We start from the raw sequence: 144,179 nt of genomic DNA, 5'->3' as shown, positions 1-144,179 counted from the left end.
CACACCGTCAGATTATCTATTCGCCTATTAAAATCCCACCTAGACTTGAGGGTGCAAGTCAAATTCTACAGTCTCAAGGAAGTCATTAAGTACCTACAAAAAAGTAATCTCTCCAGTCCCCTTCTTATGGCTCATAATTGACTGTTATGTGTGGATATATCTGTTTTGTTTTGTTTTTTGAGATGGGGTTTCACTCTTATTGCACAGGCTGGAGTGCAATGGCGCGATCTCAGCTCACTGCAACCTCTGCTTCCCAGGTTCAAGCAATTTTGCCTCAGCCTCCTGAGTAGCTGGGATTACAGGCATGAACCACCACGCCTGGCTCATTTTGTATTTTTAGTAGTGACGGGGTCTCTCCATGTTGGTCAGGCTGGCCTCGAACTCCCGACCTCAGGTGATCTGCCCGCCTCGGCCTCCCAAAGTGCTGGGATTATAGGCATGAGCCACTGCGCCCAGCCATGTGTGGATATATCTTATCCACACATGGCAGAGATGGCCAGATGTTTATCCAATATTCATATTCTTTAGCCAGAGAATCCTAATATTGTCAAGTGCAGTTATAGCCCAAGCTCTGAAACAATATTTCCCAGCCTCCTTATAGATAGGGCTGGCCAATGATATACTAGCTAAAGTTGTCAAGTGGTGTCTTAATTTGGTTCCTCCAGAAGTAGACCCTGAGACAAGGATTCTAGTACAGCTTGCTTAATTTGGAGGTTGTCTCAGGAAGCGTCAGTAGTAGAAAGAGGCCAATAAAGCATTGCTTATTAGGAAGAGTATCATTTTTGGTGACTGGAGTTTCATCCTACTGGGGAACTCTGGGGTGTAGCTCAGACGCTAGAAGTTTCCTTCACTATCATTAACACTTAACACTGAACTTATCCTAAAATTGGAGTAGAGTGCATTGTAAGCATAAGAGCAAGGGAATATGGTTGAGTTTTTAAAAAATATTATTTTTACTTTTACTATGAGCATATACGACTTCTTGAAATTTAGTGATATAACAAAATAGAAAAAAGCTAATGATTTAATGCTGTGTAGAAAGAAGTAGGATATAAAAATGTTTACCACAACTGTAAGTACAGAACACAACAACTGATGCATAGTTTTATGGAATGGAGGAACTAAACCAGAATGCTCAAAGCAGTTGCTCACCTTTGCAGTCCTGGCTCGTAGCACAATACGTAAGCAATAAGTATTTGTTACTCTTAAATAAGTATCGAGAGGCTGGGCGCGGTGGCTCATGCCTGTAATCCCAGCACTTTGGGAGGCCAGGGCGGGAGGATTACCTCAGGTCAGGAGTTCGAGACCAGCCTGGCCAACATGGTGAAACCCCATCTCTACTTAAAATACAAAAATGAGCCAGGCATGGTGGTGGGTACCTGTAATCCCAGCTACTAGGGAAGCTGAGGTGGGAGAATTGCTTGAACCTGGGAGGCAGATCATCATGCCACTGCACTCCTGCACTCCAGCCTGGGTGACAGAGCAAGACTCCATCTCAATGGCAAAAGAAAAAAAAATCAGAGTTAAGAATGAATTCGTTTATTTTCCAAATTTTCTGTAATGAGCTTATATAACCTTCCTAATGAAAAAAAAAACTGTATGCCAATAAGACTGATTTTACAACCCAAAACAATAATGCAGGTGAAGAGGCTTTCATGCTTTTGCTAGGAAGACTTCAAATGTAGCACTGACAAAAGTGGGGCTTCTGGAAAGCTTCCTCCAGGGAGCACGTCCTTCCTCCTCCTTCCTATCTGGGACATTGACAGGATATTATGGCAGACACCTCAGACCAGGTGTTGACCCAAGAGATGAAACCATGTGTTAAGGATACTGGAGGAAACGCACAGGACATGCCTGCATCTCTGATGACTGAAGAGCAGCAATACTAACTCTGCACTGACTGCCCACTGGTCCTCATTATGTGTGACAGTCAAACAATGTGCCAATGAAAAGAGTCAAACTCTATAAAAAATTTGAAGAGATGTATTCCGAGCCAATTATGAGTGACCATGGCCTGTGACACAGCCCCAGGAGATCCTAAGAACATGTGCCCAGGTGGTCAGACTACAGCTTGGTTTTATACATTTGAAGGAAACATAAGACACAAATTAATACAGGTAAGATGTACCTTGGTTCAGTCTGGAAAAGGTGGGACAACTCGAAGTGGGGGGTGTCCAGGTCACAGGTGGATTCAAAGATTTTCTGATTGGCAAGTGGTTGAAAGTGTTAAGTGATTATCTAAAGATGTGGAATCAATAGAAGGGAGTGTCTGGGTTAAGATAAGAAGTTGTGGAGACTAAGGTTCTTATTATGTAGATGAAGCCTCCAGATAGCAGGCTTCAGAGAGACTAGATGGTAAGTGTTTCTTAACAGACTTTAAAAGGTGCCAGACTCTTAGTTAATTCTCTCCTAGATCAGAAAAAAAGACCTGGAAAGGAAAGGGAATTCTCTATAAAACATAGGTTTTCCCCACAAGAGACAGCTTTGCAGTGCCATTTCAAAATGTGTCAAAGAAATGTATTTTGGGATAAAATATCTTGATTTCTTTCAGGTCCTGCTGTCTGTCATGTGGTTATCTTATTGCTACGCAGAATCTGTTTTGTCAGTCTTATGGTCTCTGTTTTAATGCTAATGTTAGTCAGCAGTGCCTGAATTCCAAAGGGAGCAATATAAACTGAGGCATGTCTGATCATGCATTCCCATCATGGCCTGAACTGGTGTGCTTATTTTAGAATGCCCTTGGCCAAGAGGAGAGGTCCATTCAGCTGGTTGTGGGGCTTAGAATTTTATATTTGGCTTACGAATGAAACCTACCATGTTGTTTACACTGCCATTGTGTTACCATTATTTGTAGACAAACCTCATCCTCGTTTGTGTTTCTAAGACCAGGAAGCTTCTTTAGGGGAATTGTCTCTGTGTCTTTTTTAATCTCTATCATAGCATCCATGCAGTGCACATAGAACCAAGTCCTCGATAAATATTTGTGGAATGAGGAAGTTGAATTAAACCAAATTGGAGAGTGATGTGGAAAGTACTGGGCTAGATGACGTGGGTTCTGAAGATGAAGAGAACAGTATCTCATTCTCAAAGAACTGAGAGTAAAATTGCATGTGGGTTGTGGGTGTGTCACTGTTTGCCACCGACGCACCTGGGTGGGGTCAGGCAGAAGGTGCCTGTCCTCTGTGTCTCAATAAAACACAAGATGCCCATTCACTTCTGGTTTTCTCCTGGTATCATTGGCTCTTCGGTGTCTGCTGGAAAAGCTGGGCTTTTCCCAGTGTTACCATGACGTCTCAGCTTTGAGAGCTGTTTCTTTTCCCCTCGGAGCCTGAGAGAGATTATTCCAGTGATATCTGAATAGCTTGAGTTCGCTGGGTATGAACACAGAGGAAGTGGTTCCCTAGCAACAGGCGCCTCTGAAAGCCTCTTAGCACTCAGTACTTCTCCGGGCTTTTTGTTTCCCCTCGTCCATGCTGCCTGTCAGCAAATGGCCAGAGTGATTGCACCTGCTCCAAATTAGGGCCGGTCAGTTAGACCCCAGCAGTTCGGTTTTACTAAGTCAAAGGGCTCTGTTCCTCTTTCAGTCAAGCTTGCTTGTGAGGCCTGGGGCCTATTTTGCTCCTGGTTAGACCATAATTACCTCAGATCACACTTCCTTCTTTGTTGTCTAGATTTTGACCAGAAATGGAAAATACCGAAGTGACTGAGATCATTTTAATTGAATTAGTAAAAGAATACTTTTTTTTTTTTGGCACGTCTTTTCAAATATGCTAAACCTCTTAAGAAAATGTTTTATAGCGCCTTTTTTTTCCGCTAAAAATGGATTCTCACTCCATTTTTTCAGTTTCTCCGCAGAAGACTTAACAAATTCTGCCTTCCTTAACTGTGTCAGCATCTCAATACATATTTGAATATATGAGTTGGTTGGGGCAATATTAGAGGGTGTTTACTGCATTGCCTTGGCATCTGGAGACAGCCCTTACTGAGGGCATTTGTCACTGGTACAGACCATGGCATATAACTCTGAGATGAGTCCAGAATTGTTGACTGCAAATGCCTTGTTTCATTTTCAAACAGCAATCCATATGACTGTTTGAATTAGCAATCTTTTTTTTTTTTTTTTTTTTGAGATGGAGTCTAACTTTGTCACCCAGGTTGGAGTGCAATGGCACGATCTTGGCTCCTCTGCAACCTCCGCCTCCCAGGTTCAAGTGATTCCTCCTGCCTCAGCCTCCTGAGTAGCTGGGATTACAGTCACCTACCACCACGCCTGGCTAATTTTTTTGTACTTTTTTTAGTAGAGACGGGGTTTCACCATGTTGGTCAGGCTGGTCTCAAACTCCTGACCTCAAGTGATCCGCCCACCTTGGCCTCCCAAAGTGCTGGGATTACAGGCGTGAGCCACTGCACCCGGCCTGAATTAGCAATTTTATAGGAGATGGTTATACGTCTCTGCCTACCAGTTGGTTAGTATCGATTCGTAGCACTGAAAATCTGGCCAAGACTGTGGTGATGAATGACAGCATACAACTAAATTATAATTGAGCCTCACAGCTCCCGGAATTCTTCTTGTCTGTACCTTTTAAAATATTTTCTTTCCTTCATTCATTCAACCAACAAATCTTTGTAATTATAATTGAGTGTCTGCTCTGTGGAAGACTTTCTGTGGGAAAAACATGAATGGCCCATCTTAGGAAGATCTCCATTTAAAAGAGGAGAAAATGGAGCGGGGCACGGTGGCTCACACTTGTAATCCCAGCACTTTGGGAGGCCGAGGCGGGCGGATCACGAGGTCAGGAGATCAAGACTATCCTGGCTAACACGGTGAAACCCCGTCTCTACTAAAAATACAAAAAAATTAGCCAGGCCTGGTGGTGGGTGCCTATAGTCCCAGCTACTTGGGAGACTGAGGCAGGAGAATGGCATGAATCCAGGAGGCGGAGCTTGCAGTGAGCAGAGATTGTGCCACTGCACTCCAGCCTGGGTGACAGAGTGAGACTCCGTCTCAAAAAAAAAAAAAAAAAAAAAAAGGAGAAAATGGAAGGTAAATCAGTACAACCTCAATGGAAAACAGTATGGCGAGCTCTCAAGGAACTAAGAGTAGATCTACTATTTGACCCAGCAGTCCTACTGCTGGGTACCCACCCAAAGGAAAAGAAGTCATTATATCAACACCTTGCACTCATATGTGTATTGCAGCACAATTCACAATTGCAAAGACATGCAATCAACCTAAGTGCCCATCAAGCAATGAGTGGATAAAGAAAATGTGGCATATATATACTACGGAATACGCCTCAGCTATAAAAAAGAATAAATGTCTTTTGCGCAACTTTGATGGAGCTGGAGGCCATTATCCTAAGTGAAGTAACTCAGGAATGGAAAACCAAATACTGCATGTTCTCACTCCTAAATGGGAGCTAAGCGATGGGCATATAGAGTGGTACAGTGGACACTGGAGACTCAGGAGGAGGGAGGGTGGAGGGGGGTGAGGGATGAAAAATTCCCTATTAGGTACAATGTACACTATTCGGGTGACAGGCACACTAAAGGCCCAGACTCCCTCACTGTATAATTCATCTATGTCACCGAAAACCACTTGTACCTATAAAGCTATTGAAATAAAAAAAAATTTTTTTAAGTGGGTAAGATGCATACACATGTAACTAATGACTGTGAAGCAGGATCACAGCCTAAAGAAAGATAAGCCATGCATTACGGGCAATCTGTTTAATCACCTATCACCTCTTCCCCGAGAGGACACTGGTGGAGTTTTAGGGTAACCCACCTTGCAGAGTGGTCAACTGGAGAGGAGGGAGGAGAGCTGAGAAGGTTGTGTCTGTTCTGCAGATAAATCGAGGGCTTGTTTCCAGCACTGTTAGTCCAATTCTTATTGTTAACCTTTCATTCATTAAAACAACAAAACTGTAAAATCCCCTCTGTGTCATGATATTCATTTCCACCCAATGGGTTATTTTTCATCAATGTTAGGAACTTGACATATGTCAGCCAAAGTGACGTATAACAGAAATCAGGGAGAGAATTTATCTGGGAGCTGGGAATAGTAAAAAAAATAAAATAAATCCTAGCTTAGGTGAAATTGGAATTGCCACTGTTTGTCTCATTTTCCTCCCAGGCATTATTTTCCACTTGTAAAGGAGAAAGGAAGAAAAATAGGTCTCAGTAGCCAAGCCCTCTGGGAGAGAGGTTCTCTCTTTAACAGCCACATCCCCCTACAAGCTGAGGAGTCTCTCCACAGTCCTGTGCTCAGTTACAATCACGGTCACAGTGAACCAGAAAGAATGAGTTATAAATGAATGGAGGTGTGGGGGCAAGAAAGGACCATCTGAATCAGACAGCCACGGTGTGTTCTTTCTCAGGCTTGCTTAGATGAACGGGAAACGGAAACCTAAAAGCCATTCTTGGTGTATACAGGTGACAAGCCCTTGGGGATCATTTCAGACTTGCTAAAATAGCCACTGCCTTCTGAGCAGTTGACACCCCTGGAAGATTTATAAAGTGGAGAATGCGAGACAGGCAATAAAGGAGCTTTTTGTAGCCAAATAAGTGATTTGCACCCTTAGGCAGAAAGGACAGTCAGGTCCTGCCCATGAAAAGAACTACATTTCTCCAGCAGCATGTCCTGAATCACAAAGCTGGGGCCTTGTTGTAACTAAGTGGTTCCTCAGGCATAGTTTCCTCTCCCTACCACACTCAGTATTTTCCATTTTGAATCAAATCACATTCAAGAAAGATAATGGCTGATTATTATTTTTAGAATCCTGGAAATGGATTCCCCGTGACACTTGGTGAGCAGGTAGGGACCAGGCTTTGACTCCTATGCCCATTCATGCAAAGTAAGGAAATTAATATTTATTGAGCGCCTGCTAGACCAGATATGCTATGTATATCCCTTCTTATAATTAGGAGGCAATTTATTACCTGCTTTGTGCAGCTGGCCACGAAGATGATGGGACAGAGGAAGCATCTAAGAAAGACCTCTCCTGTCTGATGCACAAAAAGGAGGACGGTTTTTGTGTTTTGTAGTAAGCATACTCATACCAATACCTGCATTTGTGTGGCATTCTTCATAATGCTTTTGCAATCATTTTATTTAGACCTGCCATTAAAATGCCTTGGCATAGGATGGGACAGATAGAATTCTCACTTTATGGGTAAAGAAATTGAGTCATAGAGAAATTAAGCGATATGTTAATGCCATATGGCAAATGAGAAGCAAAACCAAGATGATATTTTCACATTTTCTGAGTTCTAGTGCAGAGGAGAACATCAGACATATCTGTATTATTTATTTCTGTTAATGTACGAATGTACATGGTGTAATGGGTCTTACTTAGCAGGGCAGGCAGCATATGCATGAAAGAACAACATGGGCCGTGCTGGATGCAAATCCCAGCTCAACCTCTGGTTTGTTGTTTGACTTTGGGAAATGTCTTTATCTATAAAATAGATAGAAATAGATAAATGACCTACCTCATCAGCTAGGTGTGAAGATAACACAATGTAATATATGGAATATAGTAAAGGGTTAAATAGAGAATTAAATGAGAAGAGTGCCTGGAATATAGTAAGCATTTGATAAATGTTAGCCATCATCATTATCATTCTATCATTGTAAATTTTCAATAAATGTTGGTCTCTTCCCCCACGATTCTACTATCTTACCGCAATAACAGGATTATGTATACAGAGTGAGAGAGAATAAGAATACAAAGAGAGAGAGGAAATATCCTTCATTCTTACCCTCTATGTCTCCTTCTCATTACTGGTATCATTAGGCAATTTCCAAGTAAGTAATACAATAGCAGCTCTAAAAATTATTCAATTGGACAGCTGTTTTCTTATGTCTTTGCCCAAAGTGATGTTGTTGAAATTGCCTTCTTGAGGAATTATTTCCCAGAAGTCTGCAGTTGTTGTGGAGTACTAAAATCATACACCTGAGGGTCTGTGCGATGATTAGTTTTATGTGATAACTTGAGTGGGCCTTGAGGTGCCAAGACATTTGGTCAGACATTATTCTGGGTGTGTCAGTGAGGATGTTTCTGGATGACATTAATGTTTGAGTTAGTTTGCTGCATAAAACAGACTGACAGCCGGGTGCAGTGGCTCACGCCTGTAATCCCAGCACTTTGGGAGGCCGAGGTGGGCAGATCACTTGAGGTCAGGAGTTCAAGACCAGCCTGGCCAACAGGGTAAAACCCTGTCTCTACTGAAAATACAAAAATCATCTGGGTGTGGTGGCATGTGTCTGTAGTCCCATCTGCTTGGGAGGCTGAGGCACAAGAATCACTTAAACCCAGGAGGCGGAGACTGCAGTGAACCGAGATCACATTACTGCACTCCAGCCTGGGTGACAGCGTGAGACTCTCTCTCAAAAAAAAAAAAAAAATTTAGACTGACCTCCCTAATATGGGTCTTTGAAGACCTGAGTAAAGAAAAAAGGCTAAGTAAGAGGGGATCCCTCCTGCCGGACTGCTTGAGCTGGGATGCTTGTCTTTTCTAACCTTCAGACTTAGACTAACATTGGTTCTTCTTGGGTTTTAAGCCTGCCAGCTTTTGAACTGAAATTATGCCATCAACTCCACTGAGTCTCCAGCTCATTAATTATAGATCTTGGGAATTCTCATCCTCCATAATTACATGAGCTAATTCCTTATAATAAAGCTATCTATCTATCTATCTACCTACCTACCTATCTACCTACCTACCTATCTCCAATCAGTTCTGTTCTTCTGGAGAAACCTAATACAAATTTTGGAACCAAGTAGTGGAGTGCTACTGTAACAAATACTTAAAAATGTGGAAATGGCTTTGGAATTGGGAAATGGGTAGAGGCTGGAAGAATTTGGGGGTGCACACTAAAAATATGAACATTAAGGGCAATTCTGGCAAGGTCTCAGAAATGAGGATTGTGTTACTGGAAATTGGAGGAAAGATGATTCTTTTCATAAACTAACAAAGAACTTCTGTGAACTGTGTTCTAGAGTTTTGTGAAAGGCAGAATGTGTGAGTGACAAAATTGGATATTTAGCTGAGTAGTTTTCTAAGCAAAGTGTTGAAGGAGTGGCTTGGTTCCTCCTGATTGCTTATAGGGAAATGTGGGAAAGAAACATTAATTGAAGAAGGAATTATTAAGCCAAAAGAAACAAGAACTTGCAGACTTGGAAAATACTTCATCTATCCATATTTCAAAAAAAACACCAAGGTCATGGCCAAACTATCACTTGATAGTGTTTATAGGGTTATATGAGCAGAAACACTGCCAGTTTGAACCGAAGGGGATAGAGACATGACAAAATGAAGGAAGGCTATTGGAATTCTTGGATTTCACTAGATGAGAAAGTAGAGGTACTTGGAACATGCACTATTCTCCCAGAAGAGAAAAAATTGATGCTGAAGTAGATGCAGAGCTCATCAGGCCCAGAGCCTTGGTTTCAACCCCTGGAAAGCCCCTACCTGAAGCTTTGCAGGAGGACCATCCAGAGGAGCCTTGGGGACACAGCCTTCTGACAAGACCCAGGGTCTGCAAGAACCACAGGGGCAGGGCCCCTGCCTGGAGCTATTGGAGTGATGTCTCCACCCCAGTGAGCCTGGAAGATGGGACATTGAGCCAAAGAGGATAATTCCTGAGCCTTAAGATCTAATAGGATTTGCCTTGCTAGGTTTTGGACTTGCTTGGGGTCTGTCACTCCTTTCTTTCTTCTGAGTTCTCCCTTTTGGAATGGGAACATTTATCTTATGCCTGTCCCAATGTTGTATTTTGGCAGTGCGTAATTTGTCTGGTTCCACAAGTTCACACCTGGAGAGGAATTTTGCTTCAGGATAAATTGTACCTCAAATTTCACTCATATCTGATTTAGATGATATTTAAAGGAGACTTTGGACTTTAGACATTACAGTTGATGCTGGAACAAGTTAAGACTCTTGGAGCTGTTGAAATGGAATGAATATATTTTGCATACAAGAAGGATATGAATTTGGGGAGCCAGGGATATAATGCTATAAACTGAATTATGTCTCCCTCCTGCCCCACCACAAATTCATATGTGGAAGCCCTAATCCTCAATGTGATGGTATTTGGAGATAGGGCATTTGGGAGATTTAAAAGATTCCCAATTAGGTTCAGATGAGGTGACGATGTTGGGTGATGTGAATAGTGCCCTTAGAAGAAGAGACATCAGAGCGCTTCCTCTCTCTCTCTTTTTCTCTTTGTCATGTGAGAACACAGCAAGAAGGTGGCCGTCTACAAGCCAAGAAGCGAGTCCTCACCATAACCCGACCATACTGGCACTGAGATCTTGTACTTCCAGCCTCTGGAACTCTGAGAAAATGAATTTCCGTTGTTTAAGCCACCCAGACTATGGGATTTTGTTATGGCGGCCTGAGCTAAGAGAGCCAGTCATTTGAAACTAGCCTAACTTGGTTTTGCATCTATTCTAATAGATGTCTAATCCAAGTACAGAGCTCAATGCAGCAAACCAATGTTGGCTCAAATTAATCAGAAGTCTCATGTGCCAGAGGACCCCAAAATACATTTTATCTATTTATCTGTCAAAATCGGTACTTAATATATAGCTTGGAAATTGTAGCTGTTAGAAATGGAAATTTCCAGCTTGGTTATCATATCTACCTAAGAAAAAAACTACAGAAGGTGGTAGGGCTTTGTTGATGATCAATTATATTATTTAAGCAAACACATTTGGTGAAAGCACATTTTCCCCTTCTGCTAAAGCTGCTAAAGTAATCTCTTCATTTGTGAGACAAAAGAACATTCACCTAGCAGGACATTATAGAGCCACCATAAATCCTTTGAGTCCAAGCCAATTTGGAGTGGAAACCATAGATAATTACACTGGGTTAAGGGGAAACAATTAAATCTAGATTAAAACTTCTTTAAAGCAAGTTTTTTTTCTTTAAAAAAAGGGGAAAATGTGAGAATTGGGCAGTCCCCTTGAAGAAAAGGAATGTGCCAATATCCTTTGGGAGTGTTTTGTCTCTTCTGGATGCTAGCCCAGGAATCATTAACTAGCTGTGTGACAATGAACAGTTTGACTATTTTGCTGATCTGAGCCTCAGTTTCCTTATCATTAAATTAAGGGGTTGAGATGCACCATCTATCATCCCAGTTGTCAAATTCTGTGATATTAACTAGGATTTATGCAAGGTGCTATCCTAGGGAATCCAGTAGACAGAAAGAAAATTCACTGGTTTTATTTCACTTGCGAGAAAGCACCTCTTTATTATCCAGTATTTGCCCCTCAGCTAGGTCACACTGGGCTCATCTTAGAGCTCTGTTGGTCCAGGGTTGACTAGTTCTCTGCTTTGTTTCCAAGAGAACTCAGGCAGATGGGAACTTTCCTTGAGAGATGTGGATCCAAAGAGAGTTTACTTTGGGTATGCTAAAGTGATCAATGGAGGCATATGGAAAGAACAGCTGATCACCTTCTACCATTCTGGAGAAATCATTCATTTGTGCACCCATTCATTTCACTGGCACTCACTGAGAGGCAGCAGAGCATGTGGTTAATGGTTCAGGCTCTGTATTCAGAAGCCCTGGGTTCAAATTCTGGTTCCATCACATATGCTTTGTGGCCTTGAACAAGATACCTAACTGCTCTGTTCCTTCATCTATAGTCCTCATCTCAAAGGCTGGTTGTGAGGGTTAAATGAATTAATAAATGCAAAATATCTATAACAATGCCCAGCTCATAGAAATTATTCAGTGATGGGTATGGGTTACCATGGCCAAGCTGTGTATTATTAACAGATACAGATGGGATCTCTGAGAGATGTTGCTATGGACAAGATCAGCATCAGTATACAAAGAAGGAAAGGGGTGGCAGTCAGAGTGAATTTCATAGAGAAGGCAATTTCAGCTGAGTCTTAAAGTTAAAGTTAAGATAAGCCTTTGTTAGACAAAGAAAGAAGGTCACTCCGGGTAGTAGCAGCAGTGTTAGCTGAAGGAGGAAGGTGCAAGTCATGCTTAGATTCAGATGACTGTGCTGAGTGTGGCTGGAGTATAGACGAAAGGGAAAGCAAGATGGGAGATGAGGCTGGAAGAGTAAATGAGGTCATGGAGGGCTCCAAGATGGGGGCAGTCTATGCTCCATGGAAGCCATTAGAGGTGTTTTAAGCTGGACAATACCATAACCAGGAAGCCCTCAGGTTTGGAGCAAGGCTGGAATTGGAATGTAAGGGAAGTCAAGGAACGGCATTGAACTTAAATCCAGGGTCTGGTGGATCTTGGGGGTAGTCTTGAGAGGAATGAGAAATCTTGTTAATTTTTGCTTATTTCATGATTCCCAGCCCCATGTCACTTATTTATACTGGATTTCCTGACTAGTCCCACATTTGCTGAACCAAAAATCAGGCAGCTTTTCAAATCTGAGTCACAATCTTTTAAAATGGATTGAACACTTGCTATACAGAAAGGACTGTACCCAGAACAGATATAAAGATGTAAAGCATGGTGGTACCTAACCCTAAGGTTGCTGGTCTTGTTTGAGCTCAGAGGAGAAAGAGGTGTCTTTGGCTTGGTTAGTCAGAGAAAGCTGCCTGGAGGAAGCTGTCTTTGAGCTGAATATTTAAAGTAGGTACAATTATTATTATTATTATTTTGGAAACAGGGTGTTGTTCTGTCACCCAGGCTGCAGTGCAGTGGCGCCATCACTGCTCACTGCATCCTTGACCTCTCAGGCTCAAGCAATCCTCCCCCCTCAACCCCCCAAATAGCTTGGACTACAGGTGGGGCACAACACTATGCCTGGCAAATTTTTAAATTTTTTATAGAGATGGGGTCTCACTATGTTACTCAGACTGGTCTCGAAATCCTGGACTCAAGCAATCCTCCCACCTCAGCCTCCCAAAGTGTTGAGATTACAGGTGTGAGCCACCGTGCCTGGACAAAGTAGGTGAAATGTTGATAGACAGAGAACACTCTAGAAGGAAGTAACCACCTGAGAAAGTTGAGGACATGAGAATGCAAAAGAAAGGGCATTAAAGAGAAAATAGTGCAACATCTAGACATGAGACGGTGAGAGCCTAAACTAGGGGGATATTGCCTGCAGCACGGCAAAAGGAGAAGCCGATGTGAGAATAGTAAGGAATAAAAAAGAGCTCTTGGTCACTAACTGGATAAGGGATGAGTGAAGGTGAGCACTGGGAAATGATTAGGAAATAATCCCCTGAAAGGCAGGCAAAAATAGGTAGCAGGCATTTTGGAAAGTAAGGTGCTTAATGTCAAGATAAGACCACCAAAAGAAAACTATTTCTAAGAGGCAGCTAAAAATGTGGATTGGCATTTTGAGAAAAAGTTAGCATTTGAGATAAAGTTGAATCTCAAACTTAAAGGCTACATGCCAACATTGGGAGTAGGTGGATTTTCTGGAGAACAGAAAATTCATTCAAAGAGAAGAGAGCATAATGCTTCTACTTTGACTGGAAACCTTTAAGGCGTCTTCCACTTCTAGCAATATGGAGGACTTTATAACATGAAACATATCCAGCTTACAGAAGGGGAAAAAAAAAAAAAAAACCTTAGCAGGCTGTACACAACGTAAGATTTCTGTAAATCCACAGCTAAGTGTTAAAGAAAATAATAGAAATTCCCAGGGACCAAAAACAAAGAAGAAACTGAAAACCAGAGTAATAATTTTATAAATTACTGTTATCACTGCTCTTGGGGCAGGTCTTAGAAATCTTTGGCCTTGGGTTTGGTGACCATCTGAGTTGGAAGAGTATATTAGTTATCCTTGGCTATGTTACCACATATTACCACAAACTTAGTGACAAAAAGCACAACATATATTTATGATGTTCCAGTTTCTGTGGGTCAAGAGGCTAAGCATGGCGTGGCTAGGTTGTCTGCTTGGGGTCTCAAATGACTGCAATCAAGGTGTCTGCTAGGCTGAGGTCTCCACTGGAGAGGAATCCACTCTTGTTGGAAGAATTCAGTTCTTTGCAGGTGTAGGTAAGATTGAAAGCTTCTGTTTTTTTCCTGGTTGTCAGCCAGGAGGCCACCCTTAGTGCCACATGGGCATCCTAATATACACCACCCCAACATGTCAGCTTGCTTTGTCAGAGCCAGGAAGGGAATGAGAGACTCCAGCAAGATGAATAAAATCATCTTGGAATCATGTCCATCCTGTCACCCTTGCCATCTGTTTTTGTTTGTTTTGAGAGAGGGTCTTGCTGTTGCCTGGGCTAGGGTGCTGTAGCATGATCACAGCTCATTGCAGCCTCAGCCTCACAGGCTAAAGCCATCCTCTGACCTCGGCCTCCTAAGTAGCTGGGACTACAAGCACCATAAAAAGTTAGCCACCACACCTGGCTAATTTTTGTATTTTTTGTAGGGATAAGTTTTGCCATATTGCCCAGGCTGGTCTCGAACTCCTGGGCTCAAGTAATCCACCTGCCTCAACCTCCCAAAGGGCTGAGATTACTGGCGTGAGTCACTGCAGCTGGTCTCATATTCTATTGGTTAGAGTCAAGTTACAGGTCCTGCCTACACTCAAGAGGAGGATATTATTCTAGGGTATGAACACCAGGAGGTAGGGATCATAGGGGCCACCCCAAAAATCAGACTGCCACAGGGAAAGGCCTGGGTGCTAGGAGGGGCATGGTGTTAGAAATAGGACCCTCGTGAAGCCGAGACCTTGAGGAATGACACTCTTGTTAAAAGGGAGACACCGATGAAGCTTGTTTGTCTCTGCATGAGCCCTGAGTAGGAACAAAGTCTCCCCTGAGAATTCATGATCACAGCTTATACAGTGCATGGGTTTGGGATTTAAGTTTACCTGTAGAGTATAATGACTTCCTAAGTTGAAAAATGAGCATACAAAACATCCTAGATCAGTAAATCCTCCAGGACATCTGGCAAAAACAAATGCACAACCTCTTTGGAAAGATATGCCCACAATCCTTTGGAAGGATACCCGCAGATAAAGCTGCATGGGCCATCAACTCAAGCAATTCCAAATTATAAACTCTGCAAGGAGCTGAGCCATAATGACTTGGAGTTCAAGGCTATAGCAGCAGGATTCAACCTCCAAGAACTCGACTCAGTAGACAGCAATATGCATTATGGGCTGAATTATCTTCATACCCAGTCCCCCACCCCCCCTAAAATTCATATGTTGAGCCCTAACCCCAGTACTTCGCCATGTAACTGTGTTTGGAGACGGACCTTTAGAGAAGTGATTAAGTTAAAATCAGGCTGTTAGGGTGGACCATAATCCAATATTACTGATGTCCTTAGAAAAAGAGAATATTTAGACATACAAGAGATGTAGTGTTCAATGCTTTGCTTTTCTACTGAAGTCTGATTCCTTGGTTCTTATTCTAAAATGTAATATCATTACGTTGAGTTATTAAATAGTTCATATACTCTACCCCCAAAAAGAGTTAGAGGTATGTAGACAACAGGCAGAACGTATACATTTAGTTTTATGTGCACATAGAAGTAGACATTTCTCTCTCTCTCTCTCTCACTTGCTCTCTCTCTCACATGATACTGGAATTGTTGTTGGCTTTTTTTTTTTTTTTGCTCCTTTTTATAAGAGTCACACTATGGCAAAATCCTGAGTGCTTATCCATCCTATTCTGATTGGGCATAGGATGCCACCATTGTGTATGGGGATGGGGGGTACTCAGATTGATTGGTGAAGGTAGCCAGTCCTGAAGCCAAAGGAGCATCGAAGAAGTAGTTGTGCTCCAGGAATTTCAAAGTGTGTTGTTTGAAACTTGGAACACATTTTCTCATAGAAGCAATAAGACAAGTCATGGTATTATTTGTAGATTGGCGTAAAGACTACTAAATTCATTGTGCACCTGGCTCCACAGGAGCTATCATTTATCACAGAATTTCAGTGGAAAACACATTCTGGCCGGGCATGGTGGCTCATGCCTGTAATCTCAATGCTGTGGGAGGCCGAGGCGGGCAGATCACTTGAGGTCAGGAGTTCAAGACCATCCTGGCCAACATAGTGAAACCCCGCCTCTACTAAAAATACAAAAATTAGCCAGGCGTGGTGGTAGGCGCCTGTAATCCAAGCTACTTGGGAGGCTGAGGCAGGAGAATTGCTTAAACCCAGGAGGTGGAGGTTTCAGTGAGATGAGATCACGCCACTGTACTCCAGCCTGGGTGACAGAACGAGACTGCATCTCAAAAAAAAAAAAAAAAAGAAGAAAAACACATTCCAAGTTCCAACCAGGGAGGTTTGAAACCTCTCCTTAGAGCAGAACTAACTGTGTGTGCAACTGACATTTTGAGTAGAGCAGAACTTCGTGGTATGGGGCTGTCTCTTACAGTGCAAGAAGGGATATCCCTGCCATATCCCAACCACACACTGGAGGATCACTGGCAGAGAGTGTTGATTCTTTGTTTGTTTTAATAAGTAGTGAACAATAGCTAAAATCTCCATTTAGTTCTTTTAGCCTTAGGTGGGCTGCTCGAAGTCTAATGGTTGCAAGCAAAGTTTAGGCATCAGCCAAGCATTTGGGCAGAGTTCCTGTGGAGAATTTAGGGCTTCCTGGTTTCTTGCTCCTGTTCTTCTGCATATTTCTCCTCTTCTACTTCCAGCTGCCATGGCCCCTGACTGACCCCTACCCTAGTTCTTCAGGCCAAAAAAACTGAGGTTGGTTTCTTTTTCTTCCCCTCCCTCCCTCCCTCCCTTCCTTCCTTTCTTCTTTCCTTTTTTTTTTTCTTTTCTTTTTTTTGGAGATAGGTTCTCTCTCTCTTGCCCAGTCTCTGGATCACAGTGGTGCAATCTCAGCTCACTGCAGCCTCTGCCTCCTGGGTTCAAGTGATTCTCCCACCTCAGCCTGCCGAGTAGCTGGGATTACAGGTGTGCACCACCATGCCTGGCTAATTTTTGTATTTTAGTAGAGACGGGGTTTCAACATGTTGGCCAGGCTGGTCTCAAACTCCTGACTTCAAGTGATCTGCCTGCCTCGGCCTCCTAAAGTGCTGGATTATAGGTGTGAGACACCGCACCCGGCCAAGACTGAGGTTTCTATCCAAATGTTAGACACACACCCTGCCTAAATCTCCACCCCCACAGTGATGGCATCATCTGACTTCAGGCTAAAAGCTGCAAAAATGGGAAACTCAGCTAACGCCATCCTCCTCCCAAATGTAGACCCTTCCTGCTCCAGTTTCTGCTGCTTTTGGTCACTCAGGTAGATGGTTTTGGGGTTTTTTTTCTTTTTTCTTTTTTTAAGCTGGCAGCTGTTTTCTGTGGGAGAGTTAATTCCATCATTACTGGAAGCAGAATTTCATCAACTTTCCCTCTATTTACTCCCATTCTCTTGAAAAGCTATTTCCATGCAAATAAACCCAGCTTTGCCTGCCTGTTATCCAAAATGTGGACACCAAGCATATATTTTGAATTTTTTTTTTTTTTTTTTTGAGACAGAGTCTCGCTCTGTGGTCCAGGCTGGAGTGCAGTGGTGTGCTCTTGGCTCACTGCAACCCCACCCTCCTGGGTTTAAGCGATTCTCCTGCCTCAGCCTCCCGAGTAGCTGGGACTATAGGCACCCGCCACCATGCCTGGCTAATTTTTTTTGTAATTTTAGTAGAGACGGGGTGAAACCAGGATGGTTAGCCAGGATGGTCTCGATCTCCTGACCTCATGATCCACCCGCCTTGGCCTCCCAAAGTGCTGGGATTACAGGTGTGAGCCACAGCGCCTGGCCTGAAATCTTAAAAGCTGTTTCATATCATTTTAAAAATCAATAACAATGTCTTAAAAGCATAACTCAATTAGGGACAAAACATCACAATCTACTTTATAGCACTATGGAAAAGCCTGCATGAAATGTTACTGTGTCCCTTCACTTTAGGGCATGTGAGTTGAGGCTTGGTCATTACAACTGGTTTTATCTCTTCCCTAAGTTCTATTTATGCTCCACAAAGTGATGTAATGATTGACCAGAAAAAGAAACATTTTAAGTTTCTTGCTATATGGGAAGCAAAGGAAATATGAGATTAATTTTGTAAACCAGGTGTCTATTGAATCAATATCTTCTCTAGCTGCCTTATGAAAAAAAGTTGTCAGGTTGCAGAATGGAAAATTATAATTCTGAGATTTGGGGGTTAATAAGCGATTTGTTTATGTTTTATTGACTGGCTCAACAAAAATTTGTTAGACCCCTACTGAATATTATTTAATTTAGTCTATCTAATGAAAGCTAATTTAGTATTCTGTGGATTACAGATTAGCTGGTATATTATGCTTTCATTCATCAGTAAATTAATATATTTTATTAATGTAATTAAGTTAATGTAAGAATGAATCAATGAAATAACTTAATCCATCATTAAATTCCTACTGGTTATCCAAAGGTACTAGAAGATCTTGGAACACCTTCCACAGTATTAGGTTGATTAAGTTTTCCCAGAATAGTTTTAACATCAATTATATCTTGTATAGTGGTATTTGAAAACCAGGAGTCTATGTGTATATGTATTGCTTCCCTTAAGGAATTGTGTAGATTCTCTTTTTCATTAGTTAGTTTCACAATTAAAGACTTATGTAAATTACACATGATCCCTCCAAGGGGCCATCACTCAGTGAAGTGCTTTTGACCAGCTGTATGATTTTTTTTTTTTTTTTTTTTTGAGACAGAGTCTCTATCACCCAGGCTGGAGTGCAGTGGCACAGTCTTGGCTCACTGCAACCTCTGCCTCCTGGATTCAAGCGATTCTCCTGCCTCAGCCTCCTGAGTAGCTGGGATTACAGGCGTGCACCACCACGCCCAGCTAATTTTTGTATTTTTCTTAGAGACAGAGTTTCACCATGTTGGCCAGGCTAGTCTCAAACTCCTGACCTCGAGTGATCTGCCCGCCTTGGCTTCCCAAAGTGCTGGGATTACAGGTGTGAGCCACTGTGCCTGGCCTCCAGCTGTATGATTTTAAATCATTGCTCATTCCTGCAAATGGGTCTCCAGCCTCATCTCTGAACCCCTTCCCTAGCTGGCATTTCTTGCCCTGCACCCCCTGTCTCTGTAGTCTGCTAGTCAGGACCCTCAATCACTTTGTGCCATCTCGTGTCTCTCCCTTCCTTTCCCTACTTCAGGTGCTATCTTTTCTCTCCTAGCTTTTCTTTGTACTCACTCTTTCCTGAGAAAAACTTTCTTTTGGGTTTCTTTACGTAATAATTCTTAGACGAAGATTTCTGAATTCTCTTTTTTTTTTTTTTTTTGAGACAGAGTCTCGCCTTGTTGCCCAGGCTGGAGTGCAGTGGCGCAATCTCGGCTCACTGCAAGCTCTGCCTCGCAGGTTCACGCCATTCTCCTGCCTCAGCCTCCCGATTATCTGGGACTACAGGCACCCGCCACCACGCCCAGCTAATATTTTGTATTTTTAGTAGAGACGGGGGTTCACCGTATTAACCAGGATGGTCTCGATCTCCTGACCTCATGATCTGCCCACCTTGGCCTCCCAAAGGGCTGGGATTACAGGTGTGAGCCACTGCACCCGGCCTTTTTTTTTTTTTTTTTTTTTGAGACAGGGTCTCGCTCTGTCCCCCACGCTGGAGTCTGGAGTTCAGTGACATGATCTCCGCTCACTGAAACCTCTGCCTTCTGGGTTCAAGTGATTCTCTTGCCTCAGCCTCCCAACTAGCTGGGATTATAAGTGCACGCCACCATGACTGGCTAATTTTTGTAGTTTTAGTAGAGACGGGGTTTCACCAATGTTGGCCAGGCTGGTCTTGAACTCCTGACCTCAGGTGGTCCACCTCCCAAAGTGCTGGGATTACAGGTGTGAGCCACTGTGCCTGGCCAGATTTCTTAATTTTATCAGAGGATTCCAATGGTCCTAATGGCTCAGGAACCTGCACTTTTTTTCGTGGGCTACAAGCTGTGCGGTCGTATGGCAACCTACCTTATAAAAGCCGTCACTTGGCTTAATGCTTGGCTGTCACCCTCTAGAAATGCTTAATCATTTGGTGACAAAGGGTCACAGATTTCCATGTTGCACTGGACCTCACAACCTGGGTAGCCAGCCTGGCATTGGAGAGGAATGCTCATGGCATGGGGTTAGGAGGGGTGCAATTCACTGTGGAGCGTAAGGGCAGAATCAGGGCTGATGATGAAGTTGCCGGGGTGGGGACCCAGGAGGTTAGAGAAGGAAAAAAGAGGGGTCATTTTTAGTAGTGCTCGCTTTTCCCCTGGAAGTCTTCTTGAATTGCAGGGCTAGGTTTGGGGCGGGGCATGGTGGTAGACTTCTTAGAAATCAATCAGGCAGGAAAATGGTCAAATGGTCACAGTCAATTCTGATCTGGTCTTAAGGAATTTCTGCCAAATTCCAGAAAAGAAATCTGTCTCTAAAAATAGATGGATTCTAAAAGTTGTGCTGTAGAATTTATACACTGGTTAATCTCTTTTGTTTAAACAGATAACCCAATATAAAAGGATGGATAAGATTATCCCAGGAAAGCCATGATAAATCTTGTCCTGACATGGTACTTTATATGGATGTTGGCTAGAAGGAGATGTTATGGTGGCAGCTCATGAAAGAAATCCTGGAAGAGTAAACTAGGAAGGGGACTGTGATGTAGTTCTGTTGAAGGGATGATAGGATGCTGCCCAGGCCCAGCCAGGGGATACGCACTGAGACTCATCTGTGAGAAAAAAGATGTGAGATAATTACAAACTGTCCCGGGGAGAAAAGTGTCTGTTTATCCCAATAGAAAGGTTTTTGTAATGATCAGTACAATAGAAAGAGAGGCAGGGTTTAGATGACAAATTCATGCCTTTCTGTTTGCTTTTCATTCATTGTTTCACTGGCTCTCAATAAATGTAAAATAATAAAAGTCCATTAGGTAAGCCATTTCAAGCAGACTAGATTCCTATATATTCATAGAATTCAGACAATAGCATTTGAAGGTCCTTTACTGATGTTCTACTTTATTTTATTTTAAAATTTTTGTTTATTATTATTATTATTTTTGAGACGGGGTCTCCCTCTGTCACCCAGCTGGAGTGCAGTGACATGATCATGGCTCACCTCAGCCTCAACCTCCTGGGCTCAAGGAATCCTCCTGCCTTAGCCTCCCAAGTAGCTGGGACTACGGGCTAATGCCATCATGCTTGGCTAATTTTGGGGATATTTTTTATTTTAGAGTCGCCCAGACTGGTCTCGAACTCCTGGGCTCAAGCGATCCTCCCACCTCAGCCTCCTAAAGTGCTGAGACTATAGGCGTGGACCAGCCCAATGTTTTTTTTTTTTTTTTTTTTTTTTTTTTTTTTTTTTTTTATTATACTTTAAGTTTTAGGGTACATGTGCACATTGTGCAGGTTAGTTACATATGTATACATGTGCCATGCTGGTGCGCTGCACCCACTAACTCGTCATCTAGCATTAGGTATATCTCCCAATGCTATCCCTCCCCCCTCCCCCCAATGTTATTTTTTTAAAAAGCATAGAACTGACTACTTTTAAACAGAATTAACTTCAAAACATAGTTTTGAAAGGGAAACTAAGAAATATATAATTTATATATGTAAAATTCAACTCTGCCTCAGTGCATTTTTTTTTTCTTGTTTGTTGGGATTCTTCAGGAGCAGTGGGCATTTGCAGGCAATTCTATATTTTGCTAATGATCGCTTTGGTAAATCTTGCAATTCAGCCATTTTTTCTGCAGTTCTATTTCCATTTTTTTTTTTTTTTTTTTTTTTAGCATCAGGAGAGAAGTGAGGCATAGTGAACTGCATAAGCATGTCTTAATGTTGTATATGGGACATAAAGTGCTTACTTTAGGTGAAACTGCTGAAGTGAGCAAGAGAAATACATTTTGCATGTTTTCTTAAAAGTCTTGATTCTTGCCCTGAGATTTAAGTATGGAGAACAGGAAATTCTTCAGTGAAGGAAACTCCTACTTTACACAGCATCCTGTGGAAGGAGATAAAGCTCTGTCAAAGTTGCACGTGATAAATGTTGTTCATTTGTTGTGTAATATCAAAAAAGATATATCCATTTTCATGTATCTCAAGTTGAAAGTGTGTTTGCAGTTTTGTAATTTACATGGTTTTTTAGTATTAATACTTGATTTTAAAAAGTAAATGTAAAAATCATGGTTTTTTTCTAAATTTATATCATATTATGCCATATATAATAATAATAAATTTTAAAAATTATTTTTATGGGCCAGGCGTGGTGGCTTACGCCTGTAATCCCAGCACTTTGGGAGGCCGAGGCATGCAGATCATGAGGTCAGGAGATCAAGACCATCCTGGCTAACACGGTGAAACCTCGTTTCTACTAAAAATACAAAAAAATTAGCCGGGCGTGGTGGTGGGCGCCTGTAGTCCCAGCTACTCGGGAGGCTGGGGCAGAAGAATGGCATGAACCTGGGAGGCGGAGCTTGCAGTGAGCCGAGATGGTGTCACTGCACTCCAGCCTGGGCGACAGAGCGAGTCTTCATCTCAAAAAAAAAAAATATATATATATATATATAATATATATCTATATATAAATTATATATATTTATATAATTTGTATTTATAATATATATAAATTATATATATAATTTATATTTATAATATATATAAATTATATATATAATTTATATTTATAATATATATAAATTATATATATAATTTATATTTATAATATATATAAATTATATATATAATTTATATTTATAATATATATAAATTATATATATAATTTATATTTATAATATATATAAATTATATATATAATTTATATTTATAATATATATAAATTATATATATAATTTATATATTTATAATATATATAAATTATATATATAATTTATATTTATAATATATAAATTATATATATAATTTATATTTATAATATATATAAATTATATATATAATTTATGTTTATAATATATATAAATTATATATAATTTATGTTTATAATATATATAAATTATATATTTATACAATTTATATTTATAATATATATAAATTATATATAATTTATATTTATATAATTTATATTTTTATAATATATATTATATAAATATAAATTTTATATATATAGTGTATATATATTTTTTATGTCTGTGGTTAATATTTGGTTCCACTTAGAAAGTTAAACTCCTTTAAACATCTTAAATTGCTTTCATATTTATAAATTTTATATATTTAGTTTTCTTTCTAACTCCTTTAAGCTTTTAATACCACAACTTTCCTGAGACTTGTAATATAAAGCTAATATATATATAACATATTTATAAGCATTTATGTAAATTTTAATTCTCCTAAGCTTTTCAGTACTGTTTACAAATTTGGTTTTATTGTGTCAACTTAAAAGCATGAGTCTAAATCTATTAGTCATACCAAATTATTTCATTTTATTTTATTTTATAGAGATGGGGTCTTACTGTATTGCCCAGGCTGGTCTCAAACGACTAGGCTCAAGCAATCCTCCCACCTCAACCTCCCAAAGTGCTGGGATTACAGGTGTAAGCCACCATACACAGTTCTCAAATTATTTTATACAATGCAAACATTTAAAATATAAATCATGCACAAAACTATTCCCTATATTAACACACAAATAATACTGTGAGTTTGATTTAGTTAATCATCTTTAGACTTGACTCGGATCTAACCTTGCCTGGGGTTAAAATATATTTACCCACCAAAGAACCAAGTACAGTATCCCACATTCATTTCATTTAACTTTCTAAGAAGTTTACAAACACTTCCCAAGGAAGTTGGGGTTACCATTCCTAGTGCATTGGGGTTACCTTCTCAGAGACTGAGTAGCACATAAACTGGAAAGACCCATCTGGGTAGGAAAGATAGAGCTATGGGCCGGGTGCAGTGGCTCACGCCTGTAATCCCAACACTTTGGGAGATCAAGGCAGGTAGATCACCTGAGGTCAGGAGTTTGAGACTAGCCTGGCCACATGGTGAAACCCCATCTCTGCTAAAAATATAAAAAAGTTAGCCGGGCGTGGTGGTGGGCGCCTGTAATCCCAGCTACTTGGGAGCCTGAGGCAGAAGAATTGCTTGAACCCAGGAGGGGGGGTTGCAGTGACCTGAGATGGCGCCACTGCACTCCAGCCTGGGAAACAAGAGCGAAACTCCATCTCAAAAAAAAAAAAAAAAAAAAAAACCCAGCAAAACAAAAAACAAACAAGGAAACAAACAGAAAGAAAGAGCTATGGACTTCCAGCATACCTTTTCTCACGAATAGACTGCTGTATTGACCTTTTTATAATAATTGTGGCTTCTACCAACCATGGACTCCGAGTCTGTGTCTTCTGCCCTAAGCCCTTGAATTCACGCCTACCCTTCGTAGTTACTCTCAATTATATCTTCTGGTTAAGGCAAATGACGTCCTGTGACCTTCCTTCCAAACCCTAATTCTGATCTCCCTCTTTGTGCCACTCTCTCATTGGATTCAACCAATCTGTTAAATGCTTATTTCTACTCTGATTTTTTTTTCTTTTTATAGAGACAGGTTTCACTCTGTCCCCCAGGCGAGGATGCAGATGTGTGATCCTCGCTCACTGCAGCCTTGAACTCCTGGGCTCAAGCGATTTACCTGCCTCAGCCTTCCAAGGAGCTGGAACTACAGGTGTGCTCAACCACGGCTAATTTTTCAAATTTCTTTGTAGAGATGGGGTGTCGTTATGTTGCCCAGGATGGTCTCAAACTCCTGGCCTCAAGTGATCCTCCTACTTTGGCCTCCCAAAGTGTTGGGATGACAGGCGTGAGCCATTGCACCCAGCCTCACCTCTGTATTCTTTTTACATTCTATCTTCCTGTCTAGCAGAGCTGCTATTTTAACAGATATTTGCATGATTTTAACAGGTATTTGCATGACACCCTTTAGATTCCGGAGATCTCCTCCTGTCTGTTTATCCGTATGGTCCGTTTCTAAAACCATTCTAATGATAATATTCTGAATATAACGTTAAATAGCTTGGGATGGAGAAAATTAGGACTGTGACGAAAGTATGTTTTGGTAGAATCAGATTGCAATACTTTAAGAATTAACAACATCTATTTAGGAAATTTTCCTTTTTAATCTTATGACCACAATTTAGACCGCTGTTCAAACCATGGTAATTTACCTAAATTGCCCTGGGGTAATTGGTGCCTAGCAGGAACTAGGTCCACCAGTGTCTGTCTTGTAAATATCCTGTTTGAAGCTCACCTTCAGATTATGGTCATATCTAATTAAGAGCCTCCGGAGAGGTAAGAGATGTTGATGAGAAGAGGGAACATAGCCATTTGGTGCAGAAGCAAATCCAGATAATAAATGAGGATTTAAATCCAGATGTCCAAAAGATAGAAAGAGGTACAAATAGATCAGGTGGGTGCAGGTCAAACACTAAATCAGAGGCCATCGACAATGTGCTCCATAGTACCTTTTATGCAAGGCCAAAGAGCTTTGCTGAGATACACGGAGTCTCTTAAAGGAACCAAGCAGCACAAGTCAACTAATACTATAAAATGATCCATCTCAGGCGGGCAGATCACGAGGTCAGGAGATCGAGACCATCCTGGCTAACACGGTGAAACCCCGTCTCTACTAAAAATACAAAAAATTAGCCGGGTTTGGTGGCAGGCACCTGTAGTCCCAGCTACTTGGGAGGCTGAGGCAGGAGAATGGCGTGAACCCGGAAGGCGGAGCTTGCAGTGAGCCGAGATCACGCCACTGCACTCCAGCCTGGGCGACAGAGCAAGACTCTGTCTCAAAAAAAAAAAAAAAAAAAGAAAGATCCGCCTCAAATTCCACAGTTTGTTTCTGTGAAAGTCAGGTCCTGTGATAACTAACAACCCAAATGAGAAACCAAATAGCAGAAGTACTGTGAGAGCGTGTGCTCTTTTGCACCTAAATTCCAACATTTCCAGCTCTTAGACAGTTGCACAGTCTGACTGAAAACTGTAAAATTCCCTTCAAATATAGACCAGCATTGTTTTTATTGTTTATGTAATGAATCATATATTGAAGACAGAGGAGAAGGGAGCAATCTCAGCGAACTCATGCTATATGAAGAGAGTCCTCTGTAAATCCCAGGCGACCCAGGGGCTGGCAGTGATCAGCAGTGACCAGCCTTCAACAGAGTAAATAAAATCATTACCATAAGAGAAGATGGCTTTTCTCTTCTCTGCTTTGCCAGCTTCAAAACAACCACGGTCTTAAAAGAGTCCCAAGTGTACTGGGGTGGGGGGACCCAGTATCCCAAGCCTCCCCTTGGCTCTAATGAGGAAGGAGGATGTGCTTTGCTTTGATGTACAAAGCTGTATGTTCTCTAACGATGTAGGCAACAGATCAGATTCCATTACGACTTCTCCTTTTAAGCCTTGATTATTCAGCAGCCCTGTTGAAATTAGCTTTTTTTTTTTTTAATCCATGAGCAGCTGCATGGAGGTCGGATGGTTTTGCTTGTTGTGTTGTACTGAATCTGTCTAGGACAAAGTACTCTTGAATATTTATTTAATTCAATTATTCTTCTGTGCCACTTTTTTTTTTCCTTCTAAGCAATAGCACTGGACTCTGAAACCACAAGAATTTCACCATAAAAATGACCAAGAAATTTGATTTGGATTGTAAAACGCAGCTCAGTTCTAACAAGAGATAAATCCTTCTGTCTCTTCTGCCTGTTTCTCTTGCACGCGACATTAATGCCTATTTTGGCACACCATGTCACAGCTGCCAGGCAGAGCTGGGCCCTCCTGTTTCCCTGTTCTTATGAGCTCCCTGCAGAGCTACCAGGACAGTTGTACTCATGGCTGTCAGGCCCTGGCTGGAGCAGTTACAAAGGCTTCATCTCAGAGCAGGGGGCAGGCTCTGCTCATTGTTCTGGAGAGGTGTTTGGGACTAGATGAGGCGTCATCAGAGAGTCAAAGAAGATGAAACGAAGGATGACTCTGAGACAAAGCAGAGATTTCATGGCAGGTTGAAAAATTCCCAGGGCTGGGAGGGATACACACACATACACACACACACACACGCACACGACATTCCTTTTTTTTTTTTTTTTCTGAGACAGGCTTACTCTGTCACCCAGGCTGGAGTGCAGTGGTGCCATCTTGGCTCACTGCAACCTCTGTTTCCCTGAGTTTAAGCAATTCTCCTGCCTCAGCCTCCCAAGTAGCTGGAATTACAGGTGCATGCCACCATGCCTGGTTAATTTTTGTATTTTTAGTAGAGACGGGATTTCACCATGTTGGTCAGGCTGGTCTCAAACTCCTGACCTCAAGTGATCCACCTGCCTAGGCCTCCCAAAGTGCCAGGATTACAGGCGTGAGCCACCACGCCCGGCCACACATGACATTCTCATCAACAAAACTATTGTCATCCACCTAGATCAGTGGATTGCCAGAGTTTCTTACCCTTGAATATCTACTGCAGAAATGAACTTCCTTATGTATGTGCTTCTGCTTCTCAGACCTCTGTATTATTGATTTAACAGCTCCACCCACTCTGTTTTTCTTTTCTTGCGTTTGCCAGCTGCTTCAGTTATTTTATGACATTTGTCATGAGTGCAGCTTGTTATGCTCAAATACGAAAACGGACTCAGGGACGTTCAAGTTCTTTGGGAGTTGACCCTCAAGTCTTTTTTTTTTGAAACGGAGTCTTGCTCTGTCATCCAGGCTGGTGTGCACCGGCAGGATCTCTGTATATTGCAACCTCCAACTCCTGGGTTCAAGCAATTCTCCTGCCTCAGCCTCCCGAGTAGCTGGGATTACAGGCGCACACCACCACACCTGGCGTATTTTTGTATTTTTAGCAGAGATGGGGTTTCACCATTTTGGCCAGCTGGTCTCCAATTCCTGACCTCAAGTGATCCACCCTCCTCAGCCTCCCAGAAGTGCTGAGACTCCCTCAAGTTCTTTTGATTTTGAGATGGGGCAGGATAGACAAAGCCGTGACCCAGTGGAAACTGGCTTGGCCATTTCTTCTCCAGCTTTTCCCACCAGCCTTAGGACAGCTTCCACACTTCTCATGCCTTCTGATGGCTTTCATGGTTTTATTCATCGTCCTTATAGCCACTCCTTTGTTTGTATAGTTAATAGATCTCTTTCAAAGCCTCTAGTGGTTTTCTAATGATCCTCTGTGTGTTTTGTGAATTGGGCACCAGCTTCCCTCACCTGCCTCTCCATTGTTTTATGTTTGCTAGGAGCCCTTTAGGGGTCAGTATGGTGGTTGCTGATGACACAACTGATATATTGTGATGCTCCATTCTTCAGGAGAAGGCTTTGTAGCAAATGTTGGCATGTTCATTAAAATAGTGGTGTCTTCACCAGTGTTCAGTGTTGACGTTGAGAAAGATGAGTTTGACATTCTCATTGAGCGACAGAAAAATTAAGGAAAATGAGTTGTTTCATATGCCTTTAAGATACAAAGCCCAAGTGTGAGCGATTTACTTATCTATTTAAGACAGAGTCCCTGTCTGTCCCCCAGGCTGGAGTGCAGTGGGCAATCTCAGCTCACTGCGGCCTCCTCCTCCCAGGTTCAAGCAATTCTTGTGCCTCAGCCTCCTGAATAGCTGGGATTACAGACCTGCACTACCACGCCCAGCTAATTTTTATATTTTTAGTAGAGATGGGGTTTCACCATGTTGGCCAGGCTGGTCTCAAACCCCTGGCCTCATGTGATCTGCCCACCTTGGCCTCCCAAAATGCTGGGATTACAGGCGTAAGCCACCACGCTGACCCAATTGTGAGCTAGTTAGCTTGACGCCTGAGCTCTCCCGACTCCTCCTCTGAATATGTGTGCTTCCTTTGTGCCCATCTCAGCTCTCTGTGTTGGTCACTCTCCTTTGAATGTCTGTACCTTTTCTGCAGTAGATGTTTTAGCAGATCTTTACTTAGCCACATTTGGGATTAACTGTCACCTAAATTCCTGATGAAAGATGCACAGGATGAGTCTTGTGGCCTGCTGGACTTTTGCAGGTGATAAGCTGTCCTCCACCTACTTCTGTCTCTACTGATTGAGTTGTTTGCTTAAGAAGAATAAGGTGTGTTTGCCTTATTGCTTTATTGCGTTGTTGTGCTAGTTGTTATTTTAATACTGTTATATAATTAAATATTAAATCAACAAAACATGAACACCAAAAGAAAGAGGGTTGTGATAATCAAAATCAAGTCAATTGCTTTGACAAGAATGAACATGAGCAGCTTAAAACAAAGCGCTGTCAAATTAGCTGTGGGTAAGAGAATTGTATCAGATGGATAAACTAGTATCAGTCAAGAAGGATGCTTTACTCAGGTTGCTTTGCAATTCTCTCCACATTCCTGTTCCTCTTTGAAGAGGCAAACTAGAAATTGTGTAGTTAATGAATGCATTAGGAGTGTCGTGATTTCTACAGGAAAGAAATCCCTGTGATTTCTACAGGGAACTCCAATCAGAAGATTTATGTTTAAAGGAAAACTGTGAGCCTACAGTCAAATAAACTGGGACACAAATGCTCAACATATGTTTATGTTAAATTAAGTGTTTAGGGCATACATTATGTTTCTGTAATTTCCTGTTCTGATTAACTGACCATGTACTTGAACCAAAATAGCCAATAAGAGTATGTCTAGTGTACGGAAGCTTTAATGTGCTGCTTAGATGCCTTCTCTTCCAGGAAGCTTTGTGACTTTCTCTCTCTGCCCTGGTTTAAGAATCTCATGCCTGTAATCCCAGCACTTTGGGAGGCCAAGGCGGGTGGATCACGATGTCAGGAGTTCCAGACCAGCCTGGCCAACATAGTGAAACCCCGTCTCTACTAAAAATACAAAAATTAGCCAGGCATGGTGGCATGCACCTGTAGTCCCAGCTACTCGGGAGGTTGAGGCAGGAGAATCTCTGAACCCGGGAGGGAGAGGTTGCAGTGAGCCGAGATCACACCACTGCACCCCAGCCTGGGCAATACAGCGAGACTCCATCTCAAAAAAAAAAAAAATCTCTCATACTGGCTCCCAGGTGCTTGTCCATCACAGCATTTATTGTGTTATGTTTGCTCCAATGTCTGTCTCCTCTGCTAGGCTGTAAGTCTGCTGAGGGCAGTGACCTCATTTTTCATCTCCATATTCTTAGGTCCTGACATATTGCCTGGCCCCCGTTGGATGCATGGATGTTTATTGAATGAGTATTGAAAGATGGACTTTATTAAATGTGTTGATGGAAAAGCCAAGATGAAAAGCCAGGAATGTTACTCCATGGAGAGACTGTGGAAAAGCTTTGTTGGTATAAGGGGTCATTTTTTGGGGTATTTAAGTTGCATCTGATTAGTTGGAAGAGAAAAGACCTGGAATCACAGAGCAACTTGAACATATTTTATTGTTAGTGTTCACTGACTTGGCAGACCCTCTCTTAACTGCAAGGTACTTTTGTACATCTTTTTTTACCCTGAAGAATTTTTCCTTCCCTTTCTTTTTGCTCTCCAAGCGTTATACTCCGCTTTCAGCAGCTAACAAGCGAGCTGTGGAATGGGGCTGGTGCCACCCCACATCGGCTGGGAAGGCCTCAAAAAAAGCCAAATCCTGTTTCAAATCTTGTTTATGCTCCTTCCTCTCTTCCCCAACTTCAAATCAACAGATGCTTCTAGTCTGGGAACCTAGGGGAGTTCTCAGGGCCATGTATCCTGTTTCTTTTAATAGAATTGCAGCCTGACTAAGGTAAGAATTAGTTTCCTTTTTATATTCTTTAATTCCTTGTCTTCACTCTTTAATCAAATGTCTTGTTTTAATTTTTCCTTGCCCTGTGGCATTGGCTTATGTCTAGCCACAAAATGTCCCATTTCATATACATTTTAAAAAGTGGACCACAGGAGGAAATATTTCATCCAAAGGGAACATTATAGTTTGAACACTTAAGATCTAGAATCAAAGAGTCTGCAGTAGGAGTCAGTCACAGAACACAAATAACAGGGCCACAGTTTAACAGAAAAATTTAGAAAGGAGTCTACGTAATATAAACAGCAGTTTAATGTTGCTTTCAAAACATCGAAATGTGAAACCAAATCTCACTCTCCTCACTGGCTGTGGACATGCCTCTTCCCTGAAATTCCCTGAAAAGAATGCCAAATTTAAAAAAACAGAGAACCTAAGAAATAAAATGGTCTTTATTGCAAAAGTCATGATTATCTACATTAAAAATCCCAAAGAACTATTTAAAAAATGACTAAGAACTATAATATGTGAGTTTGTCAAGTTCATAAGATACAAGGTCAATCTGTGGGAATCAACTGTATTTTTAAATACAAGCAATAAATAATTGGAAATTGAAATTCTAAAAATGTATAATTTACAATAACATCAAAACCAAGAAATACTTAGGGATGACTTTAACAAAATGTATGTAAGGTTTGTATGCTGGAAAGTACAAAACATTAAGGAAATTGAAGAAGACCTAAATAAATGGAGAGATATACTATGTTCATGTGTCAGAAGACTATATATTAAGACATCAGTTAAATGCGGCATGTTCTCACTCATAAGTGGGAGTTGAACAATAAGAACACATGGACACAGGGAGGGGAACATCACACACCAGGGCCTGTGGGGGGATGGTGGGCTGGGAGAGGGATAGCATTAGGAGAAATACCTAATGTAGTTGACGGGTTGATGGGTGCAGCAAACCAATATGGCACGTGTATACCTATGTAACAAACCTGCATGTTCTGCACATGTATCCCAGAACTTAACTTATAATAATAAAAAAAATACAGTAAGCATTTTGAAAAAAATCAACGTTATTCTAAAATGTATATGAAAGCAAAGGGCCTAGTACAACCAAAATAATTTTGGAGAACAACAAAATTAGATGACTCACAAAACCTGAATTTTAGAGTTACTGTAAAGTAATATAAATAAGAAAGGGTGGTATTGATGAAAGGTTAGATATATAGAGACATGGAACAGGATAGAAAATCCAGAAATAGGCCAGGCGCGGTGGCTTATGCCTGTAATCCCAGCACTTTGGGAGGCCAAGGTGGGCGGATCACGAGGTCGAGAGATCGAGACCATCCTGGCCAACATGGTGAAACCCCGTCTCTACTAAAAATACAAAAATTAGCTGGGCATGGTGGCACGCGCCTGTAGTCCCAGCTACCCAGGAGGCTGAGGCAGGAGAATGGCTTGAACCTGAGAGCGGAGGTTTCAGTGATCCGAGATTGTGCCACTGCACTCCAGCCTGGCGACAGAGCGAGACTCCATCTCAAAAAAAAAGAAAGAAAGAAAGAAAGAAAGTCCAGACGTAGATAGACACTTACACAGTCAACTGATTTGCAACAAAGCTACCAAGTTCATCAATGTATAAGACATAGTCCTTTCAAAAAGAAAACAATGGAACATCTGTATACTAATGAAAAAAAAGAAATTCAACCTTTACACCATTGCCTAGCACCATATGAAAATATTAATTTGAAATACGTCATAGACCTAAATGTAAGAGCAAAAACTATAAAACTTCTAAAAGAAAACATAAGAGAATGTAATTGTGTGCTTAGCTTGGGCAAAGGTTTTTTTTTTTGTTTTGTTTTGTTTTGTTTTTTTTTTAGCTAGGACACAAACACAAATCGTAAAAGAGAGCATGGATAAATAAGCCTTCAAATTTAAAGTTTTTTCTTCTTCAAAAGACATTGTTAAGGAAATAAAAAGAGAAGTCATAGATGGGGAGGAAATATTTAGAAAACACATACCTGTAAAAGAACTCTTACAACTTATTAAGAAAATACACACAACCAATAAAAACTGGATAAAAGACTGGAACAGACGCTTTGCTAAGGAAGATATATGGATGGCAAATAGCACATGAAAAGGTGCTCAACATAATAAGCCATTAGAAAAATAAAAATTAAAACCACTCTTCACCTATTAGAATGGCTAAAATGAAAAACACTGCTAGTGTCGACTGCTGATGGATCATAGAACAACCAGGACTCTCATGCATTGCTGGTGGGAACGTGAATACGGGCACTTTGGGAAAAAGTGCCCATTAAGTGAAATATACACCGACCGACCGTACTGCCTTATTTTCCTAGGGTTGCTGTAACAAAGTATCGCAAAGTGAGTGGCTTAAAACAACAGCAATTTATTTCTCGCACTTCTGGTGGCTACAAGTGTTGGATGAAGGGATCTACAGGCGGTGCTCCCTCTAAATCCCTCTGAAGCTCCCTCTGAAGGTTATAGGAGAGTTTCCTTCCTCATGTCTTCTAACCTCTGGTACTTGCTGGCAATCCTTGGCACCCTTTAGCTTATTGATACATCACTCCAATCTCTGCCCCTGTTGTCACAAGACCATCTTCTTCCTGCGTGTCTGTTTCCATGTCTCGTCTCCTCTTATGAGGATACTTACCAGTCAGATTAAGGGCCACCCTACTCCAATATGACTTCATCTTAATTACATCATCTGCAGTGACTATTTTTTTTTAAGCAGTCTCACTCTGTCGCCCAGGCTGGTACCCAATGGCATCATCTCGGCTCACTGCAACCTCTGTCTCCCGGGTTCAAGCGACTCTCCTGCCTCAACTTCCTGTGTAGCTGGGATAACAGGTTCACACCACCATGCCTGGCTAGTGTTTGTATTTTTTGTAGACACAGGATTTCGCTGTGTTGGCCAGGCTGGTCTTGAACTGCTGACCTCAAGTGATCCACCTGCCTTGGCCTCCCAAAGTGCTGGGATTACAGGCATGAGCCACCAAGCCCGGCCCGTAATGACTTATTTCCAAATAAGGTCACATTCTAAGACTGGAGATTAGGACTCAACATCTTTTTGGGGGGCGTGGGGGCAAGGGACAGAATCCAACCCATAATACCATACAACCCGACAGTCCCACTCCTAGGTTTTTACCCAAGAGAAATGAAAACATATGTTCTCACACAGACCTGTGTGAGATGTTTATAACGGCTTTATTCATAGTCACCCCAAACTGCAAACAAGCCAAGTTCGTCAACTGTAAATGGATAAACTGAGATAAACAATACAATGGAATACCATTTGGAAATAAAAAGAATGAATTACTGATACACCCAAGAACATAGAGAAATCTCAAAAGCATCTTGTGAAGTGAAAGCAGCCCTGAAGGAGACTGAACTATATAATACCCTTCATGTTGCATTCTGGAAAAGGGAGAACTATGGAGCAAAAATTGCAGAGACTGTGGGTGGGGAGGAGGGAACTCACCACAAGGGGACATGAGTCAACTTTTTTAGGTGGTGAAATATTCCCTATGATAATTGTGGAGGTGGTTACACAACCGTATTACATGAGTCAAAATTAATAGATCTGTAGACTAAAAAGAGTAAATCTTACTGTATATAAATTTCACTTCAAGAAGCTGGGTGTGGTGCTTCACGCCTGTAAACCCCACCTCACAGCTTCAAGCAATTCACCTGTCTCAGCCTCCCAAGTAGCTGGGAAAACAGGCATGCACCACCATGGTAATTAGGCACCAAACTCTGGGTCATGGGCCTGTCTCAGGCCTTTTTTTTTTTTTTTTGGCATCTACCTGAAACTGTCTCTAGTTGTTTATTCTTTACTCCTGACCGGACAGCACCTTCCTAGATGCAGCAGTGTCCTTTCTTCCCTACCAGGACAGCTTGCTCTTGTTTTACATGTGTTGAAGCTCTGAGCACACAGTTTTACTTTTGTCTCTGCTCAAACATAGATAGCCACTTACGTGTTTCATCACTTCTAAGCAGCCATCAATTGTGAAATTAGGATATCTTAAGCTTCAGATGCCAGAATGTACAATTTTATGTTAAATCATATTCAGTTTAGACCATTTTTGAAAAGACAGTGTCTCCTGAGTGGCTTGACTCCTTGTGAGCAAGACCCGGGCTCTCCCTCACTTCCTGTTGCAAGTTTGAGAGACATGTGTCCTCTCCAGGGATTAAAACCAGTAAGGCCCCCCTGCTCCACCTTCAGGTGCAAGCCCCTTCTCTTTGCAGATGCTTTTATCTTGATATGCAACAATTGCTAGCAAGGTGCAGAGCAGGAATTACACACAGGTCTCAACAGGAAAGGCTTGTTTCCTGAGTCTTTCATTCACAGTGAAAACCGGGGCATGATCTTCAAAAACTGAAAATATCCCGAGTCAGTTAATTTCCTTTTCCTTTCCAGCCTCTTTATTTCCTTTTCTTCACTCCTGCTGCATTCTTGTCTGTAATTATCTCTTCCTCTCGGTTCTCTTTCTTCCCTCTTTTCCCCTATTGCTCCTCTCCTTTTTCTTCTCTTCCTTATCCTTCTCTTATTCACCCACCTGCCTGCCTTATTTTTATTTTTACTTTCCTTACTCTCTCTCTCTCTTTTATTTTATTTTTATTTTTTTGAGACAGGGTCTCCCTGTGTCACCCAGGCTGGAGTACAGCGGCACAATCATGGCTCACTGCAGCCTCGACCTCCCAGGGCTCAAGGCATCCTCCCACCTCAGCCTCTGAAGTAGCTGGGTCCACAGATATGTGCCATCACACCCAGCTGATTTTTGTATTTTTTGTGCAGAGGCAGGGTTTCCCCATGTTGCCCAGGCTGGTCTCCAACTCCTGGGCTCAAGCGATCTGCTTACCTTGGCCTCCCACAGGGCTGGGATTACAGGCATGAGCCACTGAGCCCAGCCTCCTTACTCTCTCGAGTGTGCCTTTCATTATTGCTGTTCTTACTCTGTAAAGTTTTGTGTTCTCCAATATGCCTAGAAGAAAGTCTGCCACAAACTTGCCAATAATATACCCACTGGGTCTTTCCATTTTTTTATACCAGGCTGACCTAGGCAATGGAACAATACCTTTTATCCACTTCTTGGTGTGATTACAGCTCAGGCATATTCATTTTCAACCTCATTAATAGTCCCCTGGGCTTACCTTATGTCATCAGGAGAGGAGTGAGAATTATGGAAATCTCAGTAAAAACAATGCCCCTTGTCTTTTCATTTCTGTGGTGTTTTTGAAGCTCGAGTTTCCAATAGCTCCATAGAACTGCTAATCAGATTTTTTCCTGTATATAAAACTGAGTCTTAAGAAGAGTCATTCCAACAAACATGCAACGTGCCCTTAGTTCAGCTTTATCAAAATTTTCAATAAAGATACTCAGTTCAGTCATCCACAAGCAGGTCAATATTATTATTATTTTTTTAAAAAGCCACTGTCCTTAAGGCTCTTTATTTAACATAGCAAGGACATATCCAACCTCTTTTAGAAAGTTTTAAAATAATTGTCACAAAATGTTTGAAGGAATACACTATTAAGGGAAGTTTTTGTGATTCTTTTATACAATTGGGAAGTATGCCTAAGTAATTCCATCATATTTATTTTTAATTTAATTTGATAAATATCTATCTAGCTCTGATTATGAAGTACTTATTGTGCTAGGCACTAAAAAAGATTAAAACATTGATTCCTGCCTGCCTTCAAAGTTGACAAGGTAATTAGGGAACAAGTACAAAAAAATATTGCATAGGACAAATAAGAAGTTTGTTAGCTTCTCGAGTATAGAATGGTGCTTTTTATTTAACTTACTCTGTTCCCAAATCTAGCTCACTCCTTTCCACACAGAGATACTTAATAAGTAATTTATAAATGCTCAGTGCTATTAAAAAATTAAATAAGCACTTGGTCTAGGTTATAAAAGTTAAGGAAGGCCTTGTGGCAGACCTAAGATTTGAACAGAAACTTAATGCATGGGCAAAACTTGGATCTGCTAACAGAGGGGAGGAAGAGCATTTCTGCCAGAGGGAAAATCATGAATGAAGATTGGGAGGTGGAAGTGGGTGTATTTATGCCTCACAGGAAACTTGGCTAGAGTAGAGTTCACTTCAGCAAGGCCTAGGCTTAATGTCCAGAAGACCAAAAGATATCCATTAATTCTCTCCCTACAAGATCATTCCTATCAGCTTATAGAAAATTATTTGTTTCTGCCTTTTTTTTTTTGTTTTTTTGAGATGGTGTCTCACTTTGTCACCCAGGCTGGAGTGCAGTGGCATGATCTCAGCTCACTGCAACCTTCACCTCCCAGGTTCAAGTGGTCCTCCTGCCTCAGCTTCCCAAGTAGCTGGGACTACAGGCACATGCCACCATGCCCAGCTAATTTTTGTATTTTTAGTAGAGATGAGTTTTCACTATATTGGACAGGCTGGTCTCGAACTCCTGACCTCAAGTGATCCACCCGCCTCGGCCTCCCAAAGTGCTAGGATTACAGATGTGAACCACCACACCCAGCAGTTTCTGCCATTTTTAAAAACAAGCAAAACAGTGAAACAAAACCTTTCTTGGCCCTGGATTCCCCTCCGTCTACTACCCTTGACAAAGCTGCCTATACTAGCTGCCTCCAATTCCTCTTTTCCCATTATGTCTTGAAGCCACTCCAGCCAGGTCTTCATCCTTGCTGCTCCCCGAGTGATTCTTGGGTTGGTAAACAGTCCCTGTCTCGTGTAACCTGGTAGCAGCGTTTCACAAAGGTGCCCATCACATCCTCTCCTGCTTGAAACCCTGGTCTCACTTGGTTTCCAGGTTTCATTCATAGCTCCCTTGGGTCCCATTCACTTTCACTGGCCATTCCTTCTCTGAGTGTCTTTTTTTTTTTTTTTTTGAGACAGAGTCTCGCTTGCTGTGTCACCCAGGCTGGAGTGCAATGGCACGATCTTGGTTCACTGCAACCTCTGCCTCCTGGGTTCAAGCAATTCTCCTGTCTCAGTCTCCCGAGTAGCTGGGATTACAGGCATGCGCCACCACGCCTGGCTAATTTTTGTATTTTTAGTAGAGACTGGGTTTCACCATGTTGGTCAGGCTGATCTTGAACCCCTAACCTCAGGTGATCCACCTCCCTCAGCCTCCCAAAATGCTGGGATTACAGGCGTGAGACACTGAACCTGACTCCTTCTCTGTCTCTTTTGCCAGTTCCCAGCAGCTCCCCGACCACTAAATGCCAGGGCGCCCTGGGCACAGGCCTCAGTTTCTCCCTTGGTGGTGAATGCAGGCTCCTGGTTTTCAGTATCACACACACACACTGATGGCTTCTGATCGTGCTCAGAGCCTCTAAGAGCCCACAGGACCTCATGTGATCTGTGACCCTCCCAGGACAACGACTGTTTAGGGGGAAAGAAAGAAGCAACTTCAAATTTAATTTATTTATTTATTGAGATGGAGTCTCACTCTGACGCCCAGGCTGGAATGCAGTGGCGCGATCTTGCCTCACTGCAACCTCTGCCTCCCACGTTCAAGCGATTCTTCTGTATCAGCCTCCCGAGTAGCTGGGACTACACGTGCCCGCCAACACTCCTGACTAATTTTTGTAATTTTAGTAGAGGTAGGGTTTCACCATGTTGCCCAGGCTGGTCTCGAACTCCTGACCTCAAGTGATCTGCCCTCCTCGGCCTCCCAAAGTGCTTGGATTACAGGTGTGAGCCACCGCCCCCAGCTGACTTTGAATTTTAATAAAAGAAAAGCCAGTTGTCCAGCTTTGAGGGGAAAGCGTTGTATAATTTGTTTTACTAGATTAGCCTAGCTGATGTGGCCTGTTTGTGAGATGACTTGAGTCATAGTGTATACTTGTGTGGGGCAGACGGAAGGAAAGCAGTATTAGTGGATATGCACTCTGAGGATTGTGTGTCTGTGGGCCAGGCAGAATTTGATAGAGATGGAGAGAAAAATGTAGATTTGAGAGAAATGATAGAGAAAGCAATGTCTTGGTTTTGTCACCAAAGTAGATGTAGGGCGTAAGTGAGGAAATTAAGATTATCTTGAAGTTTATGCAGTGAAAAAACTGTCAGGTTAGTAAGGGGGCATGGGGGTAAGTAAGGAAGTTCTGAGTAAAAAGAGAAGTTCTGCTTTTCATTAGTCACATGGATAAACTGTCTTTTAAAAGATTATGAATCTCTCCAAATCAAGCTAAGAATAGTCATGAGCAAATCATTCTTAAAATCAATTTCCATACCACTAGGTTTCTATTGTTCTATGATAACATTTTAATTGCCAATTCAATTCATTGAAAGTTTATGGGCTCGGTGAGGTGGCTCACACCTGTAATCCTAGCACTTTGGGAGGCCAAGGCAGGCAGATCACTTGAGGTCAGGAGTTCGAGACCAGCCTGGCCAACGTGGTGAAACCTTGTCTCTCCTAAAAACGCAAAAATTAACCGGCCATGGTGGTGCACGCTTGTAATCCTAGCTGCTTGGGGGGCTGAGGCAGGAGAATTCCTTGAACCTGGGAGGTGGAGGTTGCACTGAGCTGAGATTGCGCCACTGCACTCTAGCCTGAGCGACAGAGTGAGACTCTGTCTCAAATAAATAAATAAAATTAAAAAAAGAAAGTTTACCTATTTCATCCTGAGTCACTTTGTAGCGACTTGTATTTTTCTAGGAATTTTTATTTCATCTGCATTTCCAGACAAAGTTGCTTATCATGTTTTTGTATGCTGTTTTTAGTTTTGGGGTATCTACAATTATGTCTCCATTTTTATTCCCAATCTTTTTTACTTGTTCTTTCTCTGTGTGTCTTTGTCTCTCAGCCTGTCTGTCACTTATCATTTTGGACAAAGGTCTGTTATTTTCTTTGGTCTGTCAAAGACAAGGACAGTTCTATCATATCTTTGTATTTCTTTATTTTGTCCTTGTAATTATTTGTGTATGAAATGATACAAATGATAGCAAATGGCTGAAGCAATTGTTGCAGAGAGAAATGAGCTGAGAAAAGCAGGTGCCTGTCAAAGTACAGTTTCCTGCAATGTGTGTTAGCTGTGGACTTAGAAAAAGGAGGCCACCAGAACAAGCTGGAATCTTGGACAGGGTAAGTAAGGAAGGACAGGGCAGGTTGTTCTGAGTGCTGATGGCAACTGAGAGATGAACAAGGAGAATTGCAAAACCTTTCCAGAAACTGCCCTCAGCTGCCCAAGGACTCTGTCCTTCCATCATGCATTCATTCTCTCTTTTTCCTTATAAAGTTCCAACTTTTATTAAATTAATATTATCCAGCTAACACTAACATTAGTTAGAATTTTAGTTCATGTTAAATTTGGTGGAACAAATAGAAGAATGTTATTACTTGAACAGCAGTTTTAAAAGTCCAGTAATCATTAGCAGTTCAAATGTGTGGGTCACACACTTCTCTAAGCAGAGTTAATAAGTAAACCTTCTCTGGCACGATTTAACATTAGCTGCAGTTTGAACTTTACTTCTAAGATTGGAGTGGATCACACAGCTCTCTCTTCCAGACAAGCCTGGGGAGCACAACAACTAAAGCTGGAACTTTTTATATAAATAAGGACTTATGTATATAACATGTATATATATTTATACTCATACATACACATATACACACATATATAAGGACATATAAATGTTTTATATGTATGAGGATATAAAGATATAAATATATGTATTTGGTGGCTGAGAGTGACTCCCAGCTAATAACTAGCAAGGAAAAATTTATGCATATATATTTTTATACATATTTATAAATGAATGAGCTTAGAAGAGGACCTTGAGCTCCAGACGAGATGAACTATGAGCCCTGCCAAGATCTTGGTTTTGATTTTGGGAGGCCTTCAGCAGAGAATGCAGCCATGCCACTTCTGGACTACAGAAATAACTATGAATTCATTTACTGTTAAGTCCAGAGGAAACTGAAGCTTTGGATAAGTTTCTTATCCAAGGTCACCAGGCAGATCTCTTTAGTCCTAGCCTAGCCTTCCTTCCATTCTTCCATGAACTTATTTTATTGCAATTAATAGAAGTTAGGTGAATATATATATATATATATATATATAAAACTGGCATTCAACTAGTTATTAATAATATAAGCATTCCAAAGGATACTTCCTGCTAATGGAAATGTCTGTATCTAGAGCGAATATCAGAAAGAAGAAAAAAAAGTTGGAGCAAACTGTAGAATGTTCACAGAAATTTGGCCATTTGTATTGTATGTTAGTTATTTGAATTAGGAAATTTATAGAAATTATCTTCATATTGCTTAATTGCAGAGATGGTTTGTTTACTCGTTAGTGTTGACCATTAAGTTACCTTAATATTTTTGACAGGATGAGCGCTTAAGGATTTTGTTCCCCCCTCTTTGCTATTTAGAGATTTTAGTTTTAATACACAGGAAGACTCTCAGGAAATCCTTTTTTCTGGTTTTGGAGTCATGTAAAGAAAAAAACGTAAAATGCAGATCTTTGCATCATTCAGTAGTCGTTTATGTGAGTAACAGCTGTTTCTCTTGATTCTTCGCGATGTACAGTTACAAGTTAGAACCACCATTTCATAGAGTCCCTTTGATTTTAAAATTGTGAACAATGAAAAGCAAGTGTTCTTTAAAAATGAAATTAAGTGTTTTAGGCAATACATATATTAAATGTTTGGAAAATAAAACTCTCCTGAATTTTTAAACTCTCTAGAATTGGCAAAGTACTCAGTTACATTATGAAATACAGCTCTGTTTTGGAGCTTGCAAAATGCTTTTGTAGTGGATAACTACTGCAGGGGACAATACTCATCTTTACTGTTGGTGCTGTTAGCATATTTAATGAAGTAATTCCATTCCTGTGCTCACAAATGCTCATGCACAGAGGCTCTTTTAATGAAACAGCTTATCATCTGGTTTCTAGCATGTTCTTTCAGATTTGGGCATATCATTTCGATCCTTCCTAACTACTATTAATTTAAAAATGTATGCATGTGCTATATTTGCTTGGCAAACCACACAACTTTTCACAAAGATTTTCCACAAATGAGTTCTCTGTGTCTCTTTATTGAAAAGCATTATCTTCTTGACTTATGGAACATTACATTAACGTCATACAACAATTGTGCAAACCAGTTAAGCAACATAAAGGAACTTCTGTTATATTTACATGATTATGCTATTTAAATGATAAAATTAGGATGCCATATTCTTTTTTATTTTATTTTTTTTTGAGGCGGAGTCTTGCTCTGTCACCCAGGCTGGAGTGCAGTGGTGTGATCTTGGCTCACTGCAAGCTCTGCCTCCCGGGTTCATGCCATTCTCCTGCCTCAGCCTCCCGAGTAGCTGGGACTACAAGCGCCCGTCACCATGCCTGGCTAATTTTTTGTATTTTTAGTAGAGACGGGGTTTCACCGTGTTAGCCAGGATGATCTCAATCTCCTGACCTCGTGATCCACCCGCCTCGGCCTCCGGAAGTGCTGGAATTACAGGCGTGAGCCACCATGCCCGGCCTAGATGCCATATTCTTAACTTCGTTTTCCTTTCCCTATTGTTTTCAGTATTCAGGTCATCAGGGTTCAATGAAGACTTGGTAACCACTGAACGGACCATGTGGGAGCTCGGTTATTACTCAATAAGAATTCCTTCTTAGGCCTGGTTCCTGGTTTACTGCTGAGCTCTGCATGTGATACCTCTCCAAGGTTTCCACCTTCTGCCTGCCCTCACATTCTATGTTTATATTAAAGAGCATCTGTCTGTTTGCCTGTCCTTCCATCTATCATAGAATTCTAAGAGAGCCTCCACAATTCCTGGCCTCTGGTATACACACAACTTCTCCAGTTATTCAGTCATACCCTAATCTAGCTATTGCTGTGATGGGATTTTGCAGATGTAAGGAAGGTCTCGAGTCAGTTACCTGTCAAGATAGGAAGATGATCTGGGTGTGCCTGACCTAATCACATGAGCACTTTAAATCTGAGTCTAGAGCCCTAGATGGTCAAGTCAGAGATTGGAAGCATAGAAGGATTTGCTGAGACACTGCTGACTGGAAGGTGGGGAGGGCCACATGATGAGGTTTCTGGGCAGCCTTTAGCCTTTAGCAGCTGAGAGTAGCTCTCAGCTGACAGCCAGCAAAGAAACTGGGTCCTCAGTCCTATAACCACAAAGAACTGAATTCTGCCAGCAATCTGAATGACCTTAGAAGAGGACCTTGAGCTCCAGACAAGATGAACTATGAGCCCTGCCAAGATCTTGATTTTGGCTTTGGGAGGCCTTCAGCATAGACCCCAGTCATGCCATTTCTGGACTAAAAAAAGGATGAGTCAATATATGGGTGTTATAAGCCACTAAGTCTATGGTAAGATGTTATACAGCAATAGATATCTAAAACACTGATTTAGAACCCAATGCACCTTAGTTGCATTATAGTCCCAAAGCCTTTGTTGTTTTTTCTTTCCCCCATCTTTTTCTTATTTAAACCAAAAACAAATAAGCAGAAATTAACTATTTTCTTTGACCTATCAATTGAGGCCATGAGGCCAATACCAATGTATTGTATCTGTCTTTGTGGGTTTTGTGTTGAATACCAAAGTGCTTTTGTCTTATCATCAGAAAGATTTCCCTTGAGACTATTGTTAGCACCTGTTACTTTGCCCTCCATTCTGTAGTTCCTCGTGTCTGATTCAGAGGAAGATTATTTGCGAGGATGGCCACAAGAATTCCTCCTCTCCTAGTACAGCACTCAAGCCCTGTTGCAATATGACTACTGCTTCTACCATCAAGGGGGGTCTCTTTCTCCAAATCTTGGATTTGGGCTGACCTTGTGACATTTTTAATGGTAGAATGTACAGACTTCTATCATTCTTCTAGACCCATAATGCTAGAGCTCCAGGGGCCTTACCACTTCCTCTTTCACCCTCCTGGACCGGGCTGTTGTGTGAGGAAGTCCTATCTAGCCTGCTGAGAGGCCATACAAGTGGATCTGAGATGCCTGAGCTGACAGCTGCCATCAACTTCTGGACTTTGAGACCACCCAGGGCAAGCCAGTCCCTGGCCAACCTCCCAGTTGACTGCAAACGCATGACAGAGCCAAGCTAATGCCACATGGGGCAGAAATAAGATATCCCAGCTGAGCCTTGTCCAAATTGCCAACCCACAGTATTGTGAGCAAAGCATGTGTTCTTATTTTAAGCCACTAAAGTTTTGAGGCGATGTGTTATACAGTCATAGATAATTGACACAGAATGAGAGAGCATGGCTTAAAAATAGGATTTTAAAATTAAGATTTTATTTCTTTTTGAATGGATTACGATTCAAATGTCCACGTACACAGTGCAAAATTTAAGATACAAAAGAGTATACATGTCAAAACAAATTTCCCTCCTTGAGGGCATTGTTAAGTTTTTCTCATCTCTTTGGAGCTCTTCAGCATGGTGGTTTGGGTGTAAAGTAACAATTTTAAGATTACGCATGAACAAAATGACCAAAGTAGACAATAAAAAAGCAACACGTCTTATTCCAGATTGATTTGCTTTGTATCATTTTACATCCCCAAATAGTCATTTCTGCTTTGTTCAATTTTCCTTAGGGGTGAATTTGCAAGATCCCCAGATGTCCAAGCGAAAGGATGAGGTCATAGTGGAGTATATGGGTGACCCTGTAGGTTGCTGCTCTGAAATAGAAAATTATTATGTATGTTTTCCAGTAATGCAAGATCAGAGAATCTATCACCAGTGATGGGTTAAATGACTCAGAAACCATTCAGCGGAGTGTTCCCTTTGTATTGTAAGGGAAATCAGTATTTGTATTGAAAGCAAATCAGTAAAGACCCTCTAAGCCACCTGATAAACTGTGTCAGCCCCAGAACAAAATCTTAAATACAGCCCAGCAGGCTATTTAGGCTATTAGTTCCCTTGACTTTTTCCAGAGTCCTGTCTACATTCAGAATGTGAAATCTACAGTATATCAGACTTGGGCTGAGGGTCTGGTGTTGCCTGTTATAACCCTGGGAAGTACCAGGCTTATTCATTCAACAAACATCTATCACCCACAGAGTGATATGTTGCAGACGCTGTGGGGGATGGTATGGATACAAATGGAAATATCACCATAGCTCATAACCTTTAAGTTTTTATTTCCTGGGATCCACCCACAGTGGCTCCAGGGGTCCCAAACCAAATTGGATACTTGATCTTACCTGTATTAAAATCCCACTAAGATTCCCTAGGGATGTGAGATATTCAGCCTAAAAGAGCAGATTCAATATATTGATACTGGCCTCCTGTCTTTTATTTGAATTAATAAATTCAAAGTAAATATTTGCTCTTATTTGTTTTTGGTTTAAAAGAAATTATGGTACCTAGTGCAAAAGGTAGCATCGTGACTTTGAGCCTGTAGGCATTTATACCCCAGAGTATGGAACGAGCCTTTGTTTCTATTTCTCTCACGGGGCAGGGAAAAGACCGTGGTCACTTATCACATTCACACACTCTGCCTGTGGCCTTGCATCACAGATGTTCGTCCAGGCTACTTTGTATGGAGAAGTCAGGCTCACTGCTGGGATGGGGTTTAGAATCTTGAATCCAATGCATCTTTGGTTAGAATCTCGAATCCAATGCATGCTTTTTCTATTCATCTGATGGGGCTGCTATAACAGAATACCCTAGACTGAGTGGCTTAAACAAGACATTTCATTTTCCCACAGTTCTGAAGGCTGGAAGTCCAAGATCAAGATGGCAGTAGGGTTGGTTTCTGGTGAGGCCTCTCTTTCTGGCTTGTAGTTGGCGGCCTTTTCATTGTGTCTTCATGTGGCCTCTTCTCTGTGTTTGGGCAGAGAAAGAGAGACTGGGGAAAGGGACAGTGGGGAAGGAGGGAGGGAGAGAGGAAGAGAGAAGGAAGGAGGGATCTGGTGTCTCTGCCTCCTTATATAAGGCCACCAGACCTATGAGCTTAGGGTCACACCCTTATGACCTTGTTTAACCTTAATTACCTCCCTATAGGTCCTGTCTCCAAATACAGTCACATTGGAGGTTAGGGCTTCAACATATGAATTATAGGGGTATGTGGTACACAGTTTAGTCCATAACACTTCCCATATGCCAGATATTACATTAGGCAAGTGGGTATAAAGATATGTATATATGTCAAGCATAAACTCTGGGCTCACAGAGGCACATATTTACGATACAGTGCAATAACGGCAATACCATGTCGGGTATGGGAGGGGCAGAAAAGATCCATTTAGTGTGAGCAGGTCGGGAAAGGGTTTCCAGAGAAGACTGATTCTCAGAGAGGAGAGGAGCTCTTGGGGATTGGTGAAGGTCTGCTAGGCAGAGGGGAAGCCCGTGGAAGAGCATGACAAGGCCATATATTCATTATTTCATCCAGTCTTCATCACAGAGCAGGGCCACTTAGCAAATACGGCACTCTGGCTGAGTGGAGCCTTGGATGTTTGCTGGGGAGCTTCGACTTGATCATGTAGCAGGAAGCAGGCATCCACTAAAGTGTTTCAAGCAGAGGAGGAAACTGAGCATCTTGCACCTGGAAAGTTCACTTGCACCCCAGAAAGTTGAGAGGAAAAGCATGTGTTAGATCAGAGGCTGGGGCCAGTTAGGAAACCCCTGCCACCATATTGTGACTGAGCCCAAAGGCAACAGTGGCGGTGCCAGCAGAGGGGGAGGGAGATAGCCAGGAATTGTGCACACTGCACAAACCTTGGAGTTGATGCCAATGTGGGGAGGGAGAGGGTTTAGGCTGGATTCTAGGTTTTGGTTTGGTGACTGGTGGAGCCATTGTCAAGAACAGAAACACAACTCAAGGACGGGAGAGAAGGAAGAATCATAGGAAACACCATGTATAAAGTTCATGGAATTCAGCTTCCTCAGCTGGGAAGGAGTTTCTTTAAGTTCTCTGGTAGGGATTCCACCCCTCAGTGGGCTCCAGGGACCCAGGGATGGCCAGACCCTTACTTGGCTGGCAGGCTGTGGCTTAGAGCATGGTGTGTGATAGGTATCTTTGGAATAAGTAATTTGTTTACCAAAATCCGTAACTGATGTGACTTTTCAGTATGACTATGACCCAAACTATCTTAGTCAGAAAAATTTCCCCATAAATAAGCCCTTAGTCATCTGTTGCCAAGACAGTTAAAAAGCTTTTGATCTAAAATCCACCAACCTGTTGTCCTTTTTGCTACGCTGAAACCGATAACTGTTTCAGTCCCTGATTTTGTACCTCCTGTGATTCAAGTAGATTGTAATCTCAGAGCCTTAGGGTTGGCCAGAAAAGCACTTGTAAGAGAGCTGAAGAAAAGGAGATCAGAGAGCAGAGAAGAGGCGGAATAAACCCTTTCTTTCTTGCATATTTAAATTTCCAATTACCCTTTGATGAAGGGAGGGGAGGAAAATGGGTGAATCCCCAGGTCACCGGGTTTTGGGTCCTGGCTTGACCGTAAATTTGTACAATTACAACAAATGTCTCCTTTTCCTCCCTGATTCTGTCTGCGTTTTCTTCCAAGAGGAATTGGCAGGATTTCTATGGGGACGGCCTCTTAGCATCGCAGACTTGCCGGGGAGACGGAGCCCGGACACCCAGGAGCGAGACGCTCTTGGTTACTTTGTGTTTGAGACAGAATAACAGAGAGAGATGGGGGTGAGCACAGAGAGAGAAAGAGAATGAAAGAATGAGACAGAGGAGAGAGAAAGAATGAGAGAAAGAGAATGAGAATGAGGGAGAGAATGAGAGGAAGAGAGACAGAATGAGAGAAAGACAATGAGAGAGAAAGAGATTAAGGGAGAGAGAAAGAGATAAAAGAAGAGAGAATGTGTGTGTGAGAGAGAGACAGGTAGAGGGAGAGAGCGAGGGAACGAGGGAGTGAGAAAAAAGGAGAGTGAGCGCCCCGGAGCTTTGTGGCTGTGACCCACGCGGCCGCCTTCCCACTTTCCCGGTCATCCGGGGCCGCCGCGCTTCCCCTCCAGCCCTCGCTCCCACCGAGTCCCGGAGGCCGAGCGCCGCAGCCCCGGCTGGCGCCCCTCCCGGCGCGGATGCCCGGCCTTTCTGGATCTCCGCCCGACGCGCGCGAGCCGTGGAAGGAAGGCGGGGGCGGGGCTGCCGGGGCGGGGCGCGTTGGGGGCGTGGCCTTGCCGCTCCGCCCCGCCCCGCCCCGCCGCTTAATTCGGACGCGCGGGGCCGCGGGGAGCGAGAGCCACCCTGCGCCGGACTGGCTTGCGGGCCGGGCCGCCGCCGCCGGAGCCGCCCTCGCGCCGCCTCGGGCCGCCGCCGAGCAGTCGGGCCGCTGGGCGCCGCCGCGGGCGCCCGGAGCGAGCCGGGAGGGAGCCGCGCGCCTTTGTGCGCGCCGAGGTAGGTTCGCCTCCCGCACTTACTTTCCACACAAAGACGAGGGGCGCGGGGAGGCGGGCGGCGGCCCGGCCCGACCCCGGCCCCGGGGACCCTCTCGGCGGGCGGCCGGGCGGGTGGGGGGGTCCCCGTGCGCGGGAGGGCAGCGGGCATACGGGGACCACGGGTCACCCCGCGCGGCACCCGGGAGGTGCCGGGGCTCAGGGTGGGCACGCGGCGGGGCCGGGCGGGGGGCGCCGCGGAGGCGGGGGCCGCTGCGGGGAAGGGGCCCAGCGGCCGCCCGGCTCATTGTTGCCTCCTCGGCGCTGCCGCGGGGGAGCCCTACCCGGCGCGGTATGCACTGCCTGGCCGTGTGCGCCGTATGCCCGCCCTCGGCGCCCCTCGCCCCGCGGCGCCCGGCGTGGACCGGGTCGCGCCCCGACGCCAGCCCCCGCCCGGCAGACAAAGCCGGGGCCGGGGAGGTTTGCCCCGCGCCGAAGGTGGCCGTGACACTGACTCCAGTCTGCAAGTAACTTTTCCTCTTTTGCCTCTTCTCTTTCTCCACTGTTCCAGTGAACCCAGCATATGGGGTGGTGTAACACACACAAGGAGTCCTAATTCAATTTGGGTTCCGTAATTTCCCCCAGGCATCTTTAGGTCCCTTGGAGGTGGCACTGATGGGTATGGCCAAGTGTTAGTGTTGTGTAGGGGATGGTGTCCACCACTTGTGAAATCTGCAAGAGGAATTAGGTTGAGAGGGTAAACTGTAGATTTCATTCTTTGCTGCAAGGTACCAAGCCTGCTTCCTTCCTCCCTCCCAAAGATTTTAGGCAATGACAGCGGAGCAAAGTTACTTGATAGGATGGGTGCGATTTTGAGGGGTCCAAGAAAAACGGAATGAGGGCTGTTCGACTTCACATTCTTAAACTTGCGATTTCTTGCTATCAAGTACATCGGTTTTCTCCTCCAGCCACGTTTTCCTAACATCACTTTGGAAATTCTATCTATCCAAGTGGCTTTAAGTTGAAATAGTGTCTGGGCTACCTGTCCAGAGAAGTTTTCTTAGCGCTGCTGGTTTCCGGTTTAAAACTTTTCATGAGAAAATTTTATATATTAATTAAAAAATTGAAAATATATAGAAAAAAACCACTCATATGCTCACCACCCAAACACACCCTAAGGATGAAGGCATCTTTGCTTAATTTGTGACTTGGCAGCCATAGTGTGTTTGTGTGTGTGTGTGGGAAAGAGGGTGGGGTGGTAAATGAGAGCATTACTGACCAGCCACATCAGCCTAAAATATATTTAATCATGATAATTCTACAATATTGGTATGCCACTTACATCCAAGATTAATACGGACAAGTTGTTTTGAAATATATTTTCTTATAGGTTTGCAAATAACCACCTGTACAGAAGGGAGAAGAAAGAAACAGGAAAAACAATGTAAATTTCCACTTTATTTGGAAGAATGGGCTGACAAAAAAGTTTCATGGACTATATTTTTGAATTCAGGAGTCATTTGGGATTGACTTTTGTCTTTAAATGAAATCTTTAAGCTTTAAAAATATTTTAAAGGTAACATTGTGTTCTGAGATTCATAAGAAATATGTGATGGAAAGGAATTCTTGTTTGTGGAACAAGGAATAGCAGTGATTGTACAACCGGGTGCATGCTGGCTTCTTAAAGACCTTGCACTGAGAAAGTAAAATAAGGGTTTTTCTGAGAGTCGTGAGTTGTGTTGAGTGTGTATGTTCTTTTAAAATAAAATCGTTCTTTAGCCACAGATTTGGCCACTGGACGCTTTTGTCATTACATACTTTTATTTTCCTCTTGTAACATTTTTGGACTTTTGAATTCTCTAATATGCAAATTAGAGGTCTTTGAGACAACCATTTAGAAGTAGGTTGATCATTAGGATGATGCAATACATTTTGAAGTTAGAAGAATCTACAAGAAGGAAGTTGTGGCTGTGTCCACTCAGGTGCATTTTTGTTGCAGTTCCTGACACTCGGGGCGCTTTAATCTGCACACACGCTCAGGGGAGCGTTGCGGTGCAGTAGTAGCCTGTGAGTGAATGAGTCATGCATGCAGTCTGCTCTGATGATCGGCATTCCTTCAGGAGTCGTGATGCGTTTCTGTCTGCAAAAGTCAAACGAAGCTCCAATAGGAAATGTCACAATCTCCTACCCCAGGGGACTGGAGATCCCCTTCCTTGGATGGTTAAAAATGGACTTGATTTGCGCGTCTGAGAAATTGACATGTGAAATCTTGTTCCTGATGTGGGAGGATGGACGCCGTCATTCATTCATTCATTGAATCTTTCCTTTGACTGTTAATTGTTTAAAATGTCACAAGTAAAGGTGGAAAAGAGTTTTACTGATTTTCTTTGGGAATGGTGGAGGGGTAGAAGACTTCTCTCCTGATGGAAAGAGGAAAGATCAGCAATGTGGCTTAATGTTATTCCTAACTTACCTTCTGCCCCTTCCCTCCAGAATTCTGTGTGCAAGTGTTTTAAGGAAATGGGTTGGGAGTTTGGGTAAGTGAGATCTAGATTTTGGGCATTTGTAGAAGTCCCCGGCTATCTGGGGAAGTTGTCACTCTTCTTTCAGCCTAGAGAAGGTGGCTATGGGTGCTGGTGTGCTGTGGGGCACACTCGGGGGTGGGAAAGCTGCTGTGGAGTGGGATGTCCTCTGTGTGCATCATGGGGTCGAGTGTGGCCTTGGGATGACCTCATGAGACCTTGCTGCATTTCCTTGTATAGTTCCCTTGTCTAATCATGGCCTATTTTTGCTTTTCCTTCTTGAAACAAACCGTTTTTCTCCCCTTTTCCTTTCTAGTTCAAGAAGGGCTGGGCCGGATCCATCTGAAGTTTCCCTCGCCCTAAGTACTTAGGAAACGTGCTGAAGAGGAATGGACAGTCTTACCCATCTCATATCCCTAATTCCAGTACCCCATCAGTGAAACAAATAAAGATTATTTGGCAAGCTGGATTAGATTGCCATTTAGTTATGGTGCCTGGACAAGGGGCTGTTTTAAGGTTGTTGGGGGAGGCTTTGCTTGTCATTTACTCTCCATTCACCAGACATTTAGTGTCCGTCATGTGCCAGGCACTGGGTTTACTGCTGTTAACAAGACTATAAGGCAGGTGAGGAGGCTATTTAAAGAACCGGGCTGGGTACAGTGGCTTGTGCCTGTAATCCCAGTGCTTTGGGAGGCTGAAGCAGGAGGACTGCTTGAGGCCAGGAGTCTGAGACCAGCCTGGGCAACATAGTGACCCTCATCTCTACAAAAAATTAGCTGGGTGTGGCAGCGCGCTCCTGTGGTTGAAGCTACTCAGGAGGCTGAGGCAGGTGGAATGCTTGTGACCAAGAGTTTGAGACCAGGCTGGGCAACATAGTGACCCCCATCTCTACAACACATTTTTAAAAATTAGCTGGGAGTGGTGGTGCATGCCTGTAGTCCCAGCTACCCTGGAGGCTGAAGCAGGAGGATCACTTGAGCCCAGGAGTTCAAGGCTGCAGTGAGCTGTGATCACGCCAGTGCACTCCAGTCTGGGCGACAGAGTGAGAGCCTGTCGCTAAAAAATACATATACATATACATAAAAAAGAATTACACAAAATTACACAAAAATTGTTTAATTACAGTTAAGAGCTGGGAAGGGAAAGCACTGCTTGGTGAATTAAGGTATCTCAGAAAGAATGATGTCAATGCTAGTGAAGGTGGGGGTTGGGTTTCTGATGGTGGAAATGTCAGGGCGGGTGGGTGCGGCGGGCCATGGAGCTGCATGGGGATTTGCCCAGCGCCCATCAGTTCAGAGCCTGCTGGTAGGGGCTTAGCTGAACAGATGAGGTGGACTGTTCAGTTCTGTCTGGAATTTGGCTGTGGGGTTCGGACACTTTGTCGCTTGGGATTGAAGGTGGATCGGGAAACCGTATGGTTCTGTCCCAGTGTCCTTGCTGAAGGTAAACCTCATGGCCAGTAGCCCTGGGAAGCCGGTTGTGGTAGGACGTGGTGTCCTGAGCTGGCCTGGATTCCAGGAGTGAGGACTTGTATCATGCAAAGGGCACCCAACTACAGCTGTGCCCACCAGAGGTTTTGTTGCAAATGAAAAGATAAGAGGAATTTGTGGGGAAAGAGTGAGAAGACTTATTTAAGAACATTATTCGGACTCAGATGAGCTGTAGGAAGGAAAACGGGGAGAGAGATGCAGAAAAAGGAGGTAATGTTGCTTTGACACCAGGTGAACTCTTGACTTTGGGACTGACTTTTTGTTTTTAAGTGAAAATAAATCTTTCAGCTTTAAAAATATTTAAAGAGTAAAATTTAATTTAATTTAATTTAAAGAGTAAAATTTAAAGAGTAAAAGAGTTCTGAGATTCATGAGATGTATGTGATGGAAAAGAGTTTTTTTTTTTTTTTTTTTTTTTTTTGTAGAAAAAGGAATAGCAGTGATCCCACAGCAGGGTACATGCTGGCACTGAGAAAGAAGAAGGGCTTCCCCACAAGGGGGGAGTTGTGTTGAGTGTGTATGTTCTACGGAAATAGAAATCATTATTCAGCCGCAGATTCTACATTCTTTTATATTCCCTGATCAAAGATGTTTTACCAAAGGTGTGAGTTAAGCATATCTTTTTTTAAAAAACTGTAGAGATGGGGTCTCACTATGTTGCCCCGGCTGATCTTGAACTCCTGGGCTCAAGTGATCCTCCTGCCTTGGCCTCCCAAAGTGCTGGGATTATAGACGTGAGCCCCCAGGCCTAGCCTACCAAGGATGTGAGTTAAGCACACGTTAATAGTCCTAAAACAGGCCCTGTGGTCTGTAGTGGTGTTGGGGGCGTGTGTAAGTCACATGGATTGGTGACAGTAATGTTTCCTCCACACAGCAAAGTGTTGGGGTTTCTGCTGTGGCAGAGAGACTGGGGTGTAAGAACAGCACCCCCTTAGAGGCTGTGAGAGGGCAGGGGACCCTCTGGGCTGCTCAGCAGGCCTCTTCCTGGTGGGGCTGCTTAAGTCCTTAGCAGTCGGGAGACTTAGAAGTCTTGAAGTGGGGGGACACTGAGCCCCAGCAACCCTCAGGTTATGTATGTGTTGTCAAGTCTCCCGTAGAAACAAGGTAGAAAAAATGCAGGTTGCAGACTGGCTCTTCCGACCATGGCAGGTTTAGGTGCATGAGGTTAGAGGGTTTTGCCTCCTCATTCTCTCCTTTCTGTTGTCAGTGCTGACTTGAATTATGCTGGAACATCTCCAGGTGACAGCCCTGCCTGGCCACAGCCTAGGCCAGAGGAGTGGAGTTGCTGAACGGAGCAAGGTGCTGTAGGGGAAAGGTGCGGAGCTGTGAGCCCGGCCTGTCAGGGTGAGGATCCAGGCCCCAGCTCTTTGACCTCCAGCAAGTCCCGTAACCCCTTGAGCTCTAGTATTCTCATCTGTGAGGTCGCCTGGGTTATATGCACCTCCCATGCATGTTGGGGACATGTGGTCCCTGAGATTTGGCAAATGAGGGGTGTTTATGCTGTTATGCCAGTGCCCACAGCCTTTCAAAAAATGTTCTTTGCAAAATGTTACTGTGATAAGAGCACTTAACATGAGATCTACCCTCTTAACAGATATTTAAGCGCATGGTGTTTTATTGTTGACTACAGGTGCAGTGTTGTAGGGCAGCTCTCTAGAGCGTATTCCTCTTGCTGAACTGAAACCTTGTGCCCATTGATTGGTAACTCCCCATTTTCCCCCACTGCAGTCCCTGACAACCACCATTCCACTCTTCAAGTCTATGAATTTAGCTACTTAGATGCTTCATCTAAGAGGAGTCACATGGTATTTGTCATTCTGTGCCTGGCTTCTTTCACTTGGTCCTCCAGGTTCATGCATGCTGGTGCTTGTGGCGGAACTGCTTCTTTTCTAAGGCTGCCTGGTATTCCGCTGTATGTATATTACCACATGTCTTTACCCATTCATCTGCCCTTGATGGTTAAGCTGGTTCCACAAAACTCCTGGAAGAAAACATAGGGGAAGACGTTCAGGACACTGGTCTTGGCAGTAATTACGCGGCTGCCACACTAAAAGCACAGTCAACAAACCCAAAACTAAACCAGATTGCATCGAACTAAAAAGCTTCTGCACAGCAAAGGAAACAGTCAATGGAGTGAAAAGGCAACCTGTGGAATGCGGAAAAATGTTGGCAAACTACGTATCCAATAAGGGGTTAATATCTGAGAAGTTTAAGGGATTTCCACAAATCAACAGTAAAAAAATGAAGAACCCAACTCAAAAATGGGCTAAGGACTTAAACAGACATTTCAACTCGGAGGTTTTTTTTTATTATTTTATTTTTTTGAGACGGAGTCTCACTCTGTCGCCCAGGCTGGAGTGCAGTGGCGCCATCTCGGCTCACTGCAACCTCCACCTCCTGGGTTCAAGCGATTCTCCTGCCTCAGCCTCCTGAGTAGCTGGGATTACAGGCATGTGCCACCACGCCTGTATTTTTAGTAGAAATGGGGTTTCACCATATTGGCCAGGCTGATCTTGAACTCCTGACCTCAAATGATCCGCCTGCCAGTCCTCTCCCAAAGTGCTGGGATTACAGGTGTGAGCCACCGTGCCTGGCCTCAACTCAGAGTGTTAGTAATGCAGCCGGCAGTGATGTTAAGATGCGGACACAGGGACACTTGGGAGGGAGGATGGGAGCTTTGTCCCTTGTCCCCACCTGCTCCTCAGTATCTCTTCATGCCTTCAGGAGAGTTTTAAAGATAACTGGGTTTTCATATTAGAAATAGCCTGTTTTATTCCATTCTTGGACAAGAGTTTTGGCATTGTTCCGAAAGTGTCATAGTAAAGTGTATAGGAAAGAGGGCTGTCATACTGTGGTATAAGCTTTTCTGTGCCATTATTAATATATGAGACAGAGCATACTTTGTGAAAGTTAAAACTCACGCTTTATCCAAGTTTTAAGGTATCTGGTGAATGCTAATGAGTTTACAAAAATTGTACAGTCTCATGAAATCCTGCAGTATAAATAATCACAGGTGGTTTGTGAGTGTTTAATGTAGATGTATCAAAATTCCCATGTCCTGGAGGAAGTTGAGAATGCCATTTGTGCATACGCGTATGTAGAGGAGGCTTCATAATATTCTTTCCCGTGTAACTTGATTCTATTTCAAACACGTAAAACTGGTCAGGGTTCTTTTTCATTTTTTCTTTTTTTAGTGGATGTGCAGGGTAAAGTAGTGTATGGAAAGACAGAGGCCTAGACTTGAAAGATTTTCAGACTCTTAAGCCTAAGCTTGCCATGAATGAGTATATGACTTTTGCGCATGTTATTATTTCTGTTTCCCAGCGTCGTCTTCTGTAAAATGGAAATAGTCACACTCACCTACTTCTTAGAGTTGTCTTAGGGTGAGATAGAAGCCTGCATTCTTTATGCCTGCTTGTCCTTCTAGGTAATGCTCTGGAATTGGAACAGCATGTGGGCCACCCCTTAGGATAGGTGACTCTTAGAAGGTGAGAGGAGGCAGGGCGTGGGGTGTGCAAGAGAATCAGCTACATCATCTTTCAGGTTCCTGCTGCGGTGGGTGAATTCTGTTATTCTGTGCCCATGGAATGGGAGGTGTCATAGAAGTCATAGACATCAGACGTAGAGTTTGACCTGAGTGAGTCAGTTGCCCTCTTGGGGCTCGCATATTCTTACCTGTGAAATGCAGTAATAATACTGGTAATATTATTATTATTATCATCAATGAACGGTTTTTAATCATCTTATATGTGGCCAGGCATGGTGTGAAGTTCTTTATGACATTTCTTCATTCATTCAGCAACTGTTTAATGAATGCTGCCATATGCCAGTCATCGTTCCAGGCTCTGGGGATCAGTGGGATCACGGGCTAGCATGGTGGCTGGGACAGACAGACTCCCCTGCCTGCATGGAGTTTATATGCTAGTGCATGACAGAAGGTAAATAGATACATGGATGAGGTGATTCCCATGGTCAGTGCTGTAAAGAAAACTAAGTCAGTTCAGGGGGCTGGAGTCTGGTGGGAGAGCAGGTTGTGTTTTTATTAGGATGAGGCTCCTCCGAGGAGGAGAATTTGAGATCTGAGTGAGGCAAGGGGATGAGCCTCGCAGAAACAAGTGCAAATATCAGCCCAGTGGCTGGCAGGAGCTTGCTATGGAAGGAATGGCCAGAGGGCCTGTGTGGGAGGAGCCAGCGGCCAGGGCAGGAAGAGAGCTGTGCAGTGGGGTCCAAGGAGGTCTGGCAGGCCACGGTGAGGACGTGGCTCATGAGGAAGCCACAGGAGAGTTCTGAGCAGGGCATGCAGGAGATGGACCTTGTATTTTGTAAGTGTGTCCCTGTGGTTGTGGAGGGCCGCGGGGACTGCAGAGGGCCAGGAATAGAAGCAGGGAGACCAGCCGGGGTGCCGCTGGTGAGATGGATTGGAGTTGATACAAGAGAGAAAGGCATTGTGGGTGACACCTGCTCTTTTGGCCTCAGCCTTTGGGTGAAAGATGGTGCCATTGATTGATATGGGGAGACTGGTGGAGGATGAGCTTTATAATGTTCACATCAGCCTCTGGACTTAGTGTTGTTTTATTCCCATTTTACAGATGTGGAGACCAAGGGGGAGAGAAGTAAAAAGTTTGCCCTAGGACCTGGCCAACAAGGTGAAACCTGTCTCTACTAAAATTACAAAAATTAGCCAGGCGTGGTGGCGCACGCCTGTGGTCCCAGCTACTTGGGAGGCTGATGCAGGAGAATCACTCGAACTCAGGAGGCGGAGGTTGCAGTGAGCTGAGCTCGAACCACTGTACTCCAGCCTGGGTGACAGAGCAAGACTCCCTCTCAAAAAAAAAAAAAAAAAAAAGAAAAAAAAAAAAAAAGAAAAAAGGTTGCCCTAGGAAGAAGCTGAGCCAGAATTAGGATCCAAGTCTGATCTGTGCCCAAGCCTTGCGTTTTCAATCATTTTTGCTGGACTCTGTACATATCTGCATTTACTCTCATTGCGAGATTGATACGAAAGTACCTGCAGAAACGCTTGGGAGATGCATCTGTTTTGTTTTTAGCATAGCTTTATTGTGGTATAATTTATATTCCATACAATTCACCCATTGTATGTACACAGTTCTGTAATTTTTAGTAACTTTATAAGGGTGGGCAGCCTCTCCCCAGTCCAGTTTTTAGACTTTGCAGTCAGTTCCCCCTCCCACCCCCAGTCTTAGTTAATCAGTGATCTTTTCTCTTGTCTGTAGCGTTTTGCCTTTGTACAGGTAGAATCACAGTGTGGCCTCTCTCTTGTGTCTGGTTTTGTTCATGTAGCTTAGTGTTTCTGAAGTCCATCCATTGTTGCCTAAGACATCTGCTTTTAAGGAACCTTCTTAGAGTTTGTCATCTATCATAAGACGTACCCTGTGCTGATGAGAAAGACGTCCACTGAGATGTGCCTTAAGATGAGAATAAAAATAACAGTGGCCAGCATTTCCTGAGCATTTGTTATATGCCAGGCACAGTTACGGCCATTATTTTCTGTGATTTCTAGAAATCAGTTTTAGAGGCACCAACCAATGCAGTTCCATGAGAGGTGCCATGATCAGTGTTTTTCAACAAGGGAGGTTAAAAGCTTGCTCGGGGTTTTAAGAGCTGGGATCAGACTTGGGCCTTCTTCTCATGGAGCTGTGTCTTTACTGCTTCTTCACACGCCCTTCACCCTGTGTTTGAGGCTTGTGTCTTCGTAGCCTCACAAAGAGATTGGGATTCCAGTTGGAGAATGCATTTGCCAGTTTTTTTGTTTTTTTGTTTTTTTGGCAGGGTCTTGCTCTGTCATGGAGGCTGGAGTGCAGCAGCGCCACCATAGCTCACTGCAGCCTTGAACTCCTGGGCTCAAGGGATCTTCCCACCTCAGCTTCCTGAGTAGCTAGGACTGCAGAGTGCTTCACCACTCTAATTTTTAAATTTTATATTTTGTAGAGATGAAGTCTTGCTCTGTTGCCCGGTTGGTCTTGAACTCCTGGCCTCAAGCAATCCTTTTGCGTTGGCCTCCCAAAGTACGGGTGTGAGCCACCACCGTGCCTGGCTGAAAATTGTAGTTTTAAGGGGAATATTTGTACTGAATTTTTATTTTGGCGTTACCATATGGAGATGATAGTGTCTTAAAGTGATCCATTTGTGAAGTATTCTTAGGCATAGTGTCAGAATGGCACCAAATTAAGAACACATAATTATGTCATCAGGCAGAGCCTGTGTGTTTGAGTTGTTTTAAATGTTGTGTTTACCAGAAATGCCATTTTTGTACAGAGTGCCCCAAGGCTGTTACCCTATTAATGAATGGAATTTAATTAGGCATCATGCATTTTTCAAGATGTTTATCTAATTGTATTATGTATAATACATTTTACTCTCGAACAGTTCTATATCTAAACGGTATTTTTTCCTGCTGCATATAGTCTATATTGGAAGATTTCATAGTTTTGTATTGCAGAGGAGTTCTTTGTATATCCCAAGAATTCTGAAATTTTGGAAAAGATTTTAAACACCTTACATACTCAAGTAGCTTGGTAAGAGCTGGTTACATAATTTTAGCCATGATAAGCAATAAATTTTTTTTTTTTTTTTTTTTTTGAGACAGATTCTCACTCTTGTCCCCTGGCTGGAGTACAGTGGTGTGATCTCAGCTCACTGCAACCCCCACTTCCCAGGTTCAAGCGATTCTCCTGCCTCAGCCTCCTGAGTAGCTGGGATTACAGGTGCCCGCCACTGTGCCTGGCTAATTTTTGTTTATTTGTTAATTTTTATTTTTATTAGACATGGGGTTTCACCATATTGGCCAGGCTGGTCTCGAATTCCTGGCCTCAAGTGATCCGCCCACCTCGGCCTCCCAAAGTGCCACTGCGCCCGGCCAGCAGTAAACTTTCTGGAATAAGAATTAGTGTTACACTGGGTTCTACCCCTGGTTTCCGGTAGACCAGTTTTTACTGGTGTCACATCTTCCTAAAGTTTCTCAAATGGAATTACGGTGTCGTTAAACTTATTTTTCACGTTTAGTATGTTTTTCTCTTTTAAGGATTTTTAATTATAATTTTAGTTTACTAGTTCAAAGTAGCAAACAAAAAAGCTTTTTATGTTAGAATACCTAGTTTTAAGAATAAAAATTAAGAATTAATAATATTACATTTTAATTTAAAAAGACTTCGTTCAAATCTTTGTTGATCTCTTTATCTGGTTAGGACCCCAGGGAAGTCTGCCATTTTTTAAAAGAAGATTAACCCGCAGAATGGTGGGCCTTTGAAATGAGTGAAAGAGGTCAACCATTGTTCCATATTTGTTGGGCAATTCCAGGCAGTGCAGTGGCCAGTTAGAAATCCTCACGACTTGAGCTGGAAGCCTGGGGGAAAGTAGGATTTGGGGGCAGAGGTAGGTACTGGAATGGTGCAGTGAAGAAGCTGTTATCTTCCGTTGCCAAGGGACTCTGTTCAGCTTTAATCTGTGTCCTGGCTGGATGGTGCATGTCAGCTGCCCAGGCTACCAGTGTGCAGGGCGCAGGAGTTAGAAGCAGGCCCCAACCTGTTTCTTTTTCCATTCCAGAATCGCTTCTGACTAGCACATGCCTTGAAGAGAGGAGATATTATCTTGCAAAACTGATCCAAGTAAAATTGAAATTGCAGGGAGTAAAAATTGGGCTGTACATGTAATGCATGCACTTTATGCAAGTTATGCCTCAATTATATATTTTTAAAAAGATACACGAAAAACAAAGCCAAACCACAAAACCCCTGGGTAGAAATGCAGGATTAGACACTGTTAAGGATGCAAAATCTAAGCCACCTCTTAGGTGTTGTCTCTTTTTCTCCCCTTTCACTTCAGAGGTGCCTTGTTTTGATTCACGTGATAAATTGACTCTGGACAGACCTGTGATTTTATGCTTTTTTATATGAATGGCTTTCCCATGAAGCCTCAGAGTTGCTACGAACGTGCTGGCAAAAATTTCCAGCAAAGGAACCTGTACATTTCCTCACTAATAGCCCCAGCAACTGCCTCTTCCTTTGCCAAAGCTGAATCATCTTACCTGAGGCTTTCTTGTTCCTGAGCTGGGTGTGGCCCAGCCATTCATAGCCTAGTTTCTGTGCTGGGCCCTGACCTTTCAACTCGGGGATGGCTGGGCATGCAGTTTGGGAAATCAGATGGCAAGGGATGGGGGAAGCCCAGGGATCTGCTGAACTTCCCACCTCCCCAGCATTGATTTCATCCCTTATTCACTTAGAAATGGCTTTTCTTAAGGACCAGGATTTGAACAAAGTCTGTCCAATGCATTTGATGGTTATGCCTTTTAAAGCTGTATACATATAGAACAGTTCTTTTACCCCCACCCCTTCCCCCCATGCTGTTGACTTGTTGAAGGAATCAGGTCACTTGTTTGGTAGAATGTTCCACATTCTGGATTTGGGTGCTGGGTTTCTTTTAAACTCATCCCACTAGTCCCTGTATTTCTATAAACTGGAAGTTATCATGAAAGCTTGATCAGATTCATGTGCAGTGTTTTTGGCAGGATTAATTTGTTGTTATCATCTGGCTTAACGTTGCCTCAGCTTAGGAAAAGGTCTGACTGTCTCACGTGTAGTGATTCTAAAACTGAGCGTTGGGGTCCTGTGGTGGGTGGCAGCTTGACCCTTTCATTTCCTCATCGATCTTTCTCCCAATGCCGTTAGCATTCATCGATGACTGTTGTTTGAATTAATTATTTCATTAGAGATTGTTGATTCTTCTCTCTTAATGAGATGGCAGTGAGCGTGAGATGAGATTTAAACTGACCAGGGTATCGGGGAAAACTGACAACATTGATACAGCTTAGGGGCATCTACAGAATTAACAGAAAAAAGCAAAGATTGGCTTGGCTCTTGCAGTTACTGTGAGCGCCTCCTGTTATTAAAGCTAATTACCGTTTGCACGGTCTTCTGTGGATGTTACCCTGTCAGGTTAATTTTGTTATTTAAGTCTTGAGTGGCAGCAATATTAAATTCTGTGCATATGTGCTAACTCTCTTTTTTACGTAACTTGGGTGCCTGTTCACCTAAGTTAGGAGAGAATGACCTAGGTTTAGGAGGTAGAATTCCCCGTGATGGTGCAGACCATGATAGAGAGTATCTTTTTCAATTGTCATTTAAAATTTTCTGACTTGAAAGGAGACGTTCATGCTCAGTCTTTTCTTATAAAAGATCAGTCATTGATGAGTTTAAGATAACTAGAGGAGAATGATACATCTGAAATAGTTTTGTGTTTTCTTCTGCAAACATACAGAAGAAATGGATCTTTTTTTTTTTTTTTTTTGAGATGGAGTTTTGCTCTTGTTGCCCAGGCTGGAGTGCAATGGAACGATATCGGCTCACTGCAACCTCCGCCTCCTGGGTTCACGTGATTCTCCTGCCTCAGCCTCTCAAGTAGCTGGGACTACAGGCGTGTGCTACCACACCCGTCTAATTTTGTGGTTTTTTTTAGTAGAGACAGGGTTTCTCCATGTTGGTCAGGCTGGTCTCGAATTTCTGACCTTGGGTGATCCGCCCGCCTCACCCTCCCAAAGTGCTGGGATTACAGTTATGAGCCACTACGCCCGGCTGAGAAATGGATCTCTTAATGGCATCTCTCAACTTCATTGTTAAGAGTGTTTGGAGAGGGTAGATGCTTGCATTGTTTCTGTTAGGAAGAAATTGAGAGTTCCTTTGAAAGAAGCATGATCGTAGCGAATGAATTTAATTTATATATGCTCCATCAGCACCAGGCTGCACGGTGACATACTACATCTGCAGTTTGATTTTGGGACAACTTCCATACTTGAAGGCTACCAGAATGGAAATATATTGATTCTAACTATCATGGGCAAGCCTGTCTTTTGCCACAATGTGTTGTTTGAAACCCAATTGTTAAAAGGATCATTATAAAGTAGGTTCTAGGATTTCCATAGTCACAGTCTCATTCTGAGTAGTCGTGCTGTTGACCAAACACTTGGTTTCATATAAATCATGGCTGTGACCAATAAGTCCTAAAAGAAAGATGTGAAAACTAGAAACGTGAAAGAGTTTGAAATCATAAATGATGCTTCTGTTGTCAGAGAGGTCTTGAGCTTGGAGAAGCCATAGAAATGAAGAGGTCATCTAATCAAGATTCTTCATTTTTGGTGAATAAACCAACGCTTAGATGTGTTAAATCGCTTGCCCAAGGCCACACAGCTAATGATTTGTAGAGTTGGAACCAAAACTCATCCTGGAATAAGGACCATTAGTACGTAAGTGTTTCTTTTGAACATGTTTAATGCTGTTTACATGCATCATTTTTGGATCCTCATGACAACCCTGTGATTTAGGACTGTAATTGGTTTTATTTTCTGAGGAGGATGTTGAGGCATAGAGACATTGAATATCTTGCCCAGGATCACCCAGGACTGAGATATATTCACTGCAAAGAATGCGCTCTTCTTTTTTTTAATTTTAAAAATTTTTAAATTTTGCTTTATGTTCTGGGCTACATGTGCAGTACATGCAGGATTGTTACATAGGTATACATGTGCCACGGTGGTTTGGCGCACCCATCAATCTGTCATCTAGGTTTTAAGCCCCGCATACGTTTGGTATTTGTCCTAATGCTTTCCCTCCCCTTGCCACTCATCCCCCAAGAATGTACTCTTATTCACCCTATGGTGTACTGCCTTCTGATTCATTCATTCATTCATTTCTTCCTTATTATTATTACTGTTTAAAATTCATTATTTCGTGTTAAAGGAATGCCTTATTCCTAACAGCCCGGAAACATTGCCTTTCAAGGACTTTCCATATACTCTTAAAATCTATATTTTTAAAAACCTACTAGCTCTAATTATTGCAGATATAGTCAGTGGAAATCACTAGCTATAATAAATGTTATTTGAATAATTGGTAATTGTGCCTGGCTTACTAGTATTTGAAAAAGCTTTCAGATTATAGATGGTTCAGGACTCTTACAAGATGTCTAGGTAAGTTTGAACTGATAGTTTCTTTCTTTTGATAAATGTCCTGTGCCAACCCACAGCTTTAAAAATAATTCCTTTGACCATTCTTTTAAAAAGTCACCACTTACTCTTTTTTTTCTTTTCTTTTTTTTTTTTTTGAGACAGTCTCGGTGTGTCACCTAGGCTGTAGTGCAGTGATGTTATCTCGGCTCACTGCAACCTCCTGGGCTCAAGTGATTCTCCTGCCTCAGCCTCCCAAGTAGCTGAGACCACCGGCATGCACCACCACACCCGGCTAATTTTTGTATTTTTAGTAAGGATGGGGTTTCACCACGTTGACCAGGCTGGTCTCGAATTCCTGACCTCAAGTGATCTGCCTGCTTTGGCCTCCCAAAGTGCTGGGATTGCAGGCGTGAGTCACTGCACCCAGCCTCACCACTTATTCTTTAAATTCTTGGAAACATCATGGAGGAATCGACTTGGGATGGGTTTGGAGCCCTCATTCTCTCTCTTCTTCCTCCTTTTCACTCCCCTTCAGTAACATCCTGGGCAGCCCTGAAGCTGAGATTTCATAAAGATCAGATGTGTTTTTGGGAGACAGCGTGTGTGGGGTGATGGGTGGGGAGGAGTGGAGGTGAGAAGTCACCCTGTGGCATGGGAGAGGATGTTTGGTGTTGATTTTCTGAGTGTCAGCCTCGTGTTTCTCAGGACGGTTGGTTGACTGTCTTTTTCTCTATTTGCGCTGCCCACAAAGAGCCAGATGTGGGTGCCTCCGGGGGTGTATGGGACCCACTTACCTGTGTGAAGCTAGCTTACAGAGAGGGGAGAATGGGTAGACCCTGGTAGCGTCCAGGGAGACTTTCACGTGGGCGTGGTTTGTACTCTGACCCACTGGTGACTTTAAACAATTTGTCATCAAATACCACAGTTGGCTTTGCAGCTATCTGGTATTTGTGCCTGGAGTAGGTTTGTTTGTTTTGTTTTAAATGCTTCTAAATTACAATTCTTTGTGAGCTTCCTGTTTCATACTTAGAGCTGAAATATGTGGTGACTGACTCTACCAGGACTGCTTTTTTCCCCTTTTCTGCATTTGTGCTGGAAACAGAACAGCTTGCACGCACAGCCTGGAGCATGTTGCCTGCATGTGCTTCTTGGTGGACATGAGCACATGGCTGACTAATTTCAAAAACCGCCTATTTATATCCTCTTCAGAATCACTGTCAGACATTAGGCACTCTCTCTACTAACGTCACGTCGATTAATATGGATTTTAAAATGGAGGTAAATTACTTTTTACTCATGGGGGAGTCATTAGATAGTCTTTTTTAAATATACATCCCACCATTTCTCTCAAGTGTGTCACACTGGTAATTGTCCCATGCTGGAGTTTTCAGCAATTATCATAGGATTGAATGCAGCAGGAAGCGGTGGAGAACACCTAACCCTCTGATTTTATAGATGAAATGACAGCCCAGGGTTGCTGAATTACTGAGAGCTCAAAGCTCCTTGGTGCAAATCTAGGACTAGAGCTCTCTCCTCCCGTAGCTTCGAATTGAGCACAGTGTCCTTTACTGTCACCCACCTTGCCTCACCCTACCTACCCCACATGCTGGCACTTGGCACCACAAAAGAATAAAAACAAGGACAGGAAACAAAACTTCCTAGTTACTAGGGTTATGGTGACGATTTTATAGCAGAAAAGAAAATAATGTTTAAGATATGTAGTCCTAAAGAAACTGTCTTTTTTTGGATGTTTGTGTAAGACAAATTCTTATTCATACTAATGGAAAGTCTTAAAAACATTAAACATGAAAAATAGTTGTTCATACCATGAACATAAGCCTAGGCATTTATTTAAATGTGTGAGAACTATCTTTGTCGACTGTGTCTGTTGTCCACATTTTGACTTCTAGGGCTAAGCAACTTCCCGTGATTGGATAAATATGGGAGTTCTTTCTAAATAAATATATGAGAATATATTTCTGTGCATAAATACCTGAGAATAAATACATGAGTACCTGCATTGTGTCTTACACTGCCATTATCCTCAGGCTTTTTTCAGATGTATGTTGTCATTTATTAGTTCCGACACTGGCGCATTAGAAGGACGATGAACTTTTTGCTAGGTAGACCTAGGCGGCATGTCGTAAGTGCTTTTATCTTGGTGAGTTCAAGTTTTCTCATCTCTGCAGTGTGACTATTATCAGGCAGGAAAAGCACCTGGCACAGTGCCTGTACACAGGTGTGAACAGAGGTTAGTGCCTGCTCCCCCAAGTTGGTGTTGTGATGTGATGTCATACATGATTGTTTACACTCTCACCTGATGGGCGAGACTATTCCATTCTCATAGGACTCAATGAGAGAGAGTTTGTCCCAGGATTGGGGTGAATGTTTCACCTATATCATCGTCTTGGGCCTTCTCCACCTGAAATGTAGCCCAGTTTGATAAGCAGTGGTAGAATACAGAGACAGGTTAGGAACCTGGTGGGGGTAGAGGGTCCATACTGGAGCTCTGGGATCTAATTGGAGAGTGGAGGAGTGACCCTGGGCTCAAAGGTATGGCTGTCTTCATCCATTTGGGCTGCTGTAACAAATACCACAGACAGGGTGGCTTAAACAGCATTTATTTCTCACAGTTCTGGAGGTTGGGAACTCCAAGAACAAAGATGCTGGCAGATTTGGTGTCTGGTGAGGGCTCCCTTCGTGTTTTGCAGAAGGCCACCTTTTTGCTGTATCCCCACATGGTGGAGAGGGAGATCATCTGCCTGGTGTCTCTTTTTCTAAGGGCACTAATCCCATTCATGAGGGCTCCAGTTCTATGACTTAATTACTTCCCCTAAGCCCCACTTCCAAATATCATCACATTGGGATTAGGGCTTAAATAATATGAATTTATGGTGGAGGAGGAAAAAATATTCAGTCCATAGCCATGGCCAAGGTGAGCAGAGGCTTCAAGTCTATGGGCAGGCAGGATTCTCATCTCATATTTTTTTTTCTTTTATTTTTAAATCTACCACAGAGACGTTCTTTGCTACAGGTAGGATTCTTAAAAGCAAAGCAGTGTTCTGAAGAGAAGGTGGGTTTTCAGTGGCCTGGGATGGAGGAGGATAAGGAGGATGTGAGTTGTAGAAGTGAGAGTGAGGCTGAAGGTCAGGAATTGAACTAGCACATGAGGAATTCGGGTCAGGAGGTCACCAGTAACCAGGAGTTGACAGTGATGCGGACTCAGTGCCCTTGCCCAGGAATTTGGCGCTTGCTGGGTTCCTGTTTATGCAGGAGCTGATTGCTGGCTGGGGGCACCCCTGCACGCCCAAGCAAGAGGGATCCAGGGTCAGCAGTTAGTGGCAGGAGAACTCCCTGAGGGTGCCTTGTATGCAGGGAGAGTGCATTTCCTGTTTGGTTTGGGACGAGCCTGGTCCAGGTGTAATTAGTAACAGAGGCTTCCTCCACACTCAGCAATGACTGCTGTGGTCGACAGTTAATATGGTCACCCTACTCATGAGTACTTGGTTGCAGAGAAGTATTTGTTATGTGTATGAGTGAAGATCCTGACCAAAGATTTGACCACACAAGGTTCTGTGGTGAGTCCATGGTTTACCTGTCTCATGGGATGAGCTTGGCTGCCTCTCTTTGTGTACTTGTTATTTGAATTCCAAAGAACGTTCTGCGCCACACTTTTCAGAGCTCTTTTCTCCCAGTGTGTGTTTTAGATGGCCGTCTGTTTTGTCATTGATAAGCTAATTCTGTAAACCTCAGGGCAGCTGCACACGCAGCATCTGTAATTGCACCTCTGTAATTGGCTGGAGTGCTCGAGAGACTGTACTTGCTTTTCCTGGTGCCCCCCAGGGTCCGTGGCTTCACCTAAAGGCTTGGTGGGAGGGACTAGTGAGAGAGGGAAGAGGAAGAGAGGAGGGAGAGGATGCTTGGTCTTCTACTCATCGGCCTGATTGACAGGGGCTGGGAAAGTCTGATTCTTAGTTGACTGCCGGGAAGATGGGGCTTGCGAGAGTGGAGGGGGCTGAGGTGGGGTCCAGGTGTTACTAGTGGAGGGTGTCCAGGTTCTTGGCATTTTGAACAAAGAATTGGACAAAACGCACAAACAAAGCAAGGAAAGAATGAAGCAACAAAAGCAGAAATTTATTGAAAACAAAAGTACACTCTACAGGGTGGGAGCGGGCTGGGCATAGGGGCTCAAGAGCCCGGTTAAAGAATTTTCTGGGGTTTAAATACCCTCTAGAGGTGTCCCTTTGGTTACTTGGTGTACACCTTGTGTAAATGAACTAATGGCTCACTATTGGTCTGATTGGTTATTTGAATCAGCAAGAGGGGAGCAATCAGAGGCTGAAGCGAAGTTACAAAGTTACACCCTGTGCCAACATCTGATTGGTTGCGGGAAGCAACCAATTACAGGCTGAAGTGAAGTTACAAAGTTATACTCCTATGCAAATGAAGACTTGGCCTGTGACCAGTCTGATTGGTTGGGAGAGGGGACCAAGCAGAGGTCCTTTCAGTTTCACCTGCCATGCAGAAAAGGTGGGGGTTGCAAGGGGAGTGGCCTCCGGTCCTTTTGTTACGTAGGTGTGGAAAGTTGGGGTTATCCTTTTGATTTAGTTCTAGGAAGTCAGTGTGAATCGGCCTTAGGTTCCCTGCCTCCAGCCCCTATTCTCCTGCCTCACAGGGTCCGTATCATGGAGCTGTTGATAATTGTAGGGAGAGCACTGCACGTGTATTCCTGATTTTCTTTTGGTGTGGTTTCTCCATCCCTTTTGGGAGGAGTTGATGCACTTCCTCGAATTTCTGCACCAACTGTTTTATTTGGATCACAGCATCTTACAGGCTGTTGTCATGTTTTGAGACTTTTTTGTTTATGGTGAAATGGAGCGAAAGACTCTGAGTGCCGAGGGCCATGGGGTGCGAAAGCATAATTCTCATCGGCAGTTGGACCTGGGAGGTCCTTTTCCACCTTTGGGTTTTCCCCTGGTCACTTGGTTATACACTGCATTTTTCCATATCTGGTTGGCAACTCTGAGGACAGGGACCCTTGGCATCCTCATCTTTGTGTCTCTTTAGGGTCCTATAGGGCTTAAGTGCTTCTTCCTGAGTCATTGCTGCTACTCAGCTGAGACACCAACGAGCTACCCAGATCAGACCCAGAGTGTTGCTGCTTATTTAGGTGGCAGCCTCAGGCCTGGGCATCAGGAGGGCCTGTCTTGCTTGGTCCCTCCGTCAGTCTTTCTTTCGGACCCAGTATGTCTCAGCATCTGGATCTGCCGGAGTAGCTAGGAACTCCTACTGAAAGGCAGCGTTTATTTCTGTGTTGGTGTCATTTTAGTCTCACACTTCCTGAACTCAAAACCCTCTTTCCTAAGACTTGCCATGAAACACTCCTATGAACAATGGTGACCACGAGTCCCTTTCGGGGAGAGTGTCATTTTGTACTTTGTATTGTGTCCCAGGCCCTGGATCCTGAGGGGTGGCCTTGGGTCTAGGAGAGCGCTCAACAGTGTTCGCCTATAGAAGATTCTTCCGGTGAATGGACGAACTTGTGGCCTTGTGCGGTGGTTTCTTTTCCTTTTTCCCTGTAGTTTCCTTCCACTGTCAACTTTTCCCCCTCCTTCATGGCAGCAGATGTAGGCAAGGACGTGCCCAGATTAGTTAGGCCCAGCCTCTTCTTCTTCCTCCGTCCCCACCCACCTTACCTTTAGGACTGGGGTGGGGTGATGTGTCTGGCCACAACTTCCGCGACCGCTTTTTAAAAAAATTAAAAATGGAGAGCCACGCCACATGCTTGTGACTTCCACAGGTGAAAGAATACTCAGCTCTAGAAGGGCAGAGGTGAGTGGGTGGTGACTTCCCGCTAAGGTGAGCTTGGGTCCTGTTTTCAGAGTTCTGTGGTCTGTGCTGCGGTCCTGCGCTTCATGTCATCTGTCACTAAGGTGCAGCAGCAGCTACTTTCCCTGCAGTATCTTCATCTCCGACTCTGCCCCGCCAGGGCCCTGACTCTCAAATAAGACACAGGCTGTCCTGTTAGCCAAGCAGAAGGGATATGTCCTCTTCTCTCTCCCTGGGTAACTTCTGCCAGATGAAGAATTTTTCTCCTTCTGGTTTCTTTAGATGGAGAAATAGTAATAGTATGATTTATCAGGCTCTGGAATGAGACTGCCGGGCCCACCTTCCAGGTCTGCCGTTTACCAGCTTTGGCTTTCTTTCTTTCTTTTTTTTTTTTTTTGAGACAGAGTCTCACTGTTTTGCCCAGGCTGGAGTGCAGTGGCACGATCTCCGCTTACTGCAGCCTCCACCCTGCTGGGTTCAAGCAATTCTCCTGCCTTAGCCTCCCAAGTAGCTGGGATTATAGGGGCACGCCACTATGCTCGGCTAATTTTTGTATTTTTAGTAGAGATGGGGTTTTACCATGTTGGCCAGGCCGATCTCGAACTCCTGACCTCAGGTGGTTCACGTGCCTTGGCCTCCCAAAGTGCTGGGATTATAGGCGTAAGCCACCATGCCCGGCGAGTTTCGTCTTTCTTATCAATAAAATAATAGTGCCTCCTTCATAGAGTTATACAGTAATAAAGTTGGTGTAAGAGTAGTGTGCCTCCATGGAATAAGTACTCAGTACAACGTAAAAACATGTGGGTAGGCTGGGCGTGGTGGCTCACGCCTGTAATCCCAGCTCTTTGGGAGGCCGAGGGGGGCAGATCACAAGGTCAGGAGATCGAGACCATCCTGGTTAACATGTGAAACCCTGTCTCTACTAAAAATACAAAAAATTAGCCGGGTGTGGTGGCAGGTGCCTGTTAGTCCCAGCTACTCGGGAGGCTGAGGCAGGAGAATTGCTTGAACCCAGGAGGTGGAGGTTGCAGTGAGCCAAGATTGTGCCACTGCACTCCAGCCTGGGCAACAGAGTGAGAATCTGTCTCAAAAAAAAAAAAAAGAAAAAACAAAAACAAACGTGGGTATGTGGTTGCAATAACTTACACTTCGATGCTCTGGTACTGTTTTTAGAAAGACCATTATTTATCTCCTAGAGGTGTGGTCACAGTTTATTATCTAATCAGGATTAGAGTGAATTGTTTGAAAACTAAGTGTATATTTACGGGGATAGCAAAGAAGGATATTTGAAACTGAAGTATCCTAGCAACCTTGGATCCCTTTGGTAACCCATGGCAAACAGGCTGCTGCTGCTATTCTCTATGGTTGAAGACAGGGTTTTATTCTTATGTGCCATAACTGGGAGTGTTAACTTTTGTCACAAAGAATGTGTCAACAATATGCCAAAGTTGAAACTGTCAACTTGGGCAAGCATCCTATACAATTTTAAACAATACCAAATTCTGTACAGCTGTCTCCTTATGATAAATGGGCATTGATTTTATTTATATTTATTTTATTTTTTTGAGACGTGGTCTTGCTCTGTTGCCCAGGCTGGAGTACAGTGATGTGATGTGGCCACAGCTCACTGCAGCCCTGGACTCCTGGACTCAAGTGGTCCTCCCACCCCAGCCTCCCGAGTAGCTGGGACTGTGGGTGTGCACCACCACGCTCACTTGAGTTTTACTATGTTTTTGTAGAAACGGGGTCTTGCTATGGTGCCCAGGCTCTCCAACTCTTGACCTCAAACAGTCATCCTGCCTTGACCTTCCAAAGAGCTGGGAGTACAAGTATGAGCCACCGCGCCTGGCTGGGCATTGATTTTAAAACTGCTCCTGGTGTGGACACCTGCCGGTGATGGCAGCCAGAATTAGATGTCTGCTGGGAACATCCTGATGGCTGGGTGAGGCTGTGGCAGGGATGGCTCTGAACGAACATCTTTCAGGCCAGTTAATTTTTCCACTGCATTTGGTGGCCTGGAACACTGACACTTGAATCAACTGCTTCTTGAGTTGTGGAATGCATCTGAGGCTGAGCCTGACCCGGGTTCCAGCCGCTTCCCTCGTGGCACCCTGCCGCAGCCACATTGGCCTCTTTGCTGTTTTCCCTAAGCAACGATTCACGTGCTTGCCCAGGGCCTCTGTGTTTTTCCAGATCCCTTTCAGGAAAGCTTGCGCCAAATGTGCTGCAGAGGCCTCCGGGCCACCCTTTATAAATGCGACATCTGACGCGCAACGCTCTCTTACTCAGCTCTTGTTATTTTTCTTCCGAGCACTGCACCAGACCGATTGCAGATATGTGCGTGCTCATTTGCAAATTGCCTGTCCTCCTCCTCCCCTGGCCCGGCCGCTAGAACCTACATTTCATAGACTTTGGCTTTTGTATCTGCTGTTTCCAGCAGCAGAGACTTGCTTTATAGTTCTTGCTCTGATTTGCTGTAACTTCAGGTGCATTCAGCCAGGTGATATTGCTTATTGAACTTACCAAAGCAACAGAGTAAGAGTTCTGGAGGTTTTAATCACTGTGCTCTCAATAAGCCAACAGAAGAAAATGATCTCTGGGAAGAACGTTCTGCAGAATACATTACGTTCCATCTTGGTATGAAGTTAGGATCCTGGGAGGCCAAGTGTGAGGATCCTGCTAGCATTTTCTTTCAGTGAATTAAAATGATTTAAAGAGCAGTGAATTAAAGGCTAGGCATAATCCTATGTCTTTGGCCTTTAACAGTTTTTTTTTTTAATAAAACACAGCTATGTGTTCAGTATGCTTTTATTTGGCATGAATGAATAAAGGCTTTTGTCCATGCTGTAGTGCGTTGTTCCTTGTGTAACATTCCATGTGGAAAACTTCTTTTAGACAATCATGCCATGATATTTTTTTCTTTTCCTTGAGAAGATGGATACTTATTTTTTTTTCTAAGAATGTATAGTATGTACCTTTTTATTTTTGGTCCTGGCCCCCAGGAAACTCAAAACCACACTTAATACAGAGATCTGGAAATTATATTAGCCCTTGTGTATAACACTTGCTGTTTCTTTTGTAGGGTGGCCTTGACTTACTTACTTTTTTTTTTTGGCACGGAGTCTTGCTCTGTCGCCCAGGCTGGAGTGCAGTGGCGCGATCTCGGCTCACTGCAAGCTCCGCCTCCTGGGTTCACGCCATTCTCCTGTCTCAGCCTCCCAAGTAGCTGGGACTACAGGCACCCACCACCATGCCCAGCTAATTTTTTTGGATTTTTAGTAGAGACAGGGTTTCACCGTATTAGCCAGGATGGTCTTGATCTCCTGACCTCATGATCCACCCACCTGGGCCTCCCAAAGTGCTGGGATTACAGGCTTGAGCCACCGCACCCGGCCTGGCTTTCTAATGTTATTTTATTTACCTAGTTGAATGTGTGACTTTTTTTTTTTTTTTGAAATGAAGTCTTGCTGTAACACTCATGCTGGAGTGCAATGGCATGATCTCAGCTCACTGCAACTTCTGCTTCCTGGGTTCAAGCAATTCTTCTGCCTCAGCCTCCCAAGTAGCTGGGACTGCAGGTGCCTGCCATTATGCTTGGCTAATTTTTGTATTTTTAGTAGAGATGGGGTTTCACTGTATTGGCCAGGCTGGTCTCGAACTCCTGACCTCAAGTGATCTGTCCTCAGCCTCCCAAATGCTGGGATTACAGGCATGAGACATGTATGACTTTTAACACACTCCAAATCTTTTTTGGAAGGAACTAGTGAATGACAGAACAGTTTTATCCTCCTCTTATCTCCTAATATGGGGTATTGAGTAACAAACTTGGTTTTGAAATTCTGTTGCCCTTGTGTGCTTTTACTTGGGTAATGCAACTAACAGAAATTTCTGGATTTGCTTAAGTAGAATTTCCATTTCTTTGCTTGATAAAGCCCAGGGTTGCAATTTTAGGGCAGTTGCCAGCCGGGTAGAGAGGTAGGAACAGTTTTGAGATGATCCTCTCACTGGTTTCCTCTGTTTATTCTAATTGTGAGATTTTGGTTACTTTGCAATAGAGGCTTTAGATATGCACTGCTTTACAGCAACCAGGTAACTGGCTTCTGAAGATTGAAATACGGTTTCTTCAGCATTGCTGTTTCCGAAGGAGTTTAGTTTGTTTTCATTCATCGACTTAGTGCCTTCCTCTGTTCAAGGAATTCTACTCATTGGTATGGGTGTTTCCAAATGATGCTTAGCTGGCTGACCCTTCTTTGGAGAAGCTTACATTTTAAGAAATTAATTTTCACAATTGGTATGTCAAATTGGTAATTATTTCAGAAGCAAATTAAGATAACATCTTAGAAAATCAACGTATGGACTTGAGCCGAGTGCTTCATACAACGAATGGGTTTTTTCTAGGTGTTTGTCACCGGGGATTTTCCTGAGAGGCTTGTATATATTAATAGAAAAGGAGTGTAGCTTTTTTTTCTCTTTGTTATAATTTAGGTAAAGTCTTACAATGTGTGAACAAGGCTGTCATTTTTAGCTGGCGTTTGAACGAAAACATGCTATACTTTTTTGAGACCCTGATTGAGTAATCAGCACTTGGGGTAGTGATAAACCACAGGTGAGCTAACTTGCAGCATTCTTTAGATTAAAATTTGATTGTCATTGTTTGTTCCCAACAATGATTTGCCAGGAATGATATGCATACTTCTCTTCTGCCCCATTCTTCCTTGTTCTAATCTCTTCTTAAATAGTTCTGTTTTTCTTTTGCTGAACAGGAATTCCCAAGTAAATAATTCTTTCTTGTGACCGAGGGTGCAGTTGGTGAGGTCTTCTTGCCTTCTGAATGGCCAGTAGCTGCTTCCGGACTCCGGAAAATGTATCGCAAATGAAGACTGCTATCACTCACTCTATAAACAGGACCAGAAAATGAGCAATTTGGCAAGGTCCCCTCTCTCGGCAAGTCCGATGGATTTCTTTTTTTTCCCCAGTGAAGGCTTGTCATATTTATAAGCCAGTAGTGTTACTTCAGAATCTCCGAAGGAAATGTGTCTCCGTGATAGGGAAGCAACTTGTTTATTCTAGACTTTTCTTCACTATATTTCTAACGTTGAGGAAATTACTCAAAGAGGTTTGGCAGAGTGAAGACAGATGAGTGAGACTGGATTGAGTTTATGGAATGTATTAATTCAGCTGATGTTTGTTCAACTCCAAATGAAGGATCCAGCATCCAGGGCACAGATAAGTGCAGGATATTCGCCCTCAGGGAACTTCCTGTCATTAGGGAGGCTGGCACCTGCTTGCAGTTAACAGAAGTGTTAGCATAGTTGCTCATTCTGCTTGGAAGCGGAGTTCATTACCATTTCATTTAATGAACTTTTCCAAATGGAAAGAAAGCTTTGTACCCGCACGCCCTGGCTCTGGATGTAGAGGTTGACAGCCCTGTGAAGCTCTTATTTAAACGTGAAAATGGGTGTCAGCTTTAGGACTAAGTTCCATTGGGAAGAACTGGGGGAAGGGAGCCATTTTTAGGTGGCATTAGCCATACCACCTTTAATAAAAAACTTCGTGTAACTCAATGTATTTCCTGGCTGGCTGCAGTTACAGAAATATTAACTGTCCTAAAATGTTTATTTTAAAGAGAAACGACTTCAATATTGGAGAATGCACAGAAAACTAGATTATAAGTAAATACTTCTGTTCACATTGGGGGTTAAAAACATTGGGCCTACTTCATCATGGTTATTAATGTGGACCTGTGTTGTTACGTTATAAGCAGAGGTTTACAGATCTGAGTTTCAAGGCTTGGCACTTGGAAATGAGCTGAGATTAGCGTTACAGAACAAGGCCTCTCCTGCCATCTTGGGAGCTGAAATCCCAGGATCTCAACCTGAAAATCAGGGGCTAACACTCTGATATTGATCTGTATACCTTCGGAAATACAGTTTTTAAAAAGAAACAGTTTTTAAAACTAGAACTTTTTTTTTTATTTCTTCGTACTATGCAAGTTTATATGCGTAGCTGTAAAAGGCAAACGTAAGCTCGCCTTTTTAAAGATTCACATGAAGCTGTTTTCTTTCTGTGAACGGAAGAGTTTGACAGAGAAACACCTTGGTAAGCACACATCGAGAATACGTTATTAGAACATGATTCTTTCTCCATTGGGCCCCATGAGGCCAAGCAGAAAAATCCAGCAATAGAATGCAAATATGAGCATGCTTTCTTTAAGATGTATCATAAACTGTTTTCTGTCGGGGAATGGAAGGATTTGACAGAGAAACACCTTTGTAAGTACACATCGAGAATACGCAATTAGAATATTGTCTCAGTTGGGCCCTGTGAGGCAAGGAGGCATATCCAACCATAAAAGGCATGCATGTTTTCTGTAAGATTTCATCATAAGCAGTGTTCTGTCAGTGAATGGAAGCATTTGAATAGAGAAACTTCTTTGTAAGCATACATTGACAATATGAAGAAACAATTATTGATCAAAAAAGCCATGCATTATTATGTATTTTTTCCATTCTGCTTGTAATCAGTGTTGCTGTTTTTTCATCGTGTTTAATAGAGGCAACACATTACTGATCCCAAATACTCTGGGAAGATTTAATCTAAAATACCCCTTCTCTATTCAGGGATCTGATCATTTCTGTTCTTAACTAGGTTTTCATTGGTATTCTCAACTTTTCTAATAAAACAGTTTTTGAGACTTGCAATCTTCTTTCATTTTGTAGTAAGTAGCCTTATTCCTGTTTTATAGATAGAAAAAAATAAAGTACAAAGATGTGTTTGCACTGTTAGAATTCTAATGCCACAGAATACTACTGTAAATGTTTGGTTCCAATTGTGCCAGTTTTACTAATATCACATAGTACAGAAAGCCATAATTTTGTGAGAGTTTTCCCACTGTTCACTGCTTTCTAACTCAGTGGCTTTTTGTTGTTGTTGTTGTTGTTTTTGAGATGTAGTCTTGCACTGTTGCCTAGGCTGGAGTGCAATTGCGCGATCTTCACTCACTGCAGCCTCCGCCTCCTGGGTTCAAATGATTTGCCTACCTCAGACTTCTGAATAGCTGGGATGACAGGTGCCCACCACCACGCCCAGCTAATTTTTGAATTTTTAGTAGAGACGGGGTTTCACCATGTTTGCCAGGCTGGTCTCGAATTCCTGACCTCGTGATCCACCCGCCTCGGCCTCCCAAAGTGCTGGGATTGCAGGCGTGAGCCACTGCTTGTGGCCAACTCAGTGGCTTTTTAAAAAATCATGGTGAAATATACATAACAAGGTAAACCATTTAACCACACTGTTGTGCAACCATCTCCACCATCCATCTCCAGAACTTTTTCATCATCCCAAACCAAAACTCAGTACCCATAATACAATTCCTCCCCATTCCCTTCTCCCAGCCCCTGGGAAGCAGCATTCTACTTTCTGTGAGTTTGACTCTTCTAGGGAGCTCATATAAATGGAATCGTACAGTACTTGTCTTTTTGTGACTGGCTTATTTCGCTTAGCGTGATGTCTTCAAGACTTGTCTATGTGGTAGCATGTATGACAATTTCCTTCCTTTTTAAGGCTGAAAAATGCCTAATATCTGTGTTGTATGGATAGACCACATGGCTTATTCTTTCATCCCTTGCTGGATCTGACTCAGTGTTTTTATACTGAGGGTCACAGCCCGCATTTTAAAACATAAAGTAGATTAGGAAATGTGTGCCCATATGAGGTATTTATATTGTTTTGTGAGCCCGTGCACACATGTGTCTGTCTGCATTGTGATGTAAAATGTTTTTCTGGTTGTCAGTTGCTGTTAGAAAAGTTTGGAAGCTGTACCCTAAAGATCTTTTAGATGTTAGGTTTCCCTGGCCCCTGTGCCTGCGTGAGCTCCTTTGTGACGTGTGTGGTATTCCCTTGGTGTCCAGGCCATCACACAGTGCTTTTTCTTGACTGTGTTTGTATTGCTCTCCATTGAAAAGCTTCTTGGCCGGGCGCAGTGGCTCATACCTGTAATCCCAGCACTCTCAGAGGTTGAGGCGGGCAGAACTCTTGAGGTCAGGAATTCGAGACCAGCCTGGCCAACATGGTGAAATGCCTTCTCTACTAAAAATACAAAAATTAGCTGGTGTGGTGGCATGCTCTTGTAATCCTAGTTACTCAGGAGGCTGAGGCAGGAGAATCGCTTGAACCTGGGAGGTGGAGGCTGCAGTGAGCCAAGAGTGCACCACTACACTCCAGTCTGGGCGATAGAGCGAGACTCCATCTCAAAAAAAAAAAAAAAAAAAAAAGCTTCTTTAGCGTGTGATCCCTAGTACAGGGAGGTACAAGCTACTTAAACTAGAAATTCTAAAAAATATGCCACCTGCTTTATTCAGTGCAAGAAGCTTAACCCCTTTAGTGCTTATTATTGACTCATACAGATAACTTAGTTTTATGAGCTACTTTCCCAATGGTCGGTAAAGTCAGTGTTTTCATTAAAGGTCAGTATGAAAGACTGTTAATAAAGGAGGTCATATTTCTTTTCCTGGTGTGTTCTCCGATGGGGCACACTGTACCCTAGGGTCATATGATTTTTGGAATAAAACAGGCCTGGATTCAATCATCCTGTTATTTGCTAGCTATGGCCAATTATACACGAATTACGAAGAGATTTCACCATCTTCATACAGAATTTATAGGGCCATATATGACTTGTGTTGGGGGTGGAGATGCTTTGGGGAAAAGTGTGAATGTAATGTTATTAAAAATCAAGTAATTTTATTTCCTACCCTTCATACTAACAGTATAATTTCGTAATTCTTTTTCTAGGAGTTGACTAAAATGTACTAATAATCTGTGAGAGGTCTGTGTGCTAAGCCTTTTCTCAGTCTCGTCTCTTGGCCAATTGTGGTCCATTGGATAAAAACAGTATGTCTGGCCTGCTAGTCTGATGGGCTGCCAAGAGGTGGACAGTTGTGATCAGCCACATGGGCTTTGTTCTGACACTTGGGTGACGGTGGAAGCTCCTGATTGGCAGGAACTCTGCAAGTGTATGTGGGAGCAGTGTTTCCCAAATGCTGTTTGCCCAGGGCACATTTGTACTGGTTTGCAAAATGTCCTACTGAAGATCCTTGTTAATAATGTGTAGGTTAAAACAACAACAAAACTAGGGTTCAGTTTTGAGATATTGGATAGATTATATCCACCGTGCATACATATTGTGATGTCTCAGGGTACAGAATGTAAAGAGTAACAGTTCACTCTTACAGATTCAGTTGGGAATAACTGTGTCAGGATGCCTGAGGAATATCACCTTGTTATCTATTTATTACATACTAATTCAAGATTTTTTCTCAGGGTGGCATGCATATTCAGTAGTGTTTGTGTATTGTACTAAACCCTGTTCTTACTGAACTGAGATTTTGCATTTTTTATAAGCAGAGCTTGGAAGCTGAACCCTTAAGTGTCTACCCTGGTCTTGTGGCATTTCATGTTGAGAGCACCAAAATATTCCCTGTGTCATGGGAAGGGTAGATTATGAGAGAAGGAGCAGAAAGAGCAGATAAACTCCTGGGCCCTAGGGTGTTTTTGTTTGTTTGTTTGTTTATTTTTATATCATGTATCCACAATGATCATTTGGAAGGAATCCAAGTGAATCAAGTGTGAGTCAAACAGCATTGTTTATAGATGCTGTTGTAGTCTGTTCTATACTGCTGTAGTGGAATACCACAGACTGGGTAATTTACAAAGAAAAGAAACTTATTTACTTATTTATTTATTTTGAGATGGAGTTGCCCAGGCTGGAGTGCAGTGGGGTGATCTCAGCTTACCGCAACCTCTGCCTCTGGGGTCCATGTGATTCTCCTGCCTCTGCCTCCCAAGTAGCCGGGACTACAGGCATATTCCACCATGTCCTGCTAATTTTTTTTTTTTTTTGTATTTTTAGTAGAGATGGGGTTTCACCATGTTGGTTGTCTAGGCTGATCTTGAGCTCCTGACCTCAAGTGATCCTCCTGCCTTGGCCTCCCAAAGTGCTGGGATTACAGGCGTGAACCACCACACCCAGCCAAAAATGTGTTTCTTATAGTTCTGGAGACTGGGAAGTCCAAGGTTGAGGGCCTGCATCTGGTGAGGGCCTTCTTGCTGCATCATCCCATGGTGGAAGGTGGAAGGGCAAAAGAGGAAGGGGGCTGAACTCTTCCATTTTATATCCCACTTCCACATTAACAGCATTAATCCATTCATGAGGTGGAGCCCTCATGGCCTCATCACTGTTGCATTGAGGATTAAGTTTCAACATGAACTTTGGGGGACAGAGTGAAACCATAGCAGACAGTTTTCAGAGCTTTCCACCAAGCCTGTTTCTCTCCACAGTGCACTGACTGAGCAGGGCTGCGGCACTGGGAGGTAGCTGGTGTCTGCCATGCACTGGGCTTGGTGCAGGAGTTGAAATGTACTTGTGGGCCAGATGTTACCAAGTGGGCATCTATATGTGCCTCTGCAATGGTAATTCCACTCTTGCTGCTTTGATATATATTTGCTATTTCCTAATAATTTAGTAATAACAATCTAGAACTGGAAGGAAACTCCTTGTTTTAGAGGGGAGGATCCTTCAGCCCAGAGATCATACAGATATAGTTGGGCAGAGTTGGGACTGGAACTCAAGTCCCTTCTGCTTGTCGTTTTTTTCCAATCTAATATATATGTATATCTACATACACCTATACATAACATATATACACACACACTCTAATATATATATATATATAATTTTTTTTTTTTTTTAAAGAGATGGGGTCTCTGTGTTACCCAGGTTGAAATGCAGTGGCTCTTCACAGATGTGATCATAGTGCACTACAGCCTCAAACTCCTGGGTACAAGCGATCCTCTGGAGTAGCTAGGACCACAGGTGCACACCACTGCACCTGTCTTCCGCCATGTTAAACATAACCCTTCCCCATAGAAAATTCTTAGCACATTTTATAAAGTGGGCTGTGATGCCATGAATCCCAGCCTCAGGAGGGCCATTCTGATTGGTCTCAGGCCTCCATGCTGTAGGTGTTGTGGTGATGCTCTAAGAAGTGCGAGAACTTGGCCTCCTCCAATTGGAGGTTGACTCACGCATGCTTCCTGCAGTCAGGTTGTGTGAGTGTTGCAACGGGGATGGTACCCACCCAGGGCTGGAGAGTCTGCGTGCATATTTGCTTACAAGTAGAGGAGCTGATTTTTTTACCGACAAGTACATTTCACCAGTGCTGCCAGCACGTTCTCTTGGTCTGGAAGGTCAGTAACTGGTACCAGAGTTGGTACGGTTTGTTTTTCATTGTTTGCTCTGGCTTCTGTGCTGGATGAGGTCATTCAGTTGCATACAGTTCCTGCTTTCAGAAGTTGCTAGAGTGTTTCTCTTTGAACTTGAACTGTGGCTCTTTTGATATCCAGAAAGAGAGTTCTTTGGGGGGATGGTTAATTCTTGTTTTGGGTGCTTTTCTTCACCGCTCTAAGGAACTACCACAGTCAGAAGGTGCATTCTTACTGCGATTTTTTTATTTGCTACCTTGGGCTTAAGGAGCCTGCCTATATCTACTGAGGTGAGGTTAGGTCAGTCTCTGTAACCGTTCGTCACTTAGGCCTTGATGGGTGACATGGATGGGGATGACTTCCTGGGCTAACTCTTCTCTTGCTAAAGGATGATTTTTCACCACCTTGAATGTCCATGATTAAAACATAAACAAGAAAATAGATATCTGAGGTAAGAATAAACACTGGGACCTTTCTATGGCTGTTGAATAATGTAGTCCTTCTCTAGAAAATGTTGTGTGAACTTAGACTTGTTAACAGAATAGCAGACTTGTATGAGACTAAATAAAAATTATATGTTGTTATAGTGAGTGGTATTGAATAGTGTGTCTTTGCCAGGAAGAGAGCTTTGTAATAGGCTGTGTCTTGTGTAGTTGTGAACTATTTTTTTTTCCTAAAATTTCTTCAGATGCCAACCATGTCTGTCAAACTCTGGATGAGTCGCCTTTTACTTAGCTTTTTAAGAACTCTTTTTGGATTCACTAACTTTTATCTGCATTATTTTATCCATGCTCTATTAAGTGTCTAGGATCCTGATAATTATGCATTTTCTCTGAAGATATCTATTTCCAGTAAAATTTGACTATCTAGTGAAGATTGTAGGCCTGATAATATATTTTGAAGTACTTGTTATGATCTGAATGTGTGTGTCACCCCCAAAAATGCGTATGTTGAAATTTGAACCCCTTATGTTATGGTTTTAGGAGGAGGGGCCTTGGGGAGTCCTGAGAATGGGATTAGTGCTTCCAGGAGAAGAGACAGGAGAGCTTTTTTCTCACTCTCCCTGCTGTCCACCATGTGAGGACACAGCCAGAAGGTGGCTGTGTGCCAGTCAGGAAGGGAGCCCTCACCAGACACCCGATCTGCTGGCACCTTGATCTTGGACTTCCCAGCCTCTGGAATTGTGAGAAATAGACAAGTGTTGTTTAAGGCCCCCAGCCTATGGCAGCTTGTTATAGCAGCCTGAGCTAAGACATATTTGATTTTAGCAAAATAGCACTTGATTTGAAAGCATTCTGCTCATTGCCGTCACCTCCTCCTTCACAGTTGTGGATTAAAAAAAAAAAAAAATGAACACATGACCACAACAAAACACTGATATGTGCTGAGTTTAATTTACTTCTTTTTTTTTTTGAGATGGAGTCTCACTCTGTCATCCAGGCTGGAGTGCAGTGGTGCAGTCTTAGCCCACTGCAACCTCTGCCTCCCAGGTTCAAGCGATTCTTCTGCCTCAGCTTCCCAAGTAGCTAGGATTACATGAACTCGCCACCATGCCCAGCTGATTTTTGTATTTTTAGTAGAGATGAGGTTTCACCATGTTGGCCAGGCTGGTCTTGAACTCCTGACCGCAAGCGATACGCCCACCTCAGCCTCCCAAAGTGCTGGGATTATAGGCGTCAGCCACTGTGCCTGGCCTTTAATTTGCTTCTTATTCCTTGGTTAGGATTAGGGAGAGAATGTCTTGGGTGGCCACTGTGGAAACAGCATTTCCAGTCCCTGTCGGTACTTGTCTAAGGAGATTTAATGCTCTCCTTCCTCTTGGGCAGTCATTCTCACAGTGGCTATGGCTTGTCTTGCTACATACACTGTGTAACCACCCTGCCCTGCTGGGCCTTGGTGTACACAGATATTGGGTAAAAATCTAATGTTGACCTAGATAAACAGATCACACACACACACACACACACCACATTTTTTTGGTAGGTACGTTTTCAATGTCGTTTCATTTCAGAAATATGGGCTACTCTTATATTAACATAGGACACTTAATTACCTTGTATGCATTCACATTTATTTACATACAGTTTTTTTCTGTAGCAATGATAAATGCAATCCTAAGTAATATTGGCTTAATATTTGGATGCTTTGATTTATAAAAGCTTTCCCTTTCTATGGCTCATGACAGTGATTTATATATTTATTGGTAGCTCTGTTTTAGAAAAGGGACTGAGTTGCTGGGTGTTTCTGCCCTAGTTTCTGGTTTCCGGGAACCTCTGGGCTCACCCAGCCTGCCTGGTTGGTTGTTGGCTGAGGCTGGGCAAGGTTCTTGAAACTGTTGACACCTGTGAGGCTCTCTGTCCATCTCAGTAGGCGCGAGAGTCCCAGATCTTGTTTGGGGAAGCACGGCCTTGCATTGAGGAGGGAGAAGGGAAGAAAGAACTTGATTATATCAGAGAAGAGACAGAGGAACCTTGGTTTCCCTCAAGGTCTTAAGTCTGGAGTACCTGTCACTTCTGCTGACCTGTGAGCTGACTGTGTGAGGGCTCCACCCCTCCAGTCCTGGCCTATTTCCATCTTCCCCAAAACTTGAGAGGAAGGTTACACTGAACAGAAGTACCTGTGTTGTTCTTGAGTTGAGGAATTTTTTTCTGCTATATTTTTTTCTAAATGATGCTAAAGTTTTTGCTGGAACAATATGTTGAGTCTGTCTAGCTTCCGGAGGACTTAGATCACCACATGTTATGATCTTAACGTAACACATGTGTGCATGCATGCATGCACACACACACACATATGTGCACAATGCAAACTGCAGCTCACCACAACACAACATGTACCCTCCCCTTCCTTTCATGGGGATAGGATAACTCGAATCTTCCTTCTGACTTTTATTGTCAAGAAATATTTTCTACACTCTCTATTTCTATATCAGTTATTGGCAGTCATATCTGCAAACCCATGAGGGTTTTCTGGATTCAGATAACAAACACACATCATTTGTGGAATATGAGGAATTTAAGGAGACTCGAGGGTGGGCAAAGATTTGAATAAACATCAGAACGAGGATGATTATTTGTGAAACAGACCTTTGAGAATTGAGTTCCAAGAGCAACAGACCTTTCAATGAGAACCAAAAAATTCATTCTGTAGCTCAGAAAATTCCTAACTTCATTTCTTCAGGATAAACATGTCATTATACCAAATAGCAATCTCAGTGTGTTAAAATCTACCTATGCACTGTGTCCCACAGACATCGTCAGATGCCAGCTCTCCTGGTGTTGCCATTTATTATGTTGCCGACGATTCTGGGATTTAGGATCCCACCTTCATGCCCTGTCTCTCCCCCTCCTTCCAGGTTCCTGGGACTGCTCTTTGCCTCCCCCTTCCACCCCACCCTCTCTCCCTTCCCTTCCAGCCTCTTCCACCAGGTGCTGTGCTCCTGCCTTGGGATCAGCCAGCTCTCATGCTGCCTCCTTCCCCAGTATCTTCATCTCCTGGTCTAACCCAGAGATCAGCCACCCTCCTCCTACCCGAGTATCTTCACCTCCTGGTCTAACCCAGAGATCAGCCACCCTCCTCCTACCCGAGTATCTTCACCTCCTGGTCTAACCCAGAGATCAGCCACCCTCCTCTTACCCGAGTATCTTCACCTCCTGGTCTAACCCAGAGATCAGCCACCCTCCTCCTACCCGAGTATCTTCACCTCCTGGTCTAACCCAGAGATCAGCCACCCTCCTCCTACCCGAGTATCTTCACCTCCTGGTCTAACCCTGGGATCATCAGCCAGCCTCCTCCTCCAGTATCTTCACCTCCTGGTCTAACCCAGAGATCAGCCACCCTCCTCCTACCCGAGTATCTTCACCTCCTGGTCTAACCCAGAGATCAGCCGCCCTCCTCCTACCCAAGTATCTTCACCTCCTGGTCTAACCCTGAGATCATCAGCCAGCCTCCTCTTACCTGAGTATCTTCACCTCCTGGTCTAACCCTGGGATCATCAGCCAGCCTCCTCCTCCAGTATCTTCACCTCCTGGTCTAACCCTGGGATCAGCCAGCCTCCTCCTCTAGTATCTTCACCTCCTGGTCTAACCCTGGGATCATCAGCCAGCCTTCTCCTCCAGTATCTTCACCTCCTGGTCTAACCCTGGGATCATCAGCCAGCCTCCTCCTCTAGTATCTTCACCTCCTGGTCTAACCCTGGGATCAGCCAGCCTCCTCCTCTAGTATCTTCACCTCCTGGTCTAACCCTGGGATCATCAGCCAGCCTTCTCCTCCAGTATCTTCACCTCCTGGTCTAACCCTGGGATCAGCCAGCCTTCTACCTGAGTATCTTCACCTCCTGGTCTAACCCTGGGATCATCAGCCAGCCTCCTCCTCCCCCAGTATCTTCACCTCCTGGTCTAACCGAGAGCCACTCTCCGAGTTCAGTGCTGCCTTGGCTCCCTTGGGAATGGGAGTGCACCTTCTCCCACCCCGTATATGCCTTGAGATCTGGAGGCAGAGCTCAGGTTCCTGCCCTCATGGCCACTTTTGGGTCATGACCCTTCCCCTCGCTGCTGCTTTGAGCCTTGTCTCAGTTGTATTCTGTCCTCTACCCTCAGTGCTAGCATTTCCTGGTCGTAGCTCCTCGTTCGTTCATTGAAAGTTTTGGCCCCTGGCTCACAGTCATCTGCTGCAGGGGTCAGTATTTGTCAAAGCTCACCGGGGACTCCATGGCAGCCGGAGCTGAGTGACCAGCAGCCTGGTTTGCCTGAGACTGGAGTGGCAGCAGGAGCTTTTTGGGATGGGGATGTTCAGTCTGAGGACTAAGGAGTTTCACAGGACGCAGGACTTCCAGTGCTCAAACTAGGAGGAGGAGGTTACCCTAAAAAGACACTGTTAATACCAGGAACCGCTTCTGAGCTGAAATCCAGAGATCCCACTCACCAGAAGCTACTGTCCTTCAGCTCAGCTGACAGATTACAATAAGAACATCAGATTTTTCCCATTCCAGGTCCCTTTCCAACCCCTCTGCTCCTGCTGGACTTTGCCTTTGCTTTTGAATTACAACATTTCAGCGATGCGCTTGTCAACACCCTGGAATCCCTTACTTCACTCTCCTGGGGGATTGGGCGGCCCACCCATGCCTGTCCCTGGACTTCTGAGTTCTGCCAGAGAAAGTTACACGGTTGCCTCTCTATGATCCTGATCTCTGCCTCACCAGGGCCTCAACACTGCTTGGAAATCAGATTTTCCTCATCAACCCTCTTCCTCTCCATAATGACTTTTCCAGCCTCCTCCACACTTCTTAAATCTCTAGGTTCATACTGAGCCCATCCCTCCTCCTCTCATTTCACTCTCGGCAGATGATCTTTCCACAGCTCACGGGACAGTTGTGCGAAGGCCATTCTCTGACCTTCCCACTGCCCCTTTGCAAATCCGCCTGCTCCTGGACCTGTACTTTTCTCATTTTTCTGTTTATAGTGAAAGAGGAATCTTATTTATTCTCTAGAAATCCATTTCTGCACCACCATTCTCTCCCACCTCCAATTTATTTATTTTTATTTATTTATTTATTTATTTGAGACAGAGTCTCGCTCTGTCACCCAGGCTGGAGTGCAGTGGCACGATCTTGGCTCACTGCAAGCTCCGCCTCCTGGGTTCACACCATTCTCCTGCCTCAGCCTCCAAAGTAGCTGGGACTACAGGCGTCCGCCACCATGCCTGGCTAATTTTTTTGTATTTTTTAGTGGATACGGGGTTTTACTGTGTTAGCCAGGATGGTCTCCATCTCCTGACCTCGTGTTTTGCCTGCCTCGGCCTCCCAAAGTGCTGGGATTACAGGTGTGAGCCACCACGCCCGGCCCCACCTCCGATGTAAACCTCTCTCCTGGTATTTCCTTCTCATGAGCATTTACAAGTGCTCAGGTCTCTCCTATCTAACGACAAAAACAGAACCCAAGCCCTTCTTGGAACTCACCTCTTTCAGTGACCACTTTCTCTTTCCTTCTCTTGATGAAACATTTTGAGAGCATGTTCTACTTTCTGCCTTGTACTATTACCTACTGCTACACAGCAAATGATTGCACACTCAGTATCATAAACAACCTGTGTTGGTTCCCTCACCAGTTCCGTGGCTCAGGAGCCCGGGCACAGCCTAGCTGGTTTCTGTGCTTCAGGCTCTCACCAGGCTGCTGTCCAGGTGGGCGCCAGGGCTGTGGTCTCATCAGAGGCTCGACTGAGGAAGAGTGTTTCCAGGCTCCCTCAGGTCATGGGCAGAATTCATTTCCCTGCAGTTGTGGGACATGGGTCGCCTGCAGTTCCATGCCGCACAGGTCCTTACTTCCTTACAGCTGGCAAGGATGGAAGATTGCAGCATGATGGCTTCACAGGAGTGACATCTCATCACCTTTGCTATCTTCTGTTGTTAGAAGCAGGTGACAGGTGAACAGTAGGTGGAGAGGAATGTGGGATCACCTTAAAGTCACTGTGTTACCTACTTATTCTTTTATTCCCCTTTCACTCCTCAATCCACTAGATTCTGTTTTTTATCTCTGCTACTTTAGTGAAACTGATACCAGAGGGTCAGGATTGGCTACAAAATTTTCTGGGCCCAGTGCAAAGTGAAAATACAGGGTTCTTTGTTCAAAAATTAAGAATTTCAAGATGGTAGCAGCAAAGCACTAAACAAAGCGTAGGGCCCCTCAGGCATGGGGGCTGTGAAGGTCCCATGCCCATGAAGCCAGCGCTGCAGAGAGGCCTTTGGTCCGCCCTGCTGCGAGTTCCATAGGGCCCTCTGGTTGTGTTCCTGCTCGGCCTCTCAGCAGCATTTGCCAGCTGGGATTTACCACTGTGGAGCGCATCCTCCTCTGTGAAACATCCCCCTGCCCTCTGAGCGCCTGAGACACTCTCCCCTGGGTTTCCTTCTCTCGCTCGATTATCCCCTTCAGCCTCCTTTGCAGCCTCCCCTTCCTCTCCCCACCCCTTTGTATTTGGGTATTTTGAGGACACTTTTGCCACCCTGCTGAGGAATATCAGCAGTTTCAGCCGCTTCGTTTGCTGTAGGATTTTGGCTGTCATATCTACGTATCCAGCCCATACCTAACTTGTGAGCTCAAGCACCTATGTCAGTGCATCCTTTATAGTCTTGCGTGCTTTGCAGGTATCTAAAATGCAGTGAGTCTGTAACACATTTCCTTGTTTTCTCTGATCCATTGAACTGGTTCTTCCTCAGTGTCCTCTATTTCAGCACTTGGCCTCATTCTTTCCCTGGGGAGTCTGGGTTTGTATCTGTGCGCTAACCCCAGGCTTGAGTCCCATCTTTCTTCTGGCTCATCTTGTGCTCCAAGCCCATGCACCTATGTCTGCTGAGGGTTCTCCCCTTGAACTGCATTTCATCACATGCTCTCCCTGGACTTCTGTGGTCTGTTCTCATGGTGACCTTGGCTTCCTCTGTTAAAACCCAGCACACTTTATTGCTACTCCTTTGTCGAATGCCTGCTTCCCCCAGTAGAAAATAAGCTATGGTAAATAAGTCCACGAGGCAGGGAGTTTTACTGCTTTATCCTCAGTGTCAAGACATATGCCTGGCACAAGCTATACACTCAATAAATACGTGTTTTAATGAAAGAGTTTGTTTTAATTTTCAGCCCAATTTTTTAAAGAATTAAATTGATTTTTTAGAGACAGGGTCTTGCTATGTTGCCCAGGCTGGTCTTGAACTCTTGGGCTCAAGTAATCCTCTTGCCTCAGACTTCCAAGTAGCTGGGATTACAGGCATGAGCCACCATGCCCAGCCCAGCCCAGTTTTTCAAGTGTGACCATTTTGTTGTTTTAGAACGAAAGTGTAGAAAATACTATATATGGAAGAGTAGGACAATGGTATAGTAGGATTCCTGTTCTTGAGATATTAGAAATATCTGTAATGTTATAATAGTTTTGGACCTTTCAGTTGGATTGTTAGTAATTAGAAAGTAAAGCTGTAACAGGAAATAAATGGGTGTTTCCTTATTTCTGTTGCGATCTGGGCACTAACAGGTGGAAGGAAACTGGTGCCATTTGCCCTGCAGAATTCACAGAATTAACTTGTGCAATTTGGGTGGGAGGAAGTCAAAATAGGTGATGATTAACCATGGAGATGAGTGTATTTCAGATACTGTCATCTGAATCAGTTTGCCCTTACCACAGCAAAAATGTTTTTATAATATTTTATCTTATTTTTTTTTTTTATCAAATAAGTGGTGAGGTAGTCATGGTGAGAGATCTGCATCTCTGATTCTTGGGGGCACTGTTTCCTCACAAACCTGCAGTATCTGCTTTGAAAACTATTTTGATATAGAATGGTGAAATGGATCAAGTATTTGGGGGCCTAATTATTCAGAGACTAAATGTGGCCGGAAGAGGAAGAATTCTACCCAAGAAAGCTGCCGCTGATCTGCTCAACGTCTCGGAGCAGTCTCTTTTTAAGCAGAAGTCAGTAACAAGCAAACACAATGTCAATGGATTTATTAATCTGTTAAACTCTTCATTCTGTTACCTGCTGGGTCTCAATCTTTTTGACCTCAGGACCCCTTTACACTGTTTTAAAAAGTATTTGAGAATCTTAAAGAACTTTTTTTTGGTTATATCTATTGATATTTTACTATGTTAAAAATTGAAACTGAGAAATTTTAAAAGTTCACTTAAAAATAACAAACAGTAATAAACCTGTTACATACTAATAAAAAGGCCATTTATAATGAAGAATAACCTTACTAAAACAAAAAAAAGTATGAGATGAATGTTTCACATTGTTTTATTTATCTCTTTAGTGATTTTTTAAAGTGAAAACCAAAAAAAAATTTAGTGAGAAGAGCAACATTGTTTTCCATTTTTGTGAATCTGTTTCATAACCAGCTTTGATAGAAAATAGCTGTGTTCTCATGTCTGCTTCTGTAATCAGTCTGTCGGGGTAGGTTGTTTTGGGGGTCATGTATGTAGAAAATCTAGTTTCACACAGTTACATCATTGGGAAAGGCCAGAGAATTGAAATAACCTTTTCAGATAATTACGGCCATTCTTCCTTGATACCACACCAAAACCTGATGAGTGGTAGTGTCTAAAGGTTAGTTACAATATTCTGAAGCCATAGCAATGATCTTTCCTACTCTGTTACATTAAAATTTGTCTGTCTTGCATTTTGAATAGGACAATAAAGGAATAGTTAAGTCAGCTATAATACATTCATGTAATGGCAGATTTTGCAGCCATATATTGAAAAAGTTATTACAGGTAAAATGCTTACAAATGTAATAAATTATCTATTTAATATCCCAATTTTGCTAAAAAATGAAAAGAGGTGTGTATTGTATTAGTTGAAAGGAAATGTATCAAAATATAAATATTTTAAATGATGCATTCATGGGGGAAATTTTCTTTATACTTTTCTGTATTTTCCAAATTTTGTGTGATCAGCACATTGCTTTTAAAATCAGAAGAAAAAAATAAGTATTTTTTGTTACGAGAGAAATGTCTGTTAAACTGTTTCCCTCATCTGTAGGTTGCCTTCTACGTGTAAAACCGCAGTATTTCCAATTTGAGTGGTAACAAAGATCTGTTTTCTCCCTCAAGTTTTTATTTGTTTAACAGACTATCGTAACCTTTCTGTGGCTGTTTTAAGCTTCACAGTTTTTCCGCTTTATTTCAGTAGTAATTCATTGATTGAATAGACAAGTTTTGACTTGTTCAAGAAAAGTTGCATAAATTAAACTTTCACATGTAGCAGAGACATAATTTGCTTTTTCTCATTTCTGTTATAGCTCAGGCAAGTTCTATTTCTTATCTAGGTGAAATGGCAAAAGAATATCTTGTCCTATGGGATAACAGAGCTACTCTCATGGTTGAGAAATAACATGGAAATTAGCATGCAATCAACTTCTGAGTTATTGTGTCTGAGCTGTTTGCCAATGGTGTGAGTGTCACAGTTTTATGGCTGGAAGTTCAAGTGGCTTCAGAAATGCAAAGGGCAGCTCACATCTGGGGATTAGTTCCCTGCTTGCCCCTGGATTTAGAAAGGATGTTTGCAACTAATAATGTGGCTGACGTGGTATTGTCGTAAAGGATTGCTACTTCCAGAATTTTGTCTTTTGTGGACAGGCCTCCAAATTTGATGATCATCTGTTTTCCTGCAAGTGGAAGATTTCATCATGTTTGTATTTCTTTGTTTTACATTTCTTATGATATAGTTGATAATTAAGATGCCTACAGAAGCTACAAAGCACCCACAAAGCAGGAAATTAGCAACTCTGCCTCTACCACTTGTAGTAAAGCTTGAAGACATTATCACTGACTTCTCCAGCTGAATGTATAGTTCTGTGGCTTTAGTTAAATATGTCAGTGACTCTCAGGGTTTAGAATCTCTCCCAAGACTGTTTAGGAAGGTGCATCACCCTTTGAAGTGTAGACTGTGAAGGAAAACTACTTAATTGCATATTCTAATATTGTTTTAGATTAAAAGACCATTCTGTCCTCTGCTTAAAACAATTGAGGATATTATATTTGAGGGCATCCCTACTGGTTAATATCATCATTACATTTGAAAATGTTCAAATTTACTTTCCATCACTAAGTATGAGTTGAACTTTTTGGAGTAGAAAATGCACTCTAAGGCTGGGCGCAGTGGCTCACACCTGTAATCCTACCACTTTGGGAGGCCAAGGCGGGTGGATCGGTTGAGATCAGGAGTTTGAGACCAGCCTGGCCAACATGGTGCAACCCTGTCTCTACTAAAAATACCAAAAATTAGCTGGGCATGGTGGCATATGCCTGTAGTCCCAGCTACTCGGGAGGCTGAGGGAGGAGAATCCCTTAAACCCTGGAGGCGGAGGTTGCAGTAAGCCAAGGTCATGCCACTGCACTCCAGCCTGGGTGACAGAGTGAGACTCTGTCTCAAAAAGAAAAAAAGAAGAAAATACACTCTGAGTATACCTAATGGTTTATTCTCTTTTATTGTTGAATCCACTATTTACATTTATTTCTTTCTTTTATGTATTAGACTGGACTAGGAAAGGTTTACAGATCTAAATAAGGAATGAGGAGTGTTATTATTATTGTATTGCCATGACCACAAACTGCGGGGCCTCTCGCCCTTGCCCTCCCCCCTGTGGTTTTGAGGGTAGGAAGCCTTACCATAACCCAGTTCCTGATCATGCCGCTTCCCTGCCGCTTACCTGGTCAGGCCTCTTCTCTGTCCCTACCTACCCCAGGCCTCTGTGTTTGCTGCTCCGTCTGCCCGAAGCTCTTTCCCTTGGTAGCCCTTGGCTCTGTCCCTCACTTCCTTCAGGTGTCTGCTGTCTTCTCAGCGCGATGTTTCATGAATATCCACAATAGTGCACCCTGCCACTCCATTGCCTTACCTGTATTTCCCTGCATGGCACTTTGCACGGCCTGATATTATATTTCCCTCGGTTTGTCAGTTGGCTGCCTGCCCCTGAATGCAGGCTCCCAAGAGGGCAGTGGCTTTGTGTCCTTTGCTGCTAGGCCCATGTTGTTGTGAACAGTGCCTGGCACTTAATAGACACAGACTAAATACTTGATGAATTAATGGGAGGATGAATTCACCAGATTCCCTCTTGTGGGTGACTCTACACAAGATGGCATTTACTTGCCAGGTGTCTGGCTCCCTTCAAAAGACAGAGAATGATGGCTGGTTTCGTTGTAGCTTGACTCAGTGGCACACCCTGTGCCTGACACCCAGTTGACAGATGTGTAGGGAACAAAATTATGACGGGATGGCCACACAGTTGGCTGTTTGTACTCATTGCTGCCAGCTGTCTCCCAGAACAGTCATCTGCTCTGTAGGGGGAGAAACAGGGACATGAAAAGCCCTGGAAGGTTGTCAGGAACAATTTTAAATTTCTAATATGTAAACATTGGGGCTTTGGCATATTTTGAACCATTTTGATGATAGGAATGGAGGTGGTAGGAGCCACCCTGATTAAGTTCTTGTTGAGAATAAACTGGCGCGCCAGACATTTACATAGGCTGAATCAATGTTGATGGCAGCCGTGTTTTTAATCCATGTGCCTAAAACAGTGTCCCTCATACCTGTCTCTTGCTGAGGCCCCTGTTGCAGGTGAGCCATGTCTGACTTCCGAGCCTTCCACTGACTGCTCAGTCCACGTCTTCAGCCCTATTTCCCAAGCTTACCTAGTGAGTCCTCCTTGACTCAGGCTGGTTCCTCCATTGTTTCTGCCACCTGCAGGCCATTGGTGCTCCTTGAATACCCTGTGGTGTCATTGCTGACTCGTGCCTCCAGGGCTTTCCCTCTCTGACGGCTCTGTGTTTCCTATTGCTTCATATAGCTTGCTTCTGAATTAGCATGCGATATTATGTGACACTCATATGTTACGTATCTTGGTTTAGTTTTTACAGAAAGATGAAAGACTCTTAAAAGGGATCTTGGAGTTGTTCTTGTACATCTTTTATATCTCCTAAGCCTTTGATGGGCACTTGTTCCAAATGGGAAAGAAAAAAAAGACGAAAAAAAAATAAGCCACCCAGAATGCAGATGGGACAAACTGTTGGTGTTAGAGCATGGTGGTCACCCAGGCCTAGAGTGTGGGGTACATAAGGGCCACTGAACTAAAACTGTCTGATGGTCTGGATCAGGCTATTGAGTAGAGCAACGGGTTGTAGAGTGCCTGGCACGCAGGTTGCAATGAGATTGGGGGAAGCAAGGGTTGTGCGTTTGTTAATTCAGAGATTGTATGAAAATGGAAAGAATTAGGAGGAGGTTGAGGTTTATACTAGTATTATTCTCTCCACATTTAGAGAAGGCTCTTACAGTTCCTTTAATCCAGTACTACACAAAAAAGTCCTCTGAGAGGCCGGGCGCGGTGGCTCACGCTTGTAATCCCAGCACTTTGGGAGGCCAAGGGGGCGGATCACGAGGTCAGGAGATTGAAACCATGGTGAAACCCCGTCTCTACTAAAAATACAAAAAAAAAAAAAAAATTAGCCAGGCGTGGTGGCTGGCACCTGTAGTCCCAGCTACTCGGAGAAGGCTGAGGCAGGAGAATCGCGTGAACCCAGGAGGCGGAGCGTGCAGTGAGCCGAGATTGCGCCACTGCACTCCAGCCTGGGTGACAGAGGAGACTCCGTCTCAAAAAAAAAAAAAAGTCCTCTGAAAACCGAGTGAGAAGCTGCGGGCTGATAGGACTGAAGTTCGGTGCTGAAATTGCTTAGGGGACCCTTTTCAGTTGCCTCCTCTTTTTTTTTTTTTTTTTTTTAAGAGAACAGGGGGATTTAAATCTCCCTGGTATGGTTTCCATTAGAATGGAAGCTCTTTGGCAGGTCTGCCAGGACCATTTATCACCTTGTCCCTGGTACTCAGACCTCAGTGCTGGCAAAAGCTGGGCTCATGAAGGCTGGCTGCGCAGGTGGGTGGCTGGTCACGCGCTTGGTCCTGGAGGTGGGGGAGAAGAGATGGGTCCACCAAATGGTTCTTGCAGTTCTCCCCGTCCTGCCTCTGGACATGGTTGTGTTGCGGCACAGGCCGTGTTGTACTTGTGGCTGATCTTGATCGATTCTCTTCTCTGCTCCCTGTGCTGGAGCTACACACCAGGTTTTTTTTTTTTTTTTTTTTTGAAGTTCCACAGGTGATTTTGATGTGTGAGCCGTGGTTGAAAGCCACAGCTGGACTGCGTTGGAGGGGAAATGGAGGTCAGCTTAGGCCAGTTGGTTCACATGGAAATCAACAAAACCAGCGTGGCTTTGAAGGATGTATAATTCTGTTACTCTTTGTTGGACCCACACAACTCAGCAGTTGAAGTTTATTATTAGTTTTTTTTTCTCCTGCGTTTTCATCTCCTAATTTGGGCTCCCCTTCATATAGAGCTTTTGGAAGCAAATAAGAATTCAAGTTCATCAGGCACATTGTCACTACACCTGGCAGAACATATTAAGGTGTTGTGTTTTATAAAATCCAGCCGGAAACTATAGGTGGTCTGCAGCTCCACACACTTAGCAAGCCCCCTGCTCAACTCCCCACCCAACCCCAGTTTTCCAGTCCTTCCTGCGTTCACCAGAGGCACAGTCAGCATCACCTTAGACTCTGAGTTCAGAAATGGAGAAGGAATACAGTTAAAAAAAAAATCAAGATCAGGTGAGCAGTAGCCAGATGGCTTCTCCACACAACTCTCTTTCTGGATGCTTCTGGAAATTGCCATCCAATTTTGGTCATTCTTTTGGCTGTATAATAATTCAAACGGTGCTTTGTGAATAAGTTACCTTTTAAAAGTTATGCATTTTAGCATGTATAGGAAGGTCAAGGAATTATTTTCCTTTTACACCTCAGGGTGAAATAATTTAATTAGGTATCTTGTTTACCCTGAGTCTTCTGAAAGCTAGAGGGAGCAAATTGGAGCTTTTGAAAGAGTGTGTGTGCGCGTGCACGTATGTGTGTGTGCACACACACACTGGTGGGGAGGCAGGTGATTATGGGTTGTGTCATGAATGCCCAAGTCTGGCAGTGCATTTAATGGGGTAGTCCAGGGAAGCAGGAGGAAACTGAGGAACAGGGAGGGCAAGCTTGAGGAATTAGGGAATTACCTGGACTCACGGAGAGGAGCTCAAAAGACGAATTCGGTCTTTTTCTAAAAACATTTTAAACAGTGGTTTGCCTGACTCCAAATCAGGAAGAGACAGCTTTACCTCATCTCTCCTGCCTCCTAGCCTGTGGGCTCCATTAGCAAGGGATGAATTATCGAATAAGAGCTGGCACTCTGGCATCAGGTGGACCTGGCTGGGACCTGGCTGGGTCCTGGCTAGGCCCCTCCAATGGCATCACCGTGGGCAGGCTGCTAATCCCCCTTGGCCTCAGCTACTCCTCCATCAATAAGGATAATAATACCTCCCTCACAGAACTGTTGTGAAGGTTGAGATGAAATATGAGAGTGTTTAAAGCAGTGCCTGGGATGCAGTAAGCACTTCGAATGTTAACCAGTAGTAGCAGTCGTATTTTTGTGGATTACCTGGGAACCAAACTATCATCGTTGATATAATTTCTATTACCAGTTTTAAACAGTTAAATGACAAAGAATCCATTTTAATCAAGACATTACAGTAGAGCACAGACCCAACCTGGTTGGGTACTTAGTAGGGAGAAATAGAGGCTAGAAATTAATAATTATGCCCAATACCAGTGGACAGCTGTTTTCGCACTGTGACCAGTTTAGTACAAATAAAAATGTTTATGGACTGCATCTTTTCTCCATGCACAATTTATTGAGGTATTTCATCACTTTAACAGATGATAATTGAACATTTAGTATTCCTAACCTTAAAGATCCAGCAAGGTACAAACCAGAAATGGCCCTGGCCCCTAGGTAGCTAAATATCTAGAGGGGAGAAGATCAAAAACACACATAGGGCTGGCAATAAATTAAACAGTTACAGATGGTGAGAGTTGGGAAACAAGCTTAGGACAGAGGTTGACCACGGAGGGACCCGTGTTGGATTGGTGATCCGAGAAGGTGATGTTGAAATACAGACTGAGAAGGTGAGGAAGAGCCAGGGGTCAGGAGAAGTGTGGGAAGGGGGCTGGCTTGGGAGGGTCATGCGCTCCAGGTGGGGACATCGTGTGCACCAAGACATGCAGCCCAGAAAGAGTTTGGTGTGTTCCAGGAATGAAGGCAGGCCTGTGTGGCTAAGGCGCAGGGAGCAAGGTGGCGGAGAGACTGGCATGAGGCATGAGAAGCAGGCCCAGGTCAGATCAGGTGGGGAGTGAGGGCTGCTGCCAGGGCATTGGAGAAGCTATTGAGAGGCCCTGACAATCCCATGGGGGGAAAGTCCATTCTTAGTGCACGTTTCCTGCTTTGAACCTTTTCTATTCAATAACGAAAACCTGGGTACTATATTTGTTTTAGCCACAAAACTATCTGGGTATCTTTGAGAAGTGGCACTTGCTGAGGTGGCCTTCTAAATCTTTGCCTGCTGTTCCATGGTGGGATGCCTTGTGAAGCCAGGTGTGGCCTGTGGCCCAGATGGACCAGGGAGAGCTCAAGTGAGGGGCAGTAGCACGGAGCACACAGTAGGTGTCAGTCAAGTCTAAACATTGCGCACGGCTTTGTTTTGTCCAGAGCTGAGCTCTCATTAGGTCAGGGCTTGACAAATATGAATATTTTGGCCTGGGCTGCTCTCTGCCATGCTGAGTGCTGACTGGTGTATTTCATTTTTCAGTCAGAGAATCCTGGTCAAGCCCTGAACAGTCCAGAAACTCTGAGATCAGCATTTCTAGATCTTCTATGCATTTGGGAGGAGTCACCATTGATGACTTTATCAATTGTAAATTTCCGATATCAAATTACTGGCCTTCCAGTCAGTCGGTTCTGATGACAGGAAGGACGAGGGCTCTGGAAAGTCACTTTAAGCTAGTCATTGTTAGTCAAATAGTGCTGTTTTTGTATATCGAGTATTGAGAAGGGAATGTGCTTGGTCTGTCTTCTCTCTCTGCTTCGTCACCTGCCAGTCCTGAGGGCCCCAGGCAGCAGTGCAGCTTTAATGTGGATTCCTATGGATCAGAGGTGTCCTAGGGCTCACGTTGTTATTCTGCATTGCACTTGCAGCCAGGTAAAATCAGATTTCTCCTGTTTCCCCTTTTGGGGGTGGGGTGTGTGGATTTGAAAGGCCTATCACGTGTGGCCTGATTGCACTGCCCTGTGTGTGTGTGTGTGTGTGTGTGTGTGTGTGTGTGTGTGTGTGTGTGTTAAAGATGTCTGCAAGTTTAGCATTGGCCTGTCCGATTAGTGATTACCTCTGATTGCCTAGGCCAGGGCTCAGGTGAGGATACTTTGACGCTGAGGGGTGAACTTGCTTTCTGAAGGCACAGAGCCTCCTGGGTGGCAGAGCAAGGACTGGGCCTGGCGTTTCTGACGTTTAGACCTGTGTTCTTTGATAAAGCCATGATGTTTAATTGTAGAGAAAATGGTTCCGCAGCAGATGCAGTGAGGAAACAAATAATGCCCAATTTTTCCAAGTCACTGAATCGAATCTTTATCTCAGAAGTGAACATTTTAAGAGAAAACAAAATTTATTTCTTGCTAATGGGGTGGGAACAACTTATTTAAAAAAATGAGAGTGAGCAAAATAAAACTAGATTAAAGACAGAAGTAAAATGTTTAGAATAGTTTGTTTTATAATCAGGCATTAAATTATGTCAGTGGGAGTATGATTCCAAGTTCATAATGTCATCACTACTTAATTAAAATAATAGATGTCTTTGTAAGTCTGCTTTTGTTAGATAATATTATTTAATCCAGTGGTCAGTTTTATAATCAATGTTTTTCCTTGAGGTAAAAAAACATCGTATGACTTCAAATTATTAAACAACTTTATAATAACAATGTCCTGTTTCCTGAACATTTATAAATTCAATTTATATCATTTAGGCTTATGGGTGCTTTTCTCCAAGTCAAGATTATGAGTTTGGTTATAAATCCCTCTGGTTTGAGAAAGTAGTGATTTCTTAATACTTGGAAGATAGTTTTTATAATAATTAGTTGTATATTTATAATGTAAAACAAAGAGCTCAATTGCTTATGACTAATCTGAGCAGGCAGTGTTGTGTACTGTTGCTATGACAACTAATAATTTCGGTCTGACATTGACAGGTAACTTGTTAGACCATAGGAGCTTGCGTACTCACAATTGTTCTATACTTGCTTTAAAAAATGCCTGATTCAGTCATCAGATGATGGTGTATTATTGACATATTTTTCATCCACTTGATTAAATGAGCTTTTGGTTGATATACTTCTGTGAACTTCATTGACCGCCCATCACTGCTTCTGCTCACCCACTTTTTTGGTAGAGGATTGGAGGGGTTAGCATTTGTCATCTACCTTACACAGGAAAGAAAGGGACAGTGTAACCCTGTTTTGAAATGTTCTGTTGAAACTTATTAGCTGCTTGGTACTGGTACTTCCTGTTTCCAAAACCAATGTTTATGCAACGCTACACTCCATTGTGAGATTATTTATTGCCTTAAGCAGAACTCCTGGCATGTTTGAGACCCTGCCCCTCTCATTTGTGCCAGATCCCCAAGTCTCAACTGGTCCAGTCCATTTCACACCAGCAGTACCAGCCTTCATCCCTCTCCTGCCTCCCTTCTGTTGGGTGGCAAAGACCTTGTTGGGTAAATAAGTTTAATCTAATGGTTCTCCCAGCTCATTCCTCCTGCCCAGTCTGAGTTCCGGCCCTTATGACTCTCTGTCATTGTCTTGGCTTTGAATTGCCTGGCACCTTTGCCCTGTCTGAGCAATGCTAGCACTCACCTCCCTTCCTTTAGTAAACATACTCATGATGGGTGTCATGTTTCTCATGCCTGCAGTGCTGTGAACTGCAGTGCCATAAGGTAGGTGGGAAGTATTCGTGGGGGAGGTGTGTTTGTGGAGTAAGGCAGTGGGAGGGTAGAGGAAAAGGAGATAAAGAAAAAGCCCATTTCTAACTCTCTGAACAGGCGAGGCCAGCTTATCTGAGATGCCTGTGATCAGGTGAGTCCATATCTACTATACATTAATTATATATGACATATGTGTGGCAGTGAGCCTCTTAGGATGGGCCAGAGGCGTCAAACCTTGCAGCAAGCCTAGGAGGTGAAGACAAGGAAAAATGGGCTCAGAAAGCTACCTGAATCCCCTGAACCGCTTTAAAATGAGTCAGCCTGTTTGAAGCCTGGCCCTCCCATTATTAATTGTTATTAATTTTATGAATTTGGGCAAGTTTCTTAGCCTCTCTGGCCCTCAGAACCTACCTCAGAGTGTTGTAAAAATTCACTGAGATAATGGCAGTTAGGACTGCCCAGCTCAAAGCTAATATTAGTTAAGTAATTATTTTTGTTGTTTTTGCTGCCGAACTAAGGCCAGCTGATACGTGGCAGAGCGGGGCTGAGTTTCTCAGACTCTAAAGCTTGGGCTCCTTCTGTGAGTCATACTATTACTGTTGCCTCATCTCTTTTGGTCAGTATGAAAAGTGCCTCAGTTCTTAGTGTCTCCCCTACTCTTTTTGCCCAGTTTCCTGTGTGGTGGGGTTAAATGGCCCTTGACTGGTTCCTGGTACCAGGGACCAGAGAACTTCCTTCTTACCCATTGTTAATTTGAGCTAAGGGTGTGGAATTTTGTTCAGCTTCTTAGAAAATTATGCAGATAGAATGATTGCTTTGGCATTAAGAAACTTGTTAACTGACTTTCACTGTGTTTTTTTTTTTAAAAGGAGAATGCAGTTGAAGCTAATTTTATTTTATTTGTGGATAGAGAAACTGTTGGAACTGCTTTACAAAGTATTTTAGTAAGTGTGGGGAAATTTACTGTCTCGGTCATCTTTATTCCTCAGCTTTCATCATGATGTAGGGGAAAAACTTACCTGTGAACAGATATAATTATTGAAGTCATCTTTAATTTGTATTCTCTCCCTCATTCACACACAGGTAAAAAGATTTGAGATTATTTTTTAACAATTGGAGAAGGTAGTTTAAAGATTAGGTGGAAGAGAAGATGATGTCTTACTATCAGTAATATTAACCCAAATAAAACTGTTTAAATGTTTCCCGTTTGGAAGGGATCGTGACAGGTGGTATAGAGCAAGCTCATCCAATGTACATTTCTGTTGGACGTTTTTGTGTGCTTTCACTAGTCTCAAGAGAGCTGCCAAATTACTGTGGCAAGTTTAAGTAAGTGAATTAGGGCAGGATTTTCCAAGCTGCTAGGCAGTCTGTTAGTGGGTCATAAAATTAGTTTAGTGGGTCACAACAAGCATTACAACAAAGTGAAATAATGACTTTTTTTTTTTTTTTTAATGAGTCTTACTCTGTCACCCAGTACAGTGGCGAGATTTTGGCTCACTGCAACCCCTCCGTCTCCCGGGTTCGAGCTTTTCTCAGGCCTCAGCCTCCCAAGTAGCTGGGATTAAGAGTGTGTGCCTGGCTAATTTTTGTATTTTTAGTAGAAATGGAGTTTGGCTATGTTGCCCATGCTGGTCTCGAACTCCTGGCCTCAAGTGATCCACCCACCTTGGCCTCCCAAAGTGCTGGGATTACAGGCGTGAGCTACCACGCCTGGCCGAAATAATGAACTTAGAGTATACAGCGTGTTGTAAAGGCTATGTATTTCTCCTGGAAACGTTGACTTCATTTTTTTTTCATTGTTGGGTGTGTGTGGGTACTGGATCACTGTATATAGATAAAGTGCATTTGAAAGCCTCCGATCTGAGATATTTTAGAAAGTTTATCTGAGTTCTTTAGAGCAAGTCTAATTGTGCAGAGAAGGAAAGTGCTTATAACTGAGTCTTTCTTAGCTGTATTTCCATCACGATTGAGTGGATTCACCGTGACCCGTTTTAGGGTTTAGGACTTTGGTCATCACAGTGGCAATGTTTTGCAACATCCTCCTTCCTTCTGTGGTTCCCACCAAGATCTTCCCAAGCATCATTTCTAGGTGGGAGGGTCACACATGGCCACGCCGGTTATCACAGGCAATTACACAGAGTAGATGTGATCACACAGACCGTCCTTTTCAAATTAAAAATGTTTTGTTTCTCTAAGGCTGTCATTTTTCTTTTCTCTACACTAAATAAAATAGTTCGCAATCCTTTACAATAGAACTACACCATATGTCACAGAAGGCAGGTCTCCGAGAGGCTAAATGTATGGCAAAAGTAGACAGGAAGCACAGTCCAACCGCTGTAGGGTTGAAATATGAAAAGCTAGTGTCACAGGCCACCAAGAAGGTTCTGAAGCCTTTTTGGGGGAGAATTGGGGAGAATTTGATAAAGCCAGAAAGGTACAAATAGGGACTATTGAGACTGGCATTTCAGTGGATTAAACTATAGAAGGAGAAAAAGAGATTCCTTAACATTGGTGATAATATGTTGTTATCAGGTATAACGATTTATAGTAATGGTAATACAGAGATTTTTTTTCCAGAGCTAATACATTTTGTAAGTGGAAAATAAGGTTTATGTCTTCAGTTCTAAAGATTCATAGATGAAATTAGGAAAATAGTGTCCTTAAAAAAAAAAAAAAGGAAAATAGTGTCCTTCCTAATTAACATGTCCCATGTACCACTGTGTTTATGTACTTTCTACTATAAACTGAATTTTAAAATCTTGAATAAAGTATACTCACAAATAATTGGAATCTTACTCAGTTTGACATTTGTAAGATTATCGGCCGGGTGAGGTGGCGCACACCTGTAATCCCAGCACTTTGGGACGCCAAGGCGGGCAGATCACCTGAGGTCAGGAGTTTAAGACCAGCCTGGCCAACATGGTGAAACCCCGTCTCTACTGAAAATACAAAAATTAGGCGGGCATGGTGGGCGCCTGTAGTCCCAGCTACTCAGGAGGCTGAGGCAGGAGAATCGCTTAAAACTGGGAGGCAGAGATTGCAATGAGCCGAACTTCATCTCAAAAAACAAAACAAAACAAAACAAAAAAAACATTATAAACCAAAATGTAGAGAATGACTTTTAGATTTTGTTCTTTCAACTCTGAGTTGCCTCGGAAAACTTTTAAAAGAATTGTCTCATTTTTCATGGCCTTTGTGCTACATTTTTAAGTACTTAATCCATTTAAGGAGGTAAAACTATCCTACTGTAATTAAGCTGTTCAGATTAATTTTTTTAAGGCATAAAGGAAGTAGTTAGCTATGATGATCTGTATTTTCTTGTTACATAATTATTTTACGATTGTTCCTCTAGAAGTGATGAATGATTTCCTCTATAACCAGCTGTCAGTAAAAGACAAGTTTTCATTATGAGTATGTTAACGTGTCCTTTGTCCTTGTCCTTTTCATTTAGTTAATGTAACCAGTAGCTCCTATTTATGTGAACTTGAAAAAGGTACTGTTAAAAAAGTTCTGACCTTTGTGATAAGAGCTGTGAGTGAAGTCAAAGCTGATAGGATGCTGGGTTCTTGGGTAATGAATCCTGTTACAACAAAAGAAATGAAAGCATGACAACTTGGGTAACTCAGGGAAAGAAGCCGAGTTCTCCATTTCATGTGGACTTCGTATCAGGTGGAGCATTTACTTAAGGGGTGCCACGCCACCTTTTTCTGTTCTTTCCCTGAGTCATTACTGCTGCTGTAGGATTTAAATCCCTCGATGGTGTGTTGAGACTTTGGGCAAACATCACTTGACCATAGAGTTATTAGGTAGTAACAGACTTGATTGCAATGCAATGAATTGCCAGAGTGAGTAACTTGATGGAGGATATGTATTGGTTCTTGGGGCAAAAGTCCTCATACCTGACAGCCCAGGACTAGAGCTGCAGACTCAGTGGTAGGTGGTGGTTGTTCTCACAGACTTGTGTAGTGGGAGAAGGAGTGACTATTAAGGCTTTGTTTTGAGAGAGACAGACAGAGAACTGACTTGAGGATGGACGCTTACAAAGTAGACATGAGATTACTGCAGTAGTCCTAAATGATCCTTAAAAGCATCCTGTTGGAGTCAAGATGAATCGGATCACTTCACTTCTATAGGATCTGGATTATGACTGATGTCTCTGTTCCTCATCACTAAAATGAAGTGGTATTTCTCAAAGGCCTCTTTTAACTCCAGAATTACATGAATTTTTGAAATGTTGAATATTTTCTAAAACAGCCTCCTTTCCATTCCCATAAGAAAAACGGTTGTTATGCTCTATAGACATGTGGCACCCGATGTCTGGGTATTTACCAGTGAGCTCTTTGTTTTTAGACTTTCATCATTCTGTGTTCCTTGTTTGCCAAGTAGGATGCTCACTTGCAGGATGCGGTCATTTTCCCATTCAGCTTTTAAGTTTTCCTGTGTCTGTTACTGTCCATACAGATAGTGAAAGGCTTCAGCGGAGTCCTGTGGGGAGATCACTTCGAGTTTCTGGGTTTGGGTGTGCTGTGTTGGGGTGACTGAGATCACTGTCGGTGGTGAATGAACGGTCTCATGGAGCTGGGGTTGCCCTGCTTTTGTTTACTCGTGACTCTACAGGGCAGCCTGTGGGAAAATGGCAAGGCTTGGCGTCCTGGAACCACAAGCCTCCAGAGGGAGTTAAATTAATGTGCAGAGTTGAATCAGGGAAAGTTCAGAGGCAGTGTAGTTTACTCCCTTATTCCAGTACCCACACTCACTACAAATGTGTTTACATTTAAACTTTTGCCAAAGCCCCCTTAGTTTAAAAGGGAGGCTTCACATAAATGGAAAAGCTGAGGCTAAAAGGCCTAAACTTCTCTCATCTTTATTGCTTATTGCAGCTTTTATTATAGATGCTGCGAGTACTCAGCACTTCTCAGAAATTCCCATTGCTCTTGTTTCCCTTTCAGCTTGGAGCTGGGATCCAGAGTAGTTAACTGAGGGGCCTTGCAAGCCCCTTGTCAGGAGGATGGCCTGCCTTTGAAGGCAGTTGACTCTTGTATGTGTCTTAGTCTCTTTAGGCTGCCATAACAGATGCCACAGACTGGGTGGCTTAAACAATAGATGTTGATTTCCTCACACTTGTGGAGGCTAGAAGTCCTAGATCAAGGTGCCAGCAGATTGGGTTCCTGGCTTGCAGACAGCCGTCTTCTCATTGTGTCCTCACATGGCATTGAGGCTGGAGAGTACAGGGAGAAAGATTGAGAAAGAAGGAGCTCTGGTCTCTTTTCCTCTTCTTATAAGGACACTGATCCCATCATGTGGGCTGCAGCCTCATGACCTCATCTAAACCTAATTACCTTTCAAAGGTCCCACCTCCAAATACTGTCACTTTGGGGGTTAGGGCTTCAACATAGGAATTTTGGGGGGACTCAGCATTCAGTCGGTGTGTGTGCATGTGTGTGTGCGTGTGTGTGCGTGTGCATGTGTACTTGTAGAGGAGGGTTGATTGTCCACCTGACAGCCGTTGCCATCCCCTCTTCCCTGCTGGATGCCAATTTGCATTTTTCTGGCACGTTTTGCGGCTAGAGTGGTCATGTGACACTGTTCTGGCCAATGAGGCGATGGAGGAAGGCCCCCGGGGGCTTCTGGGAGTGCCTTCCTTCGCAGCTGGAGAGAGCCCTCCTCAGGGGCTGTCTCTGCCTTCCCTTCTTCCCATGTGTACCTGGGGCAGCTGAGGCAGGGCTAGGAGAAGAGCCCAGGTTCCTCCTGCCACCTCCAAGCGATGAAGCAGCCCTGGGCCAACTCCAGCATTCTCGTGTGAACTGCAGAGGAGCCCTGCGCTTCCAGCTACTTGCAGCCAGGTGCTGTTACCTACGCCCCACGCACCCTCACAGACCTGTGTACAAGGGCACAAGTGCCTCCCCTGGAGCTGGCAGGAGGTGCAGTCGGAAGAGCATCTGGTCCCTGAGGCCTCCCTGTGCCTCCCCCTGGACCCCCAGGGTGTCTGTGTTCCCAGTTGTTGACCCTCGGGTGCGTCTGTCGCGTCTGCTCTCTTCTCCTCCAGGCAGGGAGCTCCTGGACCACGTCTTGCTCCCCTCTCGATCTTCAGGCCCACCCTGTGCTCCCCCGTAGGAGACATAGTAACTGGTTCAGCCAACCAGGTTAACTCAACCAGCGAGCGCTGTGGCTCCCGGTCTTGCTGACAGCTGTTGCTTTACTCCTTTCTTGTTTTTGGTGTCCTCCCTGAGAAGCCTGCGTATTGGTTGTTCACAGAAAGCCCACCAGGTGGCCTGAAGAGAGGGAAGTGGGAAAACAGACTTTAATTAAAAGGGCCGGGGCCATGGAAATAGCTGTTCTCTAGGGTTTGGTTAGAGACAGACAATCCTCCAAAGACCCAGACAGAGATGTGTCCCAGTCCTCACGCTCAGTTTTCATTGCGGAAGGAGAAATCAAATAAGAGCCAACTTAAATGCTTTTAATTATGGAACATTTTAAGCCTACAGAAAAAACACATGATTGTTACCGTTGTTTCTGGCATTAAGGTCTCTTTTTTCTTTTTAAGAGTGAAAAATGAAGTTTTCCAGACAAACCCTTAACTAATTCAGTATTTCAAAAGTGAAATACAGGCTGAACATCCCAAATCTGAAATCTGAAATGCTCTAAAATTCAAAATTTTTTGAGCACTGACATGCTGCTTAAAGGAAATGCTCACCGGAGCATTTCAGAGTGTAGATACTCAGAAATATTCCAAATATGCTAAAATTGGAAAAGCTTTGAAATCTGAAACACTTCTGGTGTTTCGGATAAGGGATGCTCAACCTGTAGTGAGTGAGTGGTTGGAAGTTAGAACATATTCTTCTGTAGAAACAAACCTGTTTGACCCACAATTTGGCCAATATACGGAGATTTGAGATGAAAAACTTACAAAATGATAGAATGACTGGCTGTCATTTTACCAGTAAGGAAACAAACCCAGAGAAGTGAAGTCAGGATTTAGGTTTGTGGACCTTTTATTTAAGGTTCTTTCTACTCTGCCATACGTTACTAGTGACTTCAGACAACAGTGTTGAATCTCATCAGCCAAAACCCACCAGGAACACAACGTGTAGTTATACAGAAGTTGGCTTCGTTTAGCTTGCTTCTGCCGGGGCCAGTGTACCCAGAAGAACCCTGGGACTATTTTGGAAAGGCAGACTTGGGGTTGTTGTTGGACTGGGTGATTTGAAGGTGGAATTAGGGTAATGGGACCAGATCTGGGTTGGATGTGGCCAGGAAGCAGAAACAATTCAGTGATTGGGTATCCCAACAACTTTTATCTAGGAGGTAGGAGATTAAAGTAGAGTTAGAGTGGCCATGCAGTAAAGAATTTGCAATCATACAAGTTGGTGAGAAAAGGGGGCATCTGGTTATTTTTGTGGTAGTAATGTGGGCCCATCTGTGTCCGTTTTTGAGCATTCATTATGTTCTGATGGGAATATGGGGGTCAGGTTGTCAATTAGACTGGTCTTTACTTTGAAGGTTGGTAGGGTTGAATTTAATTTGTTCACCAACTTACTTAATTTCATTCTAAATGCTGATGCGTGAGGAATAGGTTTTAATGGAGCAAGATGCAGTGGGAAGTAGGGACTTAGAGGATGTCTAAATAACCGTGTCTGAGCAGTCACTGGTTTTTAAACATTGTAGCTGCTCAATGGTAATACTGCAAATTTTAAAAAAGGCAGATGGGTAGTTTTCGTCTAGCTTGAGAAGCTTTAAAAATCATCATGACGACTGTACTATCTTAAAACTTGATCAGCTATAGAAGCAGATAAAACTGTCGAGCTGTTATTAAAGTGTACTTACAGTTGAAACATATTAGTCTTCAAAGATGCCATCCAGTTACTGATCCAGAGGTAATGTTAATGGTGGTGTTACTCACAGTGCCAAAACACCCACAGATCAGTAGAAAATGTGGACAATCAATTTAGAAAATTTGCAAAGCAGTCAGAAGTGAGAGGCAGTGTTGGGTAGTGAAGAGTGGACCAGACTCCAATCTTGGTCCTAGTCCGAGCTTTGCCACTGTGTGGTCCAGAATGTCTTTGCCACTCTCTTAACTTAGTCATTTCATCTCTCTGGGCCTCAGTTTCCTCATCTGTCATAATGAGGAAGTTGAACACCTGGTCTCTGTTCCTTCTAAAGTTTCTGTCATTAAGTCTGTTTGAAGATAGTCTCTTCTTTTGAAAGTATTAGTTTGTTTGGCCAGTTGGGCCAGGTCATAAATATTACGGAATTATTATTCAGCTCTTGAAGACAGGAATGTTTGAGGGCTTTGAAAGCTAGCCCAGCAGGAAGCTTTTCGTGGTCTGTGTATTTTCCTTCCTCTCAGGAATGATTAGGCCGAAATCAACCATCTTCTCAGTCCTTCCTCTTTGTAGTTTCCTGAGATGAATGACCGAGGTGTTTTCTCCTCAGAAAATAACATAGGAGAAAAATTCCAAGGGAGGTCTCTTTATTCAGGAACTTGCAATTTAGGAATTAAGTGTGATAACTTTATTTTACCAATTTTAATTTTGTGACTATAACATAATATAAATAAGGATTCTGTTACATGCAAATTTTGAAATCATGCAAAAACCAAAAAAGGAAAAGAAGTCAATCAAAACTTGTATAATTTCAAAGATGGTGGCCAGGTGGTTTGGAAGCTGTGCATGGGATTGCCACATGGCCGCTCCCCTCTAGCAGGCAACAGGTGCCTTGTGTGTTTAGTCAGTATCATGCTGCATGTCATTGCTGATGGCATTCAAGTTTTTGCTTATGTGTGCTGGTATTTAATGTTCACTTAGATCTAAATATCTTTTTTTAGCCTTCAAAGATGTCAACCAGGTATTCATCAAGAGGTATATTAATGGGGATGTTAGTGATAGAGCCCAGGACACCCCCAGCCCCCAGATCAATAGCTTTGTAACAGAAGCGCTAAACCACTATGAAGGTGATCAGACAACAGGGGGATGCATCCTGCCATTAATTTAGCAGAAAGAGCACACGTCCAAATAGGAGAGTTAAAATAGAGAGGTGCTGTAGCAAAGTGTCTCAGAGCATGGACTCTGGAGCTAGCTGCATGATGCTGCTAGCTGCCATTTAATTAGCCTTGTAGATTTAGGCAAGTCACCTAGTCTCGCTGGGCCTTAATTTCCCTATCTGTGTGATGGAATAAATTTAATGTCTACTGCAAAGGTTATGTGACACTTAGCAAACATGATAAAACACAGGTTGCCGGGCCCACCCCCCAGAGACTGATTCACTGCATCTCCGATATTTGCATTTAACTAATTCCATGATGGTGCCGATGCCTCGGACCCTGGGATGACACTTTGAGGATCACCATGCTGTGCATTTGTACACACAGACACACACGTAGGCATTTGTTTTCCAAAGTAAAGGGCATACTGTTTGGAGCCTAATGTTTTTCTCCTATTTAGTGCCTTGTGAATATTTTCCCTTTCATTATTTATTCTAATAATGGATGATTTTAAGCTGCACTGTATTCCATTATTAGATATTTAAATGGCTTCCATTTTTTCCGCTATCATAGACCATGCCGGAATAAATATCATTCTGTGTACACTTGTCTACATCTCTGTTGATCTCTTTAGGGTAAATTCCTAAAAGTGGAATTACTACGTTCAAGGGTGTTTCACGGTAAGGCCTTTTGCTACACATTGCCAACAAATTCTTCAGAGAGTAGCAGAAATTTGTCTTCTTACAAGTAGTCTATGAGAGTAGATGCTGATTTTCTAAATGTAAGGGAATAAGAAAGACTTCATGATTAACTTTTTTCACGTGTGTTTGGGCTTTGGTGGGAGTAGGCAAGAAGAATATCCGTGGATTTATAGAGTAAGCAAAAGTATGTCAGGAAAAACTAGGAAGAATAGGGCTGAACTGTGGCTTGATTTCAGGAGAGTTTCTGGGATTCAGACTTGAATTAACTGAATGATGCTGTAATGTATAAGTGTTGGTATAGGTGATTTTATGCAAAGAAGAATAAACATTGGCTTACTTTTATTTATCGTATACGGTATGGGTGACTACTGCTGCTAGTTCAAGGGTCTTGATTTTTTAAAAATGTGTTTCTTGACTGTGGTAGCTGGGAGCCCCAGGATACAGACTTCTGGTTAAATAACATCTGCTCCACTCTGCCTTCCCGTGTGGGCCTCTCTAACCCTGGGCCAAGCAGTTGAGTCTCTCCTCGGGGTGCCTGGAGTGAGGGTGGATACAGCTTGGGTAATTCAGCATCTGTACCTAAAAACTTACTCAAAGTAGGCTTCATGTAAAGAAGTCAGCGGTTCTTGGGAACAGGGGTGAGCGAATGGAGGCGAAAGGTGGGGCCCTCCACAGGTCAGTCAGGCCCTCAGGGTGGGACAAGAGCTGTAGGGCTCTTGGTTATAAGCCTGTGTGGTGGAGACCAGCAGGTGAGCCAAACTCTTCTTTATTATCAGAACATTTCACTAATAAGGGATCTCAAGGGTCATCTGGCACAACCTTCTCTTTTTGCAGATAAGGAAGCTAAATAATTTACTATTTCAGTTAAGCTTCACCATATGAGAGTTTTTGGGTTTTTTTTTTTTTTTTAAGTTTTTAGGATCAGATACTGAACCTTGGAACAGAATTGGCTGCTTTTTGTTTCTTTTTTCTGGAAGAGCTGAACTTTAGAGAATTGTGGCTGCATGGTAGACAGGCAAAACAGGAAGGACACAGTGCAGCTGAGAGCGAGGGTGGCCTGTGGTCTCTCGTTTGGCCTGGAGAACGGGCTGATTTCAACTCCTCCTGCACTGCTCCTGAGTCACGGGTCCTACACCACCGTGCCTCTCTCCCGAGCTCAGGAGGCCGAGCTCAGGACTGCATGCTCCTTCCTGAGTGGTCTCCAAAGGCTTCAGAGTGGCCTTGGATGAAGAGCTGCTCTCTTCTGTGCCAGTCATGTTTTTTAGAATTTACATACTAGTTTTCTTCTTGCAATTCAAAAAAGTGTTTTTTTTTCTTTTCCTTTTAGTAAAGAAACACGTATGATGGGTTATTTCTTTTAAAAAGCAACAGCTCCCCTGAACACCAAACTGTGCCTTTTACCACTGGGTGACACTGTTAGACCACAGAACATGCTTTGCTGGTAAAATCAAGAGTCCTTGAATTTCAGATTTCATCAAACTACTTTACATAGGAGAGAGAAACTCCAAATCACTTAATAGTCATCTATCAAATGTTATTTGATAAGTGTAATTTATCAATTTTAAGGCCAATGAGTTTAAGGCAATCAGTTATTAAAGAAATCCATTAATTGGGCAGGATTTCCATTGCTTAGAAGTTTTTGCAGATTAATGTGCTGCATATTAATGAACTAATTATTTCATGGGAATATTTATGCAAGCCAGTGTACTAATGTATCTGTTTCTCACCAGACAGAAGTCTAAGTTATCTTTCTTTGGCAAAAGACTCACTGTTGATACACAGCAATTAATGTTACGGAGTTTTAGTGAGGATTTTTTTGAGCCATCTTAAAAGCACGTCTGTTGGTTAGAGAAATGGGTATTTGGTTCTCTGTACTGGTATGTGTTAAGAAGATTATGTCTTACTATTTCTGAGCTCTTTCAAGATCAAATGAAGACAGAATTGTTCAAAGCGTGGGTTGACCTCCCCTACTCTGTTTTTGGCTCCTTTTGGAAATCTGATGTCTGCCCTTCTAAGCGTAAGGTGAGCATTATCTGGTCAGTTTCAGCTGACCACTATGTGACTGAGATGTTTCTGAGGTTAAGAATTGAGTGCGAGTCAGGCCTTCCCTTTGTGGGGTTAACATGAGAAAGAAGACAACTTCAAATTTAATTTTAATAGAAGCAGACTTCAGTATCCTACAAGAGGTATTAATGGAGTCCTGCAGGAGTGTAAAGGGGGAAACACTGAGGAGGAGCCAGGGAAGACTTGGTGGGGTGAATTCCTTCATTTGGGTACTCTAAACCGCCCGTATTATCCTGTTCATTCAATACTTTTTTTTTTTTTTTGAGATGGAGTCTCACTGCATTGCCCAGGCTGGAGTGAAGTGGCGCGACCTTGGCTCACTGCAGCCTCTGCCTCCTGCGTTCAAGCGATTCTCGTGCCTCAGCCTCCTAAGTAGCTGGGACTACACACATGCACCATGATGCCTGGCTCATTTTTGTATTATTATTATTATTTTTTTAAGTAGAGATGGGGTTTCTACTTGGCCAAGCTGGTCTCAAACTCCTGACCTCAAGTGATCTGCCCGCCTCAGCCTCTCAAAAGTGGTGGGATTACAGGCGTGAGCCACTGTGTCCGGCCCATTCAGTACGTTTTAATACGGTGCACACAGTGTGACATACAGCCCAGGGCTGGGGAAGGCAATAGGAGGTAAGATGAGAGGTTTGCTGGCCTCTGGAGGTCAGCCAGAGGCACAAGGAGTCGGCGGCTCCAGCTTTCTCCTAGCTCTTCTGTGTCTGCTAGTCACTGTGAGGCCACTGCTACTTTGTATGGCTTATGTACAAGCCATCGTGCCAGAGCATAGGGTAGAGGATGGAAGTCACTGAGAGGTCTTTTCCCTTCTGCAGAGATTCACTTCTGTGTCCTTCAAGGGGAGACAGTGTGGAAACGTGGGAAATTAGCCCACAGGCGGGGAAGTGCCTGAGGCGAGGGGCGTCCAGTGGAGTCTTCCACAGCAGTTCAAACAGGAGGACATGTCTCCGGAGGAGAGGCCCCGGGAAGACTCGGGGAGGCAGGCTGTGAGCTGGTCTTTGCAAGGTGCCTGGAGTTTTACTGGCTGGGGAGGACGGATTTCTGCCCAGGAGGAAATCGGGAGCAGAGGTGGAGATGGGAACGTGCACGGCCTTGGTGTGTACTGGCTGCCTGGAGTTGATGCCAGAGAGTTAAGAACCACACATTTGTAAAGGTAATTGAGGACTCCACTATCGAGAAGGGGGCCACAGAAGGCCAAGCAGTTTAGCATCCTCTCCTGAGGTGACCAGTGATGCTCGGCTTGGTAGCCCTGATCTGATTAAATGAGTTAGCTCATTGGATTTGACTGAGGATGCAGCCGGATTAGAGGGAAAGGCAACCGGGGGGGATGGAGGCCATGGAGAAGCCAAGTGCACAATTCCCGGGATGAGGGATGAGCGACTGGTGATAGGGGGCGATTTTCAGATGCGTTTGTGGAAGGGAACTGATGATCGATTCTGTACTTAGGGTTGAAACCTGTGAGATAGAACCTTTGGGAGAAATAAGGAAGTTAAGGGAAGACTGCGAGGGATTGTTTCTCAGTGGAAGAATGGTGTGTGTGCTGTCGTCTCTGTTGCTTTTGAGAAACAATAGCTCAAACTCAAATTTGCCTGGGATGACTTCTGCTACAGTGTAGGCCCTGTGGGGTGGGGTTGGCTCTGTCCTTTCAGTGTCCTTTCCAGCACCTGGGCAGTGTCTGGCACCTCAGAGGCCTTCAATAAATCGTGAGTAAAGGGGAGCTCAACTTGACGCCTGTTGATTCTGAGGTGAACATTCCAGTACGAAGTTGGAATTTCAGAGCCAGAGCTTGGGAAGTCAGGAACTATCTCCACACACACTTTAGAAACAGCTCTTGTAGCAGAAGGGGTAAAGGTGTGTGGGGTCTCCAGAGGCATGACCGAGAGAAGAGGACAGGGCTGTGGCCCTCTGCCTGGACTGCTGGTGGCGTTAAAGGGAGGGAAGAGGAAGTGTGGGCAGAAAGCTGGGGGAGAACAGGGGGATGACAGAGGGAGGGTGGTCCAGGGGCTGCCTTCGCATCAGCAAGGAAATAGACACCAGCCCCAGACCCAGGAGAGGCCCAGGAGAGTGTCACCAAAGGAGGGAGCCCTGGATGGCCTGAGAAAACCCTGCCGGGTGTGGACTGTCATGCGGATAGAAACATGCTGTTGCTGTGAATATTTGAAGGATGACATTTGTTGTCTGTTAGTGACCACGGATCACAGCCCTTGGGGACAGACATTGAGGGCCAGAAGCACAGGCACTTCTTACCAGAAAAAACACCTGACAGGCCAAGTGACACTGCCAGCTCCTAGGTAGCAGTTGGTCTGGGGAACATTAGCCAAGGTCCTTCTCAGGGTGAAATTTCTCTGGAATAGTTCTCAGGCCCAGCCATTGCCCTGGGAATAAGCCCAAATGCACCTCTTTGGTTGATAAACATTCTGTGCTTTGGGGCTTCAGATGGGACTGACTAGGGCTGGGACACCCAGAGCTGTAGAGTGGAGCAGGCTCTGACTGTGTGTCACGTCCACATGGTGAACATGACAGACGTCTGGTCGCCCTTCTCGTTTCTCCATAGATGTGCTGCTGTTGGCTGAACCTAGGGGACATTCCTCTCTCCCACCAGGTACTACTCACAGGATGAGGGTAGTTCTGCAGTCTACCAGGGAATTCTAGAATCTGCACAGGAGTAGAGGAAGTGAGGGTGCAGGGTTTGTGTCTTATCTGCAGTCCTGGGACTTTCAACTGGGTGAAAAAAGTCACCAAGGATCAGCCTCTTGCCAAGACAAGGGGCTGTTATAGTTGTCTGTGGGCCCTTGAAGGATTTTATTCACCCCTTAAGCCATTTTTACCTCCTTCCCTGAGCCAGGAATTGAATGAATCTTTATTTATTTTAAATTAGTTTTCTTCTATCTAGAGACTTCTTGTTCTCACACCCTAGAGTATTTTTGTTTTTGTTTTCATTTTCTCTCTGTATTTTGTCTTCAGTCTTTTCTAAGTTTGTTTGAATATCCAACTTCTGGCAAAACTAGATTATGCAAGAACTGCTTTGTTTTTTTTTAACTTTGGCTTTGATCATGATATATTTGGACAATATAGAAAATGCCTCTTTTTAGCCAAGATGCAGACTTTGGGGAGGTACAAGGCTGAAGAAATTTAGTTGCAGGAGTAATTTGCTAGTTTCCATGGAAAGCAACCCAAACTGTCATTGGTTGACCATCAGCCTCACTTTCTTCTGACAGATACCAGCTGGGTCTTGGGTACCCAACTTTGGCACAAGCCTCTCTGAGATCCTGCTCCAGTCATTTTCTTTCTTCCACAGCACTTTCTCCCTTCCCTGTCCACACTGGAAAAATGAGTAGAGGCCAAGATTGGGTTCATCATTATTCTTTGTCTAAACTAGTGTACTTGCGGTATACGGTCATTCACTTTCATGTTGATGGAACATTAAGTAATGGAGAGTTAGAGTAATGAATTAGTTTGTTGGGACTGTTTGCCTACTTTGTTGAGCATCTGCCACGTGGGCAAGTACTGTGGATGGTAGATGTTTTCCATGAGTTTTCAAGAATGCTGAGACCAACTCTGCATATGCAAGTGTACTAGCTCTGATTTCCAGTTGAGGAATCAAGACTCAGGTTAAATAATTTTATAAAATCACATAATTGATGAGTGACCTAACCAGGGATTCTAATTCAAGATGGGTGGTCTTCAAGCCTGATGCTTTTTTCCATTATGCTGTATAACTTCCCATGGACTATGGATGAAATGACAGAATTGTCATTATGCAGCAGCAACCAAGTGACTTGTGGATAGTAATTTTAATAGCTGTTGAACGTGTACTCTTACACATGCAGAGGAGGGCATGCACCAAAAAAGTGTACTGATTGAGGGTGAATGTTTAGAGGAAACACACCTGTGTCACCAGAATCTGTATTATCCAGAAACAATCTTTTCCAGACCCTGGAAGCCCCATTGGTACTGCCGTCTATTCACTCCCGAAATAACCATTATCCTGACACCTAACATCAAAGGTTGGTTTTGCCTGATTTTGAACATTATGTACATGGACGCATGCAGTATATACTCTTCTGCATCTTGCTTTGTTTGCTTAACATTGTATTTGTGAGATTCAGCTGTGCTTTGCTTGCAGAATTGCCAGTTCATTCTCATTGCTGCATAGTATTCCACTATATCAGCACACCGCTGTTTACTTACCCATCCTACTGTTAGTAGACATTTGAGTTGCCTCCAGTTTGGGACTATTATGAATGGCCTGCCATTAACATTCTTATAAAAATCATTTATATTGATATATTTTAATGCAATATGTCTTTCCTGCCTCCCATCTCACTTTAATGTCATCCTTTGCAAGATGTTTTCTGTTTGGGATCGTAAAGCTGTGATATTAGAAAGCTTCTAAAGTCCTGTTGAGAGACAGGAAATCATTCTGTTAAAGTCAAATCTGGTTCCTCCATCCATCATCCCAGCCCATGGAGTGCCTAAGAGCTTCCTTTTGGAATTACACAGACTCAAGGTCAAATCTTGGTCCTGCTCTTTAGCAGCTGGGTAACCTTGGGCAGCAGTGACAGCATTATTGTTACTAATTTATTCTTATTCGTTGCCAGTGACAGCGCTAATAGCAGGTGACGTCTATTGAAGGCTTACTGTGTTGTAGGCATTGCATTTGGTGTATTTCATTTTTTTTTTTTTTTTTTTTTTTTGAGACAGAGTCTCACTCTGTCGCCAGGCTGGAGTGCAGTGGCGCAATCTCAGCCCACTGCAGTCTCCGCCTCCTGGGTTCAGGCTATTCTCCTGCCTCAGCCTCCCGAGTAGCTGGTATTACAGGTGCATGCCACCACACCCAACTTTTTGTATTTTTAGTAGAGACAGGGTTTCACCGTGTTGGCCAGGATGGTCTCGATCTCTGGACCTCATGATCCGCCCGCCTCGGCCTCCCAAAGTGCTGGGATTACAGGTATGAGCCACCGCAGCCCAGCAGTTGCATTTCTTATTTACTCTTCATAGCAACCCTGTGAGATCTGTCAGTCCTTTTTCATTGTTGCCTTGTTGAACTGGCGAAGGCCCTTACCCAAGATCACACTTAGAGCAAGTGAGGAAGCTGGAATGCAGATGCGGGTTGCCCCACCCAAACCCATGCTCTTGAAGCTGTCAGCCTCATTTGGAGACTGGGAAGTCATGACCCCTGCCTCATGGGCCGTATGAGGACCAAGTGACAGGGGAAGCTTACATATACCCCCAGGTGACATGGACACCAGCTCCAAGATGGATTCCTTTCACCGCATCTCTCAGAATGGCCAGCTGCTTTTGGGGTGTGCTTTGACTACAGTGCAGGAAGGCGGAGTGGGCATGGCTGCTCCACTCTGGCTGTCCTAAGGAAAGCGGACCTGCCATTCCAGGTCTGGACACCTCATTAGTTGAGGAGGTGTCGCCACCTATTGGTCGTTCCCACCTCACTTGGGCCAGCTTCTGGTTGCTATAGTGTAGGCAGATGTCTGTCGGATGTTTCTTGCCCTACTTAGTTGTCACTCCCTCCTCCTCTGCCATTTTCTAAATATAAAATGTGTGCCTTATTTATAAAAATACATTTTTGGGGGATGAAAAAACTGATGAGAAAATGAGTTTGATACTTTCCCAAGAGCATCACTGTTTGGCATTTGTACAACAACATATTGGCAGCAAATTTATTGAGTTCGTCATTGTTTTAAATGACCATCCTGGGAAGCCACAGGGGACTGTCCTGTAGCCATAGTGGAGCTTGGCAGAGTATGAAACAATAACGTCTCTGCACTTACGCTGATGACTCTGGTGGGACATCGTTTCTAAGCCTTGGTGCACCAGGTTGGTGGCCACAGAAATCCCCTGGGCACTTGTCTGTTGCCTGGTCTAAGATGGAAATTTTTAGGTTTGCCTTAGGGCCAGGCAAGTCAGGAGTTTGTGATGAAACCAACTGCACTTTGGGAAAAATTCTTACCGGAACTCAGGCTCCTGCCTGTCTGGGAACTGTGGGTGCTGAGAGAGAGGCTTTGGATCTAAGAGGTGTCTTTCCCTTTTCAGGCTGACCCGGCCTGGAGTTTGCCGCCTCCACCTTACGTAACTTGGGTTTCTCAGGGTATTGCCAGAGGGTTGGCAGAATCTTAGAGACAGTTTTGGAAACAGATTCTCCAAAAGTATCTTGGAATTACTTTTAACTTTCCAGAAGTTTAAGCAGTTCAAAAGGTTGTTTCACTTTGGTTGGTGGTAGCGCACCTGTAAACTGTACACGTTGCCACGTGCCAAGAGATTGTTTTAGAAAGGATTCAAGTATTAGTGCTTCTAGATAGAATTAGGTCTTATATATTTAGGTAAACATGAAAACTAGCATAATCTGTAAATTCTGATTTTTAAATCTTAGAGGATTAGGTTTTGAATTCATCTCTTTGATGTAGAAATATGCAGACATGGAACCAGAGCAGTCTGCTGGGGCAAGCCAGCTACGGTCTGGGTTTGTTTTATCAGCCCAGTTGTGAAAGTTTTCCGAGGGAATGGTAATTCACCTCTGGAAAGCAGTCAACAGAAGTACCTGGGATAGCCAGAGAGCTGGGCCCGGAGTGAACTTTGGAAAGGGAAAAACATGAAAAGCAAGGACTCAAAATCCATCTGTAAGCATGGGATTTCCCAGTGCTCTGGGATAGTAGAGTCAAATAATGACTTCTGTGTGTTGCTTAGTGGAAATTAAAGGTAGAATTCTCATCAGGCAGCATTTTTCAGTGCATAGTGTGTCTGTCTGAAATACAATTCTGTTATTACTCAACAGCTTGAAAATCTTTCAGTGAGTCCCCTCCATTCAGAACAGCACGAGAGGCCCTTGTCCTCAGGCCTGTCTGTTTCCTGCCCCACTCTGAACGACTGGAGCCATTCAGAACTTCATGCAGCACCTTGGCAGTGTAATAGACCTTTTTAGACTTTCCAGAAGCTTCTTATGTTAGTTGCATGAATAGGTCCAAGAACCATTGAACGTTGTCAGTGAGAAAGTCTGTGGGTCATTCAACTGAAGTTACAGTTTTGAAGAAATCAAAGCCCAGAGAAGTAGAGTTTCCTATACAGAGTTTTCCAGGCCTCTAAATAAAGTATGTAATGTTGCTGGTCGCATAGTTGGGCTTATAATAGCTTCTATTGAGTTCTCATGTTTGTGCCAGGGATTAGAGAGAGTCTTTGCATATACATTTTACTCAGTTTTTACAGCATTCATTTTACACATAGGAGAGCTGGGGGTCAGGGAAGTTAGGATTTGTCCAGGATCTCCAACCAGGTTTATTTCTCCTTCACTGAGCTGGTCCTGGTTTTCCTTAATTGACTTAATACATTAAAAAAAGTTACTTTGAGTAAGTTACTTGACCAGTGAAGTGACTGTGACAAGATTATCTTTGTTTATTTCTAGAAACGATGTTTCATGTCAGTAATAATATTTGCTTGCAAAGTACTTGTACCTCTAGACATTTCTACCCCATCTTTACTCTCAGGGTCCTGGATTCCTTGTTGCTTAGTGAGGAAATGTACCTGGCCGCTCAACCCCACTTTCTGCACTACACCTTATGGCGGTGGAATCCAAATGGCTCAGGGACACCCTCTGTCGTTAGCCCATGCCTTTGTTACTTCATTTAAGTAATGCTTTCTGAACAGGTCCAAGGGGTCAAAAGAATAGGAACATAAACCAGACATGTTCTTTGCAGTGAAGAGAGGATAAGATTTATATCCACATTGCTGTAATACAAGGCAGTGGTTGACGAATTACTAGGAAAAAAGAACAAAGAACATCCCATAGAATTTGGGAAGGCGTCAGGGCAGATGCGGCATTTATTTGGATCTGCTGGATGCGTGAGTTTGGCTTTGTGGAGATCCAGGGCTGCGGTGGGAAAAGCCTCAGCATGCCTTCGGAGGGTGCAGTGCTGCTGTAAGCGTGCTGGTGGAGGGAAGGCGGGATGTGAGGATGTGGGGAGCAAGAACATTTGTTTCAGCTTGATCGGAAGATAGGATTTGTGAGACGCAAGAGTTGCCTTATACCAGAGTTGTATTTTCCAGCGTTGGTAGCAGTGAGCAGGATGGCTGGCAGAGGGAAGAGAGCTGTGAAGAAGGTCATAGTGATGGTTATTGCCATGTGTTATTCACAGCTCCAGGGCGGGGTGTCACTGAGAAGCAGCTGGAACCCAGATCCCACATGGTTCTCCCGCCACCGCCACTGCCCTGAGTACAAAGACTCAAGGAGGGGGTTGCTCCGGCCCGTTCAACCCCTTGTTACTAAATGACCATTTCCCAGACCCCAGTGTGGCCTTTGCATGAGGAGCTGCAGGGACCATGCCACCTGTTCTGAGGACAGGCTTAAGGTCTCCATGCTTAACTCAGACTGAGAGGCTCCTGTGCACCCCCTTTTCCAGCTCCAGTTGTGAAGAAGGACAAACCAGTGAAAAAGAAGGAAGATGTTTGCCCCTGTGTTGACAGCATATACATATACTTCACCACACTGTCCCACGGAAAAACATCCTCCTGGGCTGAAATCCTAAATGCACTACACGCACTTCTGTGCAGCCACAAGTGTCTGAAAAGTCAACCGCAGCCCCCGCTTCCTGCACCGGCTCGCAGTGCCCGTGTCTCTCTAATAGGAGACAGGCTTGGGTGCCCCTCACCCCACTGGTCCTATGTGAGAAGAAAGATTTCCAAGCAACTAAATCTAAAGAGAAGTCAGAAAAACATCCCAAGGTAGGGCCTGTTTCCTAGATTCAGAACTAAAGTCATTTCATTCTGTGCACTGGAAGCTTAACCTCCCTCCTGGCAACAAGGCCCAAGTCATGTTTGCACCTCAACACTGACGTCCAGGAAAGGCTGAGTGGGCATCTTATGCTGTCTCTAGTTGAGGGGGAAGTGGGAGTGCGGGACAGAGGATGAGGGGACGGAAAGCGGAGGGCAGGCAAAGCCTGAGGCCGCAGAGGGCCAGTCAGTCAGGTAAACGAGAGCGAGTCAGTCAGGTAAAGGAGAGCAAGTCACCCGGGCTTGAGCGCTGGCTGCACTTGCCCTCTCAATGTCACCTCTTTCATGTCGATCAGACATCTCAGACTCGACACGTCCTAGATCCACTTGCTCTTTCAGCCTCCCGTCATGGCAACTTGAGCCTTCTGGTTGCTCAGGCCGGAAACCTCCAAGTCATCCTTGATTCCTCTGTGCTTTTCATGCGTGTCCAGTCCTTCAGGAAGTCCCAAGAGACTTTACCTTTAAAATACATCTTGAATCAGGCTCTCCGCCTACCTATGCTGCTGCTGCGTGAGTCTAAAGCATCTCTCACCTGGATGACCTTTGCATCTGCCGCCCTGCCTGCCTGCAGCCCGTTCTAAACCTGGGAGCTGGAGTAATCTTTTAACTCATGAGTCAGATACCGTCATTACTCTGCTCAGAACCTGGAAATGACTCCCCATGGCCCTCAGGGTGAAGACCAGAATGCCAGCACTGGTGTTCAAGTTCCCACGCTCTATATCCTCACCATCCCTCCTTCCCCTGCAGCCACCCTCGCGCTTTGCCATTCCTCATCCCCCCCCAGGCACCCTCCTACCCTGTGGCCTTTGCATGCGCTCTTCTCGCTGCTGATCGCGGCCCGCTCTTCTGTCACATTCCCTCCAGCTCCTCCCCAACTGTAATAACGAGGTCAAGGTCAGAGGCAGTTGTCTGTTTGGGTTTGGCATCATGGAGATTATCTATGGTGAAGGGCAGAAATACAGAGCCTTTTATGGAAGTGTGTAGCCTTCTTGGTCTATGATTAACTAGAAGGAAACTGCAGTTGATTTTTCAGACACTTGTGGCTGAGCAGAGGTGTATGTAGTGCATTTAGGATTTCGCCGAGGAGCACGTTTTTCCATGGGACAGTGTGTTGATATCAGGCTGGCTGTGATGGGTTCCCTGAGTCACCCTCTGCGAGGTTTGTAATTCTCAATTCAGTTCAGGTTGCAGGCATTCTTGTTGTTAAAAGATCAATGCAACTAGTGTCTGAGGAATGTTTGGTGTAATTTATTGTATATGCCTTACTGTTTGATAATTTTGAGCCTAATCATGGAGTGATATTTAAGATATTTAAACAAATGTTGCAGCTACGTTATTTTTCAGTTGACTTAGCCTTTGGATTTTCATTCTCTTTATTTTCACATTAACTTTGTAAAGATGTTGCTTTGGTTTGGTGGACAGAACATAACACGGGGAGGTGCTGGGGGCAGGGTCATACTTTTCAGCAGGGCGGCTAGGAGATCAGGCCTCTCTGAGAAGGTGACGTTTGAGGAAAGGCCTGGAAGGATACAAGCAGGATGAAGCCCACAAGGTGCTTAAGGAAGGAGACAGTGAGCAGTGTCACAGGCCAGCGAGCACCGTGCTCAGAACTAGAAGCCTTTTCCACTGGCACAGGGTCAGCATTGATATGTTTGTAGCATAGATTGATTTGCTGAGGCTGAAGGATTAGCAGTAAAGGACCTGGGTCCGGTGCCTGTTGACAACAAGTGAAACAACAAGCACTAAAACTTAGAGAAATCGCAGTTAGATTTATTTGGAGCCAAGTTTGAGGACTTACTTAAGCCTGAGAACACAGACTCAGTGTAGACTGAGAATGGGTTCCAAAGTAAGTTATGTGAGGCGCAATATATATACATTTCATTCCCTTTCTTTTTCTATTTTGTTTTGTTTGAGACAGAGTCTCTCTCTGTTTCCCAGGCTGAGTGCAATGGTGCGATCTCGGCTCACTGCAACCTCTTGCCTGCTGGGTTCAAGCGATTCTCCTGCCTCAGCCTCCTAAGTAGCTGGGACTACGCCACCACGCCTGGCTAATTTTTGTATTTTTAGTAGAGACAGGGTTTCACCATATTGGCCAGGCTGGTCTCGAACCCCTGGCCTCAAGTGATCTAGCCACCTTAGCCTCCCAAAGTGCTGGGGTTACAGATATGAGCCACTGTGCCCAGCCTCTTTTTTCTTTTTTTCTTTTCTTTTAGAGATATGAGGTCTTGCTCTTGCTCTGTCACCCAGGCTGGAGTGCAGTGGTGCAATCATAGCCCACTGCAGCCTCTCAACTCTTGGGCTCAAGTGATTCTCCCACCTCAGCCTCCTGAGTAGCTGAGACTATAGGCATGTACCACTATGCCCAGGGCATTTCCAATGTTTTTTAAACATATGGGGTCTTGCTGTGTTGCCCAGGCTGGTCTTGAGCTCCTGGCCTCGGTGATCCTCCCACAACAGCCTCCCAAAGTGCTGGGATTACAGGCATGAGCCACCTTGCCCGGCCTTGTATTTTGTAACAGGGGAATACATGTGGCACAGCGGTGGGCGAAGCAGGCAGTGAAGCAGCAGTTTCAGTCCTGTGATTGTGATTGGCGGTCAGAGAGGCTGTGCGTAAGATAAATAAGGTAAATATGCAGCTGAGTGGGTAGGAGAAAGGTTAGGCATCTTAGAGTCTGGTGGAGGGTGACTGATTCCATCCCGTCTTTGTTCTGTATCTGGTAAACAGATTTATGACCAATAACCATCAGTGAAATATTTAACAAACTCCAGTAAGATAGGCAAGAGGCCAGCTTTAGTTTATAGGCCCCTCTTTCCTGACACATGTGTCCAACTGCAGCCATTGTGGGCCAGTGTTCCAATTTTCATTTGAACTTTCTTTTTTTCTGACATACTCAAGTGCTTGTTCTGAGGTTGATATGGAGACAGGGTGGCAGGAAGCATCCTTTGTGACCGGAACCCAAGTTGTGGCAGTGGCAGTGATAGAAGTCAGGCCACAGGGCTCCCTGGCCTTAGTCATGGGCAAGACGAGACCAGGCCACCATTCTCTTCCCTGCCCCAGCCCAGTTACATTCCAAGCGCTTTAGAAGATTTATCAGTGATGCCCCAGAGTGAACTCAGGAGGATGACATGTGTTAGCATACTGAGCACAGCTCTGTGGGCCTCTGCATGTGTGGGAAAAGCCTTAGCAAAAACTGCAAATGAATGTTTCTCATCTTTCTCTTTCAGACAGCCCACCTGAGGATATTGACCATAAGGACTCATATCTCATTACAAGAAGCATCATGGCCGAGCCAGACTACATAGAAGATGACAATCCTGAACTCATTAGGCCTCAGAAACTGATCAATCCTGTCAAAACCTCCCGGAACCATCAAGATCTTCACAGAGAACTTCTTATGAATCAAAAAAGGTAAAATGGTTTCTTGAGCATATTTTTTTTTAAGAAGACTTTTAAGATCATGATATCTAATTTTAATTGTATTTACAGAGGCTTCAAAGAGTCTTTGATTTCTTGCACTTTGTTAAGGCTTTCTTATTCCTTCTCACATCCTAGAACCGGGTTACCCCTCCGTGAGGCAGATCCCCTGCAAGTGGCCATCACTGTGGTGGCCAGCAGTGCTTCCAGACTCCTGCAGTCATGGGTTCCCTTCTGAAATGGATGTGTATTTCCAAATTCGGATGGAAGAGGCTGGATTAAGGATAGAAGAGAATGTCCTAAGTAGAAGAGAAATATGTTCTTAAATTTAAAATCTCTGAATTTTCTCCTTACACTGAGGAAGGTGTAGGAATCATGTAATTGCCGCCTACTCCGGCATTTGTCAGTAGTGGGGAGAAGTCTCTAGAACCATATTAGACTTAATAGATAGGACACTCATGTTTTTGTTTGTTTGGGGGTAGCATTTTAAAAGATTATTATCATAGTCTTTATTATTAATTATTTTGGAGGACAGGAAAGCATTTACCTTCTATCTACTTTGCAAACTCCATCTGTGCCATAAATCATTATGGATGTTGGGTTGCTATACTCTGCTTTTTAAGTAATTTGGGCAGGACAGGAGACTAGGAGAACTGAGGATGAAAGGCTACTTTTTTCAATTTAAGAACTAGGAAGCTTCATTTAGGATTATTTTCAGATCTTGTAGGACTATAGATGACTCATTTGCCCACTCTTTGCTAAGCCCTGGTGAAAGGTCCCCCACTGAACTGAAAGATACGCAGATCAAGTTTAGCATTAGGGTAATTTTTTGCAGGGAGGCCTAGTTAAACAAATGTTTTAAAGAGGATCAAGGGGCATTTTTATGGCAATTCTCTTTCCTGAGTACACTCCAGCTAGAACAAATGACTCCTATCTATCCCAGGAATTATTTGTAAATACATTTCTCCCTCTAGAGTGTGAGAATGTGGCTTACTCCTGTTTTATCCCCAGCATATTAGTAGGAAGCTGTTGGATTAATGTATATTAAATTGAATGCAAATAAGTTTTTAGCTTCCATCTGCCTTTGTCACACAATAGAAGAAAGAATATATGAATTTGGTATTATTATGGCCAAAGCAAAATGAGACTATCAAGTTCCTAAAATAGACCACAGAATTTAGAAGCCATCCTATCCTGCCTGGGAAATCATGTCTTCATTTTGGTGGAAAGCTCGTCAGTTTAGTAGGCTCCGAAACAGAATAGCAGTTGTCACTCAAAGATTTTCAGATTTTCTTCACCTCTTTGGCCTCAGTTCCCTTATCTATAAAGTGTAAGGTAGGAGACTTAGCTGTTCTCTAAGAAACATTTTAGCTCAAATTTTTTCTTCTAGGAAAATCTATGAAAGGGCTCCAAGTCAGAATAAAGGTCAGAGTAAAACCAACATTTGCAGAATAAGTGTTCTCTAAATTATAGGCTACGAATTATTCTGCAAAAATATATTTAGTAGTTTGGGTCATTGCTGTAAAACCTACAGATTTGTGCAGTTGAGTCTGTTTCCACATTTTTTAGAGAAAGGGCTTCCATTCTGTCTGTCTTTGTCTGGCCTGTTCTTCTCCTTGTTTGCCCAGCTCAATTAATCTGAGACGATGCTGGGTTTCCCTAAAGTACTATGGTGTAGAGAGAACGTGGGTTTTGAGGTCAGAGAGAAATGATATGAATCTTGGTTTTACCAGAACTTAACTTTACCTACCTTATGATCTTGGCCAGGGTATCCCCTCTTGAGATCTGTTTCTTCATCTATAAAGTGGGAGATAATAGTATTTTTCTTATAAAAATTAAAGTAGGCTGGGCACCGTGGATCACGCCTGTAATCCCACCACTTTGAGAAGCCAAGGCAGGTGGATCCACTGAGGTCAGGAGTTCGAGATCAGCCTGGCCAACATGGCGAAACCCTGTCTCTACTAAAAATACAAAAATTAGCCAGGCGTGGTGGCACATGCCTGTAATCCCAACCACTCGGGAGGCTGAGGCAGGAGAATTGCTTGAACATGGGAGGTGGAGGTTGCAGTGAGCTGAGATTGTGCCAGTGCATTCCAGCCTGGGTGACAGAGCAAAACTCTGTCTCTAAAAAAAAAAAAAAAAACCAAAACTTAAAGTAAATAATAGCTTGTATGAAAATGCTTAAGATAATAAGTGATCACTTAGTCACATCTATCTTCCACTTCCTATGTGACAACAACTGGAATTTCCTATTGCTTTTTCTCCCTTTTCTTTGAAGGATTTTGGTCTGGTTGGAAATACATTAAAAAAAAAAAAAAGAAAAGGCAGATTTCAAAATGAAATGAAAATATATCTCATCTTATCTCTTAAGAGTTTTCAAGGTAATACCAAACTTGTTAGAAATACAGTGATTTTAAAGTGAGAATTTCTCAGTTTCTTTCCTTTTATTCATCTTTTATTTTGTATACTTTTTAGAGACTGGGGTTTTTATTTCTAAATTTTAGTGCCAAACTATAGGATACATCACATCAATACTGTGTATGTTTGGTTAATGAATAACCAGTCTTGATTACTGCATGGTATTGTAATAAAAATCCATTTGCTTTTCTGTAGTTGATAACAAGTCTTCCTGCATTTTGTCTCATCTGGTGCTCTTTCTAATAGCCCAGTGTGTGTTATCTTCAGGTTACCCTCACTCAGGTGAGTAATCTCAGGGTGACTGGTTTAAGGAATCATCTCAAGATTACATAATAGTTTTTTGAAATAGTGTTTAGAAATAAAAACAAGTTTATGTGGAGACTTATACCTTTGCTACGCATAGCTACAAATTTAGCTCAAAGCTCTATGGCAGTTCAGTTTTTCCAGTTACATTTCAGAGATTATGTGTTACAGGCCGAGTCACTGCTTAAGAGAACAAGTACCCACAGGTCTTCTAACTGCGAAACCTATGCTCTTTCTAGTGTGTAATCCTGTTCCTCTATTTACCGTCTTTGGAACCCAGCTTAGTTTCAGGTTAAAAGGCTTTGAAGCCTCTAGGTCTGACGGTTAAAACCTTGTGTCAGGTTCTCACTTTCCATAGGTGTTTTCAGTAGTATAAAAAGGCAGATTTCAAAAGGCTTTTTTTTTTTTTTTTGGTTAAAAGATTACTATTGAAGGGATCTTTAAAAAAACAATTAAGAAGGGCTGGGTGCGGTGGCTCACGCCTGTAATCCCAGCACTTTGGGAGGCCGAGGCGGGTGGATCACGAGGTGAGGAGATCAAGACCATCCTAGCTAACACGGTGAAACCCCATCTCTACTAAAAATATAAAAAATTAGCTGGGCGTGTTGGTGGGCACCTGTAGTCCCAGCTACTCAGGAGGCTGAGGCAGGAGAATAGCGTGAACCCAGGAGGCGGAGCTTGCAGTGAGCTGAGATGGCGCCACTACACTCCAGCCTGGGTGACAAAGCGAGACTCCGTCTCAAAAAAAAAAAAAAAAAAAATTAAGAATATTTCTGATATTATTTAGAGAGATAGATTCTGTGCTCTACAAAGATTACTTTTTAGAATAAATAGGTCAGTTACTTAAACATATCCCTAAAATTGGTTCTTTGGCTTGTATATTTTGAAGTCAGTGGCTTCTTGTTCCTGGTTTTTAGCTGACATTCTTTTGGCATGCTTTACTAGTTGAATAGTTCCTCAATAAATACTTGCTGCTGTACAACATGGAAAAAGATAGGGGCAGTTCTAGAGATAAAGGATACAAGTATTTGTGTTCCAATCCATGCAGGTAAAAATGACTAAACCCGAAATGTAAATGAGGCAGGCCAAACCAAAGATTACAAGATTAAAGAACAAGGGCTGAAATTCAGGCCCAGCGCGGTGGCTCACGCCTGTAATTCCAGCACTCTGGGAGGCCGAGGCGGGCAGATCACCTGAGGTCAGGAGTTTGAGAGCAGCCTGGCCCACATGGCGCAACCCCATCTCTACTAAAAATACAAAAAAATTAGCTGGGCATGGTGGCACGCGCCTGTAGTCCCAGCTACTTGGGAGGCTGAGACAGGAGAATAGCTTGAACCCAGGAAGCAGAGGTTGCAGTGAGCCGAGGTCATGCCACTGCACTCCAGCATGGGCAATAGAGCGAGACTCTGTCCCCCCGGAAAAAAAGAACAAGGGCTAAATTCAAATCAAATTTTCCCTGTACCCTAAGAAAAATAATTAGGCCAGGAGATGTTTGGCTAAGTGAGTAGGCATTGTTCTGTGATGGTCTGAGCCCCAGACCTTTCCTCTGGATGAATGCTGTCCCAGGTAATGAAATGACTTCACTTATTAATACATAGGTACACAGAGTTCAGGTAGATGTGGAATGAATGGGGACTCGCCCCGTCTGCCCTTGAATGTATTTAGTGGTTTATGTGAAATGTACCTTTCAAAGTTGTCTGTATGTTTCATACTCTGGGGGTGGGAATATAAATCATTGCAGCCTTTTTATAGGGCACTTTGGCAGTACTCATCAAAATATGCGATGTGCAGATGCTTAGCCAGCAACTCCGCTTCTATGAATCTAGCCAACAGAAATACTTGTAGAAGTGTGCAGCTATAAATGTCCACAGAGGCTCAGAGCCTCATTGTTTTTAATAGTGAACAGTTGGAAACCAAATAGATGTCTGTCAGTAGGGATGTGGCAGAATTGTGGCATGTTTATATGGGTATAGAAAGTATGGAGGAACATAGACCCAACTGTTGGTAAGATCTCTGGATGCAGGAATAGGTAGGGGTTGATGGGTACAGGGTCTCTACTTTGCATAATTTTGGGGCCACTGTTCACATAGAACATTTGCGATGGAGTGGTGCTCCTCGATTCGTTTAATGGAGAGGGTTTGGATGTGCTTTTGCTTTTTATTTAACACATGGGTATATTACTTTTCTTTTTCTGCAAAGAGCACTTATTAATTTTATAGTTTTTTAAATTGGCTTTGCCCGCTTCAGTAGTCACAGGTAGCTACCTGACCGAGAAGCTGACTTGGGAACTACTGTTACTCTTGGGTGATACTGTCATAAAGGGGTTGAAAGTACTTGTTAGCTGTATATGTCAGAATTGATTAAAGAGAACCAACTATTCTTGTGCAAGGGATGGTATTGTAGTTAATTATGACATTTGGAGAAACTAATTTCTGTCTGTCGACACTATCTCTGTTCCATTTAGACTTAGAGACTTACATGGGCAATGCTTGACTTTTTGCATTCAGCACAGAAAGTTAAGTAATCCACTGTGGTAAAATATTAACTAAATTTATATGACTTCTTGACTGCTGTAAGTAGAGAATATTTATCATATAAGCACCATTTTCCTGAGTTTTTTGTTACTACATATTTTATCTTACTGTCACTATTGTGTAAAATCTTTGAAAGGAAAATGAATACTGTGTAATAGTTAAACCCATTCATAGGTTGCAATAGAGTGTCAGCCAAATGTGTCATACATCAAATCTTCAGCAGCTTTTGCATAATCCAGGAGAATTGAATAATAGTTGAAGTTAATTTTGCCAGTGAAATGTAGGGAAAGAAAAATGTTTGAAATTTAAATTATTCAGATAGCTAAATTCTTAATCCTAAAATTTAAACCCCTTAATTCTGTCTGTAGTGTTATATCAAGACTTTTTGATAGTCATGAAACTGAGTAAAACTTTATTCAGATTACTTAAAAACAGCTTTTCCTGTGGTTAATAACACCTTTATTTTGAACAGAGTACTCTTAAGCAACTTATATTGTGCTGATTAAAGATTTAATCTGTGCATATTTTTTACCCTGTTGTTTATTTAGTCTTGATAACTGTGAAATAAACCATAATTAAATCACAAAAGTCACCTGCCTCTTTTGTTTCCCTGTAAATTTGGCCAAATTTTTTTTAACGGAAAGTTCTGCTAATGAAAATTGGGAAATTGGAGACATATATTATTTTGACTGTGTGTCCTCTGTCATTAAAGATGGACTATACTAGCTGGGTGTGGTTGCTTATGCCTATAATCGCACCACTTTGGGAGGCCAAGGCAGGTAGACGGCTTGAGCTCAGGAGTTCGAGACCAGCCTGGCCAACATGGTGAAACCCCGTCTCTACTAAAAGTACAAAAAATTATCCGGTCGTGGTTGTGGGCACCTGTAATCCCAGCTCCTCGGGAGGCTGAGGGAGGAGAATCGCTTGAACCTGGGAGGAGGAAGTTGCAGTGAGCCGAGATTGTGCCATTGCACTCCATCCTGGGCAACAAGAGGAAAACTGTATCTCAAAAACGAAAAAAAAAAAAAAAATAGAGCTGGGCGTGGTGGCATGTGCCTGTGGTCCCAGCTACTCAGGAGGCTGAGGTGGGAGGATCGCTGGGGCCCAGGAGGCAGAGGTTTCAGTGAGCTGAGATCATGCCGCTGCACTCCAGCCCGGGCAACAGAGAGACCCTGCCTCAGAAAAAAAAAAAAAAAAAAAGATGGAATATACCGATTTTTACTCTAAACAACAACTTTGAATTAAGTTTTTGTGATTTTTAAATACATCTAGATAGGAGAGATGCCAGAATTTCTAGAAATTCTAGATGAATGAGGAAGTATGCAATTGAGGATTGGTTTACAGATGTGATTGTGTGGACTTGAAAGGGATCAAGGTGAGTGTGCTGTTGAATTTCTCTGGCCAGAGCACATATATTGGAAATTGTTATTTAACAGTTGCTCAGATGACTCCTAGTTGGTTAGTCACGGTAGTTGATAGGAGTCGTTTAGAGAACAACCCTGTCCCTTGTCTACAGATTAGCAGTCATCAGCAGCCGGACCAGGAGGTGGTGTGGGAGGTGCTCAGGCCCATCCTGGAGTCCGGGACAGAGTCAGCAGTGCTTGTTGCCTGCAGTTCAGAAAAGCCTGAATTACTGTTCCACCACATGCCTGCGTGCGTAGCATGAGTGTGTGTGCGCTGTTACCTACACCCTGTGCTGCCTGAAATTGATAGTGCTTTTCCTGTTCGGTGGTTTGTCCTATTTTTATTTTAAATTGTCTTGGTAAATTTTAACATCAAGTTGAGATTACTTATGAGTTGGCGGAGACTGGCTAAGATAAGTGACTAAGGAAGACAATAAGAAGAAAGGTGGGCTGGATAATCCAGCATTCTGGAAAGCCATAGGAGAAATCCTAAGGAAATAGAAAAGGCAAATCTTAAGCTAACAGTTAAACAGACAGATATAGCACTAGAGAAAATGCTAAGACATGTCTTTCCCTTGACTTCTCTCGAATATTTCAGATGGAGGGTGGCTAGTTCATGACCTGTTTGGCTTGTTTCTCCCCATTTGGAGAGATGGCAGCCTAATGTATCTCTCAGAAATGTAGGACTTCCCTGAAGGCCGACTTGCTTTCATTGTAAATAATCAACTACACATCTGAAAGGGTTTCGGTGGAGGAGCACTGGACTGAGAATTAGGGGATTAAGGTTCTGCACAGCCATGTCCTTCAGTAACGGTATAACCTCAGATGTGCCTTTAGATGTACAGGAACCCCCTTTCAGATCTGAAAAATGAAGGGTGGGAAGGTTTCCAGGGCCATTTTACTGTCTAAGCTGGTCTTGAGGCTGCATTTAGTGCATAAGATCAGGGGCTAGAGGCCAGGTGTGGTGGCTCACGCCTGTAATCCCAGCACTTTGGGAGGCCGAGGCGAGTGGATCCCGAGGTCAGGAGTTTCAGACCAACCTGACCAACATGGTGAAACCCCATCTCTACTAAAAATACAAAAATTAGCCGGGCGTGGTGGTGCACGCCTGTAATCCCAGCTACTCCAGAGGCTGAGGCAGGAGAATTGCTTGAACCTGGGAGGCGGAGGTTGCATTGAGCCTAGATTGCATGCCACTGCACTCCAGCCTGGGTGACAGAGTGAGACTCTGTCTCAGAAAAAAAAAAAAAAAAATCAGGGGCTAGATTTTGGGAAGCCTCCCCTCCATGCAGAGCCCCCTCATTTCCTGACCATCTCCGTCTCTGTCATGGGCACCCATCACAGTCATTGTACGCACATCCCCACCCTCACTGCCCTCCTTTGCGTAGCCTAGTGTCTTGCACATGGCACGTGGCCAATACATTGTTATAGAATGAATGGATTTTATGTACTCTTTGGGGATCTTCTCTTGCCTTTCTTTCGTGCTGGTGAATTTCTTAGATCACCATGTTGCCTGCTGTAGCCTAGTAGGTATCATGCTAATTCTGTAGACCACTTTTCCGTGGTTGATATTGAAGTTAAATTTCTGTTCATAAAAAATGTAGCCATTAGATTAACGTTTTCTATTTTTGTTAATGCTCTTTCGCAGGGGTCTTGCTCCTCAGAACAAACCAGAATTGCAGAAGGTGATGGAAAAAAGAAAACGAGACCAAGTAATAAAGCAGAAGGAAGAAGAAGCACAGAAGAAGAAATCCGACTTGGAAATAGAGCTATTAAAACGGCAGCAGAAGTTGGAGCAGGTAAGGGGGATTGGCTGGAAGCTGTCTTTTTTTGTTTTTGTCTTGAAGAATGTTGGAGTGTTGGAGCGGGCAGGATTTACCAGACGTGCCAGTGTATACATTTATACCATGAAAGAAATATTGGAGACAAATGTCAGCAAATGGGGTCAAATACGTTCAAGGCAGGGACAAGAATCCTACTGAGGACCTAAAAGAGATCCCAGAGGCAAAAGCAAAACAGGGACATGGCACTGAATTCACACAGGGTGCTGGAGTAATGTAATGAAATTCACTTTCATGAAGACTCCAGAGCAACTGTGCGTTGACTCCAGGATTTGTTTCCTTAGCCCTGTCTTTTCAATTCTTGTCATCTCGTGGTCCTATTTGCAGTGACAGCCAAGTGGCTTCTGTTTCTGTGCACAATTACCCAGACTCTATCCATCCATTTCTTTAAAAGTGGGGGACCAGGAGAGAATTTCTTGTGTGGGGAAGTAAAGTTGTCAGGGACTTTGAAAAGAGAGAAGAGTATTTTGAAAGGCTGCTTGGTTTGTAAATAATTTTTCCTTTTCTGAATGTCATTTAGCTTGAACTTGAGAAGCAGAAATTGCAAGAAGAGCAAGAAAATGCCCCCGAGTTTGTGAAGGTGAAAGGCAATCTCAGGAGAACAGGCCAAGAAGTCGCCCAAGCCCAGGAGTCCTAGGCTGAGGCTGCACCAAGACCTCGTGTGTCACCCCACAGAGCTGTCTGTGGGTGCCTTCTCAATCTCAGGGCAAAAGCCCCTGGAGAATATTCCAGCCAGCAGAGAATTTTGACTTGCAGTAGGATTTGGTTTGGTTTTCCTACGATCTGGGTGGATGCCTTGCCTGTGACAGTTGCAGTTCCTATTCGCCAAATGAAGGGCAGTGCCCCGCACGTAAGTTGGAATGATGGACCTGTGTTCAGAGACTTAACAGAACCAACAAGCAAAACAAGTGAGAACAGGAAAAAGGAAGAGGACACTGGAATCAATTCTTGAGAGTTGCACTACTTGGTTTTTCTTCCATTCCAAGTTTCGTGGGACCCAGAGCCTTTTTTCTTTTAAAAGCTAAAAAAAAAAAATGTTTAATTCCTCTTTTTGTTATCTGTTAGATAATTGAGATCACCTAGAAATGCGTTTAATCTGTTCACTCACTGTAAATTTTGAGGACCCAGAATTTTCTTGTTTAATTTATACTTTCACCCCTGTTGCAGTTAACACCAGAGAAGGAACGTGAATGTCGAGCACAGCCACTACCCTTGTTGGCACTAAATTTAGAAATAGGGTGAGAAGTTTAAAAACCCATCTTGATTTTATTTTCATTCCTTTTGGTTCTTTGTGTAATAATAGCAGGCTACATAGTGACATTCCAGTTCCAAGAAGGTACATCCTGTCCATTCATTAATTGCTTTGATTACTAGGAGGGTTTCTGTTCAGTTTTGTTTTTAAATGTCTTGCTGATCTAGTTCTTTCAGATGGAATAACCTTCCAGTCCCTTAGAGAGTGGAACTAGTCCATATAACCCAGCTTCAGTAGCAAAAGTAGAAGCTGCCACATCTTTTCATTTCTCCAAGAGGAGTGTGGGGAAGGTTCCCATGACCAGCTGGGCGGTCAGGATTTCTCTAGGCATTCTAATGTGAAATAAATGTAGGCTGCTCTCAAGGAGGCTTCATCAGAAGATGTATAGCATTTGAATGTCTAATGATAATGAATATCATTAGAATCCAAGCTTTGAAAATTTCTGATTAATGCTCATGTATTTCTTTATCTTTGTTTTTCCTTGTGAAGAAAGACTTTCACCACTGTCTGAGTGATGATGCTGTTGATAAGGATGATGTCGATGACTACTATATTGCATCTCTCAGGAACAGCTGATGGGAAGGGAGGGGCTGCTGAGTTCCCTTGTTCTAGCTAGCAGCACGCTCCTCAGAGAGGGGGCCGAGTTACAGACAGCAGCCGCATTCTCATGCAAAATTAGTTTTAAACTGCCAGTGTGGGCATCGGTACCTTTTGCCTGGGTGATACCGAAGAATTGTTGAGGATTTAGTATGCTCCGTAGAGACAGTTCAGCCAGTCATTTCTGCATTGGAGAGACTTCTCATACTTTCTTTGAAGACTCATAGAAAGCTGGATCCAGAGCTTTTGAATCCTTAATTAGCATAGTAGAAATTAGCTTTCTATGGGAATGCTTTAGTGTTAGCAGTTGACAATTAGGCCCATATTCAATCTGAATGGGAACAAAAGTAAATGCAATGATAATATACTGCTAGTTAGAGAAACATGTTAGTTGATTATACCTGAAATGGATTATTTATCTCATCAGCAAGTATTATTTGAATAAAATGAGAAATGCTTAAGAAAAATTGTTGCTCTATAGTATTTTGGTTTCGAAGAATGGAATGGTAACTATTTTTTTCCATCGTTCTTTTGAGAGAAGGAAGTGTGATGACTGATGATCTTGAAAAGCCCATTTCTGATTGCACATTGACTGGAATTCTTTCTTTGTGTCTGTGGACTAGCGATGCTGTTTGTAAAATGAAGATTCGGGACTGGCTCATATCTTTTTATCTAACTAGATGTCAGATCTTGAAATCTGTATTCTCGAAGCAATTCTGCCACTTGATCGTATTCACAGGGGCCCTGGTAGGCTCCTTTAGAAGGACCATTTCTGTTCCTAGAGCTTAACTAGAATTCATTCTTCACTGAAAAAAAAAAAAGTTACTTAAGAAAGCATTTCTTTCCTAATCTCACTCAAATCTGCAGAATTATTTGTAATTAGTAATACAAAATCTGGCCAAAAGGAGACTTGTAAATAGCGTAAAGTGGTGTCTTATGCTAAACGGTGGAATGTATAGGCAGAGAAGCTCTTTGAAGTTGTCAGATGAGCTGGGCTTACAAGCCTGATTCAAACAGGCTGTCAGTCTCCTCTCACCCCTTAATACTGTGCAACCCAAACTCCTAGGACTCTTGAACATCTGAGCAGTTTTGTGCTTTGAGCCACTTTTTGACAAAAATGGCTCCATTTTTCCACAGCGTGGTTTTCTTAAAATAGTTTAATGTTTTATAGTCTCATAGTAGTAGTGTTGCTTTCTAAGCTATAACAGTCGACTTTATTCTTCTACTCTGAAAAATCTTGACTTGTTTGAGTGTATATAATATATATAAAGGGAGCCTTAATGGATTGGTTTTCATAATTTAATATTTTTTGTATTTGCTCTTGTATAATTGTTTTTAATGGAAAGTATTAAAGAATTGAGGGTGGAATTCTTAGAACCAAAGTTATTCTTAATAAAAATCACCACATGCTTGGACCATGCAACCATGTTTGTCTGATCTGTTGAAGGTGTGCATCTGGAACAGAACGGGGCTGGGTTCAGTTCAAAGGTGAGAGTTGGTTCCAGGGTCTCCCTTTTGATGACTCGTCCTCATTGACAACCTTGCCCCCAAATCACTTATGTCCTATTGCCTTGTGGCAGTCAAGCTGACAGTTTATCATATCAAACAGAGTCATCTCAGGTATTTATGGCACTGTAAATTACACATTGCAGTAGGCCATATGGCCCTTTAGCAGCAGCCATCAGTCAGTCCTCAGCTCAAAGTATTCTGCATTTTAGATAGCTTGGTAGGACAGTGGGAGACATGTTTTGGGAAGGGCCATTGTTCAGTGCATTTGACCCCAGTACATACGGCATGTCTGAAGTGTGATTATGAGGGTTTTTTTTTTTTTTGCTTATTCAAGTAAATTAATGTTATTCCTCAAAGAAGTTACTTTGGAAAGGTATACGCCTGATTGCATTATACTACTGGTATACTTTGGAGGTTCAAGTCTCTTTATAATTATGCCTTTATTTTTCAACTACAAATTATTACTCAGTTTGATCACCCAACTTCTAGTGTCTTTGGACTTTTTAAAAATATTATATCTACTCAGGAGAGTAAAAATGTACTATCTCTAAGGTTATACCATGAACTCTAAAGCCAGTGCAGAAGATAGATTCCAAAAATCATTTGAGGAGTAGCTGTATCCTTGGAATAACTAGGCGGTTTGTCCCGGTGACTGTGTTGAGGCTGTCAATCCATTTAATTCGACCACTTCCCCAATCTCTCTTTCTCTCTCTCTCTCTCTCTCTGTGTGTGTGTGTGCGTGTGTGTGTGTGTGTGTGTGTGTTTTACAGTAGTGGTAATAGATTTGAAAGAAGACAGGGCAATTAAAGTGTTTAGTAAGATTTAAAATACTGTAGGACAGCTAAAAGAAGTTTTAAAATAATACTACCCGGCATACATTTCCTAGTATAATAAGAGATGAAGTATTTTACTTCCAGGGTCTTCGGATAAATAAAATCTTTATGAGCTAGCCTAACAATCACAGTTTCTACTTCGTTTTGTCTCATGAGAAAACATAGTCTGATTATCAATTGGGGATCCTTTGAATATCTTCCCACTTGCTCCTACATTTTCTAGCAAGATGATAATTAGCACTTGCCGTGGCACAAAGGGCACTTGCTCACTCATTTATTGAAAGTGTGTCCATTGCTACTGCAGTCCTGCTATTCCTAGAAACCCTCAAACTATATATGTGCATGTGTGTCTAAGTGTAAATATGTATGCACATATTTGCATTGATGTTTATTTTTATATCTATATAGAATATCATGAGGTCGGGCCAGGTATGGTGGCTCACGCCTGTAATCCCAGCACTTTGGGAGGCCAAGGCGGGTGGATTGCTTGAGGTCAGGAGTTCAAGACCAACCTGACCAACATGGTAAAACCCCGTCTCTACTAAAAATACAAAAATTAGCCAGGCGTGATGGCACGTGCCTGTAATCCCAGCAACTCGGGAGGCTGAGGCAGGAGAATCACTTGAACCTGGGAGGCGGAGGTTACAGTGGGCCAAGATCACGCCACTGCACTCCAGCTTGGGTGACGAGACTCCGTCTCAAAAAAAAAAAAAAAAAAAGAATATTATGAGGTCACATTGATACCTCCAATCCCAACCTAGTGGCATGTTCTTTTCCTCCTTTCCGAATTTGTCACTCCCTCCTCCGACAGTGACAACCCTGGCTTCCACTGTCTCCACTCATTTATTTTCTCAATCCCCTGACCTTCCTCAGCCGCTTTCACCTCCCAGGCACTGCCTAGTGGCTTTGTGACTGAATTAGGAAGTAAGGGAGAAAGAAAACAAACAGCAATTTTTCTTGAGCATTTAAATATGTATTGCTAATTAAATTAATTAAATCACCTCAAACAGCCTAAAGTGCGGCTATAGATTGAGTATACCTGATTGTTTGAAACCTTGTAAACTCCTTAAACATTATGTCAACTATACTTGAACACAATGGTTAGCACATTTTAAAAATAACTTACCCATTTAAAAAATCAAAATCAAGCTTTATGTCCATTATTACTGTTTTTGAGATAGAGTCTCTCTGTTACCCAGGCTGGAGTACGATGGTGTGATCACAGCTCACTGCAGCCTTGACTGCCTGGGTCAAGTGCTCCTCTCGCCTCAGCCATCTAAGTAGCTGGAACAACAGTTACACACCACCATGCCTGCTAATTATTTTTTTGTAGAGACAAGGTCTCACTATGTTGCCCAGACTGGTCTGGAACTCCTGGCCTCAAGGGATCCTCCTACCTTGGCCTCCCAAAGTGCTGGGATTACAGGCATGAGCCACCGTGCCTGGCCATTTGTCCATTAGTTTTATACTTTTAAAACACTTTCCTACTACTATGACCATATTTATTTTATTTTATTTTATTTATTTTTTATTATTATTATACTTTAAGTTTTAGGGTACATGTGCACAATGTGCAGGTTGGTTACATATGTATACATGTGCCATGCTGGTGTGCTGCACCGACTAACTGGTCATCTAGCATTAGGTATATCTCCCAATGCTATCCCTCCCCCCTCCCCCCACCCACAACAGTCCCCAGAGTGTGATGTTCCCCTTCCTGTGTCCATGTGTTCTCATTGTTCAATTCCCACCTATGAGTGAGAATATGCGGTGTTTGGTTTTTTGTCCTTGCGATAGTTTACTGAGAATGATGATTTCCAATTTCATCCATGTCCCTACAAAGGACATGGACTCATCATTTTTTATGGCTGCATAGTATTCCATGGTGTATATGTGCCACATTTTCTTAGTCCAGTCTATCATTGTTGGACATTTGGGTTGGTTCCAAGTCTTTGCTATTGTGAATAGTGCCGCAATAAACATACGTGTGCATGTGTCTTTATAGCAGCATGATTTATAGTCCTTTGGGTATATACCCAGTAATGGGATGGCTGGGTCAAATGGTATTTCTAGTTCTAGATCTCTGAGGAATCCCCACACCGACTTCCACAATGGTTGAACTAGTTTACAGTCCCACCAACAGTGTAAAAGTGTTCCTATTTCTCCACATCCTCTCCAGCACCTGTTGTTTCCTGACTTTTTAATGATCGCCATTCTAACTGGTGTGAGATGGTATCTCATTGTGGTTTTGATTTGCATTTCTCTGATGGCCAGTGATGGTGAGCATTTTTTCATGTGTTTTTTGGCTGCATAAATGTCTTCTTTTGAGAAGTGTCTGTTCATGTCCTTCGCCCACTTTTTGATGGGGTTGTTTGTTTTTTTCTTGTAAATTTGTTTGAGTTCATTGTAGATTCTGGATATTAGCCCTTTGTCAGATGAGTAGGTTGCGAAAATTTTCTCCCATTCTGTAGGTTGCCTGTTCACTCTGATGGTAGTTTCTTTTGCTGTGCAGAAGCTCTTTAGTTTAATTAGATCCCATTTATCAATTTTGGCTTTTGTTGCCATTGCTTTTGGTGTTTTAGACATGAAGTCCTTGCCCATGCCTATGTCCTGAATGGTATTGCCTAGGTTTCCTTCTAGGGTTTTTATGGTTTTAGGTCTAACGTTTAAGTCTTTAATCCATCTTGAATTGATTTTTGTATAAGGTGTAAGGAAGGGATCCAGTTTCAGCTTTCTACATATGGCTAGCCAGTTTTCCCAGCACCATTTATTAAATAGGGAATCCTTTCCCCATTGCTTGTTTTTGTCAGGTTTGTCAAAGATCAGACAGTTGTAGATATGCAGCGTTATTTCTGAGGGCTCTGTTCTGTTCCATTGATCTATCTATATCTCTGTTTTGGTACAAGTACCATGCTGTTTTGGTTACTGTAGCCTTGTAGTATAGTTTGAAGTCAGGTAGTGTGATGCCTCCGGCTTTGTTCTTTTGGCTTAGGATTGACTTGGTGATGCGGGCTCTTTTTTGGTTCCATATGAACTTTAAAGTAGTTTTTTCCAATTCTGTGAAGAAAGTCATTGGTAGCTTGATGGGGATGGCATTGAATCTATAAATTACCTTGGGCAGTATGGCCATTTTCATGATATTGATTCTTCCTACCCATGAGCATGGAATGTTCTTCCATTTCTTTGTATCCTCTTTTATTTCCTTGAGCAGTGGTTTGTAGTTCTCCTTGAAGAGGTCCTTCACATCCCTTGTAAGTTGGATTCCTAGGTATTTTATTCTCTTTGAAGCAATTGTGAATGGGAGTTCACTCATGATTTGGCTCTCTGTTTGTCTGTTGTTGGTGTATAAGAATGCTTGTGATTTTTGCACATTGATTTTGTATCCTGAGACTTTGCTGAAGTTGCTTATCAGCTTAAGGAGATTTTGGGCTGAAACAATGGGGTTTTCTAGATATACAATCATGTCGTCTGCAAACAGGGACAATTTGACTTCCTCTTTTCCTAATCGAATACCCTTTATTTCCTTCTCCTGCCTAATTGCCCTGGCCAGAACTTCCAACACTGTGTTGAATAGGAGTGGTGAGAGAGGGCATCCCAATCAATAGAAAAAGAGGGAATCCTCCCTAACTCATTTTATGAGGCCAGCATCATCCTGATACCAAAGCCGGGCAGAGACACAACCAAAAAAGAGAATTTTAGACCAATATCCTTGATGAACACTGATGCAAAAATCCTCATTAAAATACTGGCAAACCGAATCCAGCAGCACATCAAAAAGCTTATCCAACATGATGAAGTGGGCTTCATCCCTGGGATGCAAGGCTGGTTCAATATATGCAAATCAATAAATGTAATCCAGCATATAAACAGAACCAAAGACAAAAACCACATGATTATCTCAATAGATGCAGAAAAGGCCTTTGACAAAATTCAACAACCCTTCATGCTAAAAACTCTCAATAAATTAGGTATTGATGGGACGTATTTCAAAATAATAAGAGCTATCTATGACAAACCCACAGCCAATATCATACTGAATGGGCAAAAACTGGAAGCATTCCCTTTGAAAACTGGCATATTTATTTTTATATTCTCCTACATATTCTGTTATACTCTCCTTTCTGGGCTTGCAGTAATTTTACCAAGACTAAAAGGAAAGAAATGCCCCCTCAGGCTAACTGAAGGAGCAAGATCTGGGTTCTTGACTGATTCTTAGGATGGAGGGCCTGGCAGCACAGTCCACGCTGCTGCAGTCATGGGTCATGGGCCCTGGACAAAGTCCTTTGTTAAAATTAATTCTTCCTTGCTTTGTCATGGAATTTTTAATATCTTGCCATTTCTTCTTTCATTTTGGAAACTTGGTGTCCTTCCCAGAAGTGGATGCTTTCATTTTGCATAGTCGGCCTGACCTAGTCATTGTCTTGCCTTTTTATGATCTGTTGATCTTCTCCATTACTGTAAGTGAAAACTTACATATGCCTATGAATATCTCATATAACTAGGATCATTTTGAGATTTTGTCTAGTAGAATCATTAAGTCTGTGTGGTGAACGCTTGTCCCTGAGATATTTGGCTATTTATTATCTTTGGACATAACTGCTGGATCCTCTTTTATTTGTGATCATATATGATCAAGTGGACTCCTTTATTTGTATTTATTATATGTGACCACTGATGACGATTTTATTTTGTTTTTTTGAGACAGAGTCTCAGAATTCTGTTATCCAGGCTGGAGTGCAGTGACGCGATCTTGGCTCACTGCAGCCTTGACCTCCCAGGCTCAAGCAATCCTTCCACCTCAGCCTACCAAATAACTGGGACTACAGGCATGCACCACCATGTCTGGCTAATTTTTTTTTTTAGTTTTTTTTGTAGAGACAGGTTCTCACTATGTTACAGCTCAGACTGGTCTTGAACTCCTGGCCTCAAGTGATCCTCCTTCCTCAGCCTCCCAAAATGCTGGGATGACAGGTATGCACAACTGCGCCTGGCTTCTTTTGTCTGTTTGTACTATGTTTTTCTAGTTTATCTTATGATTTTGTTTATTCCTATAAGGATAGCTAGAAACAAACACATGTCTATGGTTTATGAAAATGTATATTCTTCATACAACATATAAAATGTCCACACATATATGAATAGTCCCTTAGCTATATCCTATAATCATCTTAATTTTGTATTACAACTCCTTTTTCTCTTGGAGTCTCTATGAATGTGTGTCCCTTTATAGACTCACCTTATAATTTTCATCTCCTTTTTTGGATGCTCAGAATATTACAGCTTGACTGGCAGAAGTCCTTCAAGCTTATTCTTTTGTTTTTGTGGGGTTTTGGTTTTTTAAAAAACATATATTGCTTTTGACAGTTATGGCAGCATCCTTACTTTGTTACAACAATAGGATGTTTGGGGCCATCCTAATTTTTTTTTTTTTTTTTCTGACGCAAGACATAGGACTGTGTGCCTTTCAAGAAGTTGTGGTTTCTTTTTTGATGAAGGATAGAAACAGAGATGATCTGGCACTAGAGGTGCACAAGAGAGTTGCTAGTGGACAAAAGTGTCCTTGCACTTATAGTAATGACAGAGCTAAAGAATGTGAACTCATCCTTGTTTTTCCATTTCAACCCTTTATGTGGTTCTACCTTATTTTTCTTATGAGATCTTATTAAACCAGAAATATTTCCATTACACTTACAAAGATTAGTTGCGATATTTTCTTTACAGATAAGAGTTATGAAAGGGTATTTACCAGACCAGATACCGAAACACACCTTCAAGCAACAGTAATTTAACTGGCCCAATATTGGCTAAGAGAAGACAAATTGTTCAATGGAGTGGCATAAAAAGTCCAGAAAATGACTGACTTGCATGTCAAAATTTACAATGATTGAGGTGGGATTTTATTTCAGATCAGTTAGGAAAGGATAAACAATGCAGTGAAAAGTTTTGGGGCAACTGGAACCAAACAAATATATATTCCTCTACGTGAGAATAATTTCCAAATTTATTAGTGTTCAGCATAAAAATAAAACTGTAGAATTATTAGAAGAAATTATAAGGGAATATTTCTATAATCCTAGTGTTGGAGGAGGCTTTCCTAAGCATAACATTTAGCCCAAAATCTATAATGAAGAAAACTGACAGATTTAACTAGTGAAAATTAAATGCTTTTGTACAAGAAAGATATAAGAAAGGTTAAGTGTCACAGACTAAGGCATATTACATATACAGCAATACCTGGATTACATACAGAATGTCTGTAAATGTTAATCTAGTAAAAAAAAAAAGTATATGAGCAGGCAATTCACAGAAGATGGAATAAAAATTGTTAATCAACATATGAAGAGATGCTCACTCACTACTATCAGGAAAATGCAAACTAAACCAACAATGAGGTAACTTTATACAAATATTCACAAGGCAAATATTTAAAAGACTGATAATAGCTATGGTTGGTGAGGATGTAGAGAAGCATGTATTATATATACAACATCAGGGGAAGTGCAAATTAGTAAAGCCAATTTAAAAACATATTTTCACATGCTCTAGAATGGATATAACAAAAAAGATATACAAATACGAGTGTTGACTAGGATGTGGAAAACTTGAATCCCTTGTTTTATTGCTGGTGAAAATGTAATGGCATAGGTACTTTGGAAAAGTTTGACAGTTTCTTAAGGAGTTAAACAGATTTATCATATGACCCAGCAATTCCGCTCCTAAGTATTTACCCAAGAGAAATGAAAACATACCACCATACACAGAGTCTTGCACACAAATGTTTATAGCAAGATTATTCATAATAAAGTGTGGAAGAACCCCAAAGGTCCATGAATTGATAAATGGACAAGCAAATGTGGTATGGCCACACAGTAGAATATTATTCAGCCATAAAAAGGAACAAAGTACCAATAAATGCTACAACATGGATAAACTGTGAAACAATAAAACTTAAAAAAGTGCACATATCTTTTGACATGCCAATTGCATTTCTAGGAATGTGACCTTAAGAAATACTTATGTGCATAGAGATTGTTCTTCAAAGACATGTGTGGCCAGGTGTGGTGGTGTGCACCTGTAGTCATAGCTACTCTGAAGGCCAGGGTGGGAGGATCGCTTGAGCCCAGGAGTTCCAGACCAGCCTGGGCATCATAGAGCAAACATTTGTTGGGCAAACGTTTTTTGTCTCTAAAAAAGAGAAATATTTACAGCATTTATCATAATTTATCTTGCAAGCAGCCTGCTTATCTAGTAGTAGTTTGCTAGATTAAGTCTAGTACATTCCCATTCTCTTTATGGACTATAATGCAGCTTTTAAAAGAACAAAATATATTATTATACATATACATAAATAAGGCTTGGAAGCTATACCCCATGAAAATGTACAACTATTTTGTATCCAAAATAATTAAAAATAAAAAAATTATAAACTAAAATTCCTGAAAATAAGTATTGACCCAAATAGCCTATAAACTGAAAGAGAAAATGATATTTCTCTTAGAACACACTTTCATTTTTCTCCCTGAAGAAACCTGAAAACATTTATGGACAGACCTTTTTGTTTTTCTGTTTGGATTGACCTGAAATAAAATTTTTATTATCAACAACAAAAAGCAAGCTGTGGAACAATAGAAATATGATCTCATTTATATGAAAAAAATTTTAAGTATTCATATCCATACATCTATACAAATGCTTGCAAATAGGACTGGAAGTTTACCCAACATATTAACAGTGGCTACTTCTAGGGGAGGGAAGGAATTTAAGGCCAGAAATAGAGCGGCTTCTGTATGTAATCTGCATATTTGTGATCTTTTTTTTTCCCCAAGACAGGGTCTCACTGTCGCCCAGGCAATGAGTTGATCGCAGCCCGCTGCACCCTCAACCTCCCAGGCTCAGGTGATCCTCCTGCCTCAGCTTCCCGTGTAGCTGGCACTACAGGCACTCGCCACCACACCTGGCTAATTTTTCTATTTTTTGTGGAGACGGTCTCTGACTATCTTGCCCAGGCTGGTCTTAAACTCCTGGGCTCAAGCACTTCACCCTCCTCAGCCTCCCAAAGTGCTGGGATTACAGGTGTAAGCCACCGCGCCTGACCAATATCAGTATGTATTTAAAATTGTATACAATCAGAATGAGTCCCTGAATCACGAGTGTTTAAAACGGCATAAAAGCAAAGCTTAGAAACTAAGTCTGCGTAATACAAAACTATCCCTTAAATTCTAAACACTGTTAATTTCATAATTATTGACGTGTACAGTGAACACCCCATGAAAGAATACAAGAGCGGTTTCAATGTTCCCCAAACATGCAGACTTATAGTTGAAATCATCGAAGGGAAAAAAGATCTAGCGAAAAAATAGAAGCTCTGACTCCAGAGCGGCACTGAGAAATGTTTCGAGCTTTTGCCAACCCCGTAAGGGTGGAACAAAGACCTGAGCTGGGGCTCCTCGTAAGTGACCCGAGGGGTGTAGGTTTCGCCATGAAAACAGCATTGCCCTTTAGAGTTTTCCGCTGCTCCTGGGACTCCAGTGACTGCGGTTACAGCCCTCTGGTTTTCCTCCTATTGTTTTCATTGGCCGGGGTCTAAGTGACTTGGAAGTGAGGAATCGGGAGCTCTGTAATGAAATACTGCTGCTCGGTGTGCGCAGGGCCCTGGGAGAGCTCCAGCTTGGCCAGTCAAGGTCTTCTTGGCAGATGTTCTTTCTTGGATGACGATGGAATTCTCTTTCCCTTCTCCCTTGATACCAGGTGGGGCCTTCATCGTATTACTAAGAGTCGATTTATTACTCTTTCCGCTCCTTCTGGTTGAATACTTGAGATAGACGCTTAGGAAAGGAGCTAGCCAAGCCCTGGAGAAATGCTGACTCTTTGGATTTAATTTGTGAGGCCTAATAGAAGCCGTCACAGAGGCTGGCTAAGGGTAGAATTAGCAGCAGAGAGTAGAGGCTGCAGCCTCCCCTGCTGTGACTTCATGATTGAAGCTTGAGGTGCAATCTCATGGGGACCTCCTTGGTTGGTTGTCCGTGGTTATTTACTCATTAAGAGGTTCCAGGAAATAATGGCACCTGTGTTAGCCAGGTGCCAACAAACAGTGAAAGTAGCATGATTAAAAACATTTACTGTGAGGCTGGGCACAGTGACTCAACGCCTGTAATCCCAGCACTTTGGGAGGCTGAGGCGGG

The 144,179-nt window shown here is 43.0% G+C and overlaps 1 protein-coding gene across 8 annotated transcripts; it reads left to right on the top strand.

The window, feature by feature from the left end:
- Positions 1 to 47,819: 47,819 nt before the first annotated feature.
- On the top strand, positions 47,820 to 134,078 carry FAM107B (family with sequence similarity 107 member B). Of its 8 annotated transcripts, none has more exons than XM_034930015.3 (4): positions 47,820 to 47,973; positions 122,118 to 122,301; positions 130,614 to 130,764; positions 131,327 to 134,078. In XM_034930015.3, exons 2-4 carry the CDS (start codon positions 122,174 to 122,176, stop codon positions 131,441 to 131,443), a joined length of 396 nt encoding a protein of 131 aa, XP_034785906.1. In that variant the 5' UTR covers positions 47,820 to 47,973; positions 122,118 to 122,173; the 3' UTR covers positions 131,444 to 134,078. The 8 variants fall into 8 exon arrangements, with proteins under 8 accessions (XP_034785906.1, XP_008955428.1, XP_034785904.1 ...); XM_008957180.4 differs by lacking the exon at positions 47,820 to 47,973 and adding an exon at positions 80,140 to 80,295; XM_034930013.4 differs by lacking the exon at positions 47,820 to 47,973 and adding an exon at positions 80,143 to 80,456.
- Positions 134,079 to 144,179: the final 10,101 nt, after the last annotated feature.

This window comes from Pan paniscus, chromosome 8 (assembly GCF_029289425.2).
Source record: "Pan paniscus chromosome 8, NHGRI_mPanPan1-v2.0_pri, whole genome shotgun sequence".
Classification (NCBI taxonomy): Eukaryota; Metazoa; Chordata; class Mammalia; order Primates; family Hominidae; genus Pan; species Pan paniscus.
Note: the sequence above shows the minus strand (reverse complement) of the source record. Positions and strands in the feature narration are given on the sequence as shown.

Bases quoted from the DNA above. Each gene is read 5' to 3' on its own strand.
- FAM107B (XM_057298820.2), top strand. From the start codon at position 113,953: ATGCACCAAAAAAGTGTACTGATTGAGGGTGAATGTTTAGAGGAAACA. The intron at 114,122-122,117 runs GTTGGTTTTGCC...TTTCTCTTTCAG, and splicing joins CCTGACACCTAACATCAAAG to ACAGCCCACCTGAGGATATT. The intron at 130,765-131,326 runs GTAAGGGGGATT...AATGTCATTTAG, and splicing joins GGCAGCAGAAGTTGGAGCAG to CTTGAACTTGAGAAGCAGAA.